The 144,179-nt window shown below is 37.5% G+C and overlaps 1 protein-coding gene and 1 long non-coding RNA gene across 2 annotated transcripts in view; both read right to left on the bottom strand.

The window, feature by feature from the left end:
• Positions 1–5,568, bottom strand: part of LOC145992723 (uncharacterized) — an 18,242-nt gene extending 12,674 nt beyond the window's left edge. Inside the window, exon 1 of the long non-coding RNA XR_014442201.1 lies at positions 5,488–5,568. This is a non-coding gene — a long non-coding RNA (uncharacterized LOC145992723). The remainder of the gene's footprint in view (positions 1–5,487) is intronic.
• Positions 5,569–71,007: 65,439 nt separating this feature from the next.
• On the bottom strand, positions 71,008–120,444 carry LOC145992125 (tRNA (uracil-5-)-methyltransferase homolog B-like). The gene is made up of 9 exons (XM_083128376.1): positions 120,333–120,444; positions 119,550–119,687; positions 116,678–116,773; positions 104,662–104,854; positions 101,027–101,154; positions 88,792–89,042; positions 74,665–74,902; positions 73,898–74,087; positions 71,008–72,260 (listed from the first exon to the last, which is right to left on the bottom strand). The coding sequence occupies exons 1-9, from the start codon at positions 120,384–120,386 to the stop codon at positions 71,398–71,400; spliced, it is 2,151 nt and encodes a 716-aa protein (XP_082984502.1). The 5' UTR covers positions 120,387–120,444; the 3' UTR covers positions 71,008–71,397.
• Between the last annotated feature and the right edge of the window lie 23,735 nt (positions 120,445–144,179).

The raw sequence follows: 144,179 nt of genomic DNA, 5'->3' as shown, positions 1-144,179 counted from the left end.
GACAATTATGGGTTTGTCACAATTGATATGACAAGAACACCCAATAGTGGCAAATACAGAAATAAAATCAACAATTTTCTGGACATTGAAACATAAATAAATAACCATGAAAAGGCCAATTATTGATGATCTTAAATTAAGAGATTATCTTGTAAAAAGATTTAAGGGATGGAAATCAGAGAACCGTGGAATCTATGAAAAACACAAACAAACAGAACAGCCTATAATTGATGCTATTGGTGAATTAGGTAAGAATATCAAAACTGTTACAGAGCAAAATCAAAATTTGATTACAGAACTTGTACCTGTAGCTGCAAGGAACATATTAGATTATCCATTCACTCCACTTTCCAGTATTCATACACCTAGTCCTATTGCTCCTAGAAGAATTGAAGCTACTCAGGATCCTATTGAATTGGGTCTTCTTGCTCAAAAATATTTAACCACACCTAAAGACAATAAAGATGAGGTTTTTGGCTTATATGCTGACACAGAGCGTGATGGTAGCATCATACATAGAATTGGCAATTTCAGAGTAACATTTATGGGAGATGATCTGATTGTATATTCAGAATCTCGTCTTGGAGAAAAAGGTGCTTTTGTTAAGTACCCCGGAACACCTGGATTGTGGGAACTGATGACTCGGAAAAGGCCTGGCAGCTATACAGATCAAGATTATGAATATTACAAAGAAATATTAATAAAATCAGATGCTCTATACCAGAACAATGATCCCACACAAAAAAGAGTCAAGTCTAGCAGTGGGGCAAAATACAATAATTTAATCAAGCCCATATGGTCACAAATCAAGACAGGCAGTGGAATCAAACAATACAACACCCTGCCTAAAGAATTTGTGTGGGTTGATGATGTCAGGAAACTTGTAGATAGGTTATTGGTGATAGCTGGGGAGGAAAATGCTGGGAACCACAATTTTTACAATGAAAAAGTTGGAATTATGGACATGATAAGCACAAAATTGTCTAATTTTATAGTGAATGACACTAAGGGGATTGGATATCTCATAAAAATTATTAATACTCTACCACCTAAATTTTGGAATATTTCTGAGGGTCGGGGCCTTGTTAATGACATTATAAACAAGTTGCCATTTGAACTACACATTCCAGGCTATCAGTATTGTGGTCCCGGTACAAAATTGGACCATAGATTAAACAGAGGTGATCCTGGTGTTAATCCCCTAGATGCTGCTTGTAGAGACCATGACATAGCATACAACACACATTCTGATCTTGACAAGAGACATGTTGCAGACAAGAAATTAGAAGAGGCTGCATTTGGCAGATTTGTAAGCAAAGATGCTTCTTTAAGTGAAAAAATAGCAGCATTGGGAACCACCATAGCTATGAGCACCAAACAAAAACTGGGGTGGGGGTTGTGAATATAGATATAATAAACCTACAATGAAGGCCAAGGGTGTTATGTATCAAATACCTTATGCAGGTCTCAAATCTCTTGGGCATATTGACAGCCTTTTGACCAAAAAGCAGCGCAAGAAAAAAAATTCTTGTATTGCAAAGGGGCATGGTATGAAATTGTTACTTAGTACCCCCCAATTAAAAAAATTACAACAATCTAGAAAAAAATCACATGTGGGGGGATTTATATTTACCATCCCTGCCATCTTAGCTGCTCTCGGGGCTGTGGGGAGCTTGGTCGGGGGATCAGCCGCCATAGCAAAAACAGTAATAGATGCCAAAAAAATAAGGCAGAATTAGATGAGCAGAGGCGCCATAACCTGGTCATTGAGAAACAAGGCAAAGGTGTTAAGAGAGCCATGAATAAGTTAAAAAAAACAAGAGCCGCTTACAAACCAAGATATTGAAGCTTTAATCAAGCCACTGGGCATCAAAAATTTTAGAGGTGTGTACATGTCTGATTCTTTACCAGAACAACCACTCAACAAAGAGTGTGGCATTGTTAATTTGGATAAGTTCAAAAATCAGGGCACTCACTGGATTTGTTATCTTAAATATTTAAAAGATGAGGCATTTGTGTTTGATTCATTTGGAGGTGTTCCACCTGAAAATTTAGTAAAATATCTAAATTCATCTAATCTTTATTACAATAATGCCCGTGTTCAAAACTTCAAAGATGTTAATTGCGGACATTTGTGTTTATCTGTTCTTAGATATATGTCTCAAATAAATAAACCATCAATTGAAAATTTTCAAAAAGCCTTGTGGTATTTAAAACATCATGGGGGTATTCCATCTCACCAGCCAAAATTCAATATTGAAACTCAAATTGCATGATGACATAGTGTATCCCAAAACAATAGCTCTCAGAGCATTTTATGGCATGTACTTGATCCCTAATATTACACACCACAACAACACAATTGCAGTAGGGGATCAAAAAATTGTCATCACTCCAGGGCAATATAATCTATCCACTTTAAATTCTCAATTACCCAGAGGTGTAGTGTTAAGTCAAAATTCTGTCACTCACAGAGTAGAAATTGTATCTGCCACAGAAACAGTGAATCTGGGTACTATAGGAGAGCTGTTAGGATTTGAGAACAACACAAAACTTGAAGCAGGCATCAAACACACTGCTATGAATATACCTAAATTCTTAGCCATAGAGACTCTGAATATTCACTGCAATGTGGCTGAGCGTATGATCACCAAATCAAATGGCATAGGCACTCACAAACAAACTGGAATCATTGCAACATTCAAACCTAATTCTGAATTCATGGAGCCAATCATCTACAATCCATCCCCAACATTATATTTTCCTGTGTGTCATAATAGAATAGATAATATTGAATTGATGGTCACTAATGAAACAGAAGAATTAGTTGATTTTGCTGGAGCCACAACAACTGCAATCATAGAGATTAATATTTAAATAAAAATACATACAATGGAAAATATTGAGAGTTATGAGCTACAATCATTCCCCCCAAACAGGAGGACATTTGCAAATTTAAATCAACCCAACACAGAGATTGAGGTTGATCTTGATGTAGGGGATGGCTTTATACACCCCCACAGAGCAGATCTATACATCAAATTTGATGTTGTAAAGCTCGATGGTACACATTATCCGGCAAATTCAAATATAAGATTGGTGGACAATTTTGTGCCACATCTGTTCTCTGAAATTGAGATCAGAAAACATGGCGTTGTTATAAACAGAGTAGATTATCCCGGCATTACCTCCACAGCTTTGGCCACATTAAAATTATCCAAAACCGAGGCTTCTTACTACAAAATAGGTGGATTTGAGGCTGGTGAGAAAATATTATCTAAAAATCACACAGTGCTGTTCCCCATGCGCCTATTGCCTGGATTCTTCTCAGATTACAAAGATATTATGTGGAAGGGTGGTTTAAGAATTACATTTAGAAGAGCTGCCAATGATAATAATGCCTTGATGAGGTACAGTACAATAAACTCTACAGGGGAAGCTCTGCCTAATACCCTACCAGATGCAGGCAAATGCATTATTCAGACTATGGAGTTAAGAATCCCTGTTGTTGAATATGAGGCCAGTTATGCTCTTAAATACAAAGCTGATATAATAAAAAAATCCACAAATTTCTCTACAATTTTATACATATCAATGTGTACAGAAGCCCGCAACTGGTTCTTATTATGAGTTTGATGCTACAAATTCATTCTCCAGTATTCAATATGACATGCCTGATTTTCTAGTGGTATTGTTTCAGACTGGAAGACACAATAATCAGGAAAAAAATTCAAGTAAATTTGATAACTGCAACATCAAGAATATTTATCTTAAAAATGGCAGAAATGAGGTTTTTCCTAGAGAAAATTACAATTTAGACATGTCCAAGGATGATTTCCTCAAATTATATGAGGCATTTACATCCTTCAAAAGGGTCACTACTGGCAATACTGACATGTATTACACACCAGATGAATTCAAAGCACAGAGACCCATGTTTGTAATTAACACTTCAAAAAGGAAACAAGTTGTGGTGAATGACAGGACAAACATTAAAATTATCTGTGAATTCCATGAGGCATTACCTGATGACACCATATGTAGTGTTATTCTCATAGGTGAAAAATCATATGTTTATGATGTAAGAAATGAGAGGGTCACAGAGCAATTCTAGAGGCCCGATTCAAACACAGAGGCCCTTTGATTATAAAACAATAATACCAACACTTTGCCGTCAGAAAATATATTACTTACCCAAATTTTATAGCACCTCTGCTCGTGGCAGAAAAGCTTTTATATATATTACCTACCCAAATAACACAGCACATCTGCCAAAAGCTTAAATACAGAAATATTGGAATAATTATTCTGTAAGTTACAGACTTGGGCTTATATTATTGCGACAAGACCAAACCTAAATGCAATTCAGTTTGTACGACAAATATCCAAGAAGCCAATACTAGGAATTTCCTCAATATGATGGATGGTCCCTGAAAAGAGGGCACAGTGTAGATAAGAATTTCTCTTTGAGTCCCATGACAAATGACATGTAATTTCCCTCGGAAAAGGCACAGTGCAGGTTATGCCAACAGATATAATCTCCCAGGCATACAGAAAGAATTTCTCTTTGATGATGGATAATATGTTATTTCTCTCTGAAAAGACACAATATAGATTATATCTGCTGGCATACAAGAAATATAATCTCCCAGGCATGCAATAATTTATTGCTGGCCGAAACATGGGACTGATCAAAAGATTATAAAGAACATGGAAGCAATTAATTATGTTTGTTCGCCCCTCTCCTATTGTATTGATCAGGCAATTTTGCCTGCATAAAAATATAACAGCAGTTAATAGCTGAGCTGGTGCTTTTATAACCAAACAACAGCAATAACTAGGCTTGGGTGATTCCCAGCAAGACAACAATATTAACACTTTGCAATCAGGGGAGGCTTCATATTTTATCAGGACTCAAAGCCGAGCCTCTTGTTTTCAAGACAACAATATTAACACTTTGCCATCAGAAGAGGCTTCACATTTTACCAAGATTCAAACCCGAGCCTCCCGATTACAAGGCAATAAAAACCATGCACCACACTCCACTAGGTTCTAAGACCCAGTACCTATGAGCTTTATATCAATTCAAGATTCCTGGGATTTTGACAGAAAAAACACACTATAAACAATAAAATCATATGGGAACTTGGCATTGTTTTAAGTATAGCCAAATCTGCTTGAGGGGGGTTCATACTTTCCGAAGAGCATTTTTACAAAAATCTTGGATTAGACAGGGTTCCACACTTGAGCAAAAAGCTCATATGGGCATGTTGAGCAAGTTTTAAGTGTAGCCAAATCTGCATGAGGGGAGCTCTTCCTTTCTCAGAAAATATTTGAGGGCATTTTTACAAAAATCTTGGATTAGACAGGGTTCCACACTTGAGCAAAAAGCTCATATGGACATGTTGAGCAAGTTTTAAGTGTAGCCAAATCTGCATGAGGGGAGCTCTTCCTTTCCGGTCCTGGTTATACCGTAAATACAACTACTTTAGACAATATCGTTTCGAACAACTTTGTCTGCTAAAATGTACGTGCCATTCGCATTGGTTCACTTGTGTCACTTCTTTTCCTCCGAGCCAGAGCTGGTGAAGGTTATGTTACAACGACCAATAGAAATGGCTCGTTTCTTATGATGAGCACTGTTGCCAACTATGATGGTAACGAGACGAGATTTTGCACACTCCGTTTCGCAGCGTGCATCAAACTGGTGAACCAAAATTGAGGTAAAACGAAATCTGGAATGGTTCTTCTTGAAACAAAAGGAAAATATACTCCGTCAGTAAGCATGAAGTAAATGTTAACAAATACACGTGGCTTCTGAGAAACCCTATTGGTTGTTTGTTCAAATAGCAGCTGTGCAGGAATCTTACGTCTAAGAACATATTGCATGTGATTCATTCAAACAAGGGACTCCGACTCCGGAACCTAAAAGCGGTTCCGAATATTAACGGTTTTTAATTTAAATATTTTAACACGATTTTAATGTAGGTAGTGCTTTGTTTAGAATAGTATGATTTCAGTATTTTTAGATATTTTTAAGTATTCCAAAACAATCCATGAATTCAGGAAAATCAAGTTAGGAACTAGTTATTTAATCGTCTTACAAACTCTAAATAAACCATACCTACATAAAATTATATCTTATCTGGCACAGGGCCCCCTGAAGCGTGGGACCTCGGACGAGTGCCTGAGTCTGGGCATGGACATCCGGAAGAAGAGAAGGAAGACCACCCTCCCCCCCCCCCACTGAAAAATGAATGTCAAGTTCTCAACCTAAAATTACATATTTCAACACACATAATTTAATTTCATTCACGATACTTTATGTCGATTATCATAAGGACGTTGCAGAAACGTAATAACTAGAGGCACATATTTTTGGTAAATAAAAAAGCAAAATTTCGGTATAAAAACTGAGTCAATTTCGGGTTCAAAAGCGGTAAATAAAATAAAAATATCGGCGTTATAGCGGTGAAAAATTGGATCAAAAGTGGTATATAAAAAGACATTTTGGTTTTAAAATTGTGAATATAATCCTAAATTTGATTTAAAAACTACACTTATTCCACAGAATTAACATTTCACTTCTAATAGCCCATTTATGTAGTTATCCGAGTAGGCCTATTAAGTTTATTTCTGTGTAAAGAAGTCAATTTTTGTTTCTCCAATATTAACAACAGAATTAATCAATTTTCCGGGAATTGCATAACTCTCAGGATAATTCAGACCTCAGAAGGTGCCGCGTCAGTGAATAAACTCTAAATGTTGTGTTTAAGAGTTAATTTCGCTTTTTGCAGTTCATTTCGCAGTATTTCGTGACAAAACATGGTCACAAAATTCATCTCACACCTTTCAAAAACATGAAAAATTAACACTACAATGCGTTTTTTCAAATTTCGTTTTTTCGTCAAAAACGAAATATGCATGCCCATAACTTCTAACTAAAGGAGTATGTGTGTGTGTGTTTTTTTTTTAGGAGCAACGTTATTATGGAGGGAAATATTCCTCGTTGGAAAAACAACTACCCCTGGAGGGAATAGAACAATCAAAAACAAATTAAATAGGAGAAAAAAGATTTTCTCGACAAAAAATGAGTTGACAATACTGCGAATACCGAGGCATTCGTGATAAGACGCTTAAGGAGCCTCATGCAAAGTTTTCTCAACGCACAACTTCAGTACCGAAGGTCATTTCGATTCACAAGTTTCGGGAGTATGTTGTCTGTCTACCTCTACACAGTTCTCCCCAAATGCCTGTTTGAAAATGATCTGGTGTTCACTTTTTTTTCCCCAAAGTAGTTCTGACATTGCAGTAATCTTACAATATTTTTTTTGTTCTTATTTTGCTCTGTTTTTACCATGACACATTTATAATTTATCGCAACTATGTGGATGGATGATAATTAGATTACATTGATAATGAAACACTGCAGAGACCAGGACTCGAACTCGGAAGCAAGAGCGGGGAAGTTTAGTCACATCGTTCTAACTCTCGGGCCAGTGGCGTCGCTAGGCCATCTGCTTTGGGGGGTGGGCTGCAACCAGATACATGACTTACTACTATTGTAAATAGTTTTAATGTTTGAAAATAGCAAAGTGATTAATAAGACAATAATATATAACAAGCATAAGGAATTAAAACTAACATAGATTTACTGCATTAATTTTTATGAAAACAGATGGATATTCTTGTCCTCTTTTTCAAATGCTGGTGAACTATGTCTTTATGTATCAGCTGCACTCTGCGGTTCGAATTTCTTGCAAAATTATCAATAACACAATCCACACACAATTCATGACACTCTTCCTTTTTCGATTTCCGGCGCTTACTTCGAATAATAAATTTGTCCATTGTTGTACGAACAACAGTAAATGTCACAAGAAGCTTTGATAACAAACACACAATATCACAAACTCCGTAACACAAAACGCACCACTACCGTTTCCTCGCATAGCAACCGTTGTAAAAATAGAACAAATGACGGCGATCTTTTGCACTGTTGCCAGCTAAAGACATGACGTGTCAGATGTAAGATCGTGGTTTAAAATAAAACTATGTCACAACGAAACGATTCTTTCCCAAAATATGTATCTAGAGGTATGTTAACAATTGTTCAAATATGTTTTCTCGAAATACTGTATGTAATAATAGCTAAAAATTGGGGGGGCTTATCGAGGGATTGGGGGGCTGAAGCCCCCTCCAAAAGGGCCTAGCGACGCCACTGTCTCGGGCACGAGTTAGCTTATAATTATTTGTAATTGTTAAGGAGTATTTATTTTATGGTATATTCATGCCTAATATCTGTCTCTGGAAACTTAATTTATGAGTGGTATTACATCCAAAATGTGTTCGTCGGGGAAAATCCGCTTTTTGTTTGACGGGGCGTTTGGAGGCACATCTCGTTCATATACGAGAAACAATTAGAGTAAAAATTGACATGTGTGAAAGTTTGAGAAATGTGTGAATGACGGAGGATACTACCGAATAGGTGTATTCCTTTTTTAAAAAAAAATACCGGCCTGGTTATTGTTTTTTTGTGTGCTTTTATCATATCATGACTCATCCTCATCGTCGTGATTCTTTCAACCAGAGGTGTTCACCCTCGTGAGAGCAGACCTCACCCTCACCCTCCGGAAGAATTGTGAGGGTGAGGACGGTGGAGGGTGAGGGCGACTGCGATCTCGGAGGGTGAGGGAGGTTGCTAACCCTATTTTTTAAAAAAAAAAAAAAATATCGTTGATATGCAAGGAAAATATCAGGGATGGTCACGACATTACCATCCAACAATTCAAAAACGGAATTTTTCATATCTTGCGAAAGTTCAGGTAAACTAATGCTACTGAATTTCTACTTACGAAATTTCATCGCTGATTCTTGTCATACGAGGTGAAATGTGTATTTGTTTCGGAAAACTTACGGGTGTAAATTATCTTCCCAGTAGAGTAGATAATTGTCATTTTTATTGTTTATACTGTATAACCAATAGCATAGTTACGTAAGTTTCAATGAATGATGCAACCCCTTATCACCTTACCAATAATCATAACCAATATTAACACACGAATATAAGTCAATCGAATATACAGCTTGCCGAGGGTGGGGGGGGGGGGGAATGACAATTTTTCCATCCCATGAATAAGCTATAGCGTCCCTGGGCTAGTGTGCTGCATAATTTCAACATTTGATTTTAGAAATCATTTTAAAATATCTATATTTTTCTTCCCCAGGTCCCAGGAGCTTAACAAAAATATCCTTAACTAGTAAATGTTAACAAACCTGAAACTTTTGGTGCCAAGTGTCCCTCTTTCAGATGCCAGGATTTGAATCCTAAAATAATAATAGTAGCGTGTTGAATGGCAGTGGGTAATTAGAGGTGCTGTGCGTATTCTTGCTTTAAGAATTCATTTTCGTTCTACTACAGACAGAATATTTCTAAAAGTCCTTAATCATTCTGAGTCTGAGTTTTATGCACAGATAGGCAAACCGGGACGAGATCTACAGTTTAAACAAGAATCCGAACCACTATGTGCCTCCACCCGGCATCGAACCGAGAACTCCTTGATTACAATGCGGCGACGATTTCCTTGCGCTATCGTGGAGGCTCTCTTTAATCAGTTGCATATGCATAAATTAGTATAAATTGATTAAAAGTATATTTCGCATACTACATAGAATTCATTATCACCACAGTCGGGGAAATTAGTTTCAGAGAAAATTGAAAATAGAGGAATATCTATCGCTCTTCTCGTTTTACTATTTATTATCAAATAAGAAGCATTTCATAATCTCAGCCGGAAAGAGATATAGTGTCCAAAGAACGATCTGTAAGTGAACTGCAATATAGCACAGTCAATATATTCTTACGCAAGGATACTCCAATACTTAATATGATTAGATGGGGACCATCTAAGCTAGGGTGGGGCGTAATGTAACGTACAGAAACCTGGTAGTTACATAATACTGGCATTGTCTCGAACTAAGGAAAGACAAGAAAAAGACACACACATGCACACACACATACGTACACTTATCTCATCCTCAGTTCTTGGAACTTGGTCAAGGATCTACTACTTCCCCTGGTCGGTGCAAGTGAACTAGGAAAACCACCAAACAGGATACCATTGTGGCTTTTGCAATGCCAGGAGTGCTATATGGCCCGGCGATTCTGGGAATGAACTTTGAAAATAACAGGATGTCATAAGTGCATCTGTTCTGGGAAGGATGCACCAGATGGGTACGAAAGTACCCATCACTTCCTTCGTAGGTGCAGAGGCACCTGCACATCCTTAATTCCTAGGAAGGACTAACTAAGTACACAAGCCACTCAGTGCAAGTGTCCCTAAGGGAGAACTAAGGGTGAGACAAAGGACATACACAAATATAAAAAGGGCAGGATATAGAATGGAAGGGGGTCAGTTGATTCTGAGAGTCCAGAGAGTCGAGAGTGCAGCCCTGATAATCCAGTCAGCCGAGGGGGAGTTCACCTACATCAATACCGAGACGCTGCCAGTCTACCTCGCTCCTCTCTACCTTAAGTGGGTAAGACGACGTTCCTTTCTTTCTCTAATATAACTGGTCATTTATTTAGCTAGAGTCAGGCCTTAGATTGTTGTACGACGCAACATGACCAATGTTTAATGCAGTATACAATAAACCATATTTAATCTACCTCTGTTGTGTTATGTTCTAGCGAGTAAGATTCCTTTTAAGTAACGTTTGTATCCCCAGAGCGTTACAGTTTGGTGGAGATGCGTTACTTTGCTAACGGCAAAGGCTCGACCCCTGTCAACTTCATTATGTACTTGTTAAAAATGTTACAGGCATAGGCAAATCTCGTTTTGTCCTTAGTTCGATGTTGTCGGTTGTTCATTGTTCGTTTTGAATTAACTCTGCTTCGTATGATGTTCATGTTGTGGATTCAAACTGATAGGTTGAAAGTTCCATTTTATGCTGATTGTGACATTACACTATGTTTTCTTAATGGTTCTTACACGTCAGCAAACCACTGGTGAACGTAAACCCCTCCTTACTGACGTTGTTACTTGTCCATTACCTGGTTGCTTAAGAGAAGCAATAAACACGCCATTACCCACTGATAGCGAAGCATTAGAACTGCCAGACTCCGCGTCAAATCCTAGTACTTCAGGCGCTACGATGTGTAATTCCTCCAGAACACCGTCAATTCAACCGGACACATTTACCGCTGACACGGGTGAAAATATCACAGATTTTTTTGATACGTATAGAAGAGTTTCTTCCATATTGGGATGGACGGGATCGCAAAAAGTAAAATTTTTGCCTGCTTACTTAAAGAAAAGCGCATTAGCATACTGGGATTTGAACCGAACTACCTTAGAAAATCTAGAAGATTTCTCGCAGTTCGAAGAAGCTTTGACCAAAGCCTTTCAATCCGTTTTACCAGTTGGCCAAGCCTACCTTGACCTCGCAGCGCGGAAGAAATTGCAAGACGAATCGATAGAAAATTATTTCTACGACGTATTGAAACTATGTAAGAAAGCCGACCCTAATATGAACGACGAAGGGAAAATTAACTTCATGTGTAACGGTTTACCGGCAAAAGACGCCGAAAAATTGGTAACTATGAACGCACAAACGCTGGACGAATTGTTAGCCAATTTACGTCTTTTAGAACGGGCGAAACGTCAATCCGACATTTCTTCACGTACTTACGCACAAGTAGTGAGAGGAAATAATGACAGACAACGAGAATCTTATTCCAACACGAGCAATCACACCCGTTATGTCCATACAATGGATCAATCACGGCATACTGACCGTCAGGATCAAAATAGGCAGACGGAGGATAATCATGGGAAAATTAATCAAAGAAATACTGGTTATAATCAAGGTTCGTCAGCATTTCGTGGGTCTTACAGGGGCAAGTCAAACAATGCACAAAACAGTGGGAATACGTCGCGACAATGCTTTACGTGCGGATCTACCGGTCACTTTGCAAGAAACTGTCCTAGGCGTGTTTCATTTACACAGAGGGGAGGATATTCAACTGATCGTGGTCGTGGATCATTTTCTATTCAAGGCAGAAATTCACAGAATAATCGGCGAGGAAATTTCAACAGGAATTACAGTAGAGAAACACGAAGTCCTTCTCCCTTCTCTGGAAATACAAAAACCCCAAACATTTAAAGGCCCAGCGAAACAGGGGTCGTTTTAGCCCAAGGGAAGGAAAACCCCTGAGGAAACGAGCGTATCACGCCGAAACTTGTTCGTCATTCTTGTCAAATAATGATCACTCTTCTCAAAGACCTATGATTAATGTTAATATTTTCGGAAAAAATATACCCGCTCTTATAGACACAGGTAGTACTTGCAGTCTGTTACATTTTGGAATGTTACCTCCACATTTTAGGATTTATGCACGAAAAGCTGGATCTGTAACCCTATCCACTTTATCAGGAGTTGCATCAAGAAACACTCCAGTTTGTAATTTCCATTTCAGAATCGGGCAACATAAATTTACAATGCCATTGGCTATCTGTGGTAATTCTTCATTGCGTAATCGTATTATTTTGGGGGCTCATTTCTTTAACTGTTTTGTTAGGTATTTGACTCCAACCGGCGTAATGTTACGGAGATCACGAGATTCATTCATACCAAACGTAATGGAAACTCAGTTATCAATAAATACAAACAAGATTCAAAACCGGGACAAGAACGACGATCAATTTAGTCTTGAGACGACAGTATTAGCTGCAGACAGTCACTATCCCAGACAAAGTAAAGATACTATAATGATTCCACGTATTTTTAATCATCCGCGTAAATTTATCTCTTTTGCTTTACCAGCTAATCGCGACGAAGTTCCACAGCAGGAAACAACATTTCGGCAAAAGGAAAATAATCCGGACGAAGACGCGGAAACACTCACGGACAATCTTCCTTCCGGAAGAAAGAGTTTTACGCTGCCGCATTCTAATGCTGTAACAGATAAGACTCTTTTTCGAGAGCTTCCGTTCTGCGACAAGAAGGAAAACGAGAATAATGGAAGAGCAGCGTCTAAACTAAAGGTTTTTTCGGCGCATTCAGTAATTTTAGAACCGTATGAATATATGGAACTGATAGTGACTTTTTCTCCAGCTGTTCCATCTAATCAAGATTTTGTTTTAGAGGTAAATAATGGTCTTTATGACCAATATCGCTGTTTAGTGCCAAGATTGCTTATAAATTCATCAACCACACTGCAAGTTCCTATTATAAATATGAACCATTTTCAAGTCCCCTTTCCACAAAACTATGTTCTGGGTGTTTTGTTTAAACCGGAAGTTATTTCTTCTCCTCCGGAAGAAACGTCACTTGAATTTATCAACGCAATTCGTGATTAAAGAGCGCATTCACGTTTTCAAACAAAGAGTTCAACGTAAAGACAGATTTGGATATTTCAAAAGATATAACTGATGAGCAGAAAAACGAATTGTTACAATTATTGGAACAATTCAAGGATTGTTTTGCGTCATCTCCCGAACAATTAGGTGTCACGAATGCATACGAGGTTACTATTCCACTTGTAGATGATATCCCAGTCCGACGTACTCCCTACAGGGTGTCCCCAAAGCAACGTGACTTTATTAAGTCGGAATTAGACAAAATGCTTAGTCTCGGGATTATCAAGGAATCCGAATCTGAATATGGAGCCCCAATTATTTTAGTAGCAAAAAGAGATGGCAATTGTAGATTGTGTGTGGATTTTCGAGGATTGAATGCGAAGATGAAGGTCCCAAATTACCCTCTTCCATTAATTTCGGATATAATACACTATTTGAATGGTGTAAAATATCTCTCTACGTTGGATTTGTATTCCGCGTACCATCAATTGAAAATTGCCGAGGAAGATCAATATAAAACCGCTTTAGTTAGTCCGGTAGGAACGTATGAGTTCACTAGACTCCCTTTTGGCCTTGCAAATGCACCAGCTGCATTTCAGCGATGTATTGACAAAGTTTTTGCTGGACTAAAATGGAACAGTTTATGCGTATTCTTAGATGACATTATAGTCTTCAGTGATACATGGGAACAACACATGGAAAGGTTAGAAAAGACGTTCCTTGCTCTAAGGAAGTCTAATCTCAAGGCCAAGCCTTGCGGAAACAGAGATTCTGGGTCATATTATCAGTAGAGATGGGATAGCCACCGATCCGCGTAAGGTTTCAGCAATTCACGATATAGCAATCCCAACTAATTTAAAACAAGTTCGTTCCTTTTTGGGATGCGCGAATTTTTTTCGCCGTTTCATCCAGAACTTTTCTCTGATAGCTAAACCGTTAACGGACCTAACAAAGAAAGGTGTACCATTTAACATGGGAGAAAAACAAATTGCTGCATTTAATGAGCTTAAGCACCGTCTATCAAGTGCACCCATTTTACGACATTTCGATCCTAAATTAGCGATTGAATTACATTGCGATGCATCTCAGCTTGCCTTTGGAGCAATGCTCTGTCACGTCACAATTGACCAAAATAATCCAAAACGACATATCACACAACCAATTGCTTTTGTGTCAAGATTGTTCACAAGAGCGCAGATAAACTAAAGTATCTGTGAGAAAGAGGCCTACTGTTTCGTATTTAGCGTTCTACACTTTAGGCAATATCTAACGGATACGCCGTTTACGGCTGTCGTCGATAGCGCCGGTGCGTGCTGGCTACGCACAGCGAAAGATTTGACAAATCGTTTGGCTCGATGGAGTATTCGGCTTAGTACGTTCAACTTTACTATCCGACATCGTCCAGGAAAAGTACATTGCGTACCGGACTGTCTCTCCCGCTCAGCTAAAGAACAACTCACAGACCAAGAGCGCGATTTTATTGATCATGGAGACGCAATCTGTATTATCGATCAGCAGATCGGTACAACATCAAGTATGCGCTCTCAAGAAATTCGTGAACGCCAATTGCAAGATTCAGAGGTAAAAACTCTAATTGAATTAAAAGAAAGGGACCCAACACATCTGTCTGTCCGTTATTACGACTTAATCAATGGTGTCCTATATAAACGTCATAATGACAGAAATCTACTTGTCATTCCAAACAATATGATACAGGACGTGCTGTCCGAAGTGCATGACTCGCCATATACCGGAGCGCATACAGGCCAAAGTAAAACTTTGCAAAAAGTAAATGAACGATTTTATTGGAAGACAGCTCGACGGGATGTTCAGAATTACGTCCGTACGTGTCAATTATGCCAGGAGAAGAACTCTCCTACGGGTGTCAAACAGGGTTTACTACATCCCATACCTACGGGTAATATTTGTGAAAATTGGTCATCAGACATATTTGGACCGGTTACTTCTTCACATGGGTATAAATATATCCTATTTGCAATAGATGCACTATCCTCGTGGGTCGTTGCACAACCGTTAAAAAGCATATCAGCGAAAAATGTCGCTAACTTTTTGGTAAATAAGGTTTACACGGTGCACGGACCCATTAACACCTTGCTCACCGATAGAGGTTCAGTTTATAAGGCTGCTTTGGTAGAGAACATATTGGATGAACTTAAAATAAAGCATCTAAACACCTCAGGGTACCATCCGCAATGTAATGGGAAAGCAGAACGCATTAACAGAAGTTTCGCCAATATTTTAAGTAAATATACGGCACGTAACCAAAAGGATTGGTCCACATTTTTTAATCTAGTCGTATATGCATATAACGTAAGTCCACTAGAAGGCATAAATATTTCTCCATACGAGATAATGTACGGTAGGAAGCCAACATTTCCTTTGGAGGTAGGATTAAATTTTAATCCGACGGACCCTTTTTCCATGAAATTTAGAGAAAAGGCAAAAGATATCCAAGAATTGGTAAGAAAACTACACGACAAAAGACATCTAGCCTCTAAGCGACGTTACGATAGCAACAGAATAGAACCTACGTATCAGGTAGATGATTTAGTAATGGTTTACATGCCTGCAAAGAAAAAAGGACTTTCGGATAAACTGCGCAGAAAATACGACGGTCCTTACCGCATTACAGATGTCAGAGGAAATAATGTTTATGATTTACAGAAAGTCAGAGGACAGAAAACACTACGGGTTAATATTTCTCGGTTGAAAAAGTATTGGCCTCGACCAGGTCAATCGATAGATTAGATACGATTAACTTATCCTTCCATTATACGAACTCAACAAAGAGAAACGTATTTTTAACAGACGGGCTTAACATAGCGAACTTCGACAGAAGGGATAACAAGGGAATTTCATTTTGATCATCTAAATTAACGAACGAGGAATTTTTTTTTCATATAGGCAGGTCAGTAGACAGAATAAATTAAAAGAGGTGATTAATTAAGCAGTGTGATTAATCGGGACGCCGATTACATTACATACACTATTCAAAATAACTTAAACACGCAAAGTACTGTGTGAGAATTTTTAATTCAGGTTGTCCGCGTAACAAACCCGTCTCTCCCTTGATTACCAATCAATTGTTCCGTCAGGATTTGCCTCGTATCACGGATGTACAGCTCGAGTAAAGGCAATGCACAACTCGTTTTAAATATTCACGTGATTCTTCGTCGGGATAACTCTTTCCTTCATTTACTTTACACTCTTCGGTGGTTTTGTTACGCGAAAATAGGAAAGATGGAATAGACGAAACTATTTTATTGTCATGACACTAACACATATCCTGCAGAATTCGTTTTCCGTCAACACTATTAAGAAGCGAAAATAAAATCCCTCTTCCTTATGAGTTATCTGAATACTGCGGTTAACGCTTTATCTGATTTCCGGTCGACAGCCTGAGTAGCTCCGAAACAACACACAATTGTTATCAATCTTTCGGATATTCTCTATTAACGTGCATATGAAAATAAATTAATTCTTTTCTGTAATTACAATACAAAAGGAGTGCGAATTATTACCATTCTTATTAATTTTTTTTCTCTTTTCCTTATTTCAGGCGTTTATACCACGATTCTAAATAGACTTCAGGTATAACATTATATTACAAATTTACGCGCAGTTGGAACGCTTTATTTTGCTCGAGCTATTAGCATATATTTTAACAAACTGTATATGGGATTCTTATCCTTATTAATTTTTTTTACTACAGTAATTTTTAAAGCTTTCGCTCTATGTCGCCTAAAGTGATAGGGAAAATCACAGTGGAAGGATTAGATCTGGCAATTACGCAAGACGGTCCTCAATTTCAATCTATTGTAGACGGTTTAGGCTCTCGCCTACATGTTTGCACACCGCGAGTTCTAGAACAGTCTAAGGTTGAATCAATAAATAAGCATTTGCTCATTCTTTATAAAACACAGACGGCAGATAAATTCTTTGCCGATTGTGCAGAAATTGTCAACAATTTCGTAAGGTTCCACATTAAAGCAGGTATATACAAGAATTTTCCAAGTACCATAGATACTAGAAAGGACGACAGGGACGCCGTTGATTTGTATACCCAATTCGACGAGCTCTTACCTCACAAGGCGCCGTAAGAAATATATTTGTAGAACTCTATCCCATAGTTAATTTTTCTTCACTAGTACATTATGTTTAGGAAGAAATTATATGCACAGTCATGAGTATCAACGTAGATCATTGGTTCAATAGGTTAAGTACTGAACCATTTTTTATTCCTCTTATAGGAGATATTCGTGACCACGTATGTGAGTTAGTCATATTTTCCGAGTTGTTATTATTTGTAAAGTTTGTTAATGAATGTGAAGTAGAGACACACATTAAAGACAACTTTTTGCAAGATTCGTTGCAGAGAATCACACATTTTGTAGCTAGGTGCTATCGCAACTACGATTTAGATTTGATGTTCGACTGTGAATTTCAGGCTAGAACAGGCACGCTTGAATTAATTGCTTATTAAAAGGCTTATTAGTGAATATTTTTCTTTAAGATGGGCGATGAAAGTCAAGATTCTTTTTCAAGTATCACTACTTACCCTTTGTATCATCAGACGATAATATGTCTATTTCAGACGATAGTCCTTCTGAAGCATATGGACGTATACTATCAACGCATGATTTTGAGTCGGATATTCTTCGAGAATACCCTTCTCTCCCTTTTCAGTTGAATTATCCCAACGCTATGGATATTCAGGCCTGTTTTCTTCTTCCAATGCCTAATGAAGAAATTGGGCTACTTATTTTTGTTTTTATGAATGTCGATTTTATCCAGGCATTCACTTCAGGTGAAAATCCTTTTATTGACGAGGGAGTCAATATTTTACCTATGGTCCTACCTCGTAGTTCATTCGCATATGTGTATGTAACTCATGACTTTGTGATTTTCTTACGTAATGGGCTTAATATGTTAAATTCCCCACAAGAACGTGTTTCGTGGCTTAATGAACGTTCCTCAGAATTAAGGACATTTGTAACTTCCGTCATCAATTTGGCGGGAGATCTATGGACGCTACATTCGCATTATGACCCAAGCACGGGTTATTTGCATTACTGGCCCTGCTTTCTGGAAGCATTTATTGGTCTCTATGAAGACTAATACCTTCATGTCTTCTTCATGATGTACATAGCTTCGGGTATTATTAATATTTAATTTTTTTTTAGTAGGATTAAGGATATATTATAGTTACAATTCCACTAACCTTGGAATTTTAACTAAAAGGTCAACTTACCTCTGTTCTTCTACAGTTCATGTTTCATATCCCGAGCATTACTAGTCTTTGATCGATATTATTAATAGTATCAGTTTTAGTATTAGGGATTACTATTATTAAGTTCATAAGTACCCTTTGTTTGTACTATTGGGCGCACACAATTCATATTTTTAATTGTACATAGTTTAATAGACCGTTCGGCATCCCATCACCTCGCTGCTAACTGGGATGGGAAATTTTCTTTTCCTGTGTGATGTCGTATGTTCAACCAGTATCTGCATACAGTGTACTCAATTTAGCGATTATTTCGTTTTACTTTATATTCATACATTTTCTTATTCGCCACGCTTCGGGACGAAGCGCCTTTTCTAGAGAGGAAAATAAAATGTGAGATTGCAGTTGCTTATACGTTCTCTAGTTTCAGAACCATGAACTTCCTAATAGTACTATTATGCGTAAATATTGGTTGGGCTATTCCAACAATTAGACTCATGCCAGGGGCCTATTGGAGACAGCTTCCCAAAGTGATCCTCTACGAAGGAAGTGTTCCGCTCACTTACAAGGAGAATCTTCCCCATAAGGATGTGGTCGATCAATCTCTTCTCGATTTGGCAAAACAGGAAAAGGTAAATATTCTATTGACGAAACCCGAGGACGAAATCTTCAACTCATTGGATCAAATGGTAGGTAATTTTCAGCAACTTTTTGTGTTACATTTAAATAATACTGATATAGAATTTCCATCACCACCTGATGAGTTTCCAAGAGCTAAGCGGGGATTAGGTTTAAATTTTATTGGCAATTTTGCAAATTGGTGCTGTGGGATATTAAGTGAAAACCAATTCAATGATATCCTCGTGAACGAACGTACACTGAATTCAGAAATACACAAGGTCACTTCTAGCTTGAAAAATGAACATCAGGAAGTGCATTTATTAAAGTCACAAATACGCGATTTAATTCAGCAAACAAATAGTTCTTTATATACTATTGAAACACAAGTTAATATATTAAAAGCAAACTTCGGAGAACATCTTAAGACGCTAACTGCGAAAGCAAATAACACAAATCACAAGGTAAATTTAATGGCTTTAAAATCAGTTGTTTTGCATCAATTATTAATGAGTTCTACAATTAATTCAGAAATGAGAGAATTACGAACCGCATGTTTCGCAAACAAGATTCCATTGTATTTAATTACTCCTCAAACACTGAGACGAGACCTTAAACAATTAAAATTTACACTAGCAAAAAATGGATATCAGTTGGCCATACCAACTTCTAATTTAATGAAATATTATACTGTACCATTGGCTCACTGCTTGTTTTCTCCTAAGCAAATAGTTGTTACGTTAAAAATCCCAATCACGAAAATGGGAGATAATCCTATTCTTGAAGAATTTCTCACTGTACCTTTCCGCTGGCAAAATAACACTTGCAACATAATTCACCCACCGTTATTTTCAGCCACCAGTACAAATTCCGTTCGACTTTTATCAGGTACATTTCTCGCCACTTGTGACCCACACAATTCACCAATGTGTTATTTACCTCGTTTTGGTCACGACGCTACACTTGGCAGTTCTTGTGCCCAGAAGATACGATTAGGCGCTACGATTAAGGAACTAGCAGGACATTGCATGTTTCAATGTTATGAAGGAAATAATGTTATCATTACGGAAGTTGCCCAAGACCATTATGTCGTCACAAATCCACCACCTCTGATTCACGGCGAATGTAGCGATAAGGCAGTCACTTTAGAAACTTACGATACAGAGCCAGGAGCTCTGGAAATCACTCTTCCATGCAGTTGTTCACTAACAATAACCGATACTACGGCTATTCCAAGAACATTCCCTTGTGCTAGTCAGACTAGCGATAATCTACACAGCTATCATATTCTACCCGCCTCCTGGGGTAAAATACCAACAATGAAAATAGACGTATTATTCGCAGGGAGTAAAGCGGCAGAATTTAATCACTTTAACGATTGTTTAGACGCTGATTGGCCTAAGAAAATACCATTTCTAAAGATAACAACACAAACCGAATCAGTTAAAGATAATGAGGATTATACTGACAGCTTACAGGGTATCGATACCGATATCTCAGACGGAAATTTAATTAAAATATCTTTTGGTCTCGTGTGGAATGTTATCCTTACTCTCACTGTAGTATGGATAGTTTATAAATATCGTATGATAACAGCTCAATTAATGGCACTTAAGCAAGTACAACCCGCAGATGCATTGGAAACATCACCAGAATTAATTCAGGATATTATAAGTTACTCAACTATTACGTTAATGATACTCTTGGTAATTATTTTTATGTATTGGATATTTAAGAAATATGTGGGACAGTGTTGCAGACATATAAACCTACTAAGATCAAGACAGACTGTTCCGTCTACCCAAGTGTTATTTCAGAACGACACTTCCTCTAATGTACAGATGAACCCTGGAATCAAAACAAGACCTAAACCTCTACCACGTAAACTCAATACGGCACATAAACCTGTGCACCTCTCGATGACAGCATGACTAGTCGTGTTGATTCCTATCTTTCAGTCTTCTATTGTAAAAGTTGAAAGCTTAACCATGAGAACATTCGTTACATCTGGAATATATATGACCGAAATTGAACCCCCTATATTGTATGAGACTTCAGTACCTCTACTATACCAACTTCATTATAGTGAGGCATCTTCTGAAATTATAGACTGGGAAAATCTACCTTCATCTATAGGAAACACTCCTATTACCACCGACCCTTCACTTCAAGGATGGAGCTATTTCCTTATTACGAAAACCCATATCCGAACTCTATTTTTAAAAGAACAAGATATCACTAAAATTCGATATCGAATCCTACAATTCCCAGCAACAGACTGGATTAATATCCAACGTCTTGATCTTGCTAATGCACCCCACGTAATGCATATCCTAATTACTGCTTGTCAAAAACGAAAGATACATCCAGCGATAATATCCTTCCACACGCTAGCACAACATATTCAGACGCTGGAAAGTAAGGTAACCAAGTATAATTACACTCTGGCTATATCGTCCAATAACTTAGGACAGTATTATAACATACCGATTTTAGAATGTACTATTGGACCCAACTACACCTTACTCGCACTAAAAATACCTCTTATCAGGAAACACTCTACTATACAAGCATATAACTTGAGATCTTTACCTTATCAATTTGACCAGCGTGTTTGTCAAATACAATTGACAACAGACGTAATATTATTCGACGAACACGAGCATACTTATTACGAACACTTTTGTTCCATATCAACTGATATTTTATGCTTTATCACGCCTGTCAGAAACATTTTTACATCGGAATATCGATGTATTGACTCTATAGTTAAAAAAGAAGTTCAATCGGTAGTGCAACACTGCCCACTACAATGTCATGAGGAACCGATATTAAACTTACCTGTATTATTGAATGTTTCAACTTATTTAGTATTACCATCTTCAGATGTTGAGATCACAGTAAAATGTGAAAGTATACTCTTTAGTTTTAAACGTAATTCCCCTCATGGCACCTTAGTAGTACAACTAGGATGCCAGTGTGTTATGTGTATTGCTTCGCAATGCTATCGAGCACAATTTCCATGTATTTTACCAAATCCTACAAAAGCGCAGATCTCGCAGTTTCTGCCCATACATTGGATAGATCAGAACAACACCAATGATACCGAATACGAATGTACTGCCAATATTATTGAAAAGCCTATATGCAAATTAGTGAATCAACCTACCGGAACGTCTATACAAAATGTGACGTCCTTGGTACATATTCATGTATGGCTTAGTCTAGTGACATGCCTGTATATCTTTCTCACGGCATGGATCTCTTATAGGATCAATTGCAGAAAGCATAGGGCACAAAGAACCACTTCTGTTCCTGTGGCCATAAGAACTAAATTAGATCAGGCACCTAATTATGAAGCTCCACGATGCCCAATCTACGAAAGTATTTTAGAATAACGTATGTATCAATTGCTAAAGATATGTTAGTTTCAGAGCCTGGGACAACTATAAAAATCGAAGCCAGCCTCTCCGGAGCTCCGGAAGTAAACCAGCCGCAGCACCATTCCAATGGACATCAGGAAGAGGAAGTGGACTCCAAGTCAAGATGAACAAGGAAGTGGAAGTTCAAGTGCAAAATAATGGAAAATAATAGACGTGCAAAATAATGGAAAATAATAGACGCTCAAATACATAAAGACTATTCCGATAGAGCAATGTAACTCACCATACATATATATAATTGTATTCAAGCATAATACTTCTAGTATACTAGATTCCGGATAAATAAGTGACCAGAGTAAGATAAGAATAATGAACTGCAATATAGCACAGTCAATATATCCTTACGCAAGGATACTCCAATACTTAATATGATTAGATGGGGACCATCTAAGCTAGGGTGGGGCGTAATGTAACGTACAGAAACCTGGTAGTTACATAATACTGGCATTGTCTCGAACTAAGGAAAGACAAGAAAAAGACACACACATGCACACACACATACGTACACTTATCTCATCCTCAGTTCTTGGAACTTGGTCAAGGATCTACTACTTCCCCTGGTCGGTGCAAGTGAACTAGGAAAACCACCAAACAGGATATCATTGTAGCTTTTGCAATGCCAGGAGTGCTATATGGCCCGGCGATTCTGGGAATGAACTTTGAAAATAACAGGATGTCATAAGTGCATCTGTTCTGGGAAGGATGCACCAGATGGGTACGAAAGTACCCATCACTTCCTTCGTAGGTGCAGAGGCACCTGCACATCCTTAATTCCTAGGAAGGACTAACTAAGTACACAAGCCACTCAGTGCAAGTGTCCCTAAGGGAGAACTAAGGGTGAGACAAAGGACATACACAAATATAAAAAGGGCAGGATATAGAATGGAAGGGGGTCAGTTGATTCTGAGAGTCCAGAGAGTCGAGAGTGCAGCCCTGATAATCCAGTCAGCCGAGGGGGAGTTCACCTACATCAATACCGAGACGCTGCCAAATCTACCTCGCTCCTCTCTACCTTAAGTGGGTAAGACGACGTTCCTTTCTTTCTCTAATATAACTGGTCAGGCCTTAGATTGTTGTACGACGCAACATGACCAATGTTTAATGCAGTATACAATAAACCATTTTTAATCTACCTCTGTTGTGTTATGTTCTAGCGAGTAAGATTCCTTTTAAGTAACGTTTGTATCCCCAGAGCGTTACAATCTCTTAGCATAAATACACTACATTTAGCCTAACAACGGAAGCATTTTGCCTGACGTTGGAAGGCAAAATATGGCGCTTGACGAAGAAGGTGTTTGACTTACGTGCGATAAGTGTTGCTTGTCACTTTTGGTCTGGAAACTTCTTTATGTGTTTTCAAGAAATGGAGCTGTTCATAAGTTGGAGGAGAGGATGTTCTCTGCTAAAGATATTTTTTTGTTTCGCGAACCTTCAAGCCCACATTGCATAAAGTGAATGAACATGATGGTGTGTAATTTGTGCCTTTTTATTTTGCAGTCGGTTGTGCTTGCTTCGGTCAGCATACCTTATTCTCCTTAATGGCGATACTCATTATCTGGAAAGGAAGAAGGCAAGTCGTCAGCCAAGGCTTTCAGACGGAAACTCGCTGATATGGTCGTCCAACATTTTCTCAGCACCTATGTTGTTCGTGACACCTGCCCCAACGGATACTTCCATTACGTTGTTGTCAAGTCTTCCTTCAACTTGATGTTGGACTATATAGGGTTATAGGTTGTAGCACGTTGAATCGGTGGTACAATTAAACAAGCTGGAACAATGGGCGTTGCCAGAAATTTTTGTAGGAGGTTCGAGCAACTGATAAAATTTGATAGTAAAAAATAAGCATTACTATTATCATGATTATAATTATAAAATAATAACTATTATAAACTCATTAAAATAATATAATTTCATTGAAAATTATTATTATATTTTCTGTTAAGATCGGTTAGAAAATAAATATTTTGTGGAATACCTCAAGGGTCGACACTTGGCCCAATTATCTTTGCTGTTTTTATCGATGATGTTACATTATGTTTTAAATCTAGCACATGTTTACTATAGAGCAAATGATACAATTTTTTTAAAGAGTATTTTAACAAATAATGATGTTCAACTTCAGGCTGACCAAAAGTGTAAAGTATTAAGATGTTCTAAGAAAGTTCATTATATAGTTTCTATAACTATTACATTTATCAAAATAAAATCCAAGTGTGCGATAGGCAAAAAGATTTGGGAATATTAATAGACTCCTCTCTCATACTTGATGAGCATATTTCAGAAACTTGTACACAGCAAAGAAGATGCTTGGTTATATATTTTTCTCACGGAAAGTTTTTAAAAAAGGAAGTATGCGTGTATAAAACGATAGTTCGTCCTATTCTTGAATATGCTAATGAATTATGGTTTCTCACATCCAAGAATTACTTTTAAAAAGTTGAATCAGTTCAAAAACTTTTTATCAGGTTACTATGCACGAAGTTTAAAAATAATTATTACGAACAGCATCCCAAATGGTTATATGTCTACCTTATAAGAAAGAAGAAAAATGAAAAGAAAAAATTTTGTCCAGAAGATATTTTCTTTACAAATAAGTAGTGAATTACCAATGTGTTTGCCCTCCCACACCCCCAAAAGTTTTCGTACTCAATCGCTGCTACTGCTTAAGGACTATTATTTTTCAAAGGTCCCGATCACTATTTCAAACTCACGTTTGTCTTTTGCTGTGAGGGAAAGGGACTAGAAATGAATCCAACAAAAAAAAGTAGGAGATGCACTCGAGGAACGGTGATTACCTGCCAGGTATGGGAATAAAAAAGCATGTGCGTGCATCAACAAGCCTCTCCCCCTTCCAACTCGCACGCAGAATATGCAAGGATAATAAGCAACTGAAAAACAGCTCACGGCATTATTATATACGGTTGTTGGTTGACAACGAGAAATTCATTTCGGGAAAATCCCGACTGAACGGGCTTTTTAAAAATTACACACTGTGTGTGTGTGTGTGTTAAATGTTTGTTGCGATTAACCCAAAACGTAGGACGTATAATAAGAAAAAAAATACAAACACTAATGCATGGGCAATAAAGAACACAAAATATGCACCAACCGGTATATGTAGGGATTCATGAGTATTACCGTGCAAATTGTCCATCACCATGTTCGTGCACTTTATTTGAGCCAATAAGAGCTTTAAGAAATAAAAGAAAACTCAAAACAAGCTGTTGACAATTTCTGCACCAGCATACATAAAAATTCATAACTTAAAAACACATAGAATGTAAGAGAAAATTTAATGAAAATAGTCATGGACAATTTGCACAATAATACTCATGGATCTCACTGTACAGCCACGGACACTTGTGGCTTGTACCGATTGGTATCGTTACAAAGAAGTGTCCGTGGAATATGAACATGAACCTGAGGCCTGGGAAAGGTCGAACCGGCAAGTGTTCCTTCCCCCACCCAAAAATTGTGGCATTGTTAAATTTAAATTAGAATAAAGAGAAGAGAGAGCTTATTCAGAGTTCGGTTAATTACTAGTGCAGCAAAACAACCAAAGAAAAATATTATCTCGAAAAATTTAGTATGATTTATCATTAGTTAGTTTAAAATAATTCTAACTTTATTATTATTGTAGTATTCACTTTTACATATCAACGGTTGCTCCCCGCCTCGCCCTTTTTCCAAAAATCTCTGGCGACTTCATTGTGAAACTAAGATCTTACAAATTACATGAATATCCTACTACTAACCTCAGTTGATGATGAGAAATTAGTCACTCTGTTCGAAGTGCAACTTCTTTAGGACGAACCTTAGACAATATCGTTTCGAACAACTTTGTCTGCTAAAATGTACGTGCCATTCGCATTGGTTCACTTGTGTCACTTCTTTTTTTCCGAGCCAGAGCTTGTGAAGGTTATGTTACAACGGCCAATAGAAATGGCTCGTTTCTTATGATGAGCACTGTTGCCAACTATGATGGTAACGAGACGAGATTTTGCACACTCCGTTTCGCAGCGTGCATCAAACTGGTGAACCAAAATTGAGGTAAAACGAAATCTGGAATGGTTCTTCTTGAAACAAAAGGAAAATATACTCCGTCAGTAAGCATGAAGTAAATGTTAACAAATACACGTGGCTTCTGAGAAACCCTATTGGTTGTTTGTTCAAATAGCAGCTGTGCAGGAATCTTACATCTAAGAACATATTGCATGTGATTCATTCAAACAAGGGACTCCGACTCCGGAACCTAAAAGCGGTTCCGAATATTAACGGTTTTTAATTTAAATATTTTAATACGATTTTAATGTAGGTAGTGCTTTGTTTAGAATAGTATGATTTCAGTATTTTTAGATATTTTTAAGTATTCCAAAACAATCCATGAATTCAGGAAAATCAAGTTAGGAACTAGTTATTTAATCGTCTTACAAACTCTAAATAAACCATACCTACATAAAATTATTTCTTATCTGGCACGGGGCCCCCTGAAGCGTGGGACCTCGGACGAGTGCCTGAATCTGGGCATGGAAATCCGGAAGAAGAGAAGGAGGACCACCCCCCATTGAAAAATGAATGTCAAGTTGTCAACCTAGAATTACATATTTCAACACACATAATTTAATTTCATTCACGATACTTTATGTCGATATCATAAGGACGTTGCAGAAACGTAATAACTAGAGGCACATATTTTTGGTAAATAAAAAAGCAAAATGTCGGTATAAAAACTGAGTCAATTTCGGGTTCAAAAGCGGTAAATAAAATAAAATATCGGCGTTATAGCGGTGAAAAATTGGATCAAAAGTGGTATATAAAAAGACATTTTGGTTTTAAAATTGTGAATATAATCCTAAATTTGATTTAAAAACTACACTTATTCCACAGAATTAACATTTCACTTCTAATAGCCCATTTATGTAGTTATCCGAGTAGGCCTATTAAGTTTATTTCTGTGTAAAGGAGTCAATTTTTGTTTCTCCAATATTAACAACAGAATTAATCAATTTTCCGGGAATTGCATAACTCTCAGGATAATTCAGACCTCAGAAGGTGCCGCGTCAGTGAATAAACTCTAAATGTTGTGTTTAAGAGTTAATTTCGCTTTTTGCAGTTCATTTCGCAGTATTTCGTGACAAAACATGGTCACAAAATTCATCTCACACCTTTCAAAAACATGAAAAATTAACACTACAATGCGTTTTTTCAAATTTCGTTTTTTCGTCAAAAACGAAATATGCATGCCCATAACTTCTAACTAAAGGAGTATGTGTGTTTGTTTTTTTTAGGAGCAACGTTATTATGGAGGGAAATATTTCTCGTTGGAAAAACAACTACCCCTGGAGGGAATAGAACAATCAAAAGCAAATTAAATAGGAGAAAAAAGATTTTCTCGACAAAAAATGAGTTGACAATACTGCGAATACCGAGGCATTCGTGATAAGACGCTTAAGGAGCCTCATGCAAAGTTTTCTCAACTCACAACTTCAGTACCGAAGGTCATTTCGATTCACAAGTTTCGGGAGTATGTTGTCTGTCTACCTCTACACAGTTCTCCCCAAATGCCTGTTTGAAAATGATCTGGTGTTCACTTTTTTTTCCCAAAGTAGTTCTGACGTTGCAGTAATCTTACAATATTTTTTTTTGTTCTTATTTTGCTTTGTTTTTACCATGACACATTTATAATTTATCGCAACTATGTGGATGGATGATAATTAGATTAAATTGATAATGAAACACTGCAGAGACCAGGACTCGAACTCGGAAGCAAGAGCGGGGAAGTTTAGTCACATCGTTCTAACTCTCGGGCCAGTGGCGTCGCTAGGCCATCTGCTTTGGGGGGGGGGGCTGCAACCAGATACATGACTTACTACTATTGTAAATAGTTTTAATGTTTGAAAATAGCAAAGTGATTAATAAGACAATAATATATAACAAGCATAAGGAATTAAAACTAACATAGATTTACTGCATTAATTTTTATGAAAACAGATGGATATTCTTGTCCTCTTTTTCAAATGCTGGTGAACTATGTCTTTATGTATCAGCTGCACTCTGCGGTTCGAATTTCTTGCAAAATTATCAATAACACAATCCACACACGATTCATGACACTCTTCCTTTTTCGATTTCCGGCGCTTACTTCGAATAATAAATTTGTCCATTGTTGTACGAACAACAGTAAATGTCACAAGAAGCTTTGATAACAAACACACAATATCACAAACTCCGTAACACAAAACGCACCACTACCGTTTCCTCGCATAGCAACCGTTGTAAAAATAGAACAAATGACGGCGATCTTTTGCACTGTTGCCAGCTAAAGACATGACGTGTCAGATGTAAGATCGTGGTTTAAAATAAAACTATGTCACAACGAAACGATTCTTTCCCAAAATATGTATCTAGAGGTATGTTAACAATTGTTCAAATATGTTTTCTCGAAATACTGTATGTAATAATAGCTAAAAATTGGGGGGGCTTATCGAGGGATTGGGGGGCTGAAGCCCCCTCCAAAAGGGCCTAGCGACGCCACTGTCTCGGGCACGAGTTAGCTTATAATTATTTGTAATTGTTAAGGAGTATTTATTTTATGGTATATTCATGCCTAATATCTGTCTCTGGAAACTTAATTTATGAGTGGTATTACATCCAAAATGTGTTCGTCGGGGAAAATCCGCTTTTTGTTTGACGGGGCGTTTGGAGGCACATCTCGTTCATATACGAGAAACAATTAGAGTAAAAATTGACATGTGTGAAAGTTTGAGAAATGTGTGAATGACGGAGGATACTACCGAATAGGTGTATTCCTTTTTTAAAAAAAAATACCGGCCTGGTTATTGTTTTTTTGTGTGCTTTTATCATATCATGACTCATCCTCATCGTCGTGATTCTTTCAACCAGAGGTGTTCACCCTCGTGAGAGCAGACCTCAACCCTCACCCTCCGGAAGACTTGTGAGGTGAGGGTGAGGACGGTGGAGGGTGAGGGCCAGGGGCGCCGACTTGTCAAAATTATTGGGGCGGCTCTGATCACTGAAATAAAATAATGAATGACTCACTCTCTCCCTTTTTTAAGTTTTGGCCTCAGTGTTCGGAATCTCATAAAAGCTAGGGGTGTGCGGGATCCCGAAAAGTCGGGATCGGGATCGGGAAAAAAATTTCCCGTCCCGATCCCGACTTTGGGAAATGGTTTCCCGACTTTTCGGGATACCGAGCAGTCGGGAAATACCGAATGCTCATTTTAAAATGTCGTTATTTCTCGACGTTTTCTGCATTGTCAATTTCTGGAACTTATCGTAAATTGTTAGTTTTTAATCCAGAATTCGAGATTTTCAGAGCTTCGGGAAATTTCGAACATTTCCCGTCCCGAAAATTTCCCGACTTAGTCGGGAAATTTAAAATTTTTCCCGTCCCGATCCCGTCCCGCACACCCCTAATAAAAGCCCATGAATTCCTCAAAAGTATCAAGTTTTTTATTCAAACTTCGAATGCAGAATATTAATTGTCCACGGATGGATATGTCACAAGTTTCGTCAAACATAATAGCAAAATATTCCCGACTTTTAATATCTGCTACCACGGAGCGCAAAACAGATGTCCCTAATATATCAATGATCTCGTTCTGAATGTCATCTTAGAGCCATTTGTAGCCCAAAAGTCTCATCCACTACCCTAGTTCATGCACATCGTCTCTTGAAACTCTTTTTAGTAAAAATTTTAACAATACTCATAATTACATACTTAGTATATAGTAATAAGTCATGTGTTTTGCTGTCTCTGGCCATAGCCCCCCAAAGTTGATGGTTTAGCGGTCTCAGACCCCCAAAAGTGATGGGTTAAAAAAAAAATTAAATTTGTATTTAAAATTAAGTTCATGTGGCACAATTCAGAGTAAACTTTACAAGAGAAGCTAAATAATACATTAATTAGATCCTCTTAAGCAAAATTATTTGGGGGGCTCTGCCCCCACATCGTTAATATTGAGGGGGCTCGAGCCCCCCAAGCCCCATGGAGTCGGCGCCTATGGTGAGGGCGACTGCGATCTCGGAGGGTGAGGGAGGTTGCTAACCCTATTTTTTTTAAAAAAAAATATCGTTTATATGCAAGGAAAATATCAGGGATGGTCACGACATTACCATCCAACAATTCAAAAACGGAATTTTCCATATCTTGCGAAAGTTAAGGTAAACAAATGCTACTGAATTTCTACTTACGAAATTTCATCGCTGATTCTTGTCATACGAGGTGAAATGTGTATTTGTTTCGGAAAACTTACGGGTGTAAATTATCTTCCCAGTAGAGTAATCAGAGTGTTAGGCACGATAATTGTTATTATTATTGTTTATACTGTATAACCAATAGCATAATTACGTAAGTTTCAATGAATGATGTAACCCCTTATCAATAATCATAACCAATATTAACACTCGAATATAAGTCAATCGAATATGCAGCTTGCCGGGGGGGGGGGGGGCGGAAATGACAATTTTTCCATCCCATGAATAAGCTATAGCGTCCCTGGGCTAGTGTGCTGCATAATTTCTACATTTAATTTGAGAAATCATTTTAAAATATCTATATTTTTGTTCCCCAGGTCCCAGGAGCTTAACAAAAATATCCTTAACTAGTAAATGTTAACAAACCTGAAACTTTTGGGGCCAAGTGTCCCTCTTTCAGATGCCAGAATTTGAACCCTAAAATAATAATTCTGAATTTACGAATAGTAGCGTGTTGAATGGCAGTTGGTAATTAGAGGTGCTGTGCGTATTATTGCTTTACAAATTCATTTTCGTTCTGATACAGACAGAATATTTCTAAAAGTCCTTAATCATTCTGAGTCTGAGTTTTATGCACAGATAGGCAAACCGGGACGAGATCTACAGTTTAAACTAGAATCCGAACCACTATGTGCCTCCACCCGGCATCGAACCGAGAACTCCTTGATTACAATGCGGCGACGATTTCCTTGCGCCATCGTGGAGGCTCTCTTTAATCAGTTGCATATGCATAAATTAGTATAAATTGATTAATACTATATTTCGCATACTACATAGAATTCATTATCACCACAGTCGGGGAAATTAGTTTCAGTGAAAATTGAAAATAGAGGAATATCTATCGCTTTTCTCGTTTTACTATTTCTTATCAAATAAGAAACATTTCATAATCTCAGCCGGAAAGAGATATAGTGTCCAAAGAACGTACTGTAAGTGAACTAACGGTCATGATCTCAGCCGGAAAGAGAGATAGTGTCTAAAGAATAAACTAAGAGTGAACTACCGGCCTGTGCAGTATCTCTACCAGAACCTGAGAAAAGGTTACTAAAGAAGAGAGGCTACATGTTTATTATGAACCAACGACAAGAGGATTAGAAGATTGAAGACGTCCAACTCGGTATCAGAAAGATTTGTGCTTTCCCCCCAACTCCCCCTAAGTGTTCAACGTTAGTGTTTTTCAGCGTGTTTATCGCCAAGTGAAGTAAATACCTAAGTAGTTACATCGAAGACGTAAGTACTCTGTGAAATAACCTCTAAGAACTACGTAAGTTTGGTCTAATATCTCAACAAATTCACACCGGAAGCTGACTAATCTGTGTATTCCGGAATCGTTTGTAAACCACAGACGTCAGGTGCCTGGGCCTTTAATAAATATTAATACTGTATTTTGTGGTGTATAAATATTTAGATACTTAAATATAAAAATTCACTGCTGGTCTCATTTTGTGTTATTGACGTTGTTCGACGGCAGAATAAAAATTGTGCTCTAAAAAAGAGAAAAAACGTTATAGTCACTGTTCTACCACTCTCGGATAATCGCAATGATGAACGTTGAAGATGTGATAGATGGAAGTGGGATGCAGACAATGACACATCCTCATCTTACTTCTAGAGCGCGTGCGCTAACCAATTAGCCACGGGGTTGGCTTTTTTTGTGTTTTTCAGTTCACCAAATTAATTTATTCGTCATTCAAGATCCAGAGGTAGAAAAGCAACGTAAAATAACGAAAACAGAAAAAATACCATTCACTTATCATCACCCAACAATTTCATGCTGACCAAATCCACACACGAACCTCTTTTGGCATTCGTTTTGCAGAATGGCCTTGGGAATTAAACATCGCCCATTTACTGGTTCAGCTCGAGACAATCCAGGTGACCATCGAAGCTTATCTTCAATCCTTCACACAACTTCGCTATTTGCTTCTTACAGGTTTGACATCTTAACAGAACTTCTATCGAACTCGCTCATGGAGTATATTTTACCTATCAGCTCTTAATTAACTTTCTAATTTTCACATATATTTTTATTTTTATTTAGCGTCGCTTTTCTTCCACTTTTGGGCAATCGCGACGACGAAGATGAATGAAGATAAAATAAATAGAACATTCAGAAACAACACCAATGCCCAGACCGGTATTCGAACCTAGGATCCCTGACGTAAAATCGTTTAGTGCTACCACTCAGTCAATTTTCACATAGAAACTTACACTTGCACACCTCTTCCTTACATATGTGTTTTGTTTTGCCTGCTGCAACTCTCTTATGGTGAACACTAACCCATCATTTCTGGTTTATCTAATATTTATAGCTATTGCTTTGTAGTGAATGAAAATCCTATTACGCCATGTGAATCTTACTAAAAAAAAAACCTGTTAGAGGATGGAAACGTTACGTGGGTAGTGTTGTTAAAAGTCTGCTTTGGTTAGCTTTTTTAGTGTATATTAGTGTATATTAGTGTATATTAGTGTATATTAGTGTATATTAGTGTATATTAGTGAATATTGCATTTTCATTTCGTGTTGAGGCATATTTTCGTCATCTAGATTTTGCATTTAAAATATATAGGTCCAGTATATATTAGTCATTGTGAATTCGAGTCAATTAAAACATTTTCCGTTGTTGCGAGATTATCTATTAGGCATAATGAATAAGTAGAGAAAATGCAACTTGTATATCAAAATTGCTATGTCCAGCTGATTTCCGAAAGTATTGTTTAGCACGTCACATTTCAAGTATAGTCTATGATTGTATCTATCTAGTATATGAACAAGATGTGTCCCTCCTCTCAAACAATACTTGGCTTGTCCCCACCGAACGAAATGTGTCACTTATAAATTAAGTGTCCGAAAGCAGGTATTAGTCATGAACAGAACAAAAAATACTCCTGACCAAATCACAAATTTTATAATCCAGTTCATGGCCGGGAGTTATTGACGGTCTTCCCCATCCTATCCGCTTTAGGTTCCGGGTTCGAGTCCTGGTCTGGCAATCTCTTTTCTAAGTGTGTCTTCATCAATTTAATCTCATTATCATCCATCTTCATAGTTTCGATTAATTGTAAAAGTGACATAAGAGCAAAGCAAAATAAGAACAAATAAAAATAATTGTAAAATGACAACAATGTCAGAACTACATTTGAAAAATAAAATGCGAGCAGAAGGTTCATCTTTAAACAGGCATTTGGGGAGAATTGTGTAGACAGACATAGCATGCTCCCGAAAGTTGCCAATGCACGTGTAGCATGACCTTCGATACTGGAGTTGTGCTTTTCAGGAAAGTTTGTTCGACGCTCCTCAAGCGTCTTATCAAGATTGCCTATGTGTTCGCAGCATTGCCAACTCATTTTTCGTCGAGAAAATATTTTTTACCTATTTAATTTGCTGTTGATTGTACCACTATTACAAAGATATTTCGGAGGGCTAGATCCTCCATATTCCCTACTCTGGAAACGCCCTTAAATTACATAAAAAATCGTCAGGGAAGCCGTCCGTCTCTGGCTGGTAGTAATTAGCTGCTAGATTTGGCAACCCTGTTTTGTGGGTAGTACGAAGAACTGCGAGGGAGGGGAACATTCCTGGGATTGATTTTGCCAGTACGAAGCCAACCTTCCACCTCTGTTATTTGCCCCTGGTAACTATCGACTTGTTTGTGTTTGCAACAACAACCTTCGCTGCTACTTTCCAACCAAGGTTTATTTATTATTTGCTACATGCAAAACTGTGGTAAATGTGCACACAAAACTGTTCGATAAACTGGATTTTCTTCTTGATGGTGCTTGTTACCCTGTCTAGTGGCTACTGCATCGTGCTGCTTTGAAGTCTGTAATGATCTTACTTCACGACATTGTCTATTTTACCCTGTCACGCGACGCAGAAAGCAACTTGACTGACTATTTCCACCTGCCATTTTTATTAACCCAGCTCGAAATTTGCTTGAATGTTATATCAGTTAAAGGAAATATTGCATGTCTGCCTTTACAGATTCAGTGTCGGGTTAACAACAACTTTTCTGGGTTAGGATAATATTTTTATCTGTTTCGCACCATGCTGGAGTTGTCGGCGATTATTATTATGGGTAACCAAATATTTAATGACTCACATACCTATAATTCATGTTATATTAAGTAGAATTCATAAATATCAAACGCTTAATTCTGATGATTAATTATTGTGTAAATTGGAATTTGTATTTTAAAAAAAGGTCTATAAAAGCAAGAGCATAATAAATCTACAAATATCTAACGATTTATTCATCCGAAACAAAGCGTAGATTACTTGTTGGTAGATTTAGAAGAAATCATGTTCTCTGGGATTCGAGACCACCTGACAGTCGGACGTGGTACACAAATATGACGAGACGCCACGATTTCAAATTGCTATATCCCTGATAAAACTCAAAATAATCTATGAAAAATAGCTTTTGGACAACCTCAGCTTTATCAAGTTTCAAGCATCCTACAGCCAGTCAGAATGAACCGTTTTTTCTCATGCCGGATTGACAAATTGTCCAAATGCTACAGTGATATTGTACGACAAATCATTTTATGAGCTGTTTTGTCACATATTTTCCTGTTTTTATCACATATTTTCAACATTTATGACACAAAAAAAATATATTTCTGAGTTTTTTAGCACATAAAGTTCAGCACATTGTGTAATACAGAGTACAGACCGAATTAAAATGGTGGTGGACAATTCGCCTACTGTTTCTCTCGCCGTTGGGTGTACATGGCCGGCCTCCTTCTGACACATACCAGAACTGTCACATTGCAGTCCGGCGCTGCTGTGAGGCTAAGCTTGGCACTTGGAGCGTAATAACAACCCATCTCCCGAGGAAAGCTCTCGCCCACTACTAAAAATAATCCGTGACAAAAATACTGAGCCCTCGGTTTACGCGCTTGTGAAATTGTACTGCGTGGGAGGAAAAGAGTCAAATCATCGGAAAGTTTTTGTTAACTTTGTTTTCTTGCTATAATGAAAAATTCGCTGAAAAGTGTAGTTTTTCCTTCCCATTTTCATGAACGGGGAACTTAACACCATACAGTTCATAATCGACTGTAGTACATATAATCTTGAGATTTTGTGTACTTGAAGTTTGATTATTTTTGCACCTCTGTAGAAAAAATTAAATACATATTTTTACTAGATACTTCAAAAATTGAAATTTTAGCGACACGTGCAAACTTGAAATGCATAATTACAAATTCAATGAAATTGGAAAAAAAAACTGTTCATATAAAGCATTTGATCAAATTCCAGAAGTTTGGCGTGTGTACATCAAATATAGTTCCAGATATTAATCATTATTTCGCACTCCTAATATGGTAAACGGGTGCATGGCGTATGGCGGAGTGCGGCCAATCTCAGACTCCGCGGGCATCAGGCGACTTCCACAGCGTTGCCGCTTCGCTGCGAGAATCGCGCAACTGAGTTCCGTCGAGCCGATCCAAAGTATTGTCGCAGCATAAAAAATGAAATATTTATCATATTGCAAATGGAGTACTGCTGTAGTACAGGTCCCCCCCCCCCACCATTTTTTCTAGCTTTTATCTTCATATGAACATCGTCTCCTTCGGTACCCGGCGAAGGTACATAACGGTTCGGATCTGACTGGAAAAGGATAGTCAACCAAAAATTATGTATTTCACACATATAATTTCATTTTAGCCACAATAATATGTGTTAATTATAGCATGAACACCATAAATTCAAATTTAAGCAATGTTTTTTTAGAGAACAACACTATTTTTGGGGAAAATGTGCCTTGTTTGCCCCCCTGGAAAAAATACCTTCCTTGCCCCTCCCTGGAAAATATCCTGCGGACGTCCATGGGTGCACACTAGCGATACCAACGCATAGAAATTATATTTAAAAAATTGCGCACTTGAAAGCTTCACGCCAACTAACATTTTAATACAATATATTTCGAGCAAAAACGCATGTAAATTGTGTTTATCTCGCAAAAATTCACTTAACCATCGTGTCGGTGGTTTCAGCATTTAACGCATCTGAAATATTGTTTTTATATTTTGGTCTGTTTCACAGCTGCAACTCTTGTAATAAGCAAGGAGTTGTGGGTTCATTAAGAGAGACGAAAGGACTAAAAACGTTAATAAATTTGCAATAAATATGAGTGAAAGGTAAAAGTATAAAATGCTGTTCATATTGAATTCTGTTGAACTGGATAATTAAAATAAAAGTCGTGTATCTTTCTTCTCACCACACCTTGGAAAAACTCGCAGTCGCCCAATAAAATATTGGGTCGATGCAACTTTTTGTTGTTCCCTTTTTCTTTACGTACCTTTTTCATTGTGCTGACGTAACCCTCAAACACTCCGCCGTGCACTTGACACCTTGGTTTATATCGTGAGATGCGCCTCTTCGTTTCCTCTGGTCGAAATATCTCTAGGCACTGACTATAATTTCTCTTGCACCACTATGATATTACCATCTTGCCATTTTCATGCAACAAAAAATCACTTCATAGAAGCTCCATCACTCAATACAGCGCGTACGAACAAACACGCGAATTTGTGAGAGACGGACTGCCTGGATAGAATGCACGTAAAAATTATTATGGCTATGTGGGAGTTCAGGCAATAATTCATAGCAGGAATGTAAACACAGAAATGGAAAAAGAAAATGTCGGCAACTCTACAATGCTTTCCTTTGCGCAACACATTGTTTCGGCTCATTTCCCGTGTCAAAGCTGCTTGGACGCGGAGTTTAAAGGGCAAGCGGCGCTCTACGTGCTTTCTTAGCAACGATGTGAATCGCGCGGGAACCGGTTGCCAAGAAAAACAATTCTCTCTGTTGTTTTCAATTCGCACAGTGTGCAAGCATCAGATATGAAAGTTTGATTTTTATTCCACGGCTATATTTTGATATGCGTTTCATGACCATTGAGCAGACAATTACCGAGATTGCAACATCATAATTAATCATTAATTGTGACTGTTCCACAGATGATAGTACCATTATATTTGGGTGAGATATTTCCACATAAACAAGGTTCAGTCACAAAAAAATCATATTTTTACGACGCTTTTTTTTGTTAGTGGACTTTTCGCCGCAAGGAACAACCTAAGAAAACTTCGTTGAGCAATCCAGACCAAACGGCGTGGAATGCTGTCAGACGGTGTCGTACTGATTCATGACAATGCAAGGCCACATGCTGCGGCTCAAACTCAAAATCTGATCGAATATTTTGGCTGGGAGGTATTCGATCATCCGCCATACAGTCCAGACCTTGCGCCAAGCGATTACCACCTCTTCCGTCATATGAAGACCTTCCTGGGCGGCAAGCGTACACATCTCATCGCTTTGCATAAATACCTAAATATTAATGAAGTGAACACAAAGCACTGCACGTCATCTCTTTACTTTTTAATCGAGAAACGGAGAAACTATAACATAAACAGCCAGCACTCGGAAACAACAGACAAAAAAACGCTTCTTTGCAAATTCACAGATTATCTTCACATGGCCAAACTTTGCTCTGATTGGGTGTTCCACAGAATCCAGTCGAGGAAAGCTGGTAGCAATTAGAACATGTCCTATTCCTCCAAACCAGTCAAGCAGTCAGCCAGGCAGACATCACATCCGGGCACGTAGCCAGTTCAGCGCCAAATAACTGGAAATCCAGTACCGTGTGATTTGGCCTTTATATCATGAGCATGTTTGCACTTTGTGCACTTTTCATAAAGTGTATAATGTGATAGCAATCTATTTTTCTTATTCCTCCTTCATTTTCATTCATTCATTCAAAGCCTAAATTTTTGTAAATTGGCGTCTAATGGTTCAATGGAAATAATAATTTTTGTGATGGGTCCCTAAAATTGATCACAGGAATATGTGCGAAACGAACAACAGGGAAACCAAAATTGAACACCGGATTCAGCACGAAAGGAACAATTAGAAGGAATTAGAGCGAAACGAACTAAGCGGGAACGGAACAAGAGCGAATCTTAGTTGTTCTATCGACCGACCCACTGTACAGTGCTGGACAGATGATGAAAGACGAAATGACGAAGTTAATGCTTATATTTTCCTCCCAAGATTATCATACAGCACAAAAGTAGGTTGTGCCTCTGCAATCCGTTTTTCAACTGCGTTGCTGGCACAAGTAAACAAAACCAAGGAATGTTGGTTGAGTGGCATGCATGCATATGATACTGTGAAAACACATCAAGATTTTTATACTACAATTTAACGATGGAAGAACAGGACAACATAACCAGGCTGGTGAGTTTCAGGTTTTCCTTTATACTCACAGCGACGGTTATTATGCGTTTTCTATACTACGGGCAGAATTGAACTCCGTGATCTAACGCAACTTGAAACCCTACGCCCTATAAATCCTCCACCTTTTGTTGTTACAGTGGACAGTACAGCATTCTCATCACCGCTATTATCTGGCCTTATTTATTGTTTTCCCGAGCCAGCTACTTAATCTTTTCAAAGATGATGTTACTAACGATGTTGGATATCGCTGAAACGTTGTACAGTGGGATGCATAAGTATTGCTGGGCAAATTGGCCATGACTATTTTCATTCATTTTTCTCTTGCATCCTATGTTTACGCATGCTGGTGCAGAGGTTGTCAGCAGCTAGTTTGGCATTTTGTTCCAATTCTTGAAACTCTCATTGCTTTAGAATAAAATAGTGATGGAGAATTTGCTTGATAATACTTATGCATCCCATTGTACTACCAAAAAGCTTATAGAACAAGAGGCCTCAATTATTGAATATCCCATATATCGAAGCGTATACGTCAAACTACTAGCACAGACAAAGAACGTTCTTTGTCTGTGCTACATGATGCTTATCTATGGAACGGGGACTAATCATATCATCATTGAATATTTATTTTGAGTCTACCAAGTGTTACGTGTAACTGTTATGTAATCAGCAAAGGCATGATAATTGGCACCGCTAAAAAAATATCGTACCTAATGTAAAGTAATATCTCCCAGCTATCCCTAAAAATTGAACATTCGAGAAAACACCATCTCCCATAAAAATGTCCAATTCTTGTGCATCATTTAAAAAAAAGCTGAAAAACAAACATTATCCAACCATTTCAACACCTTAAGGGGGATCTAAAGCCATGCTAAAGAATAGACCCAAATTCCCAGACACAACCTTACCACTAATATAGATTTTGTAAGGAAGAAATTTTCAGATGTAAAAGATTGTTTTAATCACTACATCCTGGAATACCTATAATTTTGTTAGGATTAAAGATATTTAAGTAAATAACAGAAAATATAACGTGTCCGTCATGTTCAAACTGCTGCGTACAGATGGCGTTAAAGTGGTAGCCTATTTCTTACCAAGACCGGTCTTTTATGACTAGTAAGCAAGATTTTCTTGTGAAACGACGAATCCAGTCTGTAGCCGCAAGTACCTGAAATACTATGTGAAAAGGTAAAAACATTTCGTATTTTCAGAAAGTAGTGGTTATGTTTATGGTTTTTGAAGTGACGTTGTTTTGTCGTGGTGTAGATTTTAGCATAAACTGTTGCCGTGTTTTCTAACGATGTGATCAATGAGAGTGCTTGATTGCCCGAAACCCAAAAAAAAAGCGAATGTAACTACTAGGCTACATATGGGATAAAAAGGGGACAAATGTTTCATCGAGGATATGAGAAAAATGGAATAACTTGAAAGGTAAGTCTTGTACTTAATTGTTTGTTGCTTGATATTATCCAAAAGCAAAACATTTGTTAATATGAAATAGGTGTAGAATGTATATATATTTAACCTTGAGAAATTATAATGTGACATAATTTCTGCGAAAATATCGCTTAAACGTACCTACACGCTATTTTTTGCTGCGAATCAAAAATAATAATTGTTTGTAATTGTAAAATTAGAATAGGATGTTAAATTTTAGGTTATACATGATCCAGATAGGCTCCGGTATCCCTTTTTACACCCTCGATTTCAGGCACATTTCAAATATTTTCGTGAAAATATTTAGTTCCTCATAACAAACAGTGTTTGCAAATAGCGCGGAAGTTAATTTTTTAGATCTACGTGCTACGAAACCTACGTTTTTCTTAAAATTAAGGGAGGTTGTATTTTCTAAATGACTTGTGGGATGGGATAATTTGCGACTTCTTATTTTTATGATGGGAAGGGAGTGGAGGGTGGTATTCTGTGGAAAAGGACAGCAAGAAATTTCAACGTAGGAGTTACTTCATTTTTGGACTTACAAATTTAACTTCGACCCGCAATTCAGTGCCTGGCCTTGGTAAAAAGAGGTAAGTTACCTTCTTAGGTTTAATTTTAGCTTTCATTTTTGGTATCTTTATGTGTCAATGCGAAAAACAGTGAGAAATAGTGTTGGAGGCTGGTGACTCCGGCCAATTTCTAACATGCCTTTAAAAGGGGCTCTATAGATAAAGGCGGGGCCGCGGTAGCGGTAGGGGGCGGTAGGTCAATTACCCCAGGCGCGGAGCCCGGAATCGGTGGGAAATTTGGACTCAACAATTTCAAACGACAATATCTCAACTACAAACGGCTGTACATTCGTAAATACTTGTTTCCGCGCTCCAAATTTTTGTTCTTCATAATTAGCATCACATAATCTTCATAAGAAGGAAAAAAAAACCTCCGAAATCGAGGATGTAGAATGTGATAACGGACCCGTTTCATAATTTCATTTTACCCTTGTACGTACGTATATGGCTGAATAAGTCGTTCTGACCTGTTTCCAAAATTGTACCTTTCTAGTTAGAAACTAGGACTCAATTTATGCGACTTGCAAATATTCATGTTCATGTTAGTTCTAAGTAAAATTGGATTCCAATTGATTTGGTAATAGATTTCTGAATGTTATACAATTTACAGACACCGCTCTGTAATCTTGTTTCACAGAAGCACGTCAGAAACCTGTTGTGGAAAGTGTATAACTCTTTGTTTTCTTGGCCTTTAAAACTTTAGGACAGCTCGGAGTTTGCTATTGCTTTAAGGTTTGTTCTTAAACTGTAAATGTACAGCAGCTTAGAAACTAAAGTCTCACCGTCTACCAAACTATAGTTTGCATATATTAGTAAAGATTATTAGTTCCAATATTGTGAAAGTACAAGGACAATCATATAATTGTGGATAGCATAGAGCATCCTAGAATACATGTTTTGTTTTAATCATGTATATTTGATTCAATATCCTATTGAATTTAAGTAATCGTTTGTACTTCAGTTTGCTTTGAATTCCAGTTAGGTATGAGTATGAAACTTGACTACAACATTAAAATAATTATTGCCAAACCATTATGCGTTGTAAATATTTTGTAGATACAACTGTAAGGTATTTTCTATTCTAAATAACAATATACATAAACTTGTGATTTTGCAAACTCAAGTGAAGTGGTGATAAAATATATCAATTCAATTAAAAAAGAACAGTAGGATCTGAATTTCCATTTCAGTATTTTTTTCGTTATTTTACCTCCTTCTTCTACCTCTTGCCACAGTGAAGATGAATAATGAATTTATGAAATGAATGATGAAGAAAAACACAATGAAACCAGGGTTATAATCTAGACCAACCTGACTCCATAAAGTGTTGTACTTGCCACCTAATATGAAAACAATTCTAACGATTGTTCTGTCTTTTTCTATGAATATAACAATAAGTACTGCTGTTATTTATTAATGTGTGTTCCTGTTAGGCACAAATTAATGTTTAACAAACATTATAAATTTGAATCTGAGACACTGAAGTGAACTATCGTGAAGCAAACCAGTAAGACTTTAATTACAAGACGATATCGTCAACCATTGTAGTACCATTTAGACCCATTATTTTCACATCCATTTACAGATGATACGTAAGTTTTGAATTTCATTATAAATACTTAACTTGTCTAAGACTGTAACAATATAATGTAAATATTTTTAAAAATGTATTAGAAGTTCAGTCTCATACACGATGTTAACATTATTTTTATTCCTCTTTTTCAGATAAGCATTTGAAAGTCTAATCGAAGAGTCTTCTAACAATAGTAAGGAATGCCCTTAAACTTTTGTAGAAGAGGACAACAGAATTGATTGACAATGGCAACTGCCCACCATCGCAGCTTGTGGATAAGTTGCTATGGAATATAAATCATCAATGAGGATTGCGTGTATTTTTCAAAGCAGAGTAATATACTCTCTTTGGAGTGCATAGTACCCCAAACCTTAGGGGGGCGCTAGTAGTAGAAGAATTAGATAGTGGCTGTCGCTATTTAATATTCGCAATTAATTTGCACGTACTTATAACTAATTTGCACGGGTTTCAATTAATTTGCATGTACTTAGAATTCATTTGCATGTACTTAGAATACTTTACATTTATGTATTTGCTTTTTTATAACTTTTATGAATATATAATTATTTATTTTATGAAAAATATGTATATAGAAGGTAATTAGAGGCACTAAACGCTATGCATATGGTTTTATATTCATTACTGCAAAGTATGTAATGTATGAAATGTTAATATTAATGTTTATAATATTGAAAATAAGTTTTGTATGGTTTATGAACCGCTATGAACGGTGGTAATGGGTGTAGGTACAGGTCCAATTGCGATTTAGGACGGTCCCGGTACTCGAACCCGCGATATGTAACGGTAATAAATGGTTTTAGTGTACAATGTAATAATGTATGTTATTATGGTATGAAAGACGGTGGTTTGAAACAGGAGATGGTGAAATCCGCTCTGAGGGTAGACGAGAAAGGAATTTGGGAGATGTGCGGTCAAGGTCAAATGACGTCAGAACGCCAGAACAAAGAAAGAACCGATTGACCAATCAGAGACCGCGTCGGTAGATTTTCAGAACCGGTTTTTCCAAGGTTAACCAGTACGCAAGAACAGGGGAAAGGTATGCAATACTGTAGGGCAGGGGACGGATTCAACCAGACAACAAAGGATGTCTGGAATTCGCAGCAAGGGTCAAATTTCTGAAGCTGTGCGTCGCTTGTAGAACCGGTTTCCGCCGCCAATTAATATTCCGCTCAGGGTTGCCCCAAGGCACAGGACGCTTTAGCGAGGGTTTTAGGCTAGAAAGCTTGCATGTTAGAACAGGTTTCTGTCAAAGTAGCCCAAGCTTGCCCAGTACACAAGAAAAAAGGATTTTTGGATACCCAATTAGATTGGAGCGAGAACTTTAATTTGAACAAGGAGAACGAAGCGTAGGGGTTTTTTATCTGTATTAGGAAGAAAGAAGAGTTTTCAGGGACGGGGCCTACAGTTTTCACTATTTGTTTTTATCACGGGGTATCGAACCTAGGGCCCTTTGATTATTGATTTAGGTAGTAAATTTATGTTACTGTGTGCTATTTAACATATTATTGAGTTTATTTTTTACCAAACTTTGACTTTATGTCAAACATTTTCCCAGCTTATCCTTATTTTTATCAAAATAACACAATTCAATGTGTTCAGGAAAGACTTTTAGTTACATTTTCGACACACAAAGTGTGTGTTCTCAACTTTTATCTGTTTATTTCACAAGTTTAGGCTTATTTTTACCAAAATAACACTATTTATACTATTCAGGAAAGATTTTCAGTTAAATTTTCGACACACTAAGTGTGTGTTCTCAACTTCTATCTGTTTATTTCACAAGTTTAGGCTTATTTTTACTAAAATAACACTATTTGTACTATTCAGGAAAGACTTTCAGTTAAATTTTCGACACACTAAGTGTGTGTTCTCAACTTCTATCTGTTTATTAGGCTTATTATTACTCAAATAACACAATTTCATCTGTTCAGGCAACATTTTTTATTAAATTTTGGACTCACAAAGACATTTTTTCAACTTTTAACTTATTATTTTACAACTTTATGTTAATTTTTTACTAAAATAACACTATTTGTACTATTCAGGAAAGACTTTCAGTTAAATTTTCGACACACTAAGTGTGTGTTCTCAACTTCTATCTGTTTATTAGGCTTATTATTACTCAAATAACACAATTTCATCTGTTCAGGCAAAAATTTTTATTAAATTTTGGACTCACAAAGACATTTTTTCAACTTTTAACTTATTATTTTACAACTTTATGTTAATTTTTTACCAAAATAACACTATATGTACTATTCAGGCAATATTTTTTATTAAATTTTGGACTCACAAAGACATTTTTCAATTTTTAATTTATTATTTTACATTTTTATGTTAATTTTTTACCAAAATAACACTATTTATACTATTCAGGCAACATTTTTATTAAATTTTGGACTCACAAAGATATTTTTACAATTTTTTAATTTATTTTACAATTTTATACATATTTTTATCTAAATAACACTATTTGTACTATTCAGGAAAGATTTTTAGTTATATATTCAACACACAAAGTGTGTGTTTTCAATTTTTATCTGTTTATTTCACAAGTTTATTCTAATATTTACTCAAATAACACGATATGAACGTGTTTTTTATTACATTTTGGACACACACACACACACAGAAAGAGAGAGAGAGAGAGAGAGAGAGAGAGAGAGAGAGAGATATTCTTTCAAGTTTACAGGATTATTCTCCACGTTTACTCAAATAACACAATTTAAATGTGTTTTGAATTAAATTTTGTACACACGAAGTGTGTGTCGTCAAGTTTTACCCTTTATTTTTCAATTTTATGCTTATTTTACCAAAGTAAGACCTTTTAGTCTATTCAAGAAAGAGTTTTCAATTATATATTGGATGCAAAAGTATGTTTTGGCAAGTTCTACCCTTTTATTTTACAAGTTTAGGCTTATTATTACTCAAATAACAAGGAAAGTTTGTTTATTTTAGAGTTTGCTGAGTATTTTGTTACTGTTGTACTAGGTAAAAGTTTTCTAAATATACCAGATAGGGCTCTGTATACTTTTGTTTTTGCTATTTTGGAGATGATGCGATCAGCACCACTCTCCACCTGCTTTTTTATTTTATGTACCCTAATATTATTTTGAGGCTTAGTGAATTCTAGAGCCTATTTATGCAGGAGAGAGGGCTTGAAAATTTTGATCTCAGATAACCCACAACTATTTGTCAGAGTATTTTAAAGGATATTTTATACTTATTATGTGCCACTAGAATATCTAAGCTTGCTTAATTTTAATGCCTGTAACGCTGTTATTGTATTTCTAGCTAAGGCTTAAATACAGTAAATAAACTTGGTCCCTTACATTGAAAAAGGAACATAAATTGAGAGTATTTGAAAATAAAATCCTTAGAAAAATATTTGGGCCTAAAACAGATGAGGAGACAGATGAGTGGAGAAGGTCACATAATTTAGAAGTACATAATTTGTATTCATGTCCAGATATTATTAGAATGAATAAATCAAGAAGACTTAGGTGTGTAGATCATGTGGTACAAATGGGAGAGGAAAAAAAAGAATACAGGATTCTTGTTGGGAAACCTGATGGTAAAAGACCAATAGGAAGACCAAAACAAAGATGGAGGGATAATGTAGAGATGGACCTAAAGGAAATTGGTAGGGAAGGAAAGGAGTATATAGATCTTGCTCAGAACAGGGACAGATGAAAGGCATGTGTTGCTGCAGCCATGAACCTTCGGGTTTAAAAAAGGCTAGAGAGTTAGTTAGTTATACATTAAATAAGCATAATATTTGGATTGTAAGTAGAGGATATAACAAATGTACTTGTGCGAAAACTATGTCAACTTTGCATTATAAGCAGAAAATTAAACCAGTTTGCCCTAGAAATACATTTTAAAAATAGCCCAAAATAGCATGCGTAATAGAAAATTAAGAAAACTTTCTGATGCATAAAAGTACTGACTAGTGCTGAATGAATCAATTACTGTAAAATATTATTCTCTGATTCAAGTAATTTAACTGTAAACATTATCTTTTGTGTGTAAAATATAATTGTTAGTTGCACTGATAAGTACAAATATTAACTTTATACGCCTTCATACACTCTAAATAACATAACTTTGATATATAAATTAGTAACAATTTGTTAAAAATTAAGTTAAACTGTAGAATTGTTTTCTTAAATAAATATAAAGTAGTAAAAATACTAAACAAATAATTCCTTCTTTTCCTATTTAAAGGATGCCAAACAGTGTAAACCAGTTGTTAGTGGCTAAATAACATAAAATTTGAAGGCAGTAACAATATTTTTTTAAAAATACTGTTTTTTTACCTACCTTTGTGAATTAAATACTAGTACATTTTGTCAAATTATAAATAAAATATACCTATTTCTTTGGTATTTGTACTAAAGTGAAGAAAATGTTACTAAAACTTTGCTAGTACACTAAATCTGAGAGTTTTAGCTTTATTTGTCCGTAACTGGATATAATTGTAACTTGTTAATCTCGTCAAACACAATCTTTACCTCAATTTTGGAAGCTAGCTGAACTTTAGCGTTTCGAATTACATATAGTGAAGGCCTCTATAGTGGAAAAATACACCCAGTCTGTAAAAATTTGGAAATGTTGTCTCCTTCTCTGTCGAACCAGACCAAGAGTGTTCTCAAATGTTTCAATATATTTCTTAACATAACTAACTTTTCAAAAAAAAAAATACCTTGTGCCCAGATAGCTTAGTTGGTATAACGTTAGGCTTTTAACCTATCTGTCCAGGGTTCGAGTCCCTGTCTGGGCGGTTACAATTTTTAAATTTTATCATTGGATCTTGTGCAGCCTAAATATAAAATATGTTTACAGTCTAAGAGATTATTATTTATCTTAAAATTTTGCAAATAAGCTTTTAAGTTTCTCAAATATCAGCATCTTTAACTAACAGTACAGCATAACCAGTATTATTATAATAGAAAAGTTCTGGTGGTAGAACCTACACCTACTGTAATATCTCTGTGGTATTAACTTACATGCAGACCATAACTTTTGAGAGTGTTTCTCCTCCGTTACATTTCCTCGCCATTTACCCTTAGCGTCGCGATTAGCCTCGAAAGCAAAAAAAAAAGCCAAATCTTATATTTGTTCTTTTTATATCTCTGAAACCACCTATACGATAGAACTACATTTAATGAATTTTGCAGTCTTCCTGTTTGATCTGTTAAATAATCCAGTCAATAGAAATATACTTATACTTATATCTGTTTTTCAGATACTTCAATCGGGTAATCTGCTTTTCCGTACTTCCTCAGAAATATACACAATCATAGTTCTTTATAAATTTAGCACCTGATATAGAATAAGTCGAAGTCTAGTTAGAGTTGGCCTGTAAGTGCTTCTGGCACATGTAGTTACTTGAAAAAGCAAATATTGGGTGTATAAAAGTTAGCATTCTTGTGAAACAGTAAAAATCAACCTCATTTCCTCGTAATATTAGCTGTAAGTGCTTCTTGCAGATTAACAAAGCTCTGGCATCTGGTCCTACGTCACCTACAATCCTTTGTAAGGTTCGTGTTGTCCTATAAATTGTCGATATACATACTAAGTCCCTAGTTACAGCCTAAGCTTTAAGTTTCAATCTGAGGATTTCAGTGTTCAGATAGTAATTGTAGCCTCGTATAATAAACCAAATGGAAATAACCCAAGTGTTGATGCACCCAAAACACCAGTAATACTTCAAAAATACCTTGAAAAAGGCTATAAGGCTAAATTATTCTTCTAGCATAGAAAAAAGTTTAGCAAATGGACCTATGGTTCATATAGTCAGTCGTCTGTGAACTTCGTCTTGTCCTGTGAATTGTCAATATATTGATAAATGGTTATATTTAAAAAAGAAAAAAACAATGTTGGTAAGCGTCCAGTTGTGGACCCCTCGGTAAAAAAAATTCAGTCTTTATAGACACACAATAATTTTCGTTACACTAAAAATTTGGCAAATAGTCGAAATGTTAAACATTTCGTGTACTTTATCCAGTAAACCTTAGCTAGAAATACAATAACAGCGTTACAGACATAAAAATTAAGCAAGCTTTGATATTCTAGTAGCACATAATAAATATAAAATATCCTTTAAAATACTCTGAAAAATAGTTGTGGGTTATCTGAAATCAAAATTTTCAAGCCCTCTCTCCTGCATAAATAGGCTCTAGAATTCACTAAGCCTCAAAATAATATTGGGTACATAAAATAAAAAGCAGATGGAGAGTGATGCTGATCGCATCATCTCCAAACAGCAAAAACAAAAGTATATGGATGGATCCCTACCTGATATATTTAGGAAACCTTACCTAGTATAAGAGTAACAAAATACTCAGCAAACTCTAAAATAAACAAACTTTCCTTGTTATTTGAGTAATAATAAGCCTAAACTTGTAAAATAAAAGGGTAGAACTTGCCAAAACATACTTTTGCATCCAATATATAATTGAAAACTCTTTCTTGAATAGACTAAAAGGTCTTACTTTGGTAAAATAAGCATAAAATTGAAAAATAAAGGGTAAAACTTGACGACACACACTTCGTGTGTACAAAATTTAATTCAAAACACATTTAAATTGTGTTATTTGAGTAAACGTGGAGAATAATCCTGTAAACTTGAAAGAATATCTCTCTCTCTCTCTCTCTCTCTCTCTCTCTCTCTCTCTCTCTCTCTCTCTCTCTCTCTCTCTCTCTTTCTGTGTGTGTGTGTGTGTCCAAAATGTAATAAAAAACACGTTCATATCGTGTTATTTGAGTAAATATTAGAATAAACTTGTGAAATAAACAGATAAAAATTGAAAACACACACTTTGTGTGTTGAATATATAACTAAAAATCTTTCCTGAATAGTACAAATAGTGTTATTTAGATAAAAATATGTATAAAATTGTAAAATAAATTAAAAAATTGTAAAAATATCTTTGTGAGTCCAAAATTTAATAAAAATGTTGCCTGAATAGTATAAATAGTGTTATTTTGGTAAAAAATTAACATAAAAATGTAAAATAATAAATTAAAAATTGAAAAATGTCTTTGTGAGTCCAAAATTTAATAAAAAATATTGCCTGAATAGTACATATAGTGTTATTTTGGTAAAAAATTAACATAAAGTTGTAAAATAATAAGTTAAAAGTTGAAAAAATGTCTTTGTGAGTCCAAAATTTAATAAAAATTTTTGCCTGAACAGATGAAATTGTGTTATTTGAGTAATAATAAGCCTAATAAACAGATAGAAGTTGAGAACACACACTTAGTGTGTCGAAAATTTAACTGAAAGTCTTTCCTGAATAGTACAAATAGTGTTATTTTAGTAAAAAATTAACATAAAGTTGTAAAATAATAAGTTAAAAGTTGAAAAAATGTCTTTGTGAGTCCAAAATTTAATAAAAAATGTTGCCTGAACAGATGAAATTGTGTTATTTGAGTAATAATAAGCCTAATAAACAGATAGAAGTTGAGAACACACACTTAGTGTGTCGAAAATTTAACTGAAAGTCTTTCCTGAATAGTACAAATAGTGTTATTTTAGTAAAAATAAGCCTAAACTTGTGAAATAAACAGATAGAAGTTGAGAACACACACTTAGTGTGTCGAAAATTTAACTGAAAATCTTTCCTGAATAGTATAAATAGTGTTATTTTGGTAAAAATAAGCCTAAACTTGTGAAATAAACAGATAAAAGTTGAGAACACACACTTTGTGTGTCGAAAATGTAACTAAAAGTCTTTCCTGAACACATTGAATTGTGTTATTTTGATAAAAATAAGGATAAGCTGGGAAAATGTTTGACATAAAGTCAAAGTTTGGTAAAAAATAAACTCAATAATATGTTAAATAGCACACAGTAACATAAATTTACTACCTAAATCAATAATCAAAGGGCCCTAGGTTCGATACCCCGTGATAAAAACAAATAGTGAAAACTGTAGGCCCCGTCCCTGAAAACTCTTCTTTCTTCCTAATACAGATAAAAAAACCCTACGCTTCGTTCTCCTTGTTCAAATTAAAGTTCTCGCTCCAATCTAATTGGGTATCCAAAAATCCTTTTTTCTTGTGTACTGGGCAAGCTTGGGCTACTTTGACAGAAACCTGTTCTAACATGCAAGCTTTCTAGCCTAAAACCCTCGCTAAAGCGTCCTGTGCCTTGGGGCAACCCTGAGCGGAATATTAATTGGCGGCGGAAACCGGTTCTACAAGCGACGCACAGCTTCAGAAATTTGACCCTTGCTGCGAATTCCAGACATCCTTTGTTGTCTGGTTGAATCCGTCCCCTGCCCTACAGTATTGCATACCTTTCCCCTGTTCTTGCGTACTGGTTAACCTTGGAAAAACCGGTTCTGAAAATCTACCGACGCGGTCTCTGATTGGTCAATCGGTTCTTTCTTTGTTCTGGCGTTCTGACGTCATTTGATCTTGACCGCACATCTCCCAAATTCCTTTCTCGTCTACCCTCAGAGCGGATTTCACCATCTCCTGTTTCAAACCATCGTCTTTCATACCATAATAACATACATTATTACATTGTACACTAAAACCATTTATTACCGTTACATATCGCGGGTTCGAGTACCGGGACCGTCCTAAATCGCAATTGGACCTGTACCTACACCCATTACCACCGTTCATAGCGGTTCATAAACCATACAAAACTTATTTTCAATATTATAAACATTAATATTAACATTTCATACATTACATACTTTGCAGTAATGAATATAAAACCATATGCATAGCGTTTAGTGCCTCTAATTACCTTCTATATACATATTTTTCATAAAATAAATAATTATATATTCATAAAAGTTATAAAAAAGCAAATACATAAATGTAAAGTATTCTAAGTACATGCAAATGAATTCTAAGTACATGCAAATTAATTGAAACCCGTGCAAATTAGTTATAAGTACGTGCAAATTAATTGCGAATATTAAATAGCGACAGCCACTATCTACTTCTACTACTGGCGCTTAAAAGACGAGGCGTTGCCGCAGACCTGTGCTGGGCCCCACTCATCCCGGCGGGCTCTTTGGGGACCGGGATAACTTAAAATTTCTAATTTTTTATTTCTGATTTCTGGTTGCAACCCACCACAGCAAATGCCTTTCTTACGTAAATTCCAGGGACGTGGCAGGAATGACACTACCGTTCCTCGTTAAGAGAGACGACTTGAAAACAACAACTTGGATGAGCAAAATCCAAAACATTAATGTTATTTGCGATGTTGTAAGAAGCATTTACAGTATTTATAAACTGACGAAGACAAAGAATAGGCGGACTGAAATTCAAGACTATTCATTCTAAAATGTCTCCATAGTTAACTGATTGATTTGGTTTATTTTACTTCGCTTTTCTGCCACTATTGGCTAATCACAAAGAGGATGATGAGTGTGATGATATGATGAAATAACAAGTAACACCGATGTATATGCCAGGATATAAACCCAAGATACCTGGCGTTGTAGCGCGCTGTTCGAACATCACCAAGGAGTGTTTCGCGTGTCTTGAACTTCTATGTGCGAGCCGTTGGCTGTACGCACTACATGTTGGTTCACATTGGTTATTCTTTTGACATATGTTTCAAAATATGAACCAAAAACAAAAAAAACATTTATATATATATATTGCATAATGCTGGTTCCACAGTACACGTATTATAAGCTAAGGTCACTTTGTGCGGTTTCTTCGCTCTTATCGGTATCCTCTATTGTCTGATAATACAAGTAAGAGACAGAGCTAGGAATTTTAGGTGCAAAAATTTGCCAATAAAGGTGCAAAAAAAGGTGCTAAAATAGGTGCTAATTTTCAGATGTAAAATTTATTGTGAGCAGTGCATACATATATGATTCAACTTGTCTGGATAAAAACATAGAGTATTCTCTGGTTTTAAATCGTTTAATATAACTAAGCAAAGAAAATTCTCTGATACATTAGAAAGCGACATAAAGGAAAACATGCTTCTTCTTACTTGCTTAGAATGTCATCTAGAAAACTGTTAAAATATATTACATTCAAAATTTCTATGTTCTGAGTGAGGCTACTTGTAAGTTGAAAAAGAACGTTGAACGTCAACAGGCACAAGTGGTGCGTATTTTGTTTTCAACCGGTAATCCACATCGTTGTTGGTTGCGACTTCTTGAACATCAGGGTTTCTGGCTAAACTTTGTTCTAGCTTCTCTTTCCCGACCCCTTGCAGCTCTCGTTGCACATCCATCAAAACAGCCCACTGTGCTTCCTTTTCAGGACACTGCTCCTCCAGTTTTGTGATTGCAGTAGTAAGGAAAGAGAAGCCAGGTACAATATAGAGTTCATCTTGCAATTCCTGTTTAAGTACAAGTCTTTTGGCTTTTTCTACAGCTAAGGAATCACTAGGCAAAGAATCTAAAAATTTCGATATTGTATGGAAATGATTGCAAATAAACACTGCAGCTTTTAACCATGTACCCCATCTAGTGAGGATGGGAGAGGGTGGTAGTGGAAGTTTCGTAATTTCTACGTACTTCTGTATTCTAGAAGAAGCCTTTTTCAGTATTTTCTTAATGCTAGAAACAAATTCGTTCACATATGTGTATTCATCTTTAAGAACTTCACAAACTCGATGCAAAGCATGAACAATGTAGGTCACATGTTTTAAGTTAGGATACATAGGCCTATTCTTCAGATTAGAAAATGCAGCTAACATGTAAGATGCTTGGTCTGTAAGAACTAACCACACTCTATCATATTTTACACCCTCCGACCACAATACAAAACATGCATCATTGAAACTTTGCATTACACTTGCATTATCTATTTTGCCGAGAAAATAAGTTTTTAAAAGCATGGGTTTCACTTGATGTCCATTGAGAGGTGCTACTAAAATGTTCAAAACGTACCTGTTTTGTCTATCTGTGGTTTCATCTAGTATGAAATAGACTGGATGGTCAGCTACTACTTGCCTGATCTGCGAGATTTTAGCTTCATAAAGAGGTTGAAGGTAAGATTTCCTTAATCTGCTCTCATCTGGAGCTGACTTCCCAGAATATTTTTGCAAATATGATTTCATGACAGGATTCTTAAGTTTCGAAAGAGGTATTCCACACGCTATAAATGTCCTTGCTGTCTCACTGAAAAATTCATTTGTATTTCTGGAACTCGAAGATGCAAGCGCCTCATTAATGAATTGCTGTCGCTTCCCACCTTTACCATCTCGTAGTTCTTTATTCCTGATGTGCTTCCCACTTTGTAGATGCTGCATAACCCGAGTGCGTTGGTGCTTGTCATCAACAGCAATAGAAATATCACAGAGATCACACCTCAGAACACATCCATCACTCTGAATGCCGTCACCGCTAAACTGTTTAACAATGTCCTGCAGTTTCCCCAACATTTACTTTAAGTTTTGGCATGGTGAACAAGCAAATCCGATGCATCGATCAGTCGATCACTGACTGCAGTTACCTTGCTCGCTGACACGGAAGAAGGAAACGAAAACAAAACAGCTTTCCTACAACAATTCGTAAACAATACAGCATAGGACAAAAAGATCACAACTTCTAGCAATTGTAACGCGTCATTGTTGGCACTATTTCAAATCCACGCGCTTACCATCGTGTCGTCTCGCTTTCGTCTCGAATTATTTCCACCTCCAACTTTTTACCTAGAAGGGTTAAGCTTCACCTGCCCCCCTGGTTCGGAGTCCTTGCATCCGTATAATATAGTTGTAATATATTTAAAATTACGCTGCTCTCTGCCCCCTTCCCATCGGGGTAAGCTAGGTTTTTTTTGTTTCACACCGACCGCACCTGTACGTACAAGACCTGGTAGATGCAAAGGAAAACTGGCAACCGAAGCGGCGAATTTCTAAGGTGATAATTCTACCTTGCACTTGACTTGCGGAAACGTAGATGCGATTCTTATATGCAGGTACTTCTTGCTGGTAGCGAAAGCTGAGTCCACCTTTATTTAACCATTGCAAAAATATTATTCCATTTTTTTTCAAAACGAAACATACGTGGGCAAAAAATATAGTCTCATTTTTAGCACGCGAAGGGGGGCAAGAAGACTATCTTGCCCCCTCGATGATGAGTGGGAGGTCAAGCCCCCCCTGCCCCCCCCCCGGTTCCGACGTCCCTGATCGGCGCTAAATAGGCCAGGAAATTTGGGGAAGGGGTCGGTTGCACGCAGAAGCTAAGAGAGATAAAGAAGTTCCAGAAGAGGTCAGCCGGTACAGAACGCTGCGACGAGCGTCAAGGAGGACCACAAGGGCAACCGCTACACTGCATCGCCTCACACGGCAGCCAGCCTTGTTCTCTGGGCCGACACGGTCAGCCGCCCGTTTCGCACCGAGAGGTCGGCGCTCTTCATCTTCGTCGCAGCGAGTCCTGCATAGGACCCCATCGCAGCACCCCGACAGCCTAAGTCCACACGGCCATATCTCGCTGCGACCCAGTCTCTGTCGCCAAGTTTCCTGACGTGCCATTGTCATCGAGGACGTACCTACCGACAGGCCGATACGCAGCGAGGAGTCACAGCCGCCAGCGTCCAGTCAGCCCGCAACGCCATAGTATACGGAAGAACTGTTGGGCTTACTTCTTATCCCGGCCGCCACAAAATCGGAAGATTGTGGGCACCACTCAACATCCCTTGTGTCCTTCCACGCCACTGGCTAGGGGTTGATAAGGGAGATTGTAGGGGGAGCATAAACCTGAACCCTCTTGCTCTATCATCTGGGTCCTACTGCATTCACGGTAAGATCCCACGTAACGCGGAAGATCCAGTGAATGAATCTGCTCTACAGTTAGTTGGGACAGGGTATATGTGCCTCCACCGGGTATCGAACCCGGGACCCCTTGATTACAAAGGATGGCATGTTAGGCAACATATGCCAGCTTTGATTTGTGCAAACCTCAAACGCATGCAAAGTATAATTTAGAAGATATCAATTAGGGTAAATATGATATTTTTTCCTAAATGTTACAATGGGGCTAAACCCCTTAAATACGCCACTGACTGCACAGCAGATAATCTCTTCCTTAAATGTACCGCGAGAAATACTTTTCTTCCCCCCCCCCCCTCCTAATTCACTGCACCGAGGCAAACACTTCAAATCCAAGCTAATTGGCGCCGTCTAGTGCATTGCACAACTCTTTGCCCGATTCGGTATAGCACGTATCTGTTTACATGCAAGAAGAAATCATGTGATCTACAAGCATTGTGATTGGTTGGACGAGATGTGCAAGGTACCCACAACGGATGGAAATGTATTAAAATTACAACACTTAAATCAGACAGGCGATATTGGCACCGGTTCCAACAAGAAGAGTAGCCATTTTTTCGTGAGGAAAACTGTAAAAATGAAAATTTTCAAAAAACACGGTGGTATTTGTGATCATGTGCATGTTCTCGACATTTTAAGATGAACTTGATTATGCTAATTTATCAAATTATATTGGTTACAGCAACATATTTACCAGTGGCGTAGCATGGACATTTCGGGTGGGAACGCCAAGTCCGAAGGAAGGGTCAACCCTTTTTTGCTTAATAATTTACTTATGGAATTAATCGCCACAGGTATTGTTTATTTGCCTGAAGTCAGCTGGGTTTTCAATAAAACATCATCTATGCATGTTTTAGCTAGAAAATTAGATGCCTCACTATGCCACAAATGTTTTGAACTCTGGTGTTTTATACCTTTTTTTATACCTTTCGGCATGACGCAAGTCATTAAAAAACCTACCTGAATCACAAGCGCCTCTGCACAACAGTAGACGTCATTGTTGTGGATGATCCAACTACTGATTGATTTGGTTTATTCTACTTCGCTTTTCTCTCACGGTTGGTTAATTGCGAATATGAATATGAGTGATGATATTGATGAAGGGACACTGACAAAGAACACCCGAGCTCACGCATGGATTCGAATCAGGGACCTCTGTCGTCTTGGCGCGGTGTGCAAAACACTCTGACACGGAGGTGGGCGGATGATCCAAATATCGTACACTCTACTGACGTAACAGTGCTGATTAGTAATTCAGACCACTGTTTATTACATCTTGAGAATGCTGATAAACATTTTAAAATAATTTTGTCCAGAGACCATTCGATGTTAAGAGTTTTCAAATGAATGCTAAACATTTTCATTGACACAATATTAAGCAGTTAGATAATAACGAAAAAATAATAATAGTTTTGCGGGTTAAGTGGTAGAACAGCCACAGGCTGAATTTCTACCACGAGGACTTCTCCAACTCATTTGACAAAAACTGTGTTGATCTTTTAGTTTCTAATGCACATCGCTGTTCGTGCGATAAATTATACAATGCAGTGGCCATTAAGAAGCGGTATATTTGAGATTGGTAAAGTTACGTCAGTCAATATTGCGTATTGTAGCATCACATAGCACGAGTTGCATGAGCGCGAAGAACCAGGTAGGAATTCTACCGCTGTAGTCTGCTTCAGAAGGCAGGAAGGGTCACATGAACCAATCACGGAAGACCTCTGCTGCTCCGTACGCTGGCGTATGGGAGAGCATTTACGCGCGTGCTGTAGAAATCGAAGCTTTCCCTCCAGAAAGGAAAACAAGGAATATAGAATTCTTTACGCCGAACCTGCTCGGCGTCCGGCCAGGAAAGGCATTGAAAAGAGATGCTAGAACGAGTGTTGAGAGTGGAGCGTTGCAAGCGGATCGCGAAAAATAACTATTATAATGCCATGAAGGTCAAACATATATGAAATTAGTCAAGTTTTACTTTATATTCACAGCATTTACGCATTTTTTAAATTTTAAATCTGGGAACGCCGGGCGTACGGGCGTATTATAACGCTACGCCACTGATATTTATCCTTATAATAAGACCACGTTTACACGCGTGCGTGCGTTGTGAGGAGGGGGGATGTCCACATCCGTCCATGCGCAAATACGTGTGGAGCTCGAATTTTGTACCACCCCCAAATGAATAACGTTCCAGCGGCACTGCAAGTTGTTACTGTTGAGTGTCAGCATTCAGAATGCCCCGCAACTCCACCCTGATGCGAATAATCCGAAATTCGTTCGCTTTCAGTATGATGCGTGGATTAGAACAGGCACACCAATACATTAAACAAAGATTTAATGACTATACAGACAAGTACACGATGTAATGGAAATTCGTCCGGTGAATGAGTATCTACAACACGAAGACCTTCTTACGACGACTGCGAGCCAACGCCCATTCAGGGTTGTCAAATGCCAGCGGACAAATTCGCTAAATTCCAGCTTGAAAGTCACCAGAAAAGGGCTAGGGAAGTGAAAAATCACCAAAAATAGCGCTACATCAGAAAAAAGTGAATTATAGCATAACAATGCTATATTTTCCTTCATAAAGCATCATCACAATCATCATCTGAACTTTCCGTGATAAAATGGAATTTTGTGGAAAGCCGTAGATAGCTACTGGTAAGGAAGGAGGGAGGGGTTGCAGTTGGCTTGGGCGCCGAAGTCAAGAGAGTGCGGAAGGAACTAAATAAAATTGGGAACAACCTGGCGATCTAATTATGAAAGAATATTAAGTGTATATCGTTGTCATTATGGAATATAAATAATATCCGTTCCAGTATATTTGAAGTACGTAGTTACAAATGAATTACACTGGATTAATGTCGATTTTTAATTCCCAAGCGAAGCTATTGTATCGCATTACAAATTTAATAACACTATGAGATTCTCCGCATCAGAATTTACACAGAAAATCAAGCTACCAGAATTCCGCCCTAGCGCAAAAAATGAAAAGTTGGCACCACTCCGACACGTCTCAAAACACGAGATCTGGTGTTAAAAGCTCCAAATTAGCATTGCTGACATGAAGTGCGGCATGACGTTGTGACGCTGACGCAGTCTCTTGGGAATCACGAGACTATTTCCCAGCATTTGGTACTTTCCCGACGAAGCTTTCATGAACAAAAAAGACATTGAAACTCATTACAATATGAAAATTCGCATGCAATTTTTCGCATCAGAATTTACACCAGAAAATCTGAAGAAAAACCCACCAGAATTTCGCCATGGCGCAATTTCAAAAAGTTAATACCAGCTAGAGTTGTCGAAACACCAGATCTGGTGTAAAAAGCAGCAAATCGGCAACCCTGCGCCAATGAATTTGTTCAGACTCCGCTCTCGGGAAGTTCCCGATTTCCGCTGTGGATGTAAGAATTTCCCGTTCTTATAGTTTACGGGAGGTTCCTCAGGCTTCTACCCAGACGCATTCTAAAGATTTCCAATTCACATATAATATGTAAAATCACTTCACACTTAAAAAAAAAAAAGTGTAAAATGAGAAAAAAAGTGTAAAATGAGAAAGAAGATAAAAAAAACACTAATTACACACATTGTTCACTTAACAAATGCCGTGACAGATAAACAAAAATCGGATGCGGGGTTAAAGGAAGGATGTGTTCTGTCACTCCGGCTCTTCAATCTTGTAATGTAGTGGCGTATGTAGAGAGTGAACAAGTCGACACCCCAAGATGGTGACAAGGCTACCAGCGCTCCTGCTTGCAAATGATGTGGTTCTGATATAAACAAACGCCGGCCTACAAAGAGCTCTGAACGAGGTGATACAGTAGAGAATCTACACAGCAAGTAAATCTAACAAATTATATATATATATATATATATATATATATATATATATATATATATATATATATATATGAGAGAGAGAGAGAGAGAGAGAGAGAGTATCACAATACAACTTCTTTTTACTGGGATAAATAATCTAATAGTATACCCGCACACGAATGTTGCGATTAAAATAGTTAAACTTGGAGGTTTTTACTGCCAATGTATGCATGCCGCAGGTTTTTTCTCTGTCACGCAAAAAGTTATTATCTTCTACCTTCGCCTATATTTTCGCCTTCTAATTATACTACCGGTAAGTGCCGTAAAGGCAGACATCGTTGATCAACACATACTAGAGTGCGCTTCAAATCTCCTGCATATGGCCTTGAACGGCTGAACAGCACCAGCGAATCACAGATGTGTGGCGTTGCCTAGTTCAGAACCTGTTCGATTCGCTCAACCACGCTCTCTCTTTTCCGTGTGAGATTTCGACATGGCACCGCTGCAGTGCGCTGCTATTGGCTATCGCCATATGCAGGAGATTTGACGCGCAATGTAGGTTTGCTCTATAGGAATTCCCTAACAAGCATTCTATGGAGGGCCCCGAAGGGGAAGGGTACTCATACGCACTGAGAAGCCTACATCGTTGGTCGTTTACCCATACAACTTCGTGCAGTGGTGATGATTTACTAGACATCAAGAGTTCATAATCTGCTCAAGAAATGATTATGTAAGACGTATTAATATCATTCTTTGTAGCTGCAAGTAGACAGAACTTGTGAATTATATTATAGCGCAACTAAGTAAAGAAACAGTGTGTGTGGTGTGATTTGTTTGCCTTGTGTACTAATGAATCATTGAGATATCTGCTAGTTGCAATTTTAAGGGACATTTTCTCCCACCTAACTTAGGACATTCAGATCGTCCTGAACTGAATGAGTCCCGCACAGTAAAAGCATACCTCTCAGAGAACCAGATAATGATTTACAGGTTACGAGGGGAAAAGAACCAAGGTATATTAAAATAATATATTAACGTGAATTTTGATGATAGCCTAAGAATCGAATGTTAGTAGTCACGGTAAGCAGTGTTAAGTGGTTAGTAACTTAGTTACAGTTAGTACTTGAGAAAGTAATTCAGTTATGTCTACTATTACTTCAAAAGGTATCCAACTATGCTATTTTACAGTTACTTTCTTTCAGATAAGCTGTAGCTTATAAAATATGTTTCATAACTTTTCACCGACGACCACTACAAAATTAGTCTCATAAAGTTATAATTTAGTTAATATATTAATAATAAAGTTTAAACTAAATCCCTGTTACTTAAAAATGATCAGAATTTTATTTTTGTTTGGTAAAATATATTTTTTAGGAATGATGATCAACAAGAAGCTGTGTATTCCCAAGATAATGACGGATATTACATGTGTATGTAATACCTCATGTCTTAGGTGTACTAATATTATATAAGGTTGTTGTTTCTTTGGTGATAGAAATATAACATTAAACTGCGGGTATAATTACCAATTAGCCTTTCTGTGCATAAAGTGAACTTAACAATTTAAAAATATATTATTATTATTACAATTTCAATAATCATCGCTCTTTCAGTCCGGCATTGGCTTGACAATATTGCGAATTTGCGGCTGAAGAAAATTCGTTTCCATGTAAAAATGAAAGAAAAGTAATTTTAAAACTAACACTTAATTTAGTTACTAGGTATTTGGAGGATTAACAAAGTTAGAGTTACTAATATCAAAAAGTAACTAGTTACAGCTAGTGTTATTTGAAAATCTTGTCACTTGTTATGTAATTTATTCGTTACTGGACTGGATATCAGCTTGACCAGGGTGCGTAATCCCGGGGTGCAGGGGAGAATTCCCCCCACCAACAATCTTGTCCTAAAATTTCCCCCCAACCAAACTTTTCCAGGGGGGTTTGTTGTAACAAGAAAAGATAAACAATTAGTTTTGAAGTCGAATATTCTTCACGGGAATAATATCGAAAACACACACAAAGAATGAACAACAGAGCCTAGTCTCTAAGGACACTCAACTCAGCAATCCCGAGAACAAGAAATAAGTCCGATTTGTTATTTCTTCTCCATTTCTGAACGCATTTCGTCAACTACAGCAAATTATATAAATAAAAGAACTTCTTAGCTTTTAGATGTGATTTTTATGTTGGCAACTATTATTTTGTGTGTCTTAATTTTGGCGACTCCCCCAAATCACGCAAATCATTGTTCACAGCATTAGCAGTGTAGTAATATCTTAAATTTGCAATCAAATTTTGAATGAAGGACAATCGATATTTTGTAATATAATATATATAATTATAATATAATTGAATTATTTGATAATTGACATATATTCAATGACATATATATCAGGAGCGTATATTCTAGGCTAGCTAGGCTATCTGCGAAGCCTGAAGTCTAGAGAATAAAATACAGGAGAAAAATAGATCAGAAATTGTAAATAAAATTATTCATATCAGTGAAATGATGATGGTGATTCTGGAGTTGGCAACCTGATTTCTTGTGAGTTGGCAACCTGATTTCCTGTGAGTTGGCAACATGATTTCCTAAGAGTTAGCAACATGATTTCTTAGGACTTGGTAGGACCACGTGACACAGTGAGATAGCCCAAATCTTGGAATCAGTATACGCCACTGAAAATATATATATATATATATATATATATATATATATATATATATATATATATATATATATATACAGGGTGCTCGGAAATTCCCCTTACAAACTCATAGGGCAAGTAGAGGGGACTGATTAGACAATATTTGGAATAGGAACCCATGTCCGGAAACGTACCGTTTTCGTGCTACAACCATGACAATGTGTCGGATGTGCCTGTGTTGGTATGCAACCGGCACATCCGACACATTGTCATGGTTGTAGCACTGAAACGGTACGTTTCCGGACATGGGTTCCTATTCCAAATATTGTCTACTCAGTCCCCTCTACTTACCCTAGGAGTTTGTAAGGGGAATTTCCGAGCACCCTGTATATGTGTATATATATATATATATATATATATATATATATATATATATATATATATATATATATATAGTGTGTGTGTGTCTGTGGGTCTGCTTCTCCCCCCCACCAATCTGTAGTGATTTCGCACCTAGCCAAGAACGCTAAAAGGATTTTTTTCTCAGGGAGGCAGTACAGCTCAGAGTGGGAAGAACGTGGAGGTGATGTTAATCCTCCAATTAAGAAAATGCTCATACATCTTCCCCCTACTAGGACAATTTTCGCGGATTCCCACCTCACAGTGCACGTTCTCCATGTTGTTCGCAGGCCCTATTGGCGGAGTGGTTAGCATATCGCGCTACGACACCAGGGGTCCCGGGTTCGAAGCCCGGCATGAGCAAGGATGTTTGCGAGTGTCCATTCATCAATTTCATCGTGTCATCTCATCCCCATCTTCGCAAGTTAGACAAAAGTGGCACAAAGAGCGAAGTAAAATTAGCAAATCAATCAATCCATGTTGCCCATACAAGCTTCCGCTCAACTTTCCCCAAACTGGATAAAGTTTCATCCCCAGATAGGAATTTCCACTTCGAGCTTTTGGGCTATGTGGCAGAGTAAGATTTATTATCTTGCCCTTCAGTTATAAAAGCTCACATTTTACATGTTATTATTATTACTGTTGTTTTACAAATCAAAGAATTGAAATTGAATTTAATATACCGCGCTGTTGAACTTCAGACTGAGTCCGCTTATCGTACTGCAACCCGAATTCGACTTGCTTCCTATCCATGAACATAAATTAGTTTCTTAATGAAAGTTTTTTTGCACATTTTTACAGAGATAACATAGTATAAGATGCCACTGAATCTTTTGTCTTTCGTGTCACCCCTCGATCTTGTTTTTACGCTACAATTTCACTATTCCAATTGCATGAAGTTTTTCTAGATATCTCGGGGGAGCAAATGCTCCCTGCCCCCCTTTTCTACGGGTGCTCTTGAAAATTAACATTACGAGTGAATTCTAATCATTTTTTCAATAATGCTTATATTTCTTTAACAAGTTAACATCTGTAGAAAATCTATTGTCTGAAACTTTTTTTTTTTAATTTACCAACTCTCAAAGGATATATTGGGTTGGTGCGAATGAAATGTCCGGCCCAGGTGCGTCATTGCCAAAGGCCAAAAAAATCAAAACTACAATACCTGGTTAATCAAAATAGTCGCCGTCTGCAGCCACACACTTTTCATCTTCCGAAAAACTGTTTTACCCTCAAGCACACGGCTATTTATAGCTTTCCTCCCCTCGTACCCTGCAAAACCTGCCCTCCTCTTCCTTGCCGTGTGGTGGTTCTCGAGATTTTGCGTAGTGTTTATCAATGTTGATGTGGCTTCAACAGCAAGTGTTACAAAACATCTACATTTGAAACTTTGAACAAGTGGCGATACCAAAATTGCGGTGGATCCAGAGTATTGTGCTGAAACGTTAACTTCTGAACAGGTGTCTTAAAAACAAGCATTTATGCGGTCCGCAAGGAAATTCAGCCGAACAAAAACGCGGATGGCACATTTTAGCCGATTTTGGACTTGCTGCCGTTAGCAGGAAAGGGGATGTTTTTGTTTCATGGATATGAGTTTGTCTACGCTGGTTAAATTATTGCATGATTCATTTGGTTTATTTTACTTCGCATTTCTGCCACACTTGGTTAATCGCGAGGATGAGTGATGATATGGTGAAATTGATGAAATAACACTCACAAAGAAAATCCATGCCCAGGCCAAGATTCAAACTCGGGACTCCTGGCGTCGTAGCGCACAGTGATAACCACTCCGCTACAACGGCCAGCTGTGTGAATTCTTCTTACATGATATATTACCACTGACGACAACTGACATCGTTGGTAAGTTTTTACCTCTATTTTATTATATTTTCTTCATCTCTCGTATTTACAACAGTGTTAATTTTAAAACTAATATTTGCAAATTTTTAAAAGTCACTCTAGTCTCGAAACGTTGTGGAAAATACTGACTCTGAAGCTAACACGTGCGCTGGGAGGGAGGGGCAAGTGCTGGCGAATAGAAACTGGGCACCGCGCGCATTAATACAAATTTCGGTAACTTATTGGCCACACCTACTTCGTTTTAAAGCTGGAAACAGAATAGAAATAAAAAAATCAGGAAACATAAATTTATATATATATATATATTTATATTTATTAATTTGTCAAATAGGTTAAAAAATAATATCCGAAGAACAAAAAAAAAATAAAAAAATATTTACATGTTAAAAATAGAAAAGTTTATAATTGCGGGTCACAGTGACCCACCGCGACCGCATTAAGTTGTGAAATGGGCGCGACCTCTCCCGGGTTAAGATTTTTCAAGTAAATGTATGGACAATATTTGGGCACATGTTGCGTGCATCTGGTGACAAAATTTCGATCTGCTAGCGTTGCCAGCTACGGAGATATGTCCCAAAGATGGCACTTTTTCACTCAACCCATAAAATCGCCAGTCATAAATTCATCAAATGCTGTACATGATCATTATTGGTTGCAAACGACAGACTGACATGGCATCACTCATCAGAAATCTAATTATGACTCTCCGATAATTTCTTATAGTTTTCACTCAAAAGTGCATTTCTGGAAAAATTTTAACGCTGCCTTCCGGCAAGTTATTAATTTATTTAATTTTCTGTATGGAATAAATTGATAATGGTAAGCACTGAAAAATATCTCAATGGATGAGGTTTTATAATGCAGTAAACCCGGTGTAAATATCTCTTACGGATTTCATGATATAAATTTTCAAAATTTGGGTTGCGTGACTTTTGAAACACACTGTAGCAGCCACAGAAATATATAATTTACAAAACTGTACATTGACAATAGCAAATCTCTTACATACCTTCCTTTAGTTACTATCTTAATTGCAGTGTTGCTAGGTACAACCAATGACCACAATTTCACTTTCCTAGATACAAAATTTTCTTTATCTCAGAATACTTGAAATATCGATCACAACCATTATTTCCATTGAGGTATAAGAAACGTCAATTTATAAAAATTTAGGCTTGAATAAATTAATGAAAATGAAAGGGGGGAATAACAAGGAAATTGATTGCTATCAAATTATACACTGTGATATTACACAAATTTAAAAAAGTTAATGGATAATTATGAAGTTCATTTTGAGGGAATAAATTACATGACAAAGGATAAACTCGTTTCACACTTGAAAAGTCTACATGTGAATCTATCCTTTTAACATTTTTTTGGAAATAGTATTTTTGTCTATGCATGTAGTGTGATCCAAGAGTATTACTGGCCAAATTGTCCATCGCCATGTTCGTGCACTTTATTTGACCCAATAAGAGCTTCAAGAATTAAAAGAAAACTCAAAACAAGCTGTTGACAACTTCTGCACCAGCATACATAAAAATCCATCGCTTAAAAACACACAGGATGTAAGAGAAAAATTAATGAAAATAGTCATGGACAATTTGCACGATAATACCATATGGTAATACTCATGGTTTAAGCAGCCTATACTCTGGGTAATGTAGGTAATCGGAGATGACCCAGCTATAATTTTTTTAAAAAGTTTTTTTTTTTTTTAATTTCTTCACAATATTCTTCCGAACCAATTTTTGATTCATACATTTATTTGCTTCCAGCACGCGAATGTTTTCAACAGTTTGTCCCTGAATGTAGGAGAGGCTTTCTCCAGCTGGAGGAATCTTCTCCCCCCTTGACGGGAGGGAGGGGTGAGAGGAAGGAGAAACTGCTTCTCAGGCGCAGTGATTCGGTGGCCAGGATAACCTCTTTCTGGAGAGAGAGTCCATTGGTCGCACTTTCCTCCCCAGAGCCTTTGGCTGGTGCCTTCTTCTGCCATTCTTCCCCCATGACCTTTGTATCCTAGGAGCTGTTGTATACAAGGAAATTTCTCAGGAACGGGAATTCTGGGTTCACAAATTACGTAATGAAAAGGGAAGTAGGGAAAATACATCTGAAAGTGAGCGAGATACAGGGAAATCTGAACAACATTTGCGAACCAATTCTATGTTAATTCTCATTTTACATTTGCTTCTCTCATCATCATCTCTACTATTTGAACAGAATTTGTCAAAGGGAAAAGGCTAAAATATTAAAGATGCAGGGAATTAAATAAATTAAAATTTAAACTTGAAATTCAAGGAATTACACCAACCTCAGTGGCAGAGTGGTTAGCATTATTCCATATGCCAGAGCTCCAGGGTTCGGATACCAGACTGGGCATGGGTGCTTTGTAAATGTCCTTAATTTCATATCACTCGTCGCGATTAGCCAAAGGTGGAAGAAAAGAGACGTCAAATAATTTAATCAATCGATCAATGAGGTTATTAAAATGTTTACTTTTTCCATTCTTGTATTTTAAAATGCATGATTATTTTCTCTTTGTAGCTTTCAAAACCAGTGAGAGTACTTCTTTCATGGACATGAATAATGTTTGAAAGGAAATGCTGTCAGAAATAAGTTATACACACACACACACCAAAAAAATACATATGGGAATAAAAATCTAACCTATACTCACGAACATACAACAAAACACACACACACACAATCACATATTCATGACAGTAGTCAGGGATTTGAAATATTAAGGTGAATAAGGATTTTGATAGTTTTTCTGCACTTAACTGTATTCAATTTATCACTAACATATCCGCTTGCACTAATGTGCTATTTGTGCCCAAAAATAAATGTTTTAATCTTGTCTTAAAGACATATGCTGAAGAGTTCTGGATTTCGAGGGGCAGTGAGTTCCAAAGAGTAGAAGTGGAAACCGTGAAAGATTTTGAATAAAAATTTGAGTTATGCAGGGGATGAGTAGTTGAGTTCTCCCTTGCGATCTGGTATCAAGGCTGTGAGATTCGGAAAGCATTGTGAATCTGCTCCAGAGTTAAGCCGATTCCTTTGAACTGATTGCCCTATAGAGAAGGGTGAGGTTGTTACACTTTGTGTACACCTGAGCTGATTGACCGCCATGATGATATCTCACCCCAGTTGAAGACACATTGTTGGCGTTCATTAATATACGAACGGAACCAAGCTACGGTTGGGTCAGAGAAGTTGTACAGGAAGGATAGCTTCGATAGCAGGATGTCGTGGTCAATAGTCTGAAAAGCTTTACTAAAGTCCCAAAGTACAAGAATAGTTACTTTTTTAATGTCCATGGTGTGTCGTATGTCGTCCGTCACGTTGATGAGCACTGTACAGGTGTTATGGTTGCGCCAGAATCCCGATTGGAGGGGATTCATTCGATTGTTTCGTGATATGAAATTACTTACGTGTTCTAGAGCTTTGGACAGAGCTGGAAGAATACTTATCGGCTGGTGGTCGGCGAGGCTGAGAACTTTTTGTTTGTTTTCGACAGAGGGCAAACCTTCCAAATCGACGGGAATATGCCGAAGGACAGGGAGAAGTTAAAAATGCCGAGAACATACGGGAGAATTTTTTTAACCATTAAAACAGAGATTTTACCTAATCTTACAGCAGTGGATTTTATTTTATTGAGAGCTGACTGAACGTTGGTCGAAATCGTTCGTCTTGTTTCTTCTCTTACAATATTGTCGAGTGTCTGAACTACACTGAAATATTCGTTCAACGTTTCTAAGGTGAAGTTAAATTTATCATCCCTTTTTGTTTACCAACACCTAAAGTTTTCAGTTTTTCCATATAACATCAGACTTTTACTCATAATTTAGATCATTCGCGAATCAATGCTTTGCTTTCCTGACCTCTTGGTTACAACGATTTCGTAATATTCTGAAACTTTCGAAACTGCAACTTGCAGAGCTTTATGTCCCTCCGATGTTTTCCTTAGGTTCGATCCCTGGCTGCCAGAGTTGCCACAGGTCATCAGTCAAATTCGGACAGGGGGGGGGGGGGGAGAGCAAAGTTTATTTTTCACCGGGGTGTGCTTGTTGTACAGCTGGAGAATGAGTGTGTTAAGGAGATTCACCTGTTGGTCGAGAGTGGGCAACATGCTGATTACATGCCATGGGAGAAGGGCGGCGTCTGCAGATAATTGTGCATCATTTATGTTTTTAATGTCTCTGTAACATACAAGTTTGGCTTTGTACTTGGGAACGAGCAGCTCATAAGATAAAAATATCATCTCATGGTAAGAGATTCCGGGTACTGGGGTTTGTCCGTGACTTACTACGAGTGATGGGCTCGAAAAAAGAATTAAGTCAATCCACGATTCAGAGGTTGGAGTGTGGGGAGTTGGGTCGAGAGGACAGATGGAAAGGTTCAGAGCAGACAGTGTCCCGGTACGACAGGACTTCTTTCTTTGTGCTGCGGAGATCGATATTAAAAATCTCCCAAAATTATCGAATGTTCATAGTTGGGCAAGAAATTCCCGATTTAATTTTCAAAGTTAACTAGGGAAGTTCAAGGAGGTCGGTACACTATGAACAAAAGAACCTTTTGTTGTCTTACGGTGACTTCGAGTATGAGGAATTCAGAAGAATAGTTATATTCTCCGTGAGATTCTCCTGTTACTTTTGCGTTAATGTCTTCCCTTAGATATATTGCTACTCGCCCGCCCTTTTTCCGATCCTCTCTCTCCTAAAGAGTTTAAATCCCACCACATTCACCGGATCGCTCAAGAGGGACTCTTGCAGACACGTTTCGGAGATTAAAAGCGCATCGATATGTTAGAGCGTGGAAAATACATTTTGTATCTCGAGGAAATGTTTGAGGGCGCTCTGGGCATTTATGTGCACTATACTGAGGTTGCCGGCGGCGAAAGTTGACCTGGGTTTGGCAAAAAAAAAAAGTTTACAATCGGCTGCCGAGAAGGGGGCAGGGAGGGGTCGGTGACACTTCCTGGGGAGAGGGACAAGTCTCCGAGTTCCGCCAATGGGCTGGAGGGGACATTGCCAAATTTACAGTGACCAAATTACCAGTTCCAGCCATCGCAGTGTGTTGAATATCAATATATTGGATGATCCAGAAAGGCATGCTATGTTAGGAATTATAAGTCTACTTACCAAGGCGGCAGAAGAGATGATGTTTGCAGAACACTGAAAACCCTCTGCAACACACTTAAGCACACACACACGCAGATAAACATGTACACTAACACAAACACAAAAACCAATAACAAATATATGTAGAAAAGAAACTTGCACAATTTATGTACAACACTGTGTTAAAATGGACGCTGAGCTTTTTCATGTCCATGTATCAGGGTGTCCTTTCCACTCCACCTTCACTCGATTTTTTGCAAGTCCTCCATCGCCGTGACCAGGATCTTATGCCCGTTGCTACGAAGTATAATTATTCTTCCATCCTGGGTCCTTGTTGGTCCTTAGCCCTCTTCAGCAAATGATGTCGAGCGGCCATCAGGGATTCTTGATCCCTTCAGAGCTTTCTTTCTCTTCCAGATTGAATCTCTGGTGCGGTAACTGCAGAGGCGGAAGATGATGGCCCTCTTTCTTTAGGTTCTATTAATTTTGGTGGCCCCCCGATATTCATTTGGGAACTTGTTTTTTTACTGCTGACCTAGCGTCTGGTTCCTAATCCTGTCGGGTATTTAAAATATTCTAGAAATGAGCACAAATGACAACTGGCATCCGCATCGCTTGTCTTAGCTTCCTTACCGAATTCCTCAGTTGGCTGTTATCTCTCCTCATATCAGAAAATATATAACAAATGAACAGATCATTGTAAGATGGCTTGTATTGCAAGCAAGTGTGTTCAAATCGTAATTCTGCCCTATATTGGAACCATGAGCAACAAGAACCTGCGCATCATACTCCCATGTGGAGAAGAGGGGGGCATGCTTCCTCATCGTCCGAGTTGAACCGATGAAGGAGAAGGTGCACGGAGACTTTTGGCCGAAGGTTCTTTTCCTTGTGATCACTCAATACCCATAAGTACTGTGTATTCATTTACTTATCATCTGATGCTAACATCTTGTTTTTCTGAAAAAAATGTTTTACTTGGGGGGGGGGGGGGGATGTTGATTGAAAAAGTATAAGACTATAGAAGATCCACGTGGGATGAACTTCAACACTTTTATATGTAGGAAAAAAAAACTCCATTTCTCACCACCTGGTGCATAATGGGCTGTACAATTGTTCAGGATAAATGTTATTCATGTCTTTTGGAATGTCTGTTCCTGTGTAAACTGCTCACCCTTATTTTCAGCCACATTTTTAGTTGGAAAAAATGCATGTCCGTCTTAAGTAAATACATCATGTGCAAAGGTTTTTTTTTCCCTTTTCCTCTGAATATTATTATCACATAGTACATAGAAAGGTTATGTTGGAGCTTTGCCAAGTTTTAAATATCCATTATGGGAGCAATTTATACTCTAATTTATTTCTAATTCACAAACAAACGCCATCTTGAAAAAATGTAGATAACTTTGAGTAATTTAATTCAAAATTGGCATCTTTTGGCACCTTCAACTTTGAATTAGCAAGAGTTGTAGCATTTTGTTCTCGCATGTCTTTTCAAGGAAATCAATAAAACAGTTTCATTATTGGATGATGACAGATCAAATTTTCCTGATCCCCCACATGAGCATAGAAATTAAGGATTTCAATAATTACAAGTATTTTGCACATATGAATTAGGTGTATTTGTTAACATATAGAGCTAAATGACAATACAAACACTGATGTTTCTGTTAAAAACGTGATAAATTTGAAGTTCAATACTATTCTAAAAGTACATTACAAATACAATCTACTCTACATGTAAAGAATCACAATACATGATAAAATATATTTCTGTTTTGTCACGTAAATAAGATGATTTTGATCAACACTATTTCCTTTCACGAAAGAAACTAACTGAACCACAATGGGAAGTCCTTTACCATAGCACATTTCTTAGTCCAAATGTAAACGAGAAAAAAAATAAAGTTTCACTTGATCTATGCATTATTAATTATGACAATGGAAAACTACAATATCTTTTTTAAGATATTAATGTAAACATAAAAATTCAAACTACCAAAATGGTTTCCCTCCTCTGACTGTGCGCTGTGTGGCTATTGCATCCAGAGCTGAGCTTCTCCCTCGTGCCTGCAATGGAATGTTTCTTGATCCAGTCGTCAAGTAATTATCATCCCAGACTCTGGGTGCTGCTCGGCTGCCAAAACCATAGTCTAGATCATCCATTAGACGTACAGGTCTGCTGGTTGCAGGCAATGTGGAGGTTGGATACACCCTTCTTGTAAACTCTTCACGTTCAAGCTCTTGAACGACCTCCTTCCGCACCTCTGCTCTCAGCTCATCACGCAAGGCATCCACGAGTTGCTGCTTCATATCCGTCCTGTGGAGAACGCTGGAAATCAATGGGTTGGCTCTGTCCGGCACTTCGAGTGCCGATCTTCTGTAACCAATACCCTGCTCGGCGTAACTATCTACGCCTCGCAGGTCCATTCCTCCCCGTAGATCAGCCCGTCTCTCCCTCTCGTACATCTCTCGTTCTCTCAGCATCCGCTCGTACTCCTTGTCGTACTCGTGAGGTCTCACATCCCTCACATCCATTCTCAATCTCTTGTCCATCACGGGATCGGGTCCAGGGTACGGCATGGTTCGCTTTGTCATCAGCGGTTCGATCTTCTCTGGAACAGGTTTAGCCACTCTTGGTGGTGCAATCCGGCGTTTCATAAGCATGACGACTTCATACTCATTCGTGTGAGGTTGAAGGTCGACAGGGATGGATTTGATCGGCATGAAAGGATAGCCCTGAAATTCAACTTTGCACAGATCCTGGATGAATGCTGTGCTGGCTTTCACTCTGCTTGCAATGACAATGATCTCCCCAAGAAGGGGGATGCTGCGAAGAAGACGTGCTGATTGTGTTTCTGAAAGTATACAACAAAGGTAATATGTAGGGCTGAGCTGATACCAACACTTTTCCAATATTTTGGTCTTTCACTGACTCCACAAAAATGCCATGAGACTCTTTTGTGGAGTTCTGGAAATTCTTCAAAATTCAAAGTATCTTTTTATTGCGACCAGGCTTGTGTGTAAAAACTGAATTTTGTAATAATTAATTCTCAAACATTTGAAAGCAAAAATCTTGGTAAATTGATGCGTATAATACTTACACACTAATACACATTAATCCATATTTTGAATAACTTTTATTTATTCTAATATTCAAGTGTCAGTATCGGTGGGAATCTGTGGGAGCATCGGTATCGGTTCAGCCCTAGTTATATGTGGCAGCTAACCCATATAAGTTCAACATAATTTAAAGTATTCACGGTACAATTTAAAAAGATTCAAGCCAAAAACAACACTGCCACACAAATTTTTATCAACTTTCTGCTTACATTGTTTTTTAGTGGTTTCTTCATAATACGAGCCTGCTGATTACGAATATGCCAGCCTATTTGCTGCATTGTCAACAAATCGGATGGTATATGCAATTTATGTTTCACTGTTTGAAACATACAATAAATTAATTACCACCATGGTACATTCTTTCAGTTTAATCTAAATCACTCTAATGAACATGCTACAAGGATTGTGGGCTTCATTATAGGACAATTAACCTACACCAATTGAATATCACAAGTGTGAAAGTATTTACACACAACAATGGAACTGAAATTTAGTATATTTTGTATTAAATACAGAGACTTTATTCTGGCTAAACCAGTACTTTGAGAACCAAGAGGATGTGAGATATCCCATAATATTGACACTATAACTAAAACAGTGCCTGATTCGTGTTCAGCAGGTCTAAATCTACAGGAATTCATAAAAAAACAATGATAAGCAAAATCTTGTTAACCAGGGTAATAACAGTTACAATAAACATTAATTTACAAAAACTTTAACACTAAACATTTGCAGTTCTACATCTTACTATTACTGTGAATAATTTATGGAGCACTCCCCAAGAAACAACTAACGTAAGTAAATGACAATGGAGAATTCTCTCCCGTGAACATCTACAAAGATAACCCCTCCTACACTTCCTTGATGTTCAAAATTACTCAATCGTCTCACCTGAGTCATACAAAAACATCAAAAAAGCATCATTTAATGTAAGAAAATTAATGCAGAATTCCCTTAACGGAATTACCCCAGGTGGTACAATTGCTAAAAACAATTTGCTACATTGGACATGACAGCCAAAGTGTTAATTAAAAATAGCATGAAAATTGCAGATTTTTTTACAGTTGCAATGCATTTTATTTTTTAAATCTCTACTTTTGTGGGCTTAATATTAATGCAGAATGGTATCAATCTGTACATTAATGTTCCCCACCAGAAGTAGCTGTTCAATAGCTTGGACTTTTCAATTTAGAATCATGAATTGTAGTTTGTCAGCTTCTATTGCCAAACATCCACAATTCCTTGTTTGTACTGTGGATTCATGAAGCCTCTCTGGAGTTTTGCAATTAATAAAGCATTATGTATTTCACACCGCACAATATCAATTTGAACAAAGGAGCTTTATGCACCAATAGCAATAAGCAACACTTACCTCTAGTCATGGGCAAATCCAGAATGGCAACAACATACTTCCCCTTAATATGATCCATTATCGTAGGTAAGACATCCTTGAGTTTTCCAGGCAGGTATTTGTAGTTGCGTATGTTGTTCGCTACGGCATTGGCACTGCAATCCTGAATAGCTTGTGGATCAACATCCACTCCAATCAGTTCCAAGCATTTCTGTAACATCAAATAAATGTCTCCATTTATAAATTACTGTACATCATAATCTCATATACCAGGGGCATTCCACGAAAAGTGGTCCTACTCCATATAACAAAATGAGAATCTGAAAATTATTAGTGTTCTTAATTGCATTAAGGTTTAAATGTTTGAAAATTCATATAATTTCCATATTTCACCAACAAAAATTATTAGCAGCTGTATGTTATATGCTTTACAGAATTTTTTTTTTTAAGAAAAGAATAAAAAGTTATTTTCCGCAGCTTGTTTCCCCAAGGTGTTTCAAACCGGTGAAAATACATTACTAGACTGCATTTTTCTTTTTCCACAGCTTTCATTTCTCTCTCTCTACTGTAAAATTTTGTATTTCCATCATTACTTTTTTAGTTTGCAGTATGTATTGTGTATTCTTACTTTTTACAATTTTTTACACATTTCTTTCAATTTTATATTTAGTTGTAGTTTGATTCTACAATTTTATATTTAGTTGTAGTTCGATTCTAAAATATACATAAAGAAAAATCTGTTTTGCATCTGAAAATGCAACTTTATTTTGTCCTCGCTTACAACTTACCTTTGCAAGGCCCAAGCCAATTGGACCAGCTCCGCAGCACAGGTCCAAGAGCGTAGTGGAATCCTCTCGCAGGGTAACAAGATCAGCAATTGTCTTGTACAAGACCTCAGCGCCAGCAGTGTTTTGGTGGAAGAAGGTCATTGGAGAAATGCGCAGGGCAAGACTGGACACCTTTTCTTCAAGATGGGATGCCCCCATGACATGTCTCAGGGGAAGAGCCTGCTTTCTCGAGAATTTCCTGAAGGAAGCATGAACATGTAAGCAAAAACATACATTGTCTTTTGTGTGTGTGTGCGTGTGTCTTGTCCATTTTTAAAAGTGAATCAGGGTTCAAAATCATTTTGCAGAACTAAATTTCCGGCAAACAAAATTCTGTGACATTTCCAGATGAAGAACCAAAAATTTCCAGACCAAATCATTAGGGGAATTTGTGTATGTGAACATATCTGGAAGAATGTTAGAATCACACTTTTAGTAGATTAACTTCACATGTAAATATATTAATGGGAAAACTGAACAGCGATTGACTGTTTGGTAGGAAGAGGCAAGCAAATAAGAAGCAGGTGTGAGTTTCTTTGTAATGCTTGAAATTTTTTTTTTTAGTAATGATTATTAAAAAATCACAATAATTATAGAGCACAAATAATACATACTTATAGTAATATATTATTCCACATAACTAGGTAAAACAAAATGCCTTTCAAAAATTGCAAGAAGCAAGTGATAAATATCAATAACTACTCATTGAAGTAGAGTTCAAAACATAGCCCTTTTTCCTAGATTATTTAATAAAAAAAAATCTACTTTAACTACCAGTCAAAACTCCAACATACCAAACTGAAGTATAGTTTGCCCAAAATAAATTAAAAACATCTTTCTTACCTATTTCCTTTTCGTTCAAAAACCTACTTTTCTTGCGCTTCTAAAAAAACTGTTGATTTTACCAGAATAAGAGCAAATTCCTGATATTTCCACCTTTCCAGAAAAAGTAAATTCCATGATTTTTCACAATTTCCACACTGGTAGACACCCTGTGTCTTTGCATATTAAACTAATGAAATTTACCAAATATTTTTGAAAATCAATGACTAAAAATGAAAACATTTTCACGTGAAATATTTCCAAAAAAATAAGTGAAATGTGTTTTCTGGGAAAGAAAAAATACACACTTTGTAGGTTTTTGAATGTTTTTACAAAATTTCCTGTGAATTATATGCAGAGATGGGCTAATTGTATCAAGGCCTAATATCACTGAAATGTGTCTCACTAGGAAACAATACAACATGATAAGTTTACTATTGAAGAGAACCGTATTTGAATTGCAATTCCTGCTGATATCAATACTGAACAGTGTACCAGTTTCAGAGACTATATAATATCATAAAAGGCATATTTCTTGTTAGAAGCGGTGACACATTTCTCACCAGTAAGGCAGGCTCAAAATATACCAACCACCTTCTTCAGTTTCAGCTGTAGCCATCAAATTGAACATCACTTCTGAGGAATGAAATTGCTTAATATTAGCAAAAACAAACGAAGACTACGGTAATTCTATTGTAACAAAAGTGTGCCTGTTCTTACTTCTTCGAGGCATGTGGAAACAAACACAAAAATCTCTAATATCAGCACTAGCTGAAGAAATGTCTATGATCAGTACTCCCCATGAGTTAAATACAGTTGAACCTTGATCACGGTGCCCTTCCACTCCATTTCTGGCAGTGCCCACTCTTCCACTTCCACCCAAACTCTCTCTCAAATATGCATGTCTGCTATTACCTGAGCCCCCCACCCCCCAAACCACAATGTTGTTTGTTCGGGTTTAGTTTTAAGTCCACTTTATGCATAGAAAGACTAATCGCGACTGGACCTACAGTTTAAAGTGGATCTGAACCACAATGTGCCTCCATCAGGTATCAAACCCAGGACCCTTAGATTACAAGGCAATGATGTTACCACTAAGCCACCGGGGAAGCAAAACAAACCAAATTTGCACTCGCAAACATTGCACCTTGGATAGTAACCAATCCACGGACAAATCCACCCCTGCAAGATCCTTGGTTACCAACAACATTAACGTACCTCATAACAACCAGACTGTACGTCCAATTACCCAGACAAACATATCACTGGCAAAATGGATGTTTTATCCTTCTCACCACCGTTCCCTCCATCAGTTCACCTGCTCTTTTGTCCGTAACTTCCGATGACAATACTTCTGGACAATCCTAAAGTTTTGCCCTTCTGCACACCAACCAACCTTCTCTTGAAAGATACATCATTGCCATTACTTCCACCATCTCTGACCACTCATTCATAAATTACCCCCACTTCCGTTTCTGCCATCTTTTTCTTTTCTAGAACTGAAGACATGGCCCACATCCACAAAAATTTAAAGTTTCCAGCATCTGGTGAGTATCTCCTTCTCGTTTGCTATATAGATACACCTCAACATGTACACATGCGTAAAAAATTGAGCTATCTTACCAGAATGAAACTGTCACAAATTGGAAGATAAAATTTCTCATGAGTAACTACCGAAAGCCAGAAATGGCACAACAACAATGTTTCCACTTGTGTGTCCCTGTGGTGTAACCACCATTACACTTCAGTTGCCTTAAAAGGGGCAATGCAGAAAACAGCAAAGCTTGTCTTCCATTCACATATTTGCCATTATAGTATTACATATTTTGGCATTCCTTTCTTTCCCAAACCAATTTTTACACTGATTAACACCAGCAAATTTTCCATCAACTTTCTGCATGTTGAGAAAACTTTTCCTATTCAAAATCACACTAACAAACACTATAATAAATTTTACACAACTGTGCAGCGTAAATAGACTCACATGCTTGTAAAATATATGTACCAGAGTCAGCTGACGATAAATTTCACGTACTTCATTTCTGCTGAACACATCATTTAAGTCCATGTCACAGCAAATTGTGACATCTAATGTATGATATTTAATTCCAATAAACAAGATCCCACACAAATCATGGATGATAAAATGATTCAATCCATAGCCAGTCTGCATAACAGTTAAAAATGGTTCATAGCGCATATTAATTCAGCTCAATTTATGTTATATTCAATGTAAATCATAGGTTCTAGAACTATTTGCATCACATTTTCAGAAAATAAATTTTGCAACTCGCTTTACATAATAGCAGTGGCATTAGTCACGTGAATCAAATGACCAACATTCATTCTAAAACAGGTTTAAATATTAAGCAGAGTGTATGCATAAAGTGCACTCATCAGAGACTTAAGTAGACACACAACTATGGTGTATACATACAGTGTGTCCGTAAAATAATGGTGTGGTTTTAAACAGTCATAGTTTTGGAACAAAGCATGGTAGAGAGATACGTCAAAGCAATGAGAAACTCTTCAAGTTTACGTATGTGAAAGCTTTTACGCTCTGACACATATCAAAACTTTATCCACTGGACAAGGTTAAAAGATGTGATTTTGTTAAAGACAGGAGCAGCACGAGGAGTTTTTCAGCAAGTTTATTTTCAGTGATGAAGCAACGTTTCATTTTTCGGGATGGGTACATCGGCATAATGTTCGTATATGGGATAGTGAACCTCCACATGCCATTATGGAAAATGAGCGTGACAGTAAAAAAATGAATGTGTGGTGCGCTATTGGACGAGACAGAGTTATTAGCCCCTTCTTTTTTGCTGAACAAACAATAACGGGGACCACCTTCCTGGATATGTTACAAGGGTATGGAGTGCTCAAAATACCGAAGAATTCCCTTTTCGCACGAGGAGTTTTTCAGCAAGTTTATTTTCAGTGATGAAGCAACGTTTCATTTTTCGGGATGGGTACATCGGCATAATGTTCGTATATGGGATAGTGAACCTCCACATGCCATTATGGAAAATGAGCGTGACAGTAAAAAAATGAATGTGTGGTGCGCTATTGGACGAGACAGAGTTATTAGCCCCTTCTTTTTTGCTGAACAAACAATAACGGGGACCACCTTCCTGGATATGTTACAAGGGTATGGAGTGCTCAAAATACCGAAGAATTCCATTTTCGCACGAGGAGTTTTTCAGCAAGTTTATTTTCAGTGATGAAGCAACGTTTCATTTTTCGGGATGGGTACATCGGCATAATGTTCGTATATGGGATAGTGAACCTCCACATGCCATTATGGAAAATGAGCGTGACAGTAAAAAAATGAATGTGTGGTGCGCTATTGGACGAGACAGAGTTATTAGCCCCTTCTTTTTTGCTGAACAAACAATAACGGGGACCACCTTCCTGGATATGTTACAAGGGTATGGAGTGCTCAAAATACCGAAGAATTCCATTTTCGCACGAGGAGTTTTTCAGCAAGTTTATTTTCAGTGATGAAGCAACGTTTCATTTTTCGGGATGGGTACATCGGCATAATGTTCGTATATGGGATAGTGAACCTCCACATGCCATTATGGAAAATGAGCGTGCCAGTAAAAAAATGAATGTGTGGTGCGCTATTGGACGAGACAGAGTTATTAGCCCCTTCTTTTTTGCTGAACAAACAATAACGGGGACCACCTTCCTGGATATGTTACAAGGGTATGGAGTGCTCAAAATACCGAAGAATTCCATTTTCGCACGAGGAGTTTTTCAGCAAGTTTATTTTCAGTGATGAAGCAACGTTTCATTTTTCGGGATGGGTACATCGGCATAATGTTCGTATATGGGATAGTGAACCTCCACATGCCATTATGGAAAATGAGCGTGACAGTAAAAAAATGAATGTGTGGTGCGCTATTGGACGAGACAGAGTTATTAGCCCCTTCTTTTTTGCTGAACAAACAATAACGGGGACCACCTTCCTGGATATGTTGGGTATGGGTATGGAGTGCTCAAAATACCGAAGAATTCCATTTTCCAGTTAGATGGTGCTCCTCCATATTTGTCCACAATCGTGCAGGATTTTCGAAACATTTCCTCAGCGATGGGTCGGACAATGGTGGATTGCCTGGCCCCCATGGTCTCCAGACCTTACACTCATGGATTTCTATTTGTGGGGTTATGTCAAAACAAGTGTTTTCCTGTCAAGTTTGAAATCTGGACCATTTAAAAGCAAGGATCACTGAAGCTGTTTCATCTTACACGGATGTTCTCTGTTGTGTATGGGAAGAGACTGAATATCATCTTGAAGTCTGCAGGGCAACTAAGGGTTCACACATCGAAGTCTACTGAACAGGCAAGATACTTGGAAACAAGAATATATTTAAAAAGTCAGCAAGATAAAAGTACTCTTCAAGGTTTGCAGTAAGTGATACGCATTATGGGGTCCAGTGAATGGGGAGAATAGCAGGCTCTCGATACAGAGGTCATGACCTACATAATCATGTGCAGACCCTCTGATTAAGGGGAAGGCGCACGCACAAGCCTCAAGGAAAGAAAAAGAGCATCCCATTTTAGTCTGTATCAATGTGACAGGGGCATTATCTAGAGTTGGTCCAGACCTTACGAAAAACCTACTCCCATGTACATTTAGTGTAATTTACGTGTAATTCTATACATCATGTATGATGCGGAAATGGACAAATGCCCGAGACAATTGGCCCCAGTTTCAATTACCAGAACCATCAGGAGCAGTACAATTCCAGACAGAGATTTCTATATTTCGTTAATTTTCAGTGATCCTACTACATCACATACAGTACTACTACAACGTGAATATGCTGTCTCGTGAATAGGTAATATAAACATCTACCGTGTGTTGGACATGAATGGGTAACTAGCATCACCTCACTTAAAAATGTTTTCAAATCGATAACATGAGCTCTCATCTTCACATTCTTACATCGCTAAACATTTCTAGCTGCTTGCTTATTCTTGCCTCAATGCCCATAGTTCAGTGTTCCAAGTTAAACAACCTTCTAATGAGAATAAGAGAGACCTAATGCACGTAGTCTACAAGGTGCAAAGACATTCAGTTTGTCAACCAACAGGGAGTAAGCATTTTTCTTATAATAATCAAAATGTACGTCTTATCTGTTATACGGTGGACAGTTCACTATCAAGGAATTAACTTTGTACCATCATTTATTTGTGAATTTGAAAGTGTTAATACTATTAGATATATAGACGATGAAAGTATGCTAATACATTTGATTTGAATGCAATCGGTAGTTAAAAATTATGACAACTAAATTAGATTTCCAATAACACATTAAATACGACTAAAATCAAATCAGTAATTATATATATGCTACTGCAATTCTTCTTCTCATTAAAATTACAACCATTCCTCTCAACGAAGGGAGATTTGAAAATGGAAATTAAGTTGTTATTGTGATTCATCAATTTAACACCATTGTTCTATTAATTTAAATTAATCATGGTCGAAAGGATTATGTGCCAATATTCGCCACACCAGCACGGTTTCTGCACCGACTTAGTGTGAAAGTATTGAGGTTGGCAACGAACTAATAACATATTTATTCCGCTGCATGCAACACATTTCGTTAAAGTATGCAATTGCGAGGAAAATGTGTACATTTTATAGGATACACATTTTAACATAGATTTTCATTGAAGGTCTATAATCATAATACTAATTATAAATTGCAACTGATCATGCGAACATCAAGGGATCAATTGATTGACTTGCTTTATTTTACTTCACCTTTTTTGCCACTTTTGGCTAATTTGCGAAGATGAGGATGAGTGATTGCATGATGAAATTAATGAATGGACACTCACAAACATCCATGCCCAGGCTGGGATTCTAACCTGGGACCCCTGGCATCGTAGCACAATGTGCTAACCACTCCACCACAGGGGCCGGCTGAACATCAAGGGAGTAAGTAGTAGAGAATGAGGGCTTAACCATCGTTCCTGGTTGGTGCAAAAGTTGAGCAGCCCATTGCTAACTACCTAGGTAGTCGCAAACCCGACAGCAGCACCAGAAGCAATGATTTTGTGGCACAAGGACCGGATTTGTTTCTGGTTTCACTTCAAGACAGTCATGGCAATAGTTGCAAGGACGAGAGAGCGCAATCAATTGTTTTAAAAGCTCAATACTTATGTACTTAATGTTTCATATTATTAAAAAGGTAATTTTTTACAATTTTAGGTCTATATTTAAATCCTTATTTCAGTGAAAATAACTATACATGTATTTACATATTTAGCACATTTTTAATACATATAAATCAGTTCCCTGGCTATACCTATAGGCTACATGGTGCGAAAGAATGCCACAAGTACCGAAAAGTCACATTTATGAACTGTGGTCGTGAGGTAGTGCATATCTTAAGAAATGCAATATGTACTAACAACCAAATTAAACAAAGCTGATTCAGAAAGACGTAAAGAAAGTCATCTTCAAAAAGGCTGTTGGTTGGAATGGTGTGAGTGAAATAAAGAGGAAAAGGTAGTGGCTTATTTAAAGGGAACTGTCTTGATTCGAACCATACTAGAATTCGTAGATACGTCATAGGAACTGAGGTTTTCCCCGGGAGTGAGACTGATCTGCGATGTATCCACTACTATTCATAAATCGAGATGAGAACAGGGCTGGACTGAGACTCAAGAGGGCAGTGGTATTTTTTCCAAACAGGGCATCCGATTGTGAGCACTGGGGGGAGGGGGCCTGTGTGTGTTTCCGAAAGGGTACTGAGAGGGTACACCAGGATTTTGCCCGGTGGGCCAGTCTGGCCCTGGATGAGAACATGCCCAGACTCTTTTTGAGACAAGACCAAGAGTAAGGCAGGCCTCTTTTTAAAGTTGAGACGAGACTGTGGCTTCGGTACGACATTTGAAAATTTTACCTCAACCAAATTTACTATACTATGTTCTTTCTTCTGCCATAGCAAACGGATCTCTGAGTATTTGTAGATAAGTCTATATTTTGTTATAGAAATTACATGACTCCATAGTGACTATGTAAAGCTTGGATGCATCATGCACACAGGAATATTCAGAGTAGTTATATTATTTTTTTCAAGGGTTCGTGGACAGTGATGAAACCAGAATAATGAGTAGGGAAGCAGAGTGGCGGGAATGTTTTCAGAGAGATTAATTTATAAAACTTTTAGGCTAAAAAAACAAACAAAATGCTCTAGCTTCTTTGCTGAGAGGAGGGAGACTGACTGACTGGGGGTGTTTGCCTCTGCCCTCTTCTGGATGCCCATAGCATCGAAACTATCCACCGGACAGAAAAATCTTATTACAAAATAGTTTGTCATCATTCACCTCCAAAAAAGTTCTGTCCTCCTGGCTACCACTATAGGTGTAGTTATAAACATCATTGTGCTTGACTTAACGTAAGGAATGCAAAAACACCATTCAAGCTCACTTACTTTTAGTACCTTGATTAGTGTGATTAAGAACTACAGACTCCATTGTGTTATGGGACTCCTATTATCGTTTCCACCCCAAGAACAACACTATTGTCTCATTCTTCTGGATAACATTATAATTGAAACTTCAAACTGAAAGATTTAGATGTGTCTGTATTGCCGATGTCGATATATCATTATTGTTGATGTCGATACTATGTGCCTTTTTGGAACAATGTTCTGTGGCATCATTTAATAAAAAAAGAAAGAATATTATCGACATCATCAATATCGATACTGATGTTGATATTTACGGTACTCGATATCAATATCACACAGCCCTAGGAGTAGTGCCAATTTTAAAAATAGCAAGTGAAGGTCTCAGAGTATCTTTCCGAAACATTGGCAAGGCAGCCATTAAACAGTGACAACAATCAAATTGTTTTGAATATTCACGTGACATTCTGTTGGTGGTATATTGAGAAACCAGTGAAGGAAGTGGTAAAGTTGGTGTCACAGTGTAGTCCTGTGTAAGCGTACTATGTTTTTGGTGTTGTCAGAGGAAAGAAAACAACTGACCAGGTTGCGACTTACACAAAGAAACTCAACACAGTGACATGTATCAACAAATAAGATGATTTTGAAATAGGCACACAGACACAAAGTTCATTCTTATTTCTTCAATCTAGAACTGAGCACTGTGCAGAACATATTTGTGTGGATGTTTATAATGATAAAGATCTCGCTCGATCGGTCCATCTTTGGGAAGCAAAGTTCGACAGTCGGGAGTCACTGAAATGGTGCCGAAAATAACCATGGTCCATACGAGAACTGGAGAACCAAGGTAGAAAATATACTAACGAATGAGATAAAGTAATTAATCTTTACCTATGCTTATTATCGTCATCTTCTTTACCAGTGCACAAAAAACGAAATAAGAGAAAAACCCTTTCTTTTCATTGTTCACCTTGTCCTTGTTTTGTTTCTGACAAGGTATGTATGTCAACTTTGTTGGGAACTATTCGGAGGAAGGGCAGGAATACAATGAATTGGCTTGAACTTATTGAAAGGACCATGTTGTAATTTATACTTTGGCAATCATCGAGGGTGAGGGGATAATTTACTAGTGTGAGATAAATTGCATTTTTTTTGATTATGCTTACAGTTCAACACAGAACATGCAGTTATCTCTCTTTGAAAATTTCATATACTTCAATCTGTGGACCTTCCAATTAGTACTGGTCTTACTTTTTCCAGCTTACGAATAAAAATTAAGGGTTGGGTGTAGAGTGAGCATAACAACATATGATGGTTATGCCAATCGCACACACACAAAGGTGATGCAGCGTAATACGTAACTCGAGGTTGAGATAGTTTGTTTACAGAGGGTCACAAGGTTCAAGATTCCAACCTTTGAACCACTTGTTTCATAGTGCATTACGATTGTGTTGTTGATAATGAGGAACTCAATCCTTATGTGGAAACATGTGGTATAAGTCAGTAGCTACAAGTGGAGTGTAGAAACCGAATCATGAAAAATTTAATTTGAAGTTTCTTACATCATATTTCATTAAGTTTGTTGCTTTGTGAACACTAGGCTTAAAGTGGGAGTTACTTCAGCAGTGTTTGCATCAACATCATGGCTGTTTTTAGTGTAAATTTCAAATCATCTACAGCTGGGTGTAAAATTAAATATGTCAGAAACTAATGATGGTAGATCTATGAAACATACGTAGTTCTGTTCAGTATAGATCTGGCTAGAGTCCATACTCATGAAAGACACATAAGTGTTTAAAAAATTTTAAAAATATATATATATATATATATATTTATGCACAGAAAATTGACCACTCCCCCAATTGATAACAGTGTGTGTTGAAATGAGCATGATAGCAGTGGGCCTGTTCAAAGCAAACTATTGTAGGTCGCAGCAGCCCTGTTGTGTCCCCACGCTTTTGATCGGCATTTGTTCTCCCATTTAAATACATAGGAAATTTGATGCCGAACGTGCTGCTATTACAAGGGTCGTTCAAGGTTGACCGGGATTTTCGTACGTAAAAAATCGATGAATAGCTGGATCATGATGAAACGTGCGGGTGACGTAATGTATTCCTTCGCGAGTAACTAGCGCCCGGCATGACGTATTTCGCGCATGCGCAGCAGTTGCAGCAAACATGGCAGCAAGCAGTGTGTCTGTGGCTGTCGAGCAGCGGTGTGTAATCAAATTTCTCGTGAAGGAGAAAGTGAAACCAGCTGAGATTTTCAGACGATTGCAAGCACAGTATGGTGAACAAACGATGTCGCAGACAAGAGTGTACGAATGGTGTGAGCAGTTTCCCGAAGGACGGGAGCTGGTGACAAAATGAAGCGCATGGACACATTCGCCCGACTGCAGTCACACCAGTGAATATCGCACGTGTTGAGCAAATGATTCTTGAGAACCAGCGAGTAACAGTGCGGGATATTGCTGCCGAGGTGAATATCAGTGTCGGGAGTGTTGAGACAATCATTCACGACCACTTACGCTTCCGCAAAATCTGTGCAAGGTGGGTTCCCTGCCAGCTGACATTCGATCAGAAGTGGACACGCAGGACGGTCTGTGAACAGCTTCTGAATCGGTTTCGAGCAGAAGGTGATGAATTGTTGAAATCCATCATCACGTGTGATGAAACATGGTTGCACAATTCAACCCCAGAGAGCAAAAGACGCAGCATGGAGTGGCGGCATAAAGGTTCCCCGCCCCCCAAGAAAAGCAAAACGCAGGCGTCCGCTGGAAAGATCATGGGAAGTGTCTTCTGGGACATGAAGGGTGTTATCCATGTGGATTTTCTGGACAAAGGGAGCACGATTAATGCCCAGTATTACTCCACATTGTTGAGTGGTTCAGTACGAAAGTCCATTCGCAAGAAAAGACCTGGGATGTTGTCTGGAAATGTCATTCTTCTCCATGACAATGCCCGCCCTCACACGGCCAATGTAACAACAACAACTCTGGCCGACATGCGCTCGGAAGTTCTGCCCCATCCCCCCTACAGTCCGGATTTAGCCCCCAGTGATTATCATTTGTTTGCACCCCTTAAAGACCATCTGGGAGGGAAGAAATTCACGACAGACGAAGCACTGCGGAGCCATGTCCTCCAGTGGCTACGACAACAACCAAGTTCTTTCTACGCCAAAGGAATTCCGGAGCTGCCAGAACGATGGCAACGTTGCCCCGGCACGCACGGAGAATACTTTGAAAAACTGACATAGTTTGGTGTTTCCTCTGCTACCTATTTCCTCTGCAGAAATAAAAGTCCCGGTCAACCTTGAATGACCCTTGTACATTAAATTGCAAGTTTAATATCATCTTAAGCTCAGAAATGATGTCTGAACATGATAGTTAAAAAATAATCAGTGCTGTAAAAGTAAGACTTTTGAAAAGACGATCGTCAACAACAGAAAAGATATCGGAACTCAAAAAAGCCTTAAAATTTGCACAGTACTTTTTTACGTCACTTGCAATTTTCACAATTTAAGTGATCTATTGTTGAGAATCCGGTGAAGAATAATGCATAATAATTTAGCACGACTGAAGCTTATATTTTTATAGTTGTTTTAATAACTGACTTTTTTTTACATGATATGATACTTTCCCACGTAGCTAGTAAATATGGCACTTTGTTTTATATACACACATTTATCGTCAAGAATAGTTATTACAGAAAAATATTTTTTCTTCTGTTTCATGTCTCCCAACCTCTAGGGCTATCTTATTTACAGGAATTATAATTTTAAAATTGTTGTTACCAAGAAAAAGGACGAAAATACGAAGGGAGAATATCTGCTTAATACAATGAAAACATATGTTAATATTAAATTATCGGATAGGGCATAATGTCAGTCATAGTGTATAATAACACATATCATGCATTTACGCACTTAATACATTTTTCTTTATAATTTTGCGAGTTTCTTCGATTCCTACCCGCTGTTGAATTACACATGCTCGCAACGAGAAAAAAGCAAAGGATAGTGTAAAAAGTTAATTTTTTGTATTTTCGACCCATGGCAGCTAGAGACGAACCAAATGACGTCAAGTTTAGTGTTCTTTGTGCTATATTTAGCTCATTTTCGCAACCATTCCGTTGCATTTTAATATATTAATTCTTAGATTCAGGAGAATGTAATTTTTGGAAAGTTATGACTGGGCACATAATCTTTACGCTTTGCTAAACCCATTTTTATTATCGATTTACACGAGAAATTCTTACCTTCATTGAAAATAACATTTGAATAGCCATCCCATCATGCTCCAATGTAAAGCTTAGGGCAACCAAATGACGAACAAAATTATTCAGGAGTGGCGCTGCCATTGGAAAAGTTTGGCAATGAACAGCCGCGTTAGCATGACATAACTTTAAAGCTCATGTAACAATGCAAGCATTATTCCTTGTAACATTGTCAGTGTGTTTTCAAAATTACGTATTCAATTATGTCATACCACACCAGTGTTTAAGCCAGGTGATGGTTCAATTTCCATTCAGATTCACTTAAAATTATCATTATGTAAGTTGATTAAACTCTTCGTAAGTTCTAATTCTAAATCAGTCTTCTTCCTGCATATTCTAAAATAGTTTGCATATTACATCTGTCGCATTGACATTCAATTACACTTTGAAGCCTGTACACACTCACTGACTGTTCAAACACAATTTAGTGAAACACAGCACTGTATTCAGGGTTGTAATACATGGGTCCAAAATTATATTGGGCATAAATACGCAGGGTGATCACTCTAGGACCATGATAAAAGTCAAGTATAATTCCCGTTTTTCAAGGCAAACTTTCCAAAAATTCAAGGTTACAATCTGATATTTTCTATATTGCAATCTTATGTATTATCGCCTCTCAGTACCCGCATTCATACAAATATATTAACATAAAGGGTCTGTGTGATTCCAATGTAGCCAAAAATTCTAAGTCAATTCAATTAAATGGTATGTACGTATATATGTAAAATATTTAATTTAAGGTACAGTTTATTTTTGCAAATTCACATACTGAGACTTGATTGTCCTGCAAAAAGACACTAACAAAGTAAACGGATTGAGAGCATTCTGTTTTATTTTCTACGAGGTTTTCTTTTCCATCCTCGATAAAAAAGGTAAAGTGTAACACATTTTTAAGTATGTATAAATTCAATGGGATTTGGATTAATAAAAGCTGCAGTTTTTCACATCTATGGAGAAAAATTCACTAAGAATTCATGCAGAATTGCCGGATCCAATAATTCACACATAATCCCCAAAATTCAAGGAATTCCCAGTGAGTAGACACTCTGATACTTTAATCAAGATTGCATCTTCATGCGTCTCCACTGGGAAACAAATCCAGGACCTCTTAATTAAAAAAAACGATAACTTGTCAGTGAAGCACTGTGTGCAAATGGTACCAAGAGATTTTTCACTTAAGCATTGTGTTCACTACTGCTTACAGCCTTATCATGAATCACAAGCAGCAGCTGAACTAAGTATAAAACATTCATTTATAGATGTAATGTTGAGATCCAAATTCACAGCCGCATTATAAACAAACTAATGGTTTCATTACAAACACTTCACAAAATTTCCTCACAGACACTTGCGTATCACACAAAGTCCAAAGGAAATAAATTTCAAATAAAAACCATCTACAAAAAGTACTATAGCAAATTTGATTCTGAAAATTGACATGCAACAAATATTAAAAAAAAAATGATTTCAACACATCACGAACAGGTTGTAATATGACTCGAGAGTCTTCCAAAATAAAAAGAATATAATCTGAGATGCAAAGGCTCTATACTTACTTTCCCCGGAATACTTGCAAATGGACCGAGTTAACACCGCAAAACTTGCCCTCACCGCTAATAAAAAAATCTAAAAGATTTTCTTTTATCCGGTGCAAAGCAGTTTCGTTCAAGGTCCCCTGGTTACAAACAATGACAAGCAACAGAGCTTCATTGGTGGACATCCTGGCCACCAGTTGGTGCCAGAAGCCAGTGTTGGTTTTCTTATTAAACGGTGGCTTGTCAGAGGCACTGAGATACTTCCCGAATACCTAAATAAGAGATAAGTTTGCTTTCTATTAATAAATGTGAACATATTCTAAGCACATAATGACATAACATACCCGAACCTAAGCCACAAAAAAAATAAGTATACTGCAAGTTATTAGATGATATCTTTACCATCTGATCGACAAGATTTTTTTTTTTTTTTTTTTAACGTAAATACCACTTCATACTCATTTTTAATAAGAGGATGATAATATTAGAATTTCAGGATTCTCTATTTCCTCCATTCCATTCATGGTATGAAGTAATTTAATGTTATTTTAATTCCTGTATTTCTCTTGTAGATAAACAATACAGAAATTGATGCACAGACCATTACAATCCCACTCCTTTGCGCAAACTAATCACCCCACGCTTTGGTAATCAAATTTAAACTTAAAATGTTATTCACACCATTTCACCTAGTAATTTCTTTAATGATATTGCATCAGATATGCTGTTGTCACTAATTTGAAGTATGTCTCTCAAAGAACAACCCCTTCAGCTTTGCATGGATAAAAGAAGTTTTTTTGGTTTTCACCTTTAAATAATAAAACATTACATTTCAGAAGTGAGTATATGGGTCGTCACATTGCACACTTATAAGGTCAAGTTTTTATTTTATGTAGATTGTAGTTTAAAAAGTCACACAAATGGAACAGTTCTGGACACGTAAGAGAGATTTTTCACACCAAGGAAAAAAGACATCAAACATGTTCCTGTAGCAGCTGTCGGTATGTATATTATCGGGGATGACCTTGAAGATGGAACGTTTGGATAATGTTCTGTGGTATACAAACAATTCTTCATAGGTGTGACAAGTTCATTATATTCTTAGCAAAAGATGCTGGATTTTTCATGTCAGTTCATGCTGCAATTTTCTTAACTGTAACATGACCGTATGTTTCCTTGGTGACCAGGCATGTTGAAAGCATTGCTTCATCAATTTCATGTAACTATCCATATTGCTACAATTAGCCTTAAGATGCAGAAAAGTGAAAAACGTTCATTATTATTATTATTGTGATGTGCATAGGAAGAATGGGTTGTATATAATCCATGGCGCACAAGCCGTTGATGGCCAACATCCATCCTAACTCTCACATGCCTGGGTGGGAGATCGTACAACCAGTTACCGGATGACCTGTGGTCAGCATGATGAACCCCCAGTACTTCATAGCTCTCTACTTCCTCAAGATGGTGGGTGGCCCAAAGTCCCATAGACTGGCCAAAATCTCAGGTGAAAAGCTGTTACACCCCCAAGCAGGAGACTTGAACCAGAGCACAAAGCCCAAAGCCTGATACCTTGAACCACATGGATAAAAATGTAAATTGCAATTTGTTTCATTTTTTCCCTCTCAAACTACAATTGGTATTTCCAAGCCACTTCACTTTCTTACAGTGGTAAAGCATAACATTTTTACGTAGTCATCTTAAGACTTGCCAAATATCAGGGTCAATCTTTCAACTGGGGTGGGGGGGGGGGGAATTACTACATTGATAATGATGATGACATTGTTCATACATAATGTGTCAAGTAGAGATGGCTAAATCTTATTTCTTTCTTCTACGGAGTATATGATTGTAAAATAAGGAAGACAAAACTTTCTTAATAAATTCCACCCGAAAAATGGAAAACTTGTTAAACCTCTCTCTCTCCGAAATTCAGGTAATAAAATTTCCAAATCGAGATTTTAAATTTTCCGGAATCCTGATATTTTTGGCAATCCCTGGTGTGGAAGTAAGATGTGTTAGGAAATGGATGTTTTTTTGTTGTTTTTTTTGAGTCCGTATGTCTGTCACCTCGAGAACAAAAATCTTGATCAGTCTTGTCATTTGTGAGCATAGTAAACACAAAACAACAGAAAGTACTTCGTGTTTTGTAAAGCAAGAACATTTATTTCCAAAATCAAAATTTGAACCGCAGGATCCAAAAAAAATTAAAAGGAGAAATACTATGAAGGAAATACAATGGATCCAGAACAGCTTTTTTTAAATTTAAGTTCTTTCTAGCACTAACAGTGGGGAAATTTATGCTTTTGCTTACTTATATTTTTTTTCTAAGCACCATTACTTTCATGTAGTATTCTATGTAAGTTGCGTTGCGGTGCTCTTCAATATGTGTTATTCTCTTAAAAACAAGAGCATTGCATGCTTTATAGTGCTGGACATTCTGAGATGTTTCATCTTGATGACGTCACAAACTCTGCCATGTTTGTAAACAAAAGGGGCTGAAAAAAAAGGTCTCTTATGCCCAGATCTTCAAGAGTGGGGGACAAGTGGTGAAAGGACCTTGGATTCGCAGACCTGCTGCGATGACCTGGGCTGCATGACACCATTGCACTCAACAGGAAACGTAGCAGGCCGGTTGGACACAGGGATGTAGAACTGGGCTCTCCTTTCGATGCACTAAACTTAGCAAATCTCTGATGTATTTCTAGCCGTTTCATGATCTCGCTCAACTAATTTCACTCAAACATGTGAATATTCTGACTTATTTTTTTACATCTTTCTAAAATATTTAAAAAGCAATATTCTTGTTATTTTGCTTTGTCACCGATGCATCTCCCAATGACTGGATGCCTAACCTCTACAAGTACTCCTACTGCAGTCTCCATCAAAAGCTTTACACGTTGTGCAACCCAGCCTCTGATTTGTACTACAGAGAGAAGAGAATGTAGATATGTATTTAGAGGCTATGTTAGCAAATGAGAACAGAATGTAACTTGAACTACAGTGTTTACTTTTTCCATTTTTTTCCCTCCCAAAAAACTGTATGCAGAGAATAATTTGGACAGCCAACATGAAACCACACATGTTTTTACTATGTCACCGCATATAACACGTATACATTAACCGGTGCAAATACAAATTACCAAATTGAATTTCTATAGTAATAATAATTTTTAGAAAAACTCTAAAGTGCAATGGTTGTTTCACTTTGTATCGGAGCATTTTGAGACTTCAAGAAAGGCAGCACCGTTCTTGAAGAATTCGAGCATGCAGTATTTGTCTGTCGTGGGAGAACAAATGGAAAATAATTTCCTCAAAAATAGTTTCCGCTCTAGAAACTGTCACAAACAGATGCTAGCGACTCCTGTTAACTGCATGTAACACGTGTATATCAACAGGCATAAATGAATATTTCTCCTGATGGCTTTTCAATGTTTGCCGGAAATCATAGCAAACAATTTCATGTGAAAGCAAGTGTGTTTTCACTATGTCACTGAGTATGCACCTTCTGTCACATGGGATATGTATCAGCAGTGTCATGTGAGGAATAATAGAAAATAACTTCCGGTGAAAAGTTAAAAACATAATTTTGATTCCCCCCTTTACTATAGAATGCACAGTGGAGAGAGATGGGGGTGATAGAATGGGTTGGTGACTGACTCATTGTATATACAAGATGATACTCTCCTCTTGGTCCACATTGCAACAGATGATTCATTCAATAGGTATAATGTAATTCGCTCTTGATCGGCATAGTAACAGCTTTAAAACTCACAAGTAAGAAGCCATTTCTTCAACTTGAATTGTACTTCACATTACATACGAGATATAATTGTTAGTCACTTTCCCATATCAAAAACCAGGGTGCACATTATACATGGGTAAATATGGTGTATATATATATATATAGTATCAGGGGTGCCATCGAGATTTGGAGAGGGGGGTCTTTTACCTTCAAATAATATAAAATTTAACATATGCAATAAAACCTGTCTATCCCGGAACATGATGGTTCCGAGCAAAATTTTCAGTCTTAACAGTTTTCCTTCTTACACAGGGTTGACTTTAAATAGAGTATAGAGCACTGCAGGAAATAATGGAAAGACAGATTTACATTTCGCATTACTTATAATGTAGAGTACTAATGCATGTACGTACATGAATAAAAATGTGATAGTCACAATAAGCATAGCAGAGATTACAATTATGTATCTTTTCGAACCCGGGACCCCTGGCATTGTAGCGCGATGTGCATAGAGGGAAAGAGAAAGATTGAAAGATGGAATAAGAGAGGTGAAGAAAGATTGAGATAAAAGTGATGAAAAAAGAAAGAAACAGAGAGATAACAAGAAAAATAGAAAGATGACGAAAGAACAGTGGAGAAATAGACAAAGAAAGGTGGAGAAAGAGGGTAAGATATGAAAGAAAGAAACTGAATCGTAACAGCTATGAGTGTTGTAGAGCATTCTTTCATATCAACAATGTTACCGATAAGCGAGTGGCAACAGAGGCGTGTTCCACTTACAGTATTGCTATTGCATTGTTTTCTTGCGAGCGAAAAAATAAAGGAAGAAATTCCCGTCTTACTGAGAATAAAAACATCTCGTTGGTCTTTAAATGGTGTTCCGTTTCCACCTTAAGCACGTCATTTTCAGGTAGACTTTTTTTTCCGTATTTACAGGTTTCCTTCAGGCATTTAGGAGGTTCCGGGATATGCAGTTTTTACTGTACATATTTTTCCAAAATTTATGTAAAAATTTTACACCTTAACTGCACCATATTTAAAACATTTGATGAAGAAAAGAAAGTGTTCTGGGGTATTATTGAAAAGGGGGAGGACTATCCAAATCTTACATATTAGGTCTTAATTGACACTTGCGTCTTGGGGGGTTCTGAATTAAACTTGGGGGGGGGGTGCAGTATCCAACTCTAGGTCTTAGATTATGGCGGGAAGTTTAGTTAGAGGGGGGGAATGAGCCTTAAATTGAGGGTGGTATCCAATTCTTGTGTATTACTATTGTCTTAGAGTGTTGCAGAAATTCTGGTGTGGAGACTAAGTATATATTTTTTTATTATTTTTTTGGAGAAGGCAATATCCACTCTGCAATATCAACAGTAAGTTAGACTTACTGTTGACATGGAAATTTTGGTGGTAGGATTGAGTATGAAATTTAAAGGGGGAGATACAAAGTTCTTGATAAAGTGTTAAATCTTACATTGTCAAGGGATTTCTGTAGTGGAGAGAGAGTTTGAACATTAAATTTTGGAGACTGTATTTAGCAATATGGTATCCACATGTTTTCGACCCTGAAAGTGTCAAAAGATAAGCTGGAAAAGACTAAATATCTCGGGATCCTAAGACACCCCATTAAATTTTCTTGAAAGCTTGCAAAGAACTGGTTGTAAAAATTTCCTTGCTCGCTTCGCTCACAATAATGTGTTGCAATGCATGTTTGGCACTTTACCGAGGTGAATCACAAGTTTTATACTATAGGTGCATTACAAGACATAAGCGATATTCTTGATATTCATTAATAACATCACTTCTTAAAATATAATGCTTAGTGTTGGTATACTGTTTAACTTAAAGCAGGCACATAAGTTGGAAGACAATTATATCAAATCCGCTTTTCTAAATTCTTGTCACAGGAAACTTTTACTTTAACAAGTTAAATTTGCACTGACGTTAAAATCCATGTCATTATTTTTATGGGTGACTAAACTAAAATAATTATATTTACCCCAAGAAAACGTTTTTTTTAAGTAACTTTTTATATTCTCGCCCTGAGCTTAAAAATTCCTAGCTAGGGTTCTGTAAAGTCTCGTCAAACAATAACTGAATCAGTTATATGGCTGGAGCATGTTATTTGGTTTGCCAAGGCTGAACTTTCTATCTTTATCTTGTGTTAAATGCTCAAATTGTGAGTTTTAAACACAATCACAAACTCTATTTATATGCATATTTACATAATTTAATTTACTACATTTAACCAATGTGTTAGCAAGTTTTTTCGAAAAATCGAACAATTAACCTTTAGTCTGCGCGCGGGTCTGACGAAGTAAGCCCAGTGCCAGAGGCTTTTGAGCACGAAATTTAAATTTGTATACTTACTGGAGAAAAATCGTAATAACTCTGGCACTATGGGACCACTCTACTTCGGATAACTTTTGTTTTACAGCTAAAACATCAGAGCATGCAACTGTGTACAATTTAGAACACCCAACCATGCAGGGGGGGGGGGGGGGGCAACCCCCGAATGTCAATGAATAAAACATAAAAATGTGTAGTTTGCCCCCTCTTTCTTTGCTATTTTGGGAAAATCACACAAACTTTTGCCTTTTTTTCAACGAATAGACCTTCCGCAACAGAATGAAACTGTATTTGCATATTACTCATAAAACTGTTATAACTGACACAATGGGACCAATCAACTTCGGATAACTTTTGTTATGCAGCTAAAACATCAGGGCATGCAACCGTGTATAATTCAGAACCCCCAACCGAGGGGGGTTTCAGTTGGGAGACGCAACCCCAGAATTTCAATGAGAAAAGAAAGAAAATCTGGAGTTCGCCCCCTCCTCTCAGTCTATTTTGGGAAGAAGATGCAAACTGACCCCACCCCTTAGCAAAACCTCCTGTTGTAAGCAAGCCCCAAACTTCAAGAACAAAACGACTGTGTGTCACATTCGGCATTCTGGAAGGAAAACAGCATTATAATAGCAAGCATTTATGACTTCTCTGTCAACTCAGGACTCTGAATGGACCATGTCACGTGGGCTTGTTGGAAGGGAGAAAGTTTGGATGACATGATGGTAAAACTTGTTCGGAAAACGACTGTCAGTGTTTCCACCCCAATATAAAAATATAAGTGTGGCAAACCCACGATAATTTTATCTAAAGCTGCATGGTTCAAAAATAAACAAAATTACGACAAGACAATTATTTTTTTGGTTTAAATTTAAACCAAATTTCAACTAAAGGTTAAAAAAATATGGGCAGTTTAACATGGTATTTCATTCAAATAAACATCAATTATTACGTATTCATCCAAACTATTTTCGGGAGATAATGATGAACGATTTTAGCGGTGGTCTTGCGTGATGGGCACCCCTGTTTAGGGAGTAGGGGCAGATCAGGTATAGTGTTCAGTAAAGCTAAGGAAGTTACTTTCGGTAGACACGCTGTCATGATTAAATACTTTGTGGGGATTACGATATGGTTTGAGGGCGCGAATGATATGATTTGGGGGGAAGGGGGGGATGTATGTAGAAAGATTATGAAAACTATGTTGTAAATTAGAAAACTCTATTGGAGGAATCCGAAACTTGCATACATAGTTAATAAATGTATAAAGCTCATTTTGAGACTTTTTAGCAATAACCTGGAACGTAAAATCATTAACACTTTGCTTAAGTAAACTTATTCGTGGATTCTGGTGCGCTCTCTTAAGGAACGCAATTGGAACCCAGGACTAATGCCAAAGTAATTATTTATTTAAGTATGCCTACCAGAAGTGACCCAGATAAGGATGGTCTGTTAACAGAAACATGATTAATTGGGGACACTCAGTCCTGAGCTGAAGTGTCCCATTTACGCAAGGGCAGCTCAAGCATTTGGAAAAATTGCATGTCAACCAAGAATTTTCTATGTAGTATGAAGTATTACATCTATGGTAATGAGAATTATAAATGTTGTTAGCACACTGTGGTATGTATATGGTAGTGGTGAATATTATTTTCACCATTAAACAAAGAATAAGTTACATAATATTTTTATAAGCATTACAAGTTTAAAAAAATGCAGCAAGTAAGGGCAGATGGTCACTAATTTTTCACTCAAAGAATTTTCTTTATATAAAAAAAAAAACATTCTTGTGTAATGATGCATGCCATGAAGGTACATACAGTGTGCATTCTCAATCTCTGAGATCATAGAGATGATGTCATCAGCACACTCTGCAGCAACCTTTAACCCACACTTCTCCCGGTACCAACTGATTACATGCTGAGTAATCCCCAGAACCACTTTATGCAAGAACACTGTTCTATTATCCATCACTCCAAGAATTTCCATGAGGTAGTGAGTGATGCCCTACCAACGATACACGGCAGCTCACTTCAAAAACGCATTTTTCTCTATGTGGTTTACACTAAATATTGCATAGATATCAAGCAAGTCAGAAAATGAATATAGCTAAAATTCATTTCCTCACTTTATCATTCAATATGAAAGAAATGTCTCCTGTTGTGTGTATTGCACTACAGACAGGTGTAAGATATCTCCCACCACCACATGGTAGCAATTAACACATTATTTGTTCAGAAATACACATGATATTTCAGTTCTCTTTTTTTTGTTTATTTGTATCAGGGCTGGTGCCAGGGGGTTCATAAGGGGTGCTTGTGCACACCCTAATTTTCTTCCGCATCCCCTATTCAAAACCTACGTTGAAAACATTAATTATTACAGTGTCATATGTTAGTCACAATGAACACCCGAATGTTAGGTTTTTGTAGTGAGACCGTGGTTATTTATACAACAGCCAAGCATTGAAAGAGAAGCCGCATATATTTTTCTGTACTGTCGGCAGTGTCTACAAACATAAGAGGCCATTGTCTTCTTTCGTCAGTATTGATGTTAAGAATTGTTTCTTCTTTTGTTTTAAGTGGCCTGTCTGTTTTTCGATATTTGCCTACAGCTCAGCGAGTTTCTTTCTTGGCATTGTTGTCCGCCTACTTCATTCTCTTTTCTCCAAATCGCACTGTAACAAAAATTTCAGATGCTTTCAAGATATAATCAGGTCATGGTCAGGAAATTATTTAACGTGAGTTTTGACGTGATTCGTGACTGGTAGTTTTCCTGTTAGTACGTTCTGTGTGTTCCACACATTTCAGACTTTGTCGAGGAGCCCAAAGTTAGCGAACAAATGTTACAGTTAGTTGATAGGGATAGTGTAGCACAAGGGGATTTTAACAAAGATGAAGTTGCCATGCACTTTGTGCTTTTCATCCTGACCGCAGCATCTGCAGCAGTCGGAACATAAACAGTGGCGCAACTACAGGGGGCAAGGGCATTACCCCCCCCCCCACCCCTTCAAATCTTGGTCGGAAATCGATTCTATGGGAGATGTGGATTATTGAATTCCATTAATTAATCAGTACTAGGCACCATGATGGGAATATAAGTTTAAATTGTAAGTGATACAAAACCCATGGTCTCACATTTGAATCATGGGTTAGGATGTAGATTCTTGAATTCCAATAATTAAGCAGGACTACGCACAGTGATGGGAAAGTTTAAATTGTTGCACTATTAAAAATCATACACTCTCATCTGCTAAACAATCTACAGTTAATCAAGTTCGAGGATCTAAATCAGCTCTTTCCAGCTTTGATGCCCTGAAACATTGTTGATGATTCTTCTAGTGAAACTAGACACAGCAATTAAATAACCATCACCAACTGGTGATTGACTCTCTCTAAGTGTTCAATATTAGGGAAATGGTGTTCAACATCTTTAAGTATAGCTTTGATTACCAGAAACTTACGATTTCCCATTCAACCTTCAATTCTCAGTGTGATGTAACAAAGGTGGAACTAAAATTATAATGCAATCTGGCTTAAATTTAGGTCATTTACATTAGAAATATATTTTTTGAAAAATTGTGGATTTCACGTCCACTAATATTCACGCAAACAATCCAGATTACCTGAAAAGACAAAGAAAGAAAGGAAGGAAGATCATTTTTGATCTGTTCCTTTGTAGCAAGATTACTTCATATGAAATTCCTTTATAAATCATATTAAAAATGAATGATCAAAGTTGTCAGCTGAGGGAACTGTCCCTGTACCTATGTCTTCATTACATTACTAACACAGCTGTAAAAAAAATGAATTACACATTTCAATGATGTAATTCAGGTTAAAAATTGCACATCGTCACAAATATTATTTAATATACATCAGAAATTAAAGCAAATACAGTGACTATCAGTCACTACTTTTAAGTCTTGAATGCAGTTTTACACAAATTTCAGCCCCCCTTTTTTCTCCCATTTTGGCACCAAATAATTGGTTGCCAAATTTAGAATTGGATCCAATTTCTACTTTAAAGAAATCTAAACTTAAACAAGCATACATTCATTTGTTGCCACTAATCATTAAAAAAAATCATCCTCTACATGGGTTTGGAAACATTTGAGTAGTACGAGAAATGAAACTTTCATTTTAATTAATGAAATTTCAACACAAGTATTTTTCTTATACACATGAAATGTACTTACATATCCGGTTTATTTTATTTGATTAATTTCAGTGATCACTGTCACTATCTACTTCGGAACTACAAGTCAAAAAAGTCCTGTAAAAGGAACAAAGAGTAACATGTCTTATGCTCCCACCCTCATTTTTAGAAATAATAAATGTAAATTACGGCAGCATTACGCATTAGATGTAAAGAGTTCTTCATGCTTGAAAGATACGGACACACAAAAGTTAAAAAGCACTTGAAATCCATATCTATAGTAGACATATGATAGGGAGTTTTTTTACTGATTCGATTTAAGTGCAACACTGATCCAACCAGGGAATGTGACAGCAGAAAATGCAACTGACTTCGGTTTTGAAAAATTCAGTCATTTCATTTTAAAATTTTCAGTTTCTAAACCAAATTGAGATTTTACCTCTAGTTCTTGCATGAATAACAAATCAAAGATAATATTGTGTGCATATGTTCTGTTGACGTAAAACATATTTCTGAAAAGGTCGCTACAAGAGGATGTGGGGTTAACTTCAAAATTTAATACTTTCTATTAAAAAGGGAACCGAAAGGGATATAAAGACTGATGTGTATACAGATACATTCTAACATTATTATACAGAAAACAGCTTTTCAAGTGTACTTTGCACGAAACAACTGACTAGATCTGGGGTTTCAATCTGGTAGCCTGCCACAGTTGATGGCAATTGGAGCTACTAAACCGATCTTGGTTTCTCTACAATTCATAGCTCCTGAATTTCACACAGTCTTATCCTTTTCAACACCAAACATGATTATGGCTGGTGGCACGCGATTCCCTGCAATGAAACATCACTGACAAAGACTTTTTTTTATCAATCAAAAGACTTTAATAAACAATACATGTTTTGTTCATTTCTCACCACATGCACCAAACATTTGCGGGTGCTATCGGCAAGGGTTAGCCACGCATTTCACATAAATCACGGTAATTTGCTAGTAAATTACTTGTAAAACAATAATATTCGGAATATGTAATTCATTTTCACAAATTTGATTACATAATTAATGGCTCGCTCTAATACTACATTTGATATAAAATTACATTGTTACATGATACGCACAATCGCTTCTTGGATCACGAATCAAAAGATTTATGTTCTCTCTATAATTTGGGAAATCAATTATCAATTTTGGCTTTTCTATATCTCCTTATTTATAACCAGGACAAGCAATTGAAGAGTTGGGTGTAAGCAAAAATATTAGGTGTGATGAGTCTGCTACATTTTACCAAATGTCCCATGCATCACGACTCATACTTAACCATGGTACTATAAACAGTGATGTATTAGGAATGGCTATTGTAGAAGTGGGTGGTGGCAAAGTGATGAGAATTTTTAAGTAATCCGCATTCCACCTGCAAATTGCACATGACTTTCTCATTTCTAAAACATAGTTAAATGATGCGTACAGGAAAAATACTCATATTCCATTCATTTTGAGAAGCACTAAAGTTTTTCACGTATATTACATACCATGTATTTTATATCAAGTAGAGAACTTTCTTTTACAGGTTATTTCCCAACCCCAGCCCTCACACACAAACAAAAGAAGGTTACTTGACGATCAACGTAACCTTTGTGTGGTTCTAACTTCTGAAGACAAAACACGATCCACGTATATGAAGCTGTCTGTTATTCTTGTAGAAATCAAAATAATTATGCCTACAGTTATAATCCTGTAGGTCTTCAAAAAAATGAATTGATCTTGTATAAAATATCAGTTATTTAAGAACGAAAGTGTAAATTAGATTAATTTTCAATACAACAAGATCCTCAAGTGATACTGAGAATATAAGTCACCGCACCATGTATTGTTCATACATGTGTGACTTACCTAAGCAATAAACGATCACGAATGTGTATTTTTGATAAATATGCAAATTTAAGAAATATTCCCACATCATGTAGTTATTCAAAATTACCCTTGTGCTAACACACTTCCGACAACATTCCATACCTTTGCCGCTATCTTCATTTTGTCCGGAAGGTTGTACAGATCTTCTGGCGAACCAATTATAGTGGTTCCATCCTCTTCCGTGTACAGCGAGACTCCAACTGCTGTTTCCTTCTTCTCAGCTGACTGACCTTTAAGAAATATTTTACATTAACATGACATACGAGTGTACTATTTTTCTTGACACATTACTTCACTTTCTCTACATTAACCAATTACCAATTACAGCACTGTCATTTTGTTGCCCGCAGAATAAAGAAAAACATAACAGAGTCCCAATTTTACATTTCTTGCATTATACATTTTCCTCATGATCCTAATAAGAGGATAGTGTTACAAAATTTTTCATAATTTTTATATTTTCCTCCATTTTTTTTAAATGTTTGACACCCCAAAAATGTATACCAGATATTCCACTATTTCATGGGTAAGGTAATCTCCCCGTGCATATAGCACTGTGCCAATTTAGGGGATGTGGGGGGGTAGGGCTCCACATATTACCAATCTCAACTATTTACAGGTGATCACACCATACTCCAACCATCTTTAGGGGTTGACCCCAAGTACCCATTGATTTGATGCTGAGTGAGCCCCAGAGCCCCTTTATGCAGGAAAAACAATTCTGACCTTACATCACCCAGACTGGGAATCGAATCCACGTAATATATATATATATATATATATATATTTTTAGCAGCTATGTATAGGGTTATTCAACATGATTGGCAACGTTTCAATATTTTCTTGTGGTCAGGTCACAAAACATATAACATTTGCTGTATAGGAGCACAAGCTGATGGAGGAACTCTCAAAATCTCTTTTGTTTCACTGTCCCGTAGTCATACATTGGGACACTAGGAGTCAAAGCTTGCAGTAAACAGCAATGACAAGGCATGCTCTTACTTCATGAAAGTTGGTCAGCACAAAAATTCCATTCACAGGTGGTATACAGTCTTGGGTGACAGGGTGTCTGTGTAAAAATAGAAGCAGTGGCCATCCATCCAAGACAGAAGTGCAAGTGGACTAGATAGAGAGTTCCAACAGTGTCCTAGGAAATCAACTGAGAGATGCAGTAACGAACTTGGCATGTCACAACCGACAGTGGTGTATTTACGTCACTAAGAATGCAGCCCTATGCATTTCTTCTCAGAGAGACTGTTTTTGATGATAAATCAACCTTTCATTTATGTGCGAAAGTGAACAACCACAATGTTTCCACATAGGGAATTTAAAATCCCTGCTGGTTATGCTCACTGAATGACAGCTTATGAAAACAGTGCTGATTTAATTTGCAGTAAGGGCATTTGCAAACCAGCATTTACAATGCAGTGATCCAGAATGCCAAAAAAATTGGAAAACATCAGGAACTAGTTATTTGACCCTTATATCAATACAAAAGTGTAAGATTAGCATATTTAAGGTAAAAATTGACATTTTGGGTCTACAGAATTATTCACATGAGATTGATTATTTTCATTTTTATACAAAAAGTATAATTTTGAGCTATTTCAATACACACATGGGAGCACAGTAAAACTAAACAATATACACAATGCACTTGGAAGACTGAAATACATTCCCAGAAATAGATTAAATAAAATAATAATAATAATTGTGAAAAGTATCGTTATAATGAATTTATGCACAATAAATATTTAAAGCAAGGAAAACAGACTTCCTATCAAATCACTTTCAAGAAAAAATTGATGTCTTTTAAGGCATTAAATAATTCATTAGTTCCAATATCTTGCCTTCTCCTTTAATTGTACGTTGGTGTTGAATACAAGTTCCTTAGACGTATTTTCCCAGCCAAGTTCTTCAGTTTACCACTTTTTATTTCTGTCACAACTTTCTTCAAAACTGATAATCTGCTTTTACAGTGCATAGAGTAGAAGGAAAAGTAACTACAAACACCCCATTTATTAGAGCCAATGGAAATTATTTTTAAGAACTTTATCTCCTATTCGGTGACAATCTTCATATCTTTAAAATTACTTTGCTGCAGAACCGCACACATCAACACTAAAGTTCTTAACACAGTCTTCAGCAGAATTGTCAATATTTATAGAATCTAACGTGAATGAAACAAATACATAATTTGACCATTCCTATCTTCGCAAGAAAATGTATTGCACATTTCTATGATGCCCCACCACCATTAACCCGTAATGATATGTGAATGGGTAAAAATAACCCAAGCAGTTTTGAAATATTTCTTTATCTTTACCAATGAGTGCCCGAGGCCCTTCTCAGTACCTTTCCACCCAGTGAACACTTCCGAATATCATGACCTTGATTCAGCTGAGAGGCATTGTTAGTTCCCTTCAAAAGGCCATAGAAACATCACCTGTGTAGATTTCACCCACACGTGGGCTGCTGCATTTCGGCTTGATATTTAAACATGTTTTTTTTTTCTTATTTTTATCAATTGTGAAATACACTAAAGATGTTAAAAATTAATACAATTACTTCAACCAATCAAGATATTGTTTATCAAATGCTTTAATGAAATTATAATTTGGACTTACGAACTAATTTTGCTTCTGGGTAACACTTACTTGTACACAGCAAGAGCCTTTGGTAAAAATTTTAGGGAGTGTGTTAATGAAAGTTTTGTGGGTTGTTGGGGGTGTTTGAATAAATCATTGTTACACTGCACTCTACTATGTGTATTAAGCATCAGCTGATAGCAAAATCTGAGACCTCCCATTCCCCAGCACGTGCACACATGACTACATTGATTCAGGGTTGGCAGTTGGACCCATTAGTAGTAGAGCACACATTCACAAATATGCTAAATTTGTCAAAAGTAGCTAAACTTTTTTCCCGTCCCATTTTCACAATACTTTCAAGTATTCTTTGTTTTAGAAATCGTTGCGGGAAGTAGCGACAAAAGCTATGCTAACTCTATATCTATGCTAAGATAACTTTTGAATTTTAAAGTAGAAAATAAAACCACTATATTTTACTTTGTGTGTTCTTTTCCTGTGTATTATTGAGAAGTTGTGAGTCTACCTAGCACATTGTTATTGTCTGACGAAAAAAATATTGCTACAAGTGTTAAAAATAAGTACAAAATATAGTACGAACATTCCATTTTCACAAACTGCCTTTTTGAGGCACGAAAACAAGAACAAATAATTGATTTAGAGAAAAATGTCTAACAGTTTCATGCCCCATATACTTGTTTAGAGAAGCGTTTATATTTTATCCCCTTACCGAAAAGTCAAAATTTCTATTTTCCCCAGACATTTTGCATCACTGAAATGATGGATCAGTCGTGGGGACAATGTTGATCGGAAGACACTCTCCTGACAACTTGTTCTACACGCCTAACCCATGTGACTTTTCTATGGGGCTAAGTCAAGCACCAGTTTTGTCTTCTCATCTTCCTTCAAGTATCCAAGAACAAGGTGCAAATCAGAATGCCCACTGAAATGAGATTGGGGGTGAATTGGCACTATTGTGCAGCTATCTGCAGAGTAATCATATTGACATTTGACAATTTTTTTAAATTCAGACAATCATTTTGAATAATGGACTTTAGTTTACAAGAAAGTAGATTACAATTTCTCTACACATTAGCTTCTCACCTCATACAAGATAATAAACTGTATGTACATTTGTATAAAACTTACCAATAAAAAATCTGTATCGATTGAGATAACTCGAAGCAGCAGGAGCTGTCCGAATGTTACCAAACTCATACAAGTCTGAGCCACCGCCCTTCTTCTGCTTCTTCATCGGATACTGCAATTTTGGGTTCACTTTCAAAATGTCCGACATTAGTGTATCCATGCTAGCTTTTGCTTTTTCTTGCTTTTCCTTTGCCTGTATGTAATAAAGTTAATCTATTAATAACAATGCAAATTTACTGTTATATACACAGAACAAGATGCAGTGTTCATATTTCCATCAAAATGTCTGGGTGGGGTCTGTTTCCCAATGCATTGCATACATTAGTGCCTATTTACCAGTGGCGAAGATATAGTACAAGCAATGCTATACTACACTATTAAAATATTATTTAATGTACTTAATGTTGAGTGGCTTATTTACTTTCTATCGCACTCAATTTCGCGAAATTTTACGACCGCAAACTCCCTCAGCAGACCATTGGCAAGCAGCAACCTTTCTGCTTGCAGCCACTGTGCAGGAAACTAAGGCACCCGAAGCATCATATGGCGAAGGGTGGATGCTGGTGAAGGTACGGTCCCCAAACAACTTATAAAAGCTCTGCTTTTCGGGGTTTTCTCGAAAACAGCTGAGCCAAGCAGAAAGCATATAAGTGTTAATATGACCTCGAAGATGAATATTTGCTTTATTATAAACACATAATTATTGAAATAAATCATTATAACTGTTTCAAATTCCATGTAGACAAACTCTAAAGCATTAACTTTAACTTTCCCGATTTGTAAAACGTGTCAATGATGTCGACATTCAGGGGTTAAGACGAACATGGTGAGCCCGGCACTAAAGAGTGCTGGAATCTGCGGAACAGCTGGCTGTTGTCTGCTTCACACCTCTCTCATCTCAAATTGCAGCAACTACCGAGTAATTTACACTACATTTATTGTGATTTTCCATACAAACAAATTCAATAAACTGATGTTTTTTCTCTCGATAAAACTTATGTAATGAAAACAATGAAACTCTCTTCAGAGACCTGCAAATAGCAAAAAAGTTAAGTCCTAAATACTATTTTTAATAGGATATATTATTTTTAAAAAAACCGGCACATTTTCTTGCTGTTGTAATGACCTATTATTGCAAAGCTTAATTAATTTTGAGCTTGGTCAGTTCTTTTACTCTCCTGTGAACAATAATTTTTGTAATGATGCGATCAATACTGGATCCTTTCTTATGTTATAAATTGTGTATGTCTATGTATTCCTGTACGTTTGGGTTCTTGGCCATTGGGGGAGCGGTAAGTTTCCAGTAACGGTTTAGGTCATTAGCAGGGCCTATAAATAGGAAGGGCAGGGGAGCAGTCGGCCTCAGATGTTTGGCGGAGTACAGCAATGTAAGAGGTATCTTTTCTCTGAGGGGAGCGGCTGGGCGAGCTTTCTTTCCTTATTATGTGAACCGACGGCGGGGATGTTCAACTTTCTTTCTTTTAATACACACACTTGCTCATTTCACATTATTCCAATAGTTTATTTCATGTGGGAAACCAGGTACACAACACACATACCTTCAGCCACCTTTTTTGGTACTGAGGGTTATATTTTTTTTTTTACTCGTGGAGCCAGTGGCTACGCGAGTCTACACACTCTCTTTGGGAAGGGGGGACAGGGTACACCGGAATGAAATTTTGCGAATAACGGCCAAGAATTAACTTCTGTAAATATAATATGAATAATATATCTAAAAGGAAATGAGCGTTAAGCTATAATTTGAAGAAGTACGTGCCTATTGCCTAAACTAGCATCCACAGAACTTCAGGTACTGCAAGTTTTGAACCTAGGGACAAGGATTCAAAAATGTATGGTTGTGTATATTGTGTATGTTGCTGAGAATCGGCTTAAAAGCACCAAATATACCTCTACAAACGAGGTTGGTATCACTTTTCTGTTAGTTTTGGAACATTTTCCATTTGTGTGGGAAAAAAAGAGTGGTTATAGTGAGTGTTCTCCTTTGTTTGGTGTGTTGTGAATTTACCAAAACAAACATGGCAATTTCAATGTTATACGGGCAGCTGTAAGTAATAGCAAGTATTTTATTGATGAAAAGATTCTCTCGGGATATCGACAAGGTGAGTGACGTTAGCTCTCTAAACCTTGGTATTTTTTCCACAACTCACCTGGTCGATAGCCCGAGAGAATCTTTTCATCATGAGTCACCAGGAAAGCTTCAAGTCTTTACTTCAAGTATTTTACTACATCAATAATGTGACCAACAATTTTGAACTAAGAAGCATGGCCGTTGAGAGAGGACTGTGGGATATAGTATTATTATTATTATTAAAAATGTTACTAGAAAATCTAGGGCAATGGACTGTATATTTTATTTACTCTCCCCCCACCCCTTTTCTGGAGTACTGCATTGTTTGCCTTCTTAAGACCACGCATCGCCACTGCTATTTACTGATAACATAGAATGTTCTTTTTCATCTTTTGAGTAATGGAACAGTTGTTTCCATTATGCTTTTGTGTATACAGTGCAACTGTCCCCGGTGTGGAGCAGTTTGTCGCAATATTTTAAATTAAAAATAACTTTTCAAATGTTACTTAACAAAATTAGTCTATTAACCAAATTTTACAGTCACTATAGTAACGAATAATAAACAAAATAACATCAAAATTAAACAGAGTAGCACAACAGAATTTTCTTCATTCTTTTCAGATTATGCTCACAAGTAAATAACAAAATATAATTGTAAAATGTCTTTGAATTAAAGAACTGTTGCAATAGCCTCCTCCTCCGGTTGAAAACGTTGACATCATACTTTGATGTAGAAATACGTATATTTTTCAAACTTAACATCTTCAATGTATCATCTTCACTTCTTCTTCTACTACTTCTTTGGCAGCAATCTCATTCTTTTCACATCTTCTTTACTGCCATCTTCAGTAGATTTCTTCTTTACTGCAATCTCATTACCATTACTATTTCATAACCATCTTATGTCCATTTAAAAAGGTTTTATTCTTCACGAGTGCACTTCTTCCGTTTGAAACTATATGTGCAAATGAAGCCCTTCAATAAAAATACGAACCACATTACATTCAACTTACATTATATATATATTCCTTCTTATCATTCTTCTAGAGAGACACTTTGTATAATTATCCCTTTGTTATTCGTGTCAACACTCTTCCTCAATACATTGACATACACCATACTGATGAGAATAGAAGCCAAACATAAGTTCTTACATAAAAGATAATATGATGATCAACAGAACAGAGATAATAAATTCATGCTGGTTTACACATGATAATAAAATACATAATGCAAACAACGGAACTCGTTTTTGCACAAAATTACAACAAATTCAACCCTTATGTACAATTAAAACATAAATCAGTATTTCTTAACAACTCCTTTCTTTTCTCCTCCGAACAATTAAAAGGTTTAATGTTTTCTAGGTTTTGTCTACCTTTTGTTCCCTTTCCATCTAGAGAAACTACAGTCGCACAATTGTTTCTTACTTCTATTACCAAGAATGGGCCAATAAACAAATCATACAATTTGTAGATAGTTTTGTTTAAAGCAGAGCTCTTAGCATGATTTTTAATCATGATTAAATCTCCTTTGACAATATTTTTAGTACCAGAGCTTGTTTGAACACCTTTAGAATTTCTTCGATGTTTAAGTTTTTCTTTTAGCTCCAAGTATTTTGCCTTCCAGGATAATTCTTCAATATTCTCAGGCCAATCGACAATATTAGTTATATTATCTTTAACTTGATCGTGTAAAAATAGTTCCGCAGGTGTAAAACCAATAGATTCAGAATATGAATTGTTCAACAATTTGACAACGTTTGTCAAACATTTAGCCCAAGATTTATGATTATCCTTGCAAAATAACCTCAGTAAACGCACAATCTCTTTATTGTAGCGTTCGATTGGATTAGCGTGTGGTGAATATGGCGAAGTAAAAATATGCTTGATGTTCTTGGAGGTAATAAAACTTCGCCACTCCTTAGATTTAAATTGTGAACCATTATCACTTAATATAATTAGACATGCAGGATAATGATGAAAATACGATTGGTTTAGTTTATTGATAATTTCCATAGATGAAGCTTTACGCAAAGGATAAACCATAATAAACTTACTTGCAAGGTCCACTATACTTAGTATATATTGATAACCTTGAGAAGCTGGTAACGGACCAATCAAATCTAATGAAAGGAATTGATGTATTTTAGGAGTTAATATGTGAAGATCTTCTCGTGTGATACGTTGCACTCTCTGCTTTGACTTGGCACATTCAAGACAATTTCTCAGATATAATTTAATGCTGGCTTTCATGTTTGGCCAAAAGAAAAATTTTGAACACTTTCTGAAGGTTTTTGAATAACCAAAATGTCCACATAAATCATGATGATCATACAGTACCTTTTCCACAGCTTTTTTAGGTACTGTATTCTCCAGTGTTCAGACGCAATAGATTTATAGAATAAGATATCTTCATGCATTCTAAAATGTCCTCTGATTTCGAACTTAGAATCTCCTTTGTTTATCGCAATTCTTAACTTTTGACACTGCTCATCGTTCTGTTGAGATTGTACCCAATATTGTGGAGTATCTTGGGATAGGAGATCGATATTTGTATTATTAACGTAGAGTTTCGATGTGAATAAATCTCCCTGTGACCTTGCAGGATATCTGCTTAAGGCATCAGCCACAATATTGGTAGAACCTTGAATATGTTCAACAGTAAAATCAAAACTTTGAAGTTTTAATGCCCAGCGGTTTAGTCTTGGGTTTAAACTTCTAGCCGACTGCAGCCATGAAAGTGACTGATGGTCACAATGAATAACAAATGTTCTTCCACTAAGATAAACACTAAACTTTTCTACTGAAAAGAGGATAGCAAGACATTCAATCTCATGAGTTGAATAAGTTAATTCTGTACCACGCAATACTCTACTAACATATTGTATTACTAACGTTTCATCTTCATCTGATAACTGCCATAAAACTCCTCCAATTCCAACTTTGCTTCCATCAGTGTTAAGATGGAAAATTTTACTAAAATCCGGTTGAGCTAATACATCAGGAGATGTAACTAGCTGTTTCAAATCATTAAAAGCTTGGTGATGATTCTCCTTCCAGTCCCACTTGTTATTTGATTTTAGTAAATCATACAAAGGAGCAGCTATCATTGCAAATTTGTGAACAAATTTTCTCCTCCAATTTACTATTCCTAAAAATTTCCTTAGAGCCTTCTTGTTTTGAGGAACTGGAAAATCCATGATTGCTTGGTTCCTTTCAGGATCAATATGAATGGTTTCTCCAGAAATCACATGGCCTAGGAAATGTATTTCAGTTTGGAAGAACTTGCATTTCGACAATTTAATAGACATATTAGCTGTCTTCAGAGTTGATAAAACATAACGTAAATGTTCTAAGTGGTTTTGAATTGATGGAGAGAAAATTAAAATATCATCAATATAAACAATCAGGAAAGAATTTGTATGATTGCCAAATATTTTATGCATTCTATCAACGAACACACTCACGGCACTTTTGATTCCAAAAGGCAAAAAATGGAACTCCATCAAAATACCTCTATAAGAAAATGCCGTAAACTTAAACGACCTTGGTGTCAAAGGAATCTGAAAATAACCGCAACTAAGGTCAATAGATGTGAAGTATTTTGCTCCCTTCAATCTTTGTAGTAATTCCGAGATAGGCTCTACCTGTGTCATCGGAGAAATTACGTGTTGGTTTAATTTACGGAAGTCGACCACTGGTCTCCATAAACCTCCCGCCTTTGGGACTATGTGGAGTGGATTCCTATAGGGAGATGTGCTTTCTTGTATAACGCCCCACTGTTGCCATTTTTGTAACTCTCTTTCCATATCATCCCGTCTAGCATAAGGAACAGGGTAAGTGGGTGCTATTATTGGCACATCAGTATCCAATTGTATATCGTAAGCTTCCACATTTGCTTTTTTAGGTCTGTCAGAAAATAAAACTTGGTATTCGAGAAGAAGATGAAATAACTGATCCAAACAATCAGATGGAAGAGTATTGTTCATGTACGCTGCACGCCGAATATCTTCCTCCGAAGCGATGTCAGATGTTCCTTCAATTTGTGAAGTGGTTGAAATTGGTAATTTGCAAGAACGTACTATTCCCTTCATTGACGGAAGACTTTCTTCAGAGTGCACTAAAAACGGAGTAATTATTTCTTGACCTAATGAATTCGAAAGCATGACGGTTGCGTTGCTGTAATTTATAATCGCCTTATATTGCCACAAAAACGGCGAACCCAGAATTAAATCAGCGTGTAACTGTTTAACAATATACAGTCCCATGTGGAAAAACTCATTTGCTATTTGAACTGTTACATATTTGAAACCCATTACCTTTATACGTTGATCTCCTGCAAAGCAAGCCAATTGTATTCCTTCTAATTGTTCCAATTTTGCTCCTGGTATAATTGAACTTAGAATTGTCCAGATTTTATAATCTAATAAATTACACTGACTTCCAGTATCAATTAAACAATTTAAAGACAGATCCGCAATTTTACCTTGTATTTCTGGATTCTCAATTTTCGGTATTGGAGTACCGTTTTCTGACATAATCCACTCTGGTTCAGAATCGTACCATTCTAATAAAAATGCTACAGATAAAACTTTATCTCTGGTAACGCCTAAAGATTTAATTTTATTATAATCCTTCAGACATTCCTTAACATGTACTAAATAAGGGTTATTAACTCTACCATCCAGCTCCTTTGCATTTATTTGTGGCAAGGTAAATCGGAGCATATCACCCTGCCTTAGTTGTTTAAGTAGTTAGAAGAATGTGCACTTGTGTTAGTAGTAGCAGTCGGAGTTAGGTGTTCCATATTTGCAGAATTACGCTGCAAGTTGGTGCTGCCTACTGTAACACTATTTTCCTGTAAACTATGAGATGCATTACCATACTCTATTGGTTGTTCATTGTAATTTCCAGTTCTACTATATCTTCTGTTATCAGATGTTGGGGTATTGCCAAGTCTGAAATTCGAATTATTTACGTTATTATTAATTCTTTCAGACCTCACAAACTGCCTTCTTGAGGGATTGCGTTCAAATCTTCTGGGAGATGGGCGATGATTTACATTGATTCCTGCATTTTCGGTCTGTGTTGTAGAATCATAAGAATTCCGCTCCACATTTACTTGCCTGACGAAGTATTTTGGTCTGTCGAAACTTCTCTTCTTATTAGCCTTGTCATCAGAATCTGTATTATCACCGGGCAAAGATAAACTTTTATTCTTTTCGCTCGAATACAAATCAATAGTCCTTAATTTCTGCGTCAGTTGCTTAAGATCTGTAATGTTATGGCAGCCCACATTCTTTGAAATTGACTCAGGTAGCTGTTTCAAAATCATCCGTATTACTTCAACTTTGTTTGGAGTTTCCACAAGGTTACAATAAGCAGAATACGTTTTTAAAGCGTATGCTTCCAATGACAAACCTGAAGCTGGGTTGTATTTTCTTGATCGTAACAATGTCAACTGACTTTCTAATAACTCATTAGATGCAAACTGATCAAGAAATTTATGTACAAAGTCCTCATAAGAAATGAAACTCTTCTTTTCACTGTTGAACCAGTAAGCGCCTACGTTATAAAAACACTTACGAATTATACATAATTTATACTTGGGAGGAACACCAATTATGTTTAACATTGTAGTTAGTTGTTCGATAAATTCTCTAGCAGACTGTTTTGAAACATCTCCTCCAAAACGTGGCAATTGACTAAGTTCACTAACTCGTGAAAATCTATTAGAGCATGTATCAGACTGATTATAAGAATTCCATGTAGAATCATTATTCAGCCACATCGGGTTATAAGTACAGTTTGTTCTAGTACAAGGACTATGATTTACATTTAAGTCATCAGGAAACTGATCATGGATTAAGGAATGACATGTACTTTGACGTTGGCAATCACATACTGAAGTTTCAAGACCTGTGAAATTGTCTTTACTATCACAAGCAACATAAGTTCTAGAAGGTATGGAATTTCCGTTAGATGTAGAACAAATTTGCTTTGATGTGTCTGTAGCACATAAAGAACTAGGTGCATTATTTTCAGTATCACAAGTATGTACGTGCTTATTATCATACAGTAAAGAGTTGTTCAACGAAGAAAGACATGAATGGTTATTGCGTGAACACGTACAATGGATTTTGTCAACAGTAGGATTGCTATTACTAAATTCAGTATTATCTAAAACACAATGCCGCAATGCATATGTATTCTTGCCTTGTGAAGTGGAAGCTTTAGCAAATTTATTTCTACTTTTATTGTGAGCAGATTTGCCCTTGCACAATTTGGTTACATTTTCCTTTACAGAATTCACTTCAGCATCAGATGTATCATAGCCAGAAGAACCTGTATGAAATGTTTCGCATTTATTGTGTTCACTAAAAACAACATGCTTTATTTTAGAATTTAATCTTGTATCAGTTTGGCATGCTATGTGCCTATGTTCATTAATAAGTGCATCATCATTACTTAGTTCTTTATCTGGTCGTAGAACGTCTCTAACCATGCTAGTACAAATAACATCGCTTTGCTCTAAGTTAATGCATTTCTCATTTAAATCCTTAAGCATAGAATCAAATTCTTGCAACTTTACCTGAGTAGTATTCATATTTGTTTGTAGTGTACTTATAGAAGTTTCATGTTGGCACAACTGGTTTGATAAGTGTTGTTTTAACTCATCATCATGATGGTCTAGTTTTGATTCAAGATCACTGACTTTCGAATTTAATAAAGTTACTTCATCATTTATACGTTCATTTAGTAACCTATTAGCTGATTGACAAGAATCAGAAACCTCCTGCAACTTATTTTCTACATGTTGGAGTCCTTCGTTCAGTTTTTCAGTACTTTGCTGCAACCTAACCAATTTTGTGCCCCAAACTTCACAGTTTGTTTGTAAACTTTCGCGCAGCGTTTCAGCGTTCTGATCAAGTCTATCATGTAACCTATTCTCCAAAGCTTCAGTATTCTGGAGCAACTTCTCTTGCAACCTATTCTCCAGAGCTTCAGTATTCTGAAGTAACCTATTTTCCAGAGCTTCAGTGTTCTGAAGTAACCTATTCTCCAGAGCTTCAGTGTTCTGAAGTAACCTATTCTCCAGCGTTTCGGTATTCTGGAGCAACTTGTCTTGCAACCTATTCTCCAGAGCTTCAGTGTTCTGAAGTAACCTATTCTCCAGCGTTTCGGTATTCTGGAGCAACTTGTCTTGCAACCTATTCTCATGTTGGGCCAAACTCAAGTGAAAAGCAGATAAAATTTGGTCAATATTGGGATTTACTGTATCCAAGTATGATTTTAGAGTGAATGGATTGAATTCTGGTTTGCATGCCTTACAGTAATAGTCTTCTTTCATAGAGCTGAATATTACCCAGTGAATAACTGTAAGACCCCTACAATTTACGTGTTCCCATTTCTTGCATGACGTGCATTCAATCATGCGAGTGTCAGAAAATCTGTCCTTACAACAGAGTAAATCCTCCATTTGCTTACCAGAATTGTCCTCTTCGTTGCTTACTTCAGCAACATCACTGAGATCCGGTTGAAGGCACACACTACTTCGAAGCACGTAAGGAACTTCTCTTTTCTTCATTGTAGCATTATCAGTTCAGTTCTTATCAACTTACAATTTTCGAATCCTGGCTGGGTCGCCAATTTATTGCAACTGTCCCCGGTGTGGAGCAGTTTGTCGCAATATTTTAAATTAAAAATAACTTTTCAAATGTTACTTAACAAAATTAGTCTATTAACCAAATTTTACAGTCACTATAGTAACGAATAATAAACAAAATAACATCAAAATTAAACAGAGTAGCACAACAGAATTTTCTTCATTCTTTTCAGATTATGCTCACAAGTAAATAACAAAATATAATTGTAAAATGTCTTTGAATTAAAGAACTGTTGCAACAGGGTGAATGATTTTTCAATACTTTTCTAGGTTTCCTTCAAGGTACACAAAATGCTAATTAGTATATTTTAACGTGTGTGCCCATCATGGTAATTATGTAAAATGTTGAATATACAAGGTCGCCAAAAAAGGTAACCAAACCATTTTAGTTACCTTTTTTTGGGGAGCACCCTGTATCTCATTTTAAAAATAAAGTTTTCTCAATGAGTAGGTCAACTCTAGTTTCTTTTAATACTTCTCCTTGAAAGGAACTGACATGGTAGAAAGGCTAAAAAATTAGTATCGCACCATTTTGACACCATCATGTTGTCTACAATTTTGTGAAAACAAATTTCCCTGACCTTTCCAGACCAAGAAACAACATTTTCAAGAACAAGTCATTAGGGCAATTCATGTATTTAAACATGTGTGTAAGAAGGGCACTACATTGTGACTAAATACACCAAACAAACTTAACCATTTTTTTAAAGAATATTCATTCACATGTTAAAAGTAAATAATAAGGGCAACTGAATAGAAACTGACTGTTAGGTAGGGATAAATCAGTGATGACCCCTTACATATTATTGGCACTTTTTGACTAATGGTAAAAAAAATACTTTTTTTTATATAAAAACAACAATTATAGCATAAATAATACATAATCATAGTAAAATTTAGTTGTGTTAAATCTGTCAACCAAACACAACAAAAAATTGCAACGAGTGGTAAATGCCAATACCATTCACTGTACATCTCTACTTGAAAGTAGTTTATATCATAACCCCCCAAACTTCTGGGGTACCGTATTTAATATGCAATTTCTACTATAACTGCCAGTAATACTCTAGATGAAACTGAAGTATATTTAGTCACAAATTTAAAATTTCTTGCTTGTCATTTATTTCTGTTTATAAACCTACTTTGAGTGCACTACTACAGAAACGTTGATTTTTTTCCAGAAAAAGCAAATTCACTGACTTTTCCAGGAATTCCAGATTGGTAGACACTGACTATGGTGTGATCAGCATTCGTGAAAAAGCAGATACAATACCATTGACAGGAAATATCTGGTCCTATATGCGTTACACATTAGTAACACTGAAAGTCTGTATTCTCTCTACTTTCGGTATATTCAGTATATCAATATTTTTCAGTATGCAACAAATACTGAAACTTGATATCTAAAACTCAACACTGGGTAGGCCTAAAAGTACATGGCACAATAACTTCATAATTTATGGTGAAGACGGTTAAGTGTTCACACGCTTAACTACGACAAGAAAAACAAGGTGAATTAAATACATAGCATTTGGCTTGTATGTGCTATTTTCTCCAGATTGCACCTTGGCACCTTCTGTGTCACTAGACTAGGGCAGCAGATTATGTTGCGGTATCACTGGTTGACATAATTCCAACACACACGAAACATAATAGAAAAACCTGCCAAAGCCACAGTAGGCTTAATAGCTATGTTGGTAGACCAATGGCACAGTACCCTACAGATCCAGGTTCAAGTCCTGCATATTTCACAAAATTCCTACGATAGTAAATTTCCTATGTTCACCGAAACATATGAACATTTTAGTACATTTACTCACAATTCTGTCAAATCATTTGTAAACCAAAAATTCTAGCCACATTTTTAGGGCCGCTGTGGCATACAGATAATATCAACTTGTACAGTGTGTACCCAGAATAATGACAATACTTTCCTGACCCCATGTATCAAAAAAGCCCGATCTCACAAACAGCTCTGTTTGAGCTTTTTCAATAAATGTCCCATGATCATAAAATTGCACTGATTATATGGCATGGCATCAAAGGTGGGTCCTTTGATGGTGATTCCTGCAAATCTCATGACAGAGAATGTTCACTCTTCTTAATTAACCAAATAATCTTTTTTTTACATGTTCGTATAATGACAACCAACATTTTTTTAACGATGTGTGCCTGTTAGGAGCCTAGTGGTGTAGGAACACATTCCAAAATTTCCTGTTGACACATATTCGAGATCTTATCCAACACAATTAAACTTACCTGTTGCTTGAGTGGAACATTCCATAATGGCATAACTATCTTCCTGGCATTTTCACTAAATGTTAAATCTGAATCCAAGGAAGTCTTCTTCCTTTGCTGAAAGAAACAAAGCAATATAAATGTTAATGGACAATAAGAATTGTTTCCTAACAGGCAGCAATTATTGTTATCAAAACAAGGTAACACTTTACTATACTGGAGACTGATTTCTTCAAATTTACAGGAGAAAGTACTTATGCAAATCATTTTCTGTAGCGTTGTTGATGTTCGGGAATGTAGTTTTGATCCATTTTAATGCAAATGCATGTGGTATTCTTCGAAAATATATTTCCGAGACGCTATTGCTGCTGCCGCCATTTGCTTTCTGCACGAGAGCACAATAAACTCTCGTATTGTCCGTATATGCTAAATTGAACGAAAGGAGTGCTAATGGAACCTAACCTAACAGGCCTAACCTACCCTAGTACGCATACCTCGTCCCGTGATGGTTCGCGGGGCTTTCATGAATTTTTGGGCTAACGTCAATGGTTTTTGGGGCTACCCGTGGATGGTTTGTTGGAAATAAGGAACAGTAGTAAGTACTCGTTAATGTAAGAAATAGACATTATTTTCGATAGAAATTCATTATTTCATCTAAAGAAATGTTCCGCAATACAGAATAGTACGTTAGCAATGTAAAAAATTGCGAAATAAATCATTGATAGGTGTCTCCGGTATAGTAAAGTAGTACCCAGAACAATAATTACCACTGTTTGAAGTTCCAAAAAGTACCATTTATCAGCGAAAAGAAAATGTAAAAGGTACCTTACACAAATATCCCCACTTCCCACCGACAATGTGTTCCACAGACTACTGCCGACATGAGGCACATAGGGGATCTCGAGCTTGAGACAAGCACCAAATGAATATGTTGAAAGCATGTAGAGAAATTATGGTAATGCTAATACCCTAAACCTGGCTTGCCTAACCTAACCATGAAAGCATTTAGAGATGTTATCTGAATACTGGGAGCCCTAATCTAACTACAAAACCATTTACACCACACATATGTAACCTAGATAGCAGCAGTCCATAACCAAGCCGATAGTAAACAAATGGGTGGTTGCAAGAGAAGAATCCTGTAGTAGTATGATGAAAGTGAAAAACATTCGGTAAGAATTTACAATATAGAGAAAGTCTCCAATTTCGTTAATTTTCGGTATACTAACTAATTTTTACCTCCTAATCACGAATCTGTTGTAAAAAACCAGGGGTCACATCTGGAAATTGTACATTTTGATGAAAAATTGTTTGTTAGCGCCAAAAACCATCCATGGGTAGCCCCACAAACCATTGACGTTAGCCCCAAAAACCATCCATGGGTAGCCCCACAAACCATCCACAGGTAGCCCCACAAACCATTGACGTTAGCCCCACGAACAATTCACACGAGGTTAGGTTAGGTTCCATTAGCCCTCATTTCACCCCCTAAATTCATCGAAAAAATAGGGATCGTTCTAGAATTGAACATCATAAATCATTTTCTTGTAAAACAACGGCGTGGTTGAACACAATGACAGGAGATTACATTTTTGTTCGTTTACGCATATACACCTATATATAAAAAAAATTCCAATTGGCTTTTTTTCAAATTTTCAGACGTGACCTACGGTTCTTTTCAACAGATTCGTGATTAGGAGGTCAAAATTAGTTAGTATACCGAAAATTAACGGTAACAGTAGTATAAGCCGGAGACACATTAAACTCGTTTATTTCCAAATAAAAATCATTGCTACTTACCTCATATGCATACCGGAACATTTTTCAAGCTGGGGATCACTTTTTTTTCATGAAAAAAGCATTATTTTTAACATTATAATCATTTATTGCCCGTTGCTAATTCGGTGGGCAAATCTTGACTCATGTTGTCTGTCGTCAGCTGATGTGCAGTGTTTCCAAACTTATGAACCGAAAAATGCCGCACAAACTATTCACAAAAGGCTTTTAAGCGAAAATTGAGGCTAGACTCTACTTTACATCCTTATCTGCATGGTCATTGCTTCTTTGCGTTCGCGGTGCGCGATCGTGGTGCAGCACCCGCCATCTCTTCGGGTAAGTACATTTTTCTTTTTACACTTTCTGTTCACGATAGCCCCACTATCCATTCACGGGGTCGAGGTATCCCTACGAGGTTAGGTTAAGCCTGTTAGGTTAGGTTCCATTAGCAGTCATTTCACCCCTAAATATGTGCTTCATCATCTAAAAAATTCCTCAGTACCTTCAATTACGCATATCCGAACAACATCGGTTTTTTCTTGATTCACTCCTTCAGGAAGTTTTTCCTCACTTTGGGATTTACGTTGTTGAATTCCTTATAAAATAAGCTTTCCAACGATATATGACACGTATTCCTTAGGAAAAGGACGTAAACTAGAGTCTTACCTTAAATTGGAAAAAAAAATGCTCACACGTCATCTTGTAAAACTACCGCGTGGTTGCTACACTGACAGGGGGTTACATGATCGAACGCACGGAACATTTGATTCACGTAGTCGACTTTAATGGCGGCACGAGCTATCGTACAACGCGGAGATGCATTAATGACGAAAAATACCTTACAGGCCAAATAAGTTGCATGATTCGAAAAAACAATTTCCCCGGCTTCAGAAAGTCCTCAAGAACGCAATTCCGTAAGCACTTTCTCGTCTTTTCTCCTGTAAATTTTTAGAAATCCGTCTCCGCCTTATACTATCGTTACCAAATTAACAAAATTGGAGACTTTCTCTATATTGTAAATTCACTCCATCGAACCATGAAAACCCCGGGGAACCATGATGAAATCTGACCTTGGGTCCAAAAAAAAAAAAAAAACTACTTCTGACAGTGTATATACCTCTCTCTCAGCCTCATCTCCATCGAATTCTTCATCTTCAGTTGGATCAGATTTTGTTTCATCTTCTTTCTTCACTTTCAAATCTGCTGGTGTAGCCTTTTTTGGGCCAAAATTGGCATTACCATTTTGTTTGCGAGCCTGAAATAATAGGAACATACTTATTAATTTAAAAGAATACTTTTAACAACATGTACAAATGATACAGCTACAACGTATCAAGCGATATCTTATTTATATGAAATCTGTATTATGGTTTACTTAATTAGCATTTCCGAAAGGTTTTAGTGTCAGAAAACTAAATCCCAACTATTGTTGTATGTACACTGGCCTGGCACAAAGTACCATGTGGGAATTGAAATCACATGCATCTTCCATAATACATCTGTGGAAGATATTCATGACCGGGTGGGGAATACAATATTGAGGTTCCAAAAGCAAACACTAAATACATGAATAATAATCACCAACCTACCCGCCAAAAAATGCATACACAAGAACAGATAAAAATTAAAAGCATTTTATGACCACGAAAAGATTAATTATAAATTACCGTACTGCCTGTCGCGTTAAATTTTAAGTTCTGTAATTGTACATCTACTTACTACGAGAACTAGCACCACATTTAAAAGGTTTCATAGCTTTAACAAAGATGGCAATGACCGATACCGCATGTACCACTACCGGCAACACTCATTTTAAAATAATTACATTAACCAACCACATTTCACAAGAAAATTTCGTAGTAACCGAATGACAAATAGGTAATAGCTGTGCTGCACCTACCGGTCCCGAAACTCTCTCAATCCACGCAGTAGAATTAGAAAATCCAAACGCCATTTTTCTGAACCGTCAACGTCAACTGAAGACTGCGGAAAAAGCCAGCACAAAGCCAGCGTACATAGAGCAATAGAAGGCACTTTTATACAGCGTTGAAGAATTCTCTGCGTTGATAACAGTTTTAATGAACTTTAAAGCACAAATATTATGTTTTACTCTTTTCAATAGCTAATCTTATTTTATTGTATGGTAAAAATACAAAATTTAACCAGGACTACAGTAAAACGCATTGATTTTGCAAACACGCTGTTGATATAAAACGAACTCTTCTGAACAAAACATGTAAATTGGATCATGCAATTCGTTCCACAATATATACACACACACACAGCAAGCAAGTGGTAACTGGACTGGTGGATCAGGCTTCATTATATATTTTATTATTATTTTAAAATATATTTATAAATAAGAACTAACATATTTCAACCAAACAAAGTAACCCAAACCGAATATGCATCTGACGTCAGAACATGAAGTTGGTCTCGCGATAAAGGAAACCCGCGAGTGTTGCCAACCTCACTCAACCTTCGACGCATGACAAATAAATCCAGTGACGTGCACTGATGAGTAGCTAGTCTAGCAGAGATAGATCAATAAATCTCACATCTCGAATTATATTCAAACCACAATATCTATTGTCGTGTTAAAACCACAGTTCATATGCAACACTTTCTTTTCCACGCGCTTCACGTCTATCGATGTGATCCGCGGGCAAAGCTGGCTGGATACCCTAGCTCGCTCTTCTTCCGCCTGACCAGTTTCCAGGTAGAAACGGCCGGGCGAAGGAAAAGGAAGATTTCTACATCTACCTCCCTTGCCCTCTCGCCCCCCGTTGCAATGGTTGAAAGCCCAGGCTTTCAGGTCCCCCAGTCTATCTCCTATAGGACAGATAGGGGATTGGTTTCTCATAGATTCTTTTGTAAATCCTCTAAAGAACTCAGGATAAACTTTTCTGAAGTACTTATGTTCTCTGTATTTACACACCTTTTACACGTTGTACAATATGTACGTATGTATAATATGGGATGTAGTTTTATTATTTATGAAATAGGAACGTGTTATGTGCAGACAATAATGTTATGCTTTCTTTTTTTATTTTTCAAATATGGAATATATAATGATTAAATTACAAATATGAGCTCAGGCTCTCTCACTCTCGTTTTAGTAGTTTTATTTAAATATACTACTCTTGGCCTCTAACAGTCATAAGTACGGATGTATTTATTTGGGCAAAAGAACGCGTCTTCATATTGTTGTTGGTTTGGTTTATTTTACCATATATGATTTTACTTCGCTTTTGTGCCGGATTTCGTTATCGCGAAAATCAGGATGAGTGATGATATGATGAAATTGATGAAGGGACCTCATATGAAGAATCCAGGCCAGGATTCGAATACGTGATGAGTGCGCATTTTTGTCCTATGTGTTGCAGTGAATAATGAAATAATTTGGAATGAAAAATGTATCTCAGAACTCAAAATGTGAAATGAATATCATTGAAGAAACTACAAAAAGAGCATGTTGTGTTTTGTCACCTGTTTTGTTTCTGTGCACAAAGTGTACTTAAACACCAAATCAACCAACCGTGGGGGAGTGGTTATCACAGCGCGCTACGACACCAGGAGTTCCGGGTTCGAACCCCGACCTGGGCATGGGTGTTCTTTGTGTTTGTCCCTTCATTAATTTTATTGCATCATCTTCGCAATTAACCAAATGTGACAAAAAAGCGACGCTAAGTAACAAAAATGAAATCAAATCATTGATTGATTGCTCGATTTGGTTTATTTTACTTCGCTTTTCCGCCACTTTTGGCTAATCGCGAAGATGATACGATAAAATTGATGAAGGGACACAGACAAAGAATACCCATGGCCAAGCAGAGATTCGAACCCAGGATCTCTGAGTCAAATCAAATCGTTTTTTATTTTCGAATGTGGGTGAGGGGTTACGTGTAATTTTTTTAGTACTTATTCATCATTTTGCAATCTTTTCCTGTTATTGACATTCTTCTTTTTTAGGAATACTGGGCCCTGAAGGGGGAGGGATGTGACCCACACCAGCCCCCCCCCTTGATCACGCCATTGACTGCTACCCCAAGTGTCGACGTCACCGCACGTCACTGAATACATCTTTTACTTTTTTGGACTTCACGCTTGGATGTACGCGACATAGGTGTAACTTGGAAGGAGGAGGAGCAAATGAAGGCACTTGCACCCCCCCCCCCACACACAATTCAGGTTTATTAACAAATTATCTACAAGTTATGGGTATTTTTGTTAACCTTCTGGGACCTGAGGAACATAGAATAATGAGTAAATGTAATAATTTCTCACATGTAGCAAACTAGCTATTTTTCTGGGATGGAAAACTCTATCCCCCTCAAAATTAAGTCCAATGTTCGATTTTGCTCCCCTCCTTTTCAAAGTTTGGCCTCAAGTTATGTAACGCAATGTAAACGACAAATACGTTTCAGAATGTACAGTATGGTTTGAAATTTCCTGAATATTTTAGTTTGTGTTTGTGTGCAGCAGACCACCAGCTGTTTTTTTACATATATTTTTATCACTTTTAAAACTCTTTTCTTGAATATGTGAAGTAAGTAGATTATTCATATTTTTCAAATTGCGTGAATTTCTGCTGATCATTTACACTAGGGTTTAGGCTGTGTAATAAAAACTTTCCTATCGCGTCTTATTTTACTTAAACTGACAGGTACAGAGACTGGGTGAATCCCAGAGCAGCTTTGTGTAGGGACAACAAGTCCAGAGAATTCCGACTATAGATCACGCACCTAGGGAATCGAACCCGGGTCTCCCGCATGGCAGTCCGGTGTGATCATCACTAGAGCACAGCGGCTTCAAGATATAAAAAAAATCAATATATTGTAGGGTGACCGGGGAAAAGTAGTTTCACTAAAGGGAGATCAAGTGGCCTCCCCCCCCCCCCACAAAAAAACTGGCCCCCAGTCATTAGTAAGGGCATTTTGATTGTTAATATACAGTGTCATCATTGTTATCGGGGTGGTATTTGAATGGAGATAAGGGAGAATTCTTCATTCTGGTTTCTACGGCCTGGAGAATGCGGTTGAGATGAGGGTGTCGTTTAGAGGGAGAACTTGTACATATTTGTCTATGAGTAAAATGTCGTTGTAACACACCCGCACACATAAATTTAATTTAATTTTATTTACTGCAACCTCCAGTGTCCCAAACATAAGCCATCTCTAAACTCTGCGCAAATCTCTCTCATTTCTCTCTTTTAAAAATCTACAATCATTCTTCATCTAGCCAGATCAGAGGTAGTCAGTCCCCCCCCCCCCTACAAATCCAGATTCCATAAACCTGTTCCCGGCACTGAGTGCTCTAAATTTACAAAATTCTGTGCAATATTTTCTACAGAATACATCATTTTGCATGACCTGCGTTGCTTCAATCAGACAACATTTTTTATTGGTTGTTTACAGTCCACTTTATGTACAAAAAGGCTAACCGGTACTGGATTTACAGTTTAAAGTGGAATTCAAACCAGTATGTGCCTCCACAGGGTATCGAACCCGGGGCTCCTTGATTACAAGGCGACGACGCTACTACTACGCCATCAGGGAAGCCCTAATAAGACAACACTTTAATAAGTAATAAGACTTCAAAAATAAAATTTAATGAACATCTAGCAAAATATTAAAATTCGATTATTTCATTTCTTTATTGCTTAATAATAAGATTATAATAATTGTTATTTTTACAATTTTTTAAGGTTCCATTATCTTAATGCTACTAAAAGTTCAATCCCTTCAATTCTCTATTCTACGTACAAATACACGACCGAAATCATCAAGTAGCTCCTCAGGTTTAGACAGACACTAATGTGAATACTTTTGTCGTTAGTCAGCTCCCCTCACCCCTTCCGCCTTATGATCGATCGTCTCTGGGAGTCCTGCCTCGTTCGTCACTGACGTAACCTGAAGCACTAGACGACTTGAAGACCGACTCCCAGAGAACAAGCAGACTTACTACTTTCTTGTTCATGATGTTCTCCTAATACCCATCTGTTGCAAAAACGCAACAACAGGCAAACACAGTAATGGAGGCGAGAGATGCGCACGCTGAGGCAGGTATATATATATTATTTACATTGTACAACAATATTTGGGTCGTGTTTTAAAAATATATATAGTCACTCCGTGTGTGGCAGGAGATTGAACACAAAGGATTACCGAACACCACTGTATAAAATATAATGCTTCTGGAATATAATATATTAGTAATACAAATGACCAAGAAATAATACGGAAATTATAGTAGCTACTGAAATACTTGTAAGACGAAATATAGTCATGGAAAAGCTGTAAGAATAGTCCAATTATTCCACATCTAGAAACAGAAAAATATTTATCATGTTATGTTTGTTCATTTGCATTATAGCCTATATTATTTTGTAAACGCATTATATTATTTGAAACAGCGTTCGGCAACCGTTTGTCTTCAATCTTTCTCCATAGTCGATGGTGTGCGTGTTATTTTTATTTTTCAAACAATAATGTGATGTATGACGTTAACAGATCATTTAGTGCAAAAGAAGTGGTTCTAACCTTTAGGTGTTTTAAGGTTTTATCCGGGTTATTAACAAAACTAGTCGTGTTTATTCGAAACGCAAGATGTTTTTATTGAATGCTGCTTGCTATCTTTGCTACAGCTTGTGCATGAAAGTAACTTTGAATCATAAGATATGCAGATGTATCGTTAAATCCTAAATCCCTATGCTTCGGAAATCTAAATGACAGTTTTATATACAGGATTTCAGGGGCGGCGCGTGCCTTTTCAGTCAGGCAGGGCACACTTCTCTTTTGGGTGGGGAGGGGGGCAGTTTACCTCTATATTCCTCTTTCAGGTTTTTGAGGGGAGTTCCTTGATATGGAGTAAGTAAATTGTTCGAACAATTTGGAATAAAATTAACATTCTGATCAAGATATCTCTCCAAAGAGCATTAAATACTCACTACGTAGGAATACGAAAAATCAGCAACATATGGAACAAATTACATGAATAAAAAAAAAAAAAACTCGAATACTGACGTCGGAACCCTATACGCTTGCAGTAACTAAACTTTGGGTAGATACTGGAATGATTAGGAAAATGTTACACTGCAGTTTCTCTTCCATTGTCAATGAATTGAAAGGCGTAGATATTAAAGTTTCTACATGATTCAATGTCATATTCACCAAGTATCCACTAATATCAATGACTAAGTAGGAAGATGATGCAGCGTTAAGTTCAGTTACAACACTTTACATTGGCCATGTACCCCAAAAAGTTCGTTTATACTTACGAAGATATTCTGCATGTCAAGTTGCTGGAACACAGACACAATTACACAAATAAATAAACGCGTACAGTAACTATAAACTCGCGAAAAACGAATGATTTCATAAGCGACCAATACGCACAGACGGAACGCAACGCAAACTCACACACTAACTCAAATCCAAATCCGTATTACAATGGGAAGAAAGGAGGATCTTTTTGAAAATACGAGGGACTAGTTTGAGCAATAAAAAGTGTTGTCAACTTTTCAGGTCGCCGGAACAAGCGCGAAGAAAAGCATTCGAGGGATTTTTTTCTATCTTATTGCTGCAGGCTGGAAGAACGAATGAACTGCCTGCCAAGCGTTGGAAACACTGAACGGTGAACGAGGGAAACATGAATGGACAGGGCACCTCCTTAACTGCCCAGAGACGGCTACGAATTTTGCGCGTTTCCATTGTGAGGGGACCGTCCCTTGCCTATGCTGTAAATGTTTGGGTCAGTCAGTGACGTCACGTCTCCGGGGCAGAGCCGAGATTGGACTCTCTCCAACAGGACGGAGAAATATATTAACCTCGCACAGGGTGCATACCCTGTAAGTCTGGTTGCAGCAACGTAGGGGTTGAGGGAAAAAACAAAAAAAATATTTACACGTATATACCGATCGTCTCTTCAGATGAACTTTTTATGTTAAAATTGTTGTGGGGCAGTGCCCTAGTTGCCCTTTATGTAGCATCGCCACTGCAGGATTTTACGGTAATATTTCAATCCTCTCTCTACCTGGCCACATTGCAGCGAAACAGTAGATTCTGGTTCGTAGCAAACGATTGTTGTTCTGACGTCAACAAACATTTTCCGTCGCCATTTACGCCTGAGGTATTTGCTAGTTGCTCAAATGGCCACGATGGTTGTTGAGTTTATTTTTAACATTTTTTATTATTATTATTATATTTTTGCATGCACTTACGAGAAGATATTGCCATAACGTTTTTATAATCCCCTCCCCACAGTTGCACGTATTTTAGGGGGCCTCCCCAATGGCGCAGTGGTAGCGTCGCCGCCTTATAATCAAGGGGTGGAGGAGGCACGAGTTGTTCTGATCCCACTTTAAACTGTAGGTCCAGTCCCGATCAGCCTTACTGTGCATTTAAAACACCAACTCAACGTATTTTAGGAATGGACAAAGATGTCTACTCGAGAAGAGTCCACTATTGACTTCTTTCTTTCTCACTTGCACAAATGAGCAGGAACAGGAAGCAGCAGCAGGACCAATCCAAAGAAACTCACTCACTCAATCTGCAACTGCCTGTAGTTGCCATTCGGGACCAATGCAGTACCAGGCAACCATAACAGAAAAGGAACTTATGACGGCGATTCCACAAACGGGTCTCCCTTATCGCACAATGTTGGAACAACCTTGCGTTCTGACGTCACTGGAGAATGATTTCATTGCTACGCTAACTGCCTAAGTTGTTAGTTAGACTAGGCTTGTTGGGTTTAGTTCTCTTAGCATAAACAATATCTTTTCTGTGTATTTATGTTAAGGGAGCCAAACCTAACAGACCTAACCTAACAACATACGCATATTTCGTATGACGTCAGAACATGAAGTTGGTTTAACGTAGTGCAATAAAGGAGACCCTTTCATATACATGCTTGGGACGAAATTGCTAAAATCTACCGGCAGATGGAACTGTGATCCACAACATTTCAATCGCGCCGAGAGGAGAGGCACGGGATGGAAGGAGGGTGGAAGGGTACCTACTCTACTTTTCAATTTTATTTAAATTCAAACTGCCTGGTATATTTGAAGACACCAGGACATTAAGAGCATCGAAAGTATGCGGGTGGAGGTGGGCTTACTTCGTCGTCCTCACCTTAATTCTTATGTTCCTTCACTTTTTTTAAGTTTCAGGTTGCGTCCATCCAACTTTTGGGGGTATTTTTTCATTTGCTTTTTTGTGATGGAAATTTGACTGAATAAACATTTCATCACTGGACAGAATTTGAACTTCGTTAATATAACAATCAGTCCGTATGCTGCTAATATACTGCTAAGAGACGGTCAATGTAAGTATTATTTGGGGGGAGGACAGTGCCCAGTTAATATTATCAACGTTAATTAGATTATCACGGGAATTCTTCTGGGGAGGGCTTCTGAGGTGGAATATCTAGATGTGAATATCAATGTTAGGTCTTAGATTGGCACACAATTTTCATAGTAAGGGAGGAATGAACTTTTAAAGTTTGGGTGGGGGGGGGGGGGCAATATTTAGCGCTTTGGTATAAAATTCGTATGATGATCATTATTTAGCTATCATTTTTCTATACCATTTCGAAGTCGTATGGTATCAAGTAGATTTTACTCTGAATAAACGGGATGGCGGTGGGTGTCTCAACCATCCGCCTTTGTTCCTTCACTGCTAAAACTTAACATCGGATACATGAAAAATTAGTGAAGTAAATTATAGCATCTACTACTAAACAAGGAGTCCACGGGTAACTATTTTTATTTTTTACGTCGCGTTTCTGCCACTTTAAAGGGATGAGTGAAGGTTAGACACAGCATTAGCTGCTGGAGAAGGCAAGGGGTCGCCGAAGCAAAGTGGGTGCTAAACGAACAAAAAGAGAAGCATTTGGAAGGAGTAAAGGTCGCGGCGCCTTGTGAAAATATTGACTTCTTATTAAATTGTATTAAAGGGTGTTCAAATTTCAATGTTACTTTTAATTGTACTTGTTTTTCTCTTTTTTGTAGGAGAAGCAGCAAGAAGTTGTGTGAGTTGGGAGAGAAAATGCAACGTTACACCATTGAACAACGTGTCTTCATAGTGAAACAGTATTACAAATGTGGGGAAAGTTGTGCAGAAGTTGGTCGTAAATTCCGTACCAAATATGGAAGACAAAGTTGTCCGTCAAACATCAAATCAACAGAATCTGTGCCAAGCTTGAAGAAAGTGGTTCAGTAAGGGATGAAGTTAGTCCAGTATACTCCGTCGTCATGGTCGCTCCCAAGGAAAATATTGCAGCCGTGAGTGCAAGTGTTCAAGAGGACCCAAACACATCAATTCGTCGCCGTTCACAGCAATTGAACATTAAAAAATCCACGAAGAGTAAGAAACCAATGCATCCACAAAAGGTAAGTGTGGTGTGGGTTGTGGGCAGAGGGTGTGATTGGTCCATATGTTTTTGAAGATGGTGCTACTGTCAATGGAACTCAATATCGAGCGATGATTACACACTTTTTGTGGAATGCATTGGAAGCCATGGATGTCGCCACCATGTGGTTCCACACTGCGATCGCAACAATTGATCTTTTGCTTGACAAGTTTGGGGGACGCATAATTTCAGGCAGGAAAACATCAACTGGCCGCCTATAGATCATGTGATCTGATACCCCTAGATTTTTTCTGTGGTGTTATTTGAAAGAACAAGTGTATGCCAACAACCCGCAAACAATGCAGGACCTTAAAGACAACATTACCGCTGCTACCGCAGCAATAGACGTGCGTTTAAGTGCAAATGTCATTGAAAATTTTGATAATAAATCACTTTACCAACGCCCAAAAAGTGCTGATTCAACAGGTAACGAGCCGCCCCACAAATCGAGTGCAACAATGGCAAAATTGCATGAATTTTGATTCGAATTTATTCTCCATCCAGCCTATTCACAAGACCTGCCTCGTGCGATTTCTTCCTGCAGGTGCATCATTTTAACGAAGTTCATGTTTTTCTATTAAAAAAATACCACGGTATTGTCTATTCCCTGTGCTTTAATAATTGTACTAAATATACGTATTACATAGTAACGAATTGTTAATAACTCGATACAACAAAAATAAATAAATAATGTGACGTGCATTTCTACTAGTAACTTGTCGCAGGAAGTGAATTTTGCACTTGAGATACGATGAAATATTTTAAGCACAGGATGAGAATTTGTTGCAGAACGCAGCTCGTAGCTACGTATGTTATAATATCTACCTTTACAATTCCACACCTTAAAAAAAAAGTACGTCCATTGATGTGTGAGTTGTGGACTTTTAAACATTTATTTCTCTTTCCAAAAAAAAAACTGTCTATACGTAATTCATTTTCTAGCATTTCAAATTTTGTAACCAATTAATGTCCTTGCTAGCTTTCTGCGTGTCGAAAATTTACATTTCAAGATAGAGACACTTGACAGGCTATTGCATTTCAATTAAAATCAATTACTATATATTTGTCAAAATAAATTTGGGTGATTATAATGAACGAATTTAAGGGGACTGCGTCCAGTGCTTCTTTGCACTCTTTCTTCCCCTGCTTGAGATTTTTAATTATTATCGTTCCTTTCTTGATAGTCCCTGTAGGACAAAATATAGACGTGTTTCACATACGTCACAAACCGTTGCATTGTGGCTTCAAGCAGCTTTGCGTTACCGGCTGTAGCTACCCGGAAAAGCCTATCCTAAGCATTTCCCAACACCCCAAGAGCACTACAAATGGGGTTAACAACCTGCCTCAGTAGGAGAAGAATATCGAAGCAGTTGAATCAGTGATCGGTTAGTTCGTATGAACTTTCCAGCCTGATCATTACCAATGCATAGTTAGAGATCGGTTGGTTCATTGAACTCTCCAGCCTAATTATTGCCTATTTTTGTAGGAGCAGGAAAAGGTTTATTATCCATTTTGCCTCGACTCATCTCACTCAACAGGTCGCTAGGTGCCGTGGCTTGCCGCGAGTTGATAGATGAGGCCTTGCTCGAAAAGGTTTATTATCCTCAGGAGAAGCCAACGAGGACGCCAAGGATCAAGATCGGGTTGCGAAGAGCGCAGCGCGACAGTGCCCCACGGGAGAATCGTCTACAGGGCAGTGTTGCCAGAATATGAAGGCACAATTTCCCTTTCCAAGGGGTCCAAATTTCCGTTTTTGGACCAATTTTTCCCTTCACCTAACCAAATTATATAATAATAATAATTAGTAGTAGTAGTAGCGGTATTATTAGTGGTGGTGGTGGAAGCAGTAGTAGTACGTAGTAAAGTATTCCGTTGAATTCGTTATTCTTTTGAATAACAAATATTTTTTTTAAAATTTCACATTTCAGTTTTATCACTTCCTGACCAGATTTCCCAGGTTTGAATCCTGGTCAGGAGTCCATTTAATCGTTAATCCTCATCGTTACTATTTATCCAAAGATGCATAAAAGCAACGTACAATAAACTTTAAAGGAGCACAAACAAGTAAGAATAGCAAAATAAATAAATAACATAAAAATGTGGATATGAAAATCGAAATTAACATAAACTGTAGTAATGTAGTCAGATGACCTTAAAATTTCCCTGCAATTGTGGTATTTTTAATCAAAATTCAATTTTGGCTCAAATTTCGGTTCGAAATTCCCTGCAAAAGGGAAATTTCCCTTCTTGTGGCAACGCTGCTACAGGGCCGCCCAGAAGCCGTGGGGACCAAGCCGGGGCGCGAAACGCCTCAGGCCAGCCAGCGGAACCAGCGCCCAGCCGACCGTTCCAGCGTCCAGGCGATAAGTATCTGCCCCTTTATGGTGCTAATCCTTCTCCCCTAACTTCTCCCTCTTAATAATATAGTGGAGTGCTTTCCAAACAATAAACTCAGTCACTTAAACACTAATTGTGTCTCTTTAATTTAACTGCTCTACTTCCGACTCGTCGCCCATTGGTCAACGGGCCCTAACCCCCAATACAGAGGTGAAATCCGGTACGACTAAGCTTTTAACGCCCCCAATTGTGTCTCCAGGGACCAGCCCTGGGACAGAAGCTCGTAACGCTTGATTGAGGCCAGTTCTTGTAAGCATACGGAATTCAAGCGAGAGGGTGGAAGATGGTACCACAGATAATCGCGATATAAAACAAACGTGCAGTTGGTGCAGACGTAACGAACGTTACTTGGTGAATATTTCGTTGCAAGAGACAAATAGAAATGACCGCAATCATGACGGCTGTGCGCATCCAGGCGTCGCAAGAAACCCACCTGTAAGTTAAGATATTTCCCCCCTCACCAATCCTCAATGATTTCGCACCCTGCTTCTCGCTTACTCGGCCCCCCTCTCTCTCTCCTCACTCGCCCTCTTTGTCGTCTCTTATTCGTTCTTCTACGTCCAATGGACGGAGTTGCCTTCTTCATTAAGCCAAGCGTCAAGTCAACTTTGCAGCAGGTTCTCGCATATGTAGATCCAAACGTGTGCGCAGAATATAGACAGTGTTAAAAATGTAAACATAAACATTAGTGAGGTCTTGTCCGGTCCCTCAGGAACTTCCGGTTTAGACCAGTCCCCGTTGTTGCCAATGCAGATTCACCGGTATACGAAGTAAGATATGGGCGCTTGTTTTCATCAGTTGTGCGACGATAGTCAAGAAAGGTATTTGCTAAAGTTCAATCCGTCGGATGATCAACTGCAGAGCAGATTGTTAAAATATGACGTGTCTTTGTGGCCGCCAGTTGTATAGCATACATACAAGTAGCTACCTCATGTGCACACACACACGACGAACTCAAAACGTACGAAAGTTTAGATATATTCAATTATTTTGTAAATGGAAAACTGAGGGAAAGATAATTCTATAAAACTAGTGATATTATTATATTATAAAGTATGTTTAAGTGAATCTTTGCCAACAAATCTGCAGAACTAATGAAATGACACATAACAAATGCTAGTAAATATATGTGCTTTCAACGTCGCCTTTCCGCCTGAGGGATTTAGGGAAAACCTATGATATGGCATGCTACTTTCAGTTGCACGAATTTATACTTCAAACAACAAGGGAGTTTTCAGATTGAAGCGGCAAGCGATATCGAGATTTCGCACAGAAGCATTCGATCTAAAGCAAACCATTCACCAGTCACGCTTGCGCAAATAACAGGCCGGGGCAACACAATGCACGGTATTCATAAAACGGCCGAGTCCGAGCGACAATTTGTCGTGTCGCTTTAATTCGGAAGGTGTTGTTTATTTTTGAATGTTGGTTTCCAAGAGATACGTATCTTTGCAGTCTGAAAGCTTCCATTCAAACCAATTCATCGCGAGAAAATGCACGTGTCGCTTGGACTGGACTGTTGTTTTCTCAGTACCATGCATCGTGTCGCCTCAGTCTGTTGTACTCGTATGCAAGGTGAATTGTTTCCTTTAGAGTAAAGGGGCTGTTGATTGTCGCTTCGGGGTGTAATCTCCGTGCCACTTAAAAGTGAATCCTCAGTGTTCAATGAATTTTTTTAACCGAAGCGACACGACAAGCTGCACGTATCGCTCAAATTCCCAATGGCGTGTATTGTGCCGCCTGAGACTTGATTTCATGATCTGTAAATGCTTATTTATAGACTAAATGGGCCTGTGTCGCTTGTCACTTCGGTACGAACCACTGCTGTCGCGTGTCGCTTCGGTTTGAAACCTCACTAAGAGGCGTGCTTTTCGCCTGAACACAATACGCAGATAAACCATCAACATACTTGTAACAAAATGCAAGTCGTACAAATCCTTCCGGGTACCAATCCTTTCTTCGTTCTGCTTGTATCAACAGGTTTCGTCTCTCTACGTCCTTCGGAAACCTACGTAGTGATACGTGACTCAATAACTTTGTTCCCGATCGAACTGTGCAACCATATGCTACACAGCTGACACCCTATTTCCTTGTAAAAGAATCTCCACTTTGCCCTTTCATATTAACGTCCATAGCACCGTAAGCGTAACCGGATGTTCGAGGGGGTCCAGACGAGTGCGCATGCTCCGCAGTAGCTCCGCCTTTAACACCGTCTATAGTTCCACTGAGACGGGTTCTATTCCGACACAACTGCATACTTGCAAGAAAACAGTTATTAAATTTGTAAAATACAGACAAAATAACACATCCATGAGCAGGTATGTACTTGATCGGTTGCAATCACTTTGCAGACGAACTAGGATCCACAGATTCGCCAACTGGAGTTTGTATTGAGCTGAAGAATCGCTGAAGATCAAGAGCGAATCGAGCAAGACTGAATACGTTGCAAAGCGCGTGGAATCCGTGATACCAGTGTTGCACATCCCACTATTTTAACCCTATGTTTATTGTGATGTGATTGATTAATAATGGTGCTATACAGCGGCGAGAATGGCTGAATCGAGGTCTCCTGTTCAGTGCGCGGTTTTACCCGAGTATTATTTTGGGCTTCATCGGAAGGGAAAAGCTCTTCAAATCAAGCAAGTTGTTTTAAATGCATAATCCTCCTTACGACAACATGATCAAAGTAAAACAGGGCCTGAGGTGATTTGCCGTCAATGTGCGCACGAAGTTTAGGAAGAGGACACGATTCTTTGTTGTTCGATGACAAAAGAATCTCCGCGGTATTAAAAGATATCGCAGTGGTAAGAAACATGTTTATTATTTGGACGAGACGTGCTTTAACTCGGTGGGGGGAGGGGGCGGGGGCGTACATTGAATCAAACATTGGAGGACACCACCGTACAAAACCTCCGCCAGGGCTGAAGAAACCGAGGAGAAAGGAAGAGGGGAGGGGGGAGGCTTACTGTATCACCCACTGGCGGCAATGAAGTCTTTGTTGAAGGCGCATATTTACTGTTCCGTTCAAAGAAAGGCTGATTATCAGCAAGAAATGGACAGACCAAGATTTGAATCCTGGTTTAGTGAAGTGATTCATAAATTGAAACCAGAGTAATAACAGCAGACAATGCACCTGATTGTCACCAATAACAAATCATGCTTTTTTTGCTGGTATAACTTAAATACATTCCGCTTGACATGCATGCGGGTTTTGATGTGTTGTGCAGTTGGCAATACTGTGGATTTTCTCAGTGTCAACGATGTAAGCACCTCGGCGGTTGTAGCAAGACCTGCATGGAAGATTCTGAGCAGGGACGGCGCCAGGGGTGGGCACGGGTGGGCAAGCGCCCACCCAAAAATTCCTGTGCCCGCCCGATTGCCCGAACCCCGGCCGGTTCAAATCCGGAAACTTTTCTAACGTTGGATAGCGGGTCCCGGCGCCCACCGAGCGTCGAATGACATGGGTACCTGGGGGAAACCCTGGGGGGTAAAGGCGGTCAGGGGCGTGATGCTGATCACATCACCCCCACTCATGGCGTGGTGCTATGCACAGGGGAGCACTTTACCTTTAACTTTACCTTTTACCCGATTGCCCACCCAATCAAATTCAATAAGTACATATATTTGGAGATATATCAATAATTCGATAAATAAGTGTATTCTGGTGTTCATAACATGTATATTTTACTTGTGAATATTATCTATGCTAGAATATGCTCAAAATTATGCAGGGTATGATCAATATTAGATCAGAATTTAGGTTGAGCTTGAGGACTGCAGGTCCGGGCCTCCACATACGTATATAAATCCCGGCCTGTGTACGGTTAAAATAATCTCTAAATAAACAAATAAAATCATCATCTTACTGTTACTTCCTCCGGCAACACAATACATAATTTTGACTTTTTACTTATTATTATTAGAATAATTTAATCAAGAAGACTTAGATGGGCAGGCCATGTGACACGAATGGCAGAGGAAAAAATAGTTTAGAGGATTCTTGTTGGGAAACCTGATGGTAAGAGACCAGTAGGAAGGCCAAGACGAGGATGGAGGGATAAAGTTGAGATGGACCTAAAATAAATCGGCAAGGATCGAAAAGATTGGATTCATCTTGCCCCGAATAAGGACAGATGGAAGGCTTCTGTTGCCGAAGCCATAAACCTTCGGGTTTAAGTATTCTAGAGAGTATAATATAGTTTTAATTAGCTCTGCATTAAAATTCCAGAAGTGTCCCTTTTTTTATTTCATTACACTTTTTATAGACTTGTTATCTTCAAATATCAATATGGTATGCGAAATATCAACATATTCATTCTACTAATAAGAAGGAATCACAATAATCACTACAATACTGCAGTGAATAAATTTTAATAAACCAGTTATGTATGGAAAAAGCTACAGAATTATTCAATTGCTAATGAGTGGCTTATCCTATTTAGAAATCCTCGTCCCATACATAAATGTTGCCATATGAATCAGCCGAAAATGTCAACAGAATCTGCAGATGCAGCTGAAGTAAAGAAAAAAAAGTTATGTCACGAAGTATCCAGCAGACGATTTTATTAGTTTGTTTTTAAATCCACTTTTATGCTCAGATAGGCTAACCGGGACTAAACCTACAGTTTAACGTGGAACCAATGTGCATTGTGCTTCCACCAGAGGAGGGGGAGTCGAAAACAGGACCTCTTCATTATAATGCGACAGCTTTATGCCTTTGTGGAAAAATATACAGAAAGAACTCGCACAAAACGTGGCATTTTATCACCACAGAAGATGCGTCAATTTTAAGAGGGTGATTGCCTGAGATAAATATTTGAGACTTTCGGAAAACAACATCATTGTTCACGGAATTAGCTGCCTTGATCCACTAATGAAACGCTGTGCAATTGAAACTACCATCTTAACTTTCTAAGAGCTATAAACTAATGCAACTCCATTTTTGGAAGAGTAAGTTGTGGTTGATTTGTTATATTTAACCTTTAAACAGCCAAGCCGGTTTTCGAAAGTAACCCCTCTCTCGCCGCGGCCTTTGCGAACGATTTTTAAATTTTTACACTTATTTCAGAAAAACGTTATATCTCTGAGACTATTTGAGCAATCTACTTCGGATAACTTTTGTTTGAAAACAAAAACATCGGAGCACACGACCGTGTACAATTCAGAAAGCCGAAGTGAGAAAAACGGGTTGGGAGGGGCAAAGTTCCCAAATTTCAATGAAAAAAAGATCTGGCGTTCGGCTCTTCTCCCATTATTTTGGAAAAAAGGCGCAAACTTTTGCATTGTTTTAAAAGAATAGACCTTTTGCAACAAAGGGAAACTTATTTCAAGTCTCTAGTCCTCCTACAGGCTGAAATTAGGGATGGCCAAACGGATCCGGATCCGAAAAATCCGGATCCGGATCCAAAAGTTACGGATCTGGATCCGAAAGTTCCGGATCCGGGTCCGAAAGTTTCGGATCTGGATCCGGATCCGGATCCGAGAGTTTCGTATCTCAATCCCATTATAATATTACCACACCTTGAAAGGTATTATGATCTTCGATTACAAAGAAATTTTTCATTAGTTAGTCCTACAATAATTTTTTTCAAGTGTTGTTCCTAAAATACTTTGCTACGCATCGGCTAACACACACGTGCACAAGAATAATCTTACTTGTTTAACATAAAATGTCAGAGGTGATTTTGTAAATTCCATTGAAACGAATATGTATTCATTCGAATGTATTGGAAATGGAAACAAACATAAATGTGAGACATTCCATTCCAGGATGAAACCTTTAACGCATATAACAAGATACAAATGTTATACAAAAATTATACAATTTTTCTACAGTTACAGTTTTACAAATTGATATATGCAGTGTTATATAATTACAAAGTATAAGACTAACAAGGGAGGTGTTCTAAGTGTCCCCCTCCGATTTCCATGAAAATTGGCAGGTTCATAGTGGAGCCCAATGGAAGAAATACATATTTTTTGTTTCAGCTAAAATACTGTCTTGGGGCAAAACCCCCTCAAAATGTCAAGATGAGGACAAATTGAAGTGAGGATCTGCCCCTGTGTCCCACTCCGATTTCCATGATACTTGGCAGGTGTGTGAATAAACGGGCCCAAAGGAAGAAATACGTGTTTTTTTTCGGCTAAAAACTGTTTTAGGGGAAAACCCCCCTCAAATGTCAATATGAGGACAAATTTAAGTAGGCATTTGACCTCCGTGTCCCCCTCCGATTTCCATGAAATTTGGCAGGTGTATAAAGGGACACAAAGGAAGAAATACGTGTTTTGTTTTTTGTTTCAGCTTAAAAACGGTTTTAGGGGGCAAAACCCACTCAACTGTCAAGATGAGGACAAATTTAAGTGGGCATTTGACCCCTGTGTCCCCCTCCGATTCCCATGAAACTTGGCAGGTGTGTATATAAACGGACCCAAATGAAGAAATACGTGTTTTTTTTGTTTCGGCTAAAAAACTGTTTTAGGGGGCAACCCCCTCAAATGTGAAGATGAGGACAAATTGAAGTGGGGATCTGACCCCTGTGTCCCCCTCTGATTTCCATGAAACTTGGCAAGTGTATAAAGGGACCCAAAGGAAGAAATACGTGTTTTTTTTTGTTTCGGCTAAAAAACTGTTTTAGGGGCAAACCCCCTCAAATGTCAAAATGAGGACAAATTTAAGTGGGCATTTGACCCCTGTGTCACCCTCCGATTTTCATGAAACTTCGCAGGTGTATAGAGGGTCCCAAAGGAAGAAATACGTGTTTTTTGTTTCGGCTAAAAAACTGTTTTAGGGTGCAAAAACCGCCTCAAATGTCAAGACGAGGACAAATTGACGTGGGCATCATCTGACCTCTTTGTCCCCCCTCCGATTTCCATGAAATTTGGCAGGTGTATACAGAGACTCTATGCCCCCTGTTTCTTCCTATGCCATATTTACGTAGTTTCGCGGTCAGATCCCCACTTTAATTTCTCCTCATCTTGACATTTGGGGGGGGGTTGCCCCCTAAAACAGTTTTTTAGCTGAAACACAAAAACACGTATTTCTTCCTTTGGGCCCCTCTATACACCTGCCAAGTTTAATGGAAATCGGAGGGGGAGACTTAGACCTCCCTTATACAAATCGCGCACGCGCACACACACACTAACAATATGTTATAAACACATTCTTACTTTCCAAAGAAGCGCATTGGGATGGCAAAAGGGATCCGGATCCAGAAGTACTGGATCCGAAAGTTCTGGATCCGGATCCGAAAGTACCGGATCCGGATCCGAAAAATTTTAGGATCCGGATCCATAGGATCCGGAACCAACCGGATCCGGATTTCGGATCCGCCAGGATCCGGATCTGGCCATCCCTAGCTGAAATATGACTGCATTTAGGCAAAAATGGCTAATTTGCATATTAGAGAATAAATTAGTATATCTCGGAGACTATTTGAGCAATCTACTTCGGATAACTTTTGTTTGAAAGCAAAAACATCGGAGCACGCGACCGTGTACAATTCAGATAGCCCACGTGAGAAAAACGGGATTGGGAGGGGCTAGGTCCCCAAATTTCAATGAAAAAAATCTGGCGTTCGCCCCCTCTTCTCCCGTTATTTTGGGAAAGGATGCAATTTTGAATTGTTTTCGAAGAGTAGACCTTTTGCGACAAAGTGAAACTTGTTTCAAGTCCCTAGTTCTCATACAGGCCGAAATATGTAGTACAATTTGCATTTTAGCTAAAAATAGCTAATTTGCATATTATAGAAAGGGGGAGGGGGTGGGTTTTCTTCCACATGACATTTCAGAGTCTTATCTCAACATCTGTCAGCTTTACAACCTCACATACAAGTATGAAGGTCCTAAAAGCCGTGAATGTTGTAATCGGCACCATGGTCATATATGACCCATTGGCTGTTTAAAGGTTAGTCATTTTTCTGCTAATTTTGATAATGACGACGTTAAGACTGTATATCATGGAAAGGCCTTTTCCGAATTCGCCTTCCTTCTACCGATAGAGCGCGCACAGCGTTTACACCACCAGATGTTTTGTCCAGACCCGCTTCGCGAGGCTCCTCAAGAACACGCCTCCTCCTGTACACGGGCAGTTAGTGATTGACAGGTCGTAAAACCCTTGTCATTTCTTTCTGCAGACATGTCCTAGGTTTAGCTGTTCGGGTCGATTGGCATCTTCATTGCCAAAAGCTGATCCTACCATTTCGTGTCAAAATTCCAGACGATAATATAGAGTTCTGCAGCAACAATATGTGGCTTGTAACATACATAATTGTGGAAGCTTCTCTTCAACGAATAGTATTTGACCTCCGGGGCGAGGTAGTTAGCACAGCGCGCTACGACAGCAGGGGTCCGGGTTCGAATCCCGACATGGATGTTTATGTTCTGAATGTGATTGTTAAAAAATATGGAACTGAGTAAATACTGATATATGAGAAAAGCAGATAAAATATGACATCGGACTGCCACGTAGTAAACCCAGGTTTGATTCTCAGCGTGAATGATTTCAAGCGGAAAAATTGTCCAATATTATCCTTGCATAAAACCGACTCTCTGAATGTATTTGATCTATTTTTATAAAACTTTCGCCGATACACAATATATGCACTAATTTAATCAAACTTGCATATTTTAATTAATATTAGGTCTAAAGCAAAATATGGTCATTTAATACCATGTGGTCCAGAAAGATAATAATTGAGAAAATGGTCAACTTTTTCTATTTATATATATTTTTGTTGTTGTAACCCCTATGCAAGGGTTGTATTTTCCTAAACTTGACTTCGTTTACATTAGTTATGAAGAACTTCATCCTGGCTCGACAAATGTCACAAGGTCTTTCAAACTAAAAAAATAGACTGCTTTATGCCTAATTTTAAGTCAGATTACGTGTCAGTAAGCAGTTTTTTTTTACCTGTTTAGACTGCTACTTCAACTGCGACATTTGTCCGAACGGGAAGTTTACCGATTCTGGCCTATGTTAACTTATTCTTTATAGAATTACAACAAAATGGGTTGCTTTTTTATTTTATTGTAATTTTGAAAAATCCAATTATATATAAAAATATGTTTTGTTACTATAATGAACTACTTGTATTTGAAAGAAATTGGTAAAGCCACCAACCTGCATTATGCAATGTGTTTTGAAGGCGTATTGGTGGGTGGGTGGTGGTGGCTCTTTACATATTCAGTCTCGCTTATTTATAGAGGCGATGCAAATCGTCTATGCTCCCACGAAGTTATATAGGAGAGTCCCTTGTACGTAGATGCACCTCATGCAGTGGGAGAGCCCACTTTCCTCACCCTCTCCTCCGGGAATCGAACGGCAGTCAAGCTCTCCTATCGATTGTCTTTATCCTCCCAAAAATAATTTCCGAAATAAATTATGACCGATTTTGAATCAGGTGCAACACAAACAACATTGGAGATATTGAATCGGTAGAGAAAACCCGATTTGCAGGTTGTAAACTTATATTGGCTGCCGAGCGTTCGTGTATATAAATACAACCTCCCCCAATTTCTTATAATTCTCTAGGCATTGAATTAATAATGAATGTTAGTATATTGAATCTTTCACCCGAAATCCATTATAAAATTTTAAAATTAATTCTTAATGATTTATTGATTTTGTGTTTAAGTTCACTTTATGCACAGTAAGGCTAATCGGGACTGGGCCAGGCATGGAACCCGGGATCCCTTGATTACAAGGCGACGACGCTAACACTGCGCCATCGAGGATGCTCAGTTTTTAATGGGGGAGTAATTCAAATTATTAATATTACAAAAGCCTCCCCGCTATTTATTCCATCCTGTTTAATGATTACGAAAGATTGTTGTTTCAATTTAGCATGTAGAAGGATTCGAACAGGTGTACCAGCCAGATTAAATCGGCGTTATCTTCCAACGTTTCGAGCACATACATAGCAACAACATCTCATCCCTGAAGATGAGAGCAATGTATACGATGGAAGCTAACGCTGATTTGACCTCCCCTGTTCTATTGACGTCGCCAGGAAAGCTACAACTCCTATGTAGAAGGGTGGAAATGCAAACGAGTTGGATGAGATAATTGAGGAAATTAATGAATGATAAGTCTGATGAGATGGAGGCCAAAAAAGAATGAAAAATGTACATATGAAGATAAAGTGCCTACTAGCAAGAGCTAAATAGAATAAGATATTAAATGGAAAAAACAAAAATTGATTTAGTAATAATTAGAGGTTATTGTAAGTGTAAAAAATTGATGAATGAAAAAAATATGTTTTGATATGTTTAATAAGTTATGATTAGGGTGCGGATTTATAGGCAATTTTTTCTATCTATCTATCTATCAATCAATCAATCAATCATATGTTTTGTCACTGCTGTTTACCTAACTATTCATACTGTGCTTCAAAAGCTGCTTACTTTTAGGGATACTTCATATCGAAGCAACACGTGTCTCTTGGTAACTGGCTCTCAGTAATAAACGCAATCAACCATTCAGCTTGTGTTGTCTGTTGCTTGTGTGTCCCTCGGACTGAGTTCTTTTTCATACCGTGCATCGTGTCTCCCTGGCCTGTTGTTCGCTCATGCACAGTGAATATTTTGCTTTAGACGGCGTGAAATATCCGTGTCGCTTGATTGAACGCAGGTTTGTGTGACATGTTATCCTACAGCTGTATGAAACGTGACAGGAACTGTTAATTTAAATGAATGACATTTCTCTTTGTACATCGCATGAAATGAAACTGCGTATTTTCAGAATATCTGCATGTAATATTTCAGACTGTTGAAATTACTAAAGGACAGGGGTTCGAGGCTGAGAGCTTGAGTATAAATTCCTCGTAAGTTGGGGTAGTTGAAGTGTTTGTTTAATCGGGTTGGCCTGGATCCCAGGATACCAATAATATAATTTTGAGAATTGCCCGCACTGCCCTAAGTCCTAGCCTGGCTACCTTAGTGATATTAGACGAACGTTGATTGGATTGTTCTCTAGACGAACGAGTATATTTTTATCTTCGTATATTAAAAACAGTAACTACTACAGGGTGTCCCACGAACGGCGCAACTGGGAATTAAGAGTGGCGTTACTTTGTAACCGAAACCTGTACATACATACGTCATACACCAAATGTTAGCTCTGTCCAAGTAGATATTTTTAAACATAGAAACAACAAACGGGGTGCAGTGTTGTTCATGCAGTGTTGCCAAATGGAAGTGAAAGTGTAAATTTATTTTTCCACAAAGCATGGAAAATTGCATGTCAAACATTCGTACGGAAATTTGGACGTCAATTTCCACCTTGGGTAGGTGGACTATTTCGCAATCTATAGTTCAGAGAAGAAAACCGATCGTTTTCGCGTATAGCCAATCCTGAAATGCCCCGTAAAGGCGTACCGGTCCAAATGGGTGTTTTAAAAAAATTATGAGGTACAGTGGCAACACTGTTGATGTTTGAAGGTAACAAAAGGTGTGTTTAGTGATGGTCTATGACATGGATATACTGGAAAGAGGAAAAAAAGAAAATGAAAATTATGGTGAAAAAAGTGTTACTTACCTACTCCTTGCTACCATGCAATGCGCGTAACAGGCAGTGTAGCTTTACAAAAGATGTTGAAAATGACAACCATTTTCCCTGAAGCATTCATCAACACGTTTTATCATGTTGGAAGCAACTTTATGCAAGGTTGATTGGTTTATATTGTTAATGGCTGTGCAAATGTTTATTTTTAGATCATCAAGTGTTCTTGGGTTATTAATGTAAACTGTTTGTTTCAAATAACCCCACAGAAAAAATCTGGAGACGTCAGATCCGGGGATCGACTGGGCCATAAGTTTTTGCTTATAATGTGATCGCCAAAAAACTCTGCCAACATGTCTAAAGTTTCATTAGACGTGTGACATGTTGCGGAGTCTTGTTGAAACCAACAATCACGTTCATCACATTCCAACAGAGAAATAAACTGTGTGATAAACTATTCCGTCAACTGTTGTGTTGAAAAAGAATGGACCGATTATTTTTCTCCACGAAATCGCGCACCACACACCGATCTTTTGTGGATGAAGTGATTGTTCATGTAACAAATGGGGATTGTTACTTGACCAGTGTCGAGAATTTTGACTGTTGACATATCCATTTAAGTGGAACCATGCTTCATCCGTGAAAAAAACCTTATCCAAAATATTCACACCATTGTCTCTAATAAAATTTCTAAACCACTGGCAGTATCTTCCACGTGCACCTTTGTCTGCTTCCTTCAGTTCTTGCACAGCCTGTACCTTATATGCACGTAGGTGCAATTGTTTTAACGCTCGGTGAGTTGTTGTTTTTGATACACCTGACTGTGCGGCAAGTTTACGAACAGATTTCCTGGGAGATTGTGATATTCTCTGCTCCACATCCTGCAGCACACCTTGTGTCAAAACTGGTGGTTGTCTGTGGTAGGGTTTGTCATTAACTGATCCTGTTTCACGAAATCTGGAAACAAGTCGATATATCGTCGAATTTTCTGGAACACTGTTATTCGGATATTTCTCGCGAAACACAGTTTTTACACTAGCGTACGATTTTGAACAAAAATAATGTTCCACAATGAACACCCTCTCTTCCAAAGAGTACTTCATTTCACAGAACAATTCTAATCTTCCCCTACGAACAATGCGAAATGCACGGCTCAAACAGTTCTGACTACACAACTAACTGATTCTTTTGTTCTCGTTCGGTGGGCGCTCTTATCGCATTGTCTGGTTGATAGGAGTAGGTAAGTAACACTTTTTTCACCATAATTTTCATTTTCTTTTTTTCCTGTTTCCAGTATATCCATGTCATAGACCATCACTAAACACACCTTTTGTTACCTTCAAACATCAACAGTGTTGCCGCTGTACCTCATAATTTTTTTAAAACACCCATTTGGACCGGTACGCCTTTACGAGGCATTTCAGGATTGGCTATACGCGAAAA

The sequence above is a fragment of the Lepisma saccharinum genome, chromosome 9 (genome assembly GCF_977018435.1).
Source record: "Lepisma saccharinum chromosome 9, izLepSacc3.1, whole genome shotgun sequence".
Lineage (NCBI taxonomy): Eukaryota > Metazoa > Arthropoda > Insecta > Zygentoma > Lepismatidae > Lepisma > Lepisma saccharinum.
Note: the sequence above shows the minus strand (reverse complement) of the source record. Positions and strands in the feature narration are given on the sequence as shown.

Excerpts from the sequence above, each read along its gene's own strand:
- LOC145992125 (XM_083128376.1), bottom strand. The coding sequence starts at position 120,386 with ATGGCGTTTGGATTTTCTAATTCTACTGCGTGGATTGAGAGAGTTTCG. Across the intron at positions 104,855-116,677 it reads ATGTTCCACTCAAGCAACAG|GCAAAGGAAAAGCAAGAAAA; the intron begins GTAAGTTTAATT and ends TATTACATACAG. Across the intron at positions 89,043-101,026 it reads AAATGAAGATAGCGGCAAAG|GTATTCGGGAAGTATCTCAG; the intron begins GTATGGAATGTT and ends TCTCTTATTTAG.